Raw genomic sequence first — 131,311 nt, forward strand, 5'->3', positions numbered from 1 at the left:
CAGCCCAAGGTGCCCCTGGGCACAGGTGGGCCCCATCTCTGATGAACCCCAAGCCAGCATGGGGGAGCTCCAGCGGGCAGGCCCCTGGGTCCATTTCTACCTGTCTTTGCTCTCACAGTGTTGATTTTAAAAATGTTGTGAGGGGGGCTGGCGTGATAGCACGGCCGGGAGGGCATTTGCCTTGCACACGGCCACCCTGGGCTCCATCCCCGGCATCCCATAGGGTCCCCAGAGGGAGCACCGCCAGGAGGAATTCCTGAGAGCAGAGCTGGGAGGATCCCCTGAGCATCGCTGTGGCCCCAAAGCAAAACCAAAACAAAGTGTTGTGAGGGGCCGGAGTCCAGCAGGTAAGAACCAGCAGGTGAGGCCTTGCACACGGCAGAGCCGGGTTCGATCCCCGGGACCCCATGCAGTCCCCTCAACCTGCCAGGAGTGATCCCCGAGCACAGAGCCAGGAGTAAGCCCTGAGCACTGCTGGGAGTGGCTCCCACACCTAAATAAATAAATAAATAAATAAATAAGCCTCTACACTGTTTATAAGAACGTGACTTGGTCCAGTCTTAATGGAAAGCACTATGGAAATTCCTCAAAACTCTTTTTAAAAATAATAATAGGGGCTGGAGCGATAGCACAGCGGGGAGGGCGTTTGCCTTGCACGTGGCCGACCCTGGTTCGATTCCCAGCACCCCATAGGGTCCCCTGAGCACTGCCAGGGGTAATTCCTGAGTGCATGAGCCAGGCGTAACCCCTGTGCATCACCAGGTGTGACCCAAAAAGCAAAAAAGAAAAAAAAATAATAATAATGAGTGAATCCCCGTGAGATAGCCCCTTGCAAAGCTGTTAGTGACTGGGTTTCAGTCAGACAGTGTTCCAACCCCCATCCCTCCACCACTGCACTTTCCCCAGCACCAACGTCCCCAGCTTCCCTCCCACCAACCCCTAAATCCCCTCACCTCCTCAAAACTCTTATTCAAAACAGTTTAAAAAAATTTGGCCCATTCCTGGTGATGCTCACGGCTTACTCCTGGCTCTGCACTCAGGGATTACTCCCGGCAGTACTCGGGGGACCATACGGGATGCCAGGGATTGAACTTGGGTTGACTGGGCCAGGCAAACGCCCTCCCCACTGCATTGTTCCAGACACTTACTCAGAAATTTTAAAGTCTTGGGGCTGGAGCGATAGCACAGCGGGGAGGGTGTTTGCCTTGCACTCGGCCGGCCCTGGTTTGATTCCCAGCATCCCATAGGGTCTTCTGAGCACTGCCAGGGGTGATTCCTGAGTGCAAAGCCAGGGGTAACCCCTGTACCCCTGTGCATTGCCAGGTATGACCCAAAAAGCAAAAAAAAAAGAAAGAAAGAAAATTAAAGTCTTGCATATGACCCAGAAATTCCAGGCCTAGGTATCTCTCTGAAGAACATGGAAACACAGATTTGTCCAGGAAGTCAGGCGTTTGCCTTGATGTGACTGAGCCCTCTTCAGTCCTGAGCACCCATGGGAGTGAGGCTTGAGCACAGCCTCAGGAGCAAGACTTGAGCACTGCTGACGTGGCCTAACAACAGCAACCACCACCAATTGGCAGGGGTCTGTGTACCCCTGTGCTGTGCTGACCACAGCCGAGAGGGAGGCGGCCAGGCAGGGGTGGTGGGGGCTGAGGCACGGAGTTGGGGGTAGATGTGCAGGGGATTGTTACTTGTCTATTAAAAAGGGGAGGGGCCAGAGCGATAGCACAGCGGGGAGGGCGTTGGCCTTGCACGTGGCCGACCTGGGTTCAATCCCCGGCATCCCATATGGTCCCCCGAGCACCGCCAGGAGTGATTCCTGAGTGCATCGCCGGGTGTGACCCAAAAAGAAAAAAAAAAGGCGGGGGCTGGCTCAGTGGGCTGGAACCTTATGCTTTGCTCTCCCTGGCACTGAGGAAGGAAGGGAGGGAGGAAGGGGGGGTAGGAGGGAAGGAGGGAGGGAAGGAAGGAAGGAAGGAAGGAAGGAAGGAAGGAAGGAAGGAAGGAAGGAAGGAAAGAAGGAAGGAAAGGAAGGAAGAAGGAAGGAAGGAAGGAAGGAAGGAAGGAAGGAAGGAAGGAAGGAAGGAAGGAAGGAAGGAAGGAAGGAAGGAAGGAAGGAAGGAAGGAAGGAAGGAAGGAAGGAAGGAAGGAAAGGAAGGAAGGAAAGGAAGGAAGGAAGGAAGGAAAGAAGGAAGGAAAGGAAGGAAGGAAGGAAGGAAGGAAGGAAGGAAGGAAGGAAGGAAGGAAGGAAGGAAGGAAGGAAGGAAGGAAGGAAGGAAGGAAGGAAGGAAGGAAGGAAGGAAGGAAGGAAGCCCAGGTCCCCTTCCCTAGTGCAGGCAGGTGCCCCTGGTCCTTTGCACTGCCACAGAGAGCCTCTCCGCCCTCCTCTGCCTCCCTCCTCTCCACCCTCTGCTGCCCCTCCCCTGCCCCCCCTGCATTTGTTTCTCCCCACAGCACTTCAGCATTGCTCTGTGAGTGACAGGCAACCCTGGGGATTGGCCCCCAGTTAGCCCCGGGGGTGATGTCTGCCCCAGGGGGCGAAAGCAGGATCTGCTGCAGGGGCCCTGGGCTTCATCCCTGGTCCCGAATGGCCCCCTGAGTACCTCCGGGGGGTCCCGAGCACGATCTGTGTGGCCAGAAGAGAGGTGGGGTGTGTCGGGGCGCAGGGCCAGGTTCCGGGAAGCTCACGTGCCGGGGTGGGTGGGTGCAGGGAGGGGGGGCATGCCCTCGGGCCAGAAGCCGCCTGCCAGGCCAGACCCCCCCAGCGGCCACGGCGAGGCCCAGCTCGGGCCTTGCACAGCCCGACACACTGCGAAACAGAAACAACCCCCGCGAGCCCCCACGTTGGTTCACTTGGGGTCCCCCTGGCAGGGCTCGGGGCCGTGTGCGGTGCTGGGGCTCGGACCCGCCTGGACACCTGCAAGGCAAGCACCGACCCGCCGGCTCGTCCCCGGGGCCACCACCACCATTGGGGCCTGAAAGCCCACAGAGATCTCCTTCCTCCCGGTGTGGGGTCAGCAGTGCCGAGCACCTTCCCCCGCCCACTGACCCTGGGTTGGGAGCTCAGCGGGGTCCCACGGGAGCCCCTCGGGGTTCAGACTCAGCTGCAGGTCCCCTGGGCCCTGGGGGCGGGGGCGGGCAGGGGGCGCGGGGACAGAGGGACTCGCTGGTGCTCACAGCCTCAGCCCAGGGGGGCGAGTGCCGGAGCCTGGACCCAGGAGCTTTTCTTCTGCAGAAGCCGCTTTGGGGGCTGGGGGCTCTGCAGGAGGCCCGGGAGCCCAGGGGGTCAGGCCCCTGGTGTGTGTGTGGGGGGCCTGGGGGGGCTTGTGCTCTGGGGAGAGGCCTGAGGGCAGAGGCAGCTGCAGGGGGTGCCAGGGGAAGGTGTGGGGCTCAGCTGGGGGCCAGGCAGGGGGGGGTGGCGGCCAGGGCGGTGCCTTCTCCGGGGTCTGCAGGAGCCGCGGCGAGGCCCCTGATGACAGAGACCCCCACCCCCGGACAGCAATAGTGACCGCGTCTGAGAGCCCAGCAGTGAGCACAGCCTCAGACGGTGGGGGCGGGCTCGCGGGAGCCTGGGAGTCCCGCTGTGGTTTTGCTGGTTTGGGGCCACTCCGGGCTCTGCACTCAGGAGTCCTGGGGAGGGTCCTGGGACCCCCTGGGGGGCCGGGGCGACCCATGCAAGGCAAGGGGCCTCCCCCGCGTCCTACCTCCCAGCTCTGCATTTTATTTTATTTTTTCACCTTTTCACCCTTCCTGCCCTGCCCGTTTCCAGGGCTCTGGAGCCCGGGCAGGGGGGTCTCCATGTGCAGGGAGAGACGACGGAGGGTCAGTCGGGCGGCCCGTGCATCTCGGAGCCTCTCCGGCCTTGGGGGGGCCCTGAATAATTCTCGTCGGTGGGGGGCTGTCCCGGGAGGAGGCCTCACTCCTCTCCTCCCCGACCGTTCTATTCAGGGCGAGCATTGTTCTCGGAACCGGAAACGCCCAGCGAGTGGCAGAGCGACGGGGCAGCGGCTCAGGAAGGGATGCTCACGGTCACTTTCTCGAGGGTTAAAGGTCCAGGAACACGCGCCCTCCCCTCCCCCGCCACACCCCGCCCGCGGCTCTGCGACCCCACAGGCCTGAGGCAGCATGGGATGTCACCGCACACCCAGGGACGTCACTGTGAGAGCTGGGAGTTGGCCGGTCGCTCAGGCCCGGGGTGGGCGAGGCAGGGACTGAGCTGGGGAAGGACGGGGCGGGGGGGGGGGACTTTCCCCAGGACACAGCTGCAGGGGCGTGATGGGAGGGTTCTGCTCACACCTCTCTGGCCGGACCCTGCCCCTCCCCCGCGCCCAGTCAGGAGTCTGGAGGGGACATGTGGTCGTGCCCCCAACTCCTGGTCCCAGATGTCATGGCTGGAAAATGAAAGCCGGTAGGGGCTGGAGTGATAGCACAGCGGGCAGGGCGTTTGCCTTGCACGCGGCCGACCCGGGTTCGATCCCCAGCATCCCATATGGTCCCCTGCCAGGGGTAATTCCTGAGTGCAGAGCCAGGAGTAACCCCTGTGCATCGCCGGGTGTGACCCAAAAAGAAAAAAAAAAAGAAAAAAAGAAAAGAAAATGAAAGCCCGTACCAGGGCCCGGCTCTGGCTCCGGGAACCGGCTTCCGGAGGGACCACCCTCGCCTGCAACGCTGGGGTCACTGTGGGGTCCTGCGGGGGGCCACACGCCCATCACCAGGAGGCCTCCTGGGTCCCTTTCTTCACTCGGGTTTTTTTTTTTCTCTCCTTTTTGTGATTTTTGGGGCCACACCCAGAGGTGCTCAGGGCTGACTCCTGGCTCTGTGCGTGGGGGTCAGTCCTGGTGGGTCGGGAGACCTGATGGGGTGCCGGGGTCTCTCCCCGGCTCCTGTGACCATGGAAACGGGGGCCGTGGGGCAACTCTGTCCAGCACGGGATTTGTGCGGGGGCCCGTGTGTCCAGGCCTTCCTGTCCTGAGAGTCTGGGGGTGGGTCAGGGCCGAGGCCTGGCTGACCCCAAGGCTGAGGCTGCCGCCATGAGCTCCACCCAGGCTGCCTTTGGCTCATGGGCACCAAGCTGCCAGGCCCTGGTGCAGCCAACGGAAGGGGGGCGTCCCTCATCCCTGGAGCACTGTGCGGCAGGGGATCGAAGCCGTGGGAACAGCAGAGGGAAGGGCAGAGAAACACCCAGCGCTGACTCCTGTTTCACACACAGCCTCCCGGGCGCCGTCCTGGGCACTGACAGGAGTGACGCCCGAGTGCAGAGCGCAAGTACTGAGCACAGCCAAGTGTGGCCCCACCCTCCTCCCCCCCAAAAAAAAAAAACAAAACAAACAGCAGAGGGTTTGGGGAGAAGGGCTTAGCCACCCGGTGAAGAAGGAGGAGCTAGTTCTCCAGCAGAGGGAATCTGAGCAGACGGCCAGAGCCGTTTGGAGGTGGCTGGAGCTGTCTGTGCAAAGGCCCTGAGGTAGGAACCAACATGGTGCTTTGAGAAGCAGCCACAGGGTCAGGCTGATGTTTGCGGCTGAGCCAGGTGAGTCATGGTGATTGACAGCCCTCTGGACACCCCTGGAAATAGACCAAGACGGAAAGGAGATGGGAAGCGAAAGGAAACGCCCGGTGCCAGTGTAGCACTAGAGGGAGAACAGGAAGGAAGGGCCCGAATGTCTTTCTTTTTTTTTTTCTTTTTGGGTCACACCCAGCGATGCTCAGGGGTTACTCTTGGCTCTGCACTCAGGAATCACCCCTGGTGGTGCTCAGGACGGCGATGGGATGCTGGGAATCAAACCCGGGTCGGCCGTGTGTAAGGCCAATGCCCTCCCCGCTGTGCTGTCGCTCCGGCCCCAGGCCCCAGATGTGTTTATCCTGGGGATGGGGAACTGAGGCATCCAGCACCCTCTGAGCTCAAATCACAGAAAGGGGGGGGCAGTGGGTGGGGGAGCTGGAGAGAGCAGATGAGGCAAGTCCTCCTCCTCGTTGGTGTCTGACGCCCGGCCCCTGTCTGCCCTCCCCACTCCCCCACGCCGGCCCCAGCTCCTGCCTGCACCAGTACCTCCCCCTGCAGACGGGCAGGATGGAGCCTGACCTGGCTGACCCGGTGCACGTGTGTGGGAAGGGCGGGAGAGGGAACACCATCATGCCTCAGTTTCCCCCTCAGGTCTCAGGCTGCTGGGAGACATGAGAACCAAGGATGCCAAAGTCCTGCAGCGCAAAACTGAGACCAGGGGCTGGAGTGACAGCACAGTGGGGAGGGCGTTTGCCTTGCATGCAGCCGACCCAAGTTCAATCCCCGGCATCCCATAGGGTCCACCGAGCACCGCCAGGAGTGATTCCTGAGTGCAGGGCCAGGAGTCACCCCTGAGCATCGATGGGTGTGACCCAAAACGAAAAACAGACCATAAGGGAGTGGTGGGTCAGCTGCTCCGGGCCCTCTGAATGTATGTGTGTATGTGTGTGTTTATGTGTATATGTTTGTGTGTGTTTGTGTGTATATATGTGTTTGTGTGTGTGAATATGTGTGTTTGTGTGTATGTGTTTATGTATGTATGTGTGTTTGTGTGTGCATGTGTGTCTATGTGTAGTGTGTATATTTATGTTTGTGTATGTTTGTATGTATGTGTATGTGTGTATTTGTGTGTATGTGAATGTGTGTGTGTTTTTGTGTGTATGTGTGTGTGCGTGTGTGTATGTTCGCGTGTGCGTGCGTGTGTATGTGTGTTTATGTTTGTGTATGTATGTGTATGTGTGTATGTATGTGTATGTGTGTATGTGTGTATGTATGTATGTGTGTATGTATGTGTATATGTGTATATGTGTGTATGTATATGTATGTGTGTATGTGTGTATATGTGTACATGTGTGTATGTGTGTATGTGTGTGCGTGCACATGTGCGCGTGCCCACGTGTGTGTGATGGGGGCGCGCATCAGGACAGAGCCCAGAGTTGCACTGCCCCGCCCTAGCCCTTGCCCCTGCTCTGGGCCAGCGGGCGCAGCTCCCAGAGTCCCTCCTCTGGGGTCGTCACCGTTTCTTGTAGCAGAACAAACGCTCAGGCCCAGGAGCAGCTTCTTCCCGCAGCTTGAGTCTCAGGGAGTCGCCAGTGCTCTCGGAGTCCCGTCCCCATGGCCGAGGGCGGGCCCTGCGGGGCCGGGATCAGGCCACCACCGGCTTCCACTCACGGGCATTGTTAGTCCCAGCCCGACCCTGGCCCGGACCCTAACTGCGGCGGGCCTGGGTCTCCCCATGCCCGGGCTCACTCTGCCACACATTCGGGCCTTGGCGTGGAGTCGCCGGGCAGGTGGGCTGAGACCCCTGGGCGGGGCCTCCCGGACCTCCTGAGCACTTGTTGGGGGGTTGGGCCACACCAGCAGAGCCCGGGGCTCAGTCCTGGCTCTGTGCTTAAGGTCACGCCTGGTGGGGTTCGGGGGCTTTGGGTGCGGCCTTTGGTTGTGTGTGAGACAAACGCCAATCCCCTGCGCTCTCTGGCTCCCACCAGCTTTTTGGGATTTCGGGGGCCACACCTGGCGGTGCTCAGGGCCAGTCCGGCAGTGCTCAGGGGACTGTGTGAGGTGGCGGGGGTGGAACCCCGGTCAGCCGTGTGGGAGACAGGGGCCCTCGCTGCGGTGCTGTGACTCCGCTCCCTCCCTTTCGTAAGAACTAAAACCATCACCCTTCTTCTTACACCCTCCAAGCCCTCCCTCTGCCCTCCGCCTTGGTTCTGTTGTCCTTGTCCACTGGTTTACCTGCTTTTGTTGTCGTTCATCAACTTTACATCCTCCTATTGCACGTAGAAGTGGAATCATCCAGGGGCTGGAGTGATAGCACAGCGGGTAGGGCGTTTGCCTTGCACGTGGCCGACCCGGGTTCGAATCCCAGCATCCCATATGGTCCGCTGAGCACCGTCAGGGGTAATTCCTGAGTGCATGAGCCAGGAATGACCCCTGTGCATTGCCGGGTGTGACCCAAAAAGAAAAAAAAAAAAAGTGGAATCATCCAATACTTGTTTTTTTTCCTTGAGATGTTTCACTCTGCATCACCCCCTCAAGCCTCTTCCATGTTGCTGTGAGTGGGGAAAGTTTGTTTTTCTAATAATCGAGAGGGATTCCGTTTTATAGCTGCCCACATCTTCCTTACCCAGTCACCCGAAGTCACTTATCTATGGGTTGTTTTGTATTTTCATTTTCCTTTATTTTATTTTTTCTTTCTTTCTTTCTTTTGCTTTTGGGGTCACACCCAACAATGCTCACGGGTTACTCCTAGCTGGGCACTCAGGAATCACTCCTGGCGGTGCTCGGGGGACCCTATGGGATGCCAGGGATTGAACCTGGGTCGGCTGCGTGCAAGGCAAACACTGTCCCTGCTGTACTACTGCTCTGGCCCCCTGCTTTTATTAGGGACTATTCCTGGCCCTGATGAGGGACAGGCAGTGCTGGGGATCAAACCCAGGGTCCCGTGCACGCGGAGCAGCCATCAAGCCCTTTGTGTCGCCCCTCAGCTGTCTTTCATATTTTCGCCGATGTAAATAATGCAGCAACAAGCAGGGGATTGGGTTTAAATAAGGCCACGATAATCAGGAACGCAGGTGGAACTTTTCACTTTGTTTTGTTTTGGGCCACAACCTGCGATGCTCAGGAGTTACCCCTGAGCTCAGGGGCCACTCCTGGCGGTGCTTGGGGGACCAAATGGGGTGCTGGGAATCGAGCCTGGGTCAGCCCGTGCAAGATGAGTAAGTGCCCTACCTGATGTGCTGTCCCTCCGTCCCCGGGCAGCCTTTTGTGTCAGTGACCTTTGCATTCTTCAGACAGAAACCCCATGGGACTGACAGTACATACGGTAGGATTGTTTTTTTTTTGGGGGGAGGGGGATATTATGTGGCACGTGGGAGCATGCAGCACCAGGGATCACGTGTGGCGCTCTGCACGTGAATGTTACACGTGAGATGTGCAGCAGGTATGGAGCCATCACTCTCATCCTATCTTTAGCTGCTCTCTCTCTCTCTTTCTCTCTCACTCTTTCTATTTATTTATTTATTTATTTTGCTTTTTGGGTCACACCTGGCTATGCACAGGGGTTCCTCCTGGCTCTACACTCAGGAATTACTCCTGGCGGTGCTCACGGGACCCTATGGGATGCTGGGAATCGAACTCGGGTCGGCTGCGTGCAAGGCAAACGCCCTACCCGCTGTGCTATCGCTCCAGCCCCTCTCTCTCTTTTTAAATTAAAGGCTTTTCACACTCACCTTGGCTTTGTTTGTTTGGAGACTACACCCAACTGTGCTCAGGGCTCACTCCCAGACTCAACACTCAGGATTCACTCCTGGCAGTGCTGCTGCTGGGACCATTTGGGGTGTGAGGGATCGAACCCGGATCGGCCGTGTGCCTCTGTGTCTTATCAGCCGGGCTCTGCTATCTCTCCCGCCCCCTGCCCTGAACTCTGGGAGGGTTTTGACATTCTTTCTTTATTCTTCCTGGTCCCTGGTCGACAGGAGGGCTCCCACCGCAGAGAGAACTGCCTGCGCTAAATCCATGTTTACGCCTGCCGAGGGCCAGGTTTAATCCCTGGCACTTGTGTGGTGCTCTGAGCACTGCCTGGAGCATCCGCCCCCACAGCACCACCAGGTGTGGCTCCAAACCAAAAATAAATAAATAAATGAAAAAGGGTTCGCACGTGTAAGGCCAGTGCTCTGGCGGCTGGGCTGTATCTCTCCACCTGCTTGAGCTGCTTAAGGAAGCTACATAGTATTTTCCAAAAGGTAGCGGAAACTTACACGCCCACCCGGGGGATCCGTCTTCTCCCGTGCACAGGGGCTGCTTCTGCCCCGGGCTTGGCGTGGCACCCTTGGGCGCTCGCAGTGTGCGTTCCGAGGCTGCTGGCCTTGCAGCTGTCCGCCGGGCACCCGGGTACCACGTGCTGGACACGTGAACAAATCGTCAAACTCTTTTCCAGGGAACTTCACCCTCTCGCTCCCACCGGAAATGTACCAGAGAGTTTGTTACTTCGGTTCTTGTTTTTTGGTTGGGTAGTTTTGGCCCCAGCTGTCCACGCTCCGGGCTTCCTGAGCGCAGGGATCACTTCTGGCGCTGCTCCCAGGTGCTCCCCGGACCACGGCCCGTGCCAGGGATAGATGGAGCCTGCGTTGGTGGCTACTTGTACCCAGTGCTCGCTCTCGGCCAGGGACGGAACGCAGGCGTCACCCCCAGGAGCCGGGAGGCCCCCACGGCGCCTTGGCCTGCGTTTGCTTTTTGCCTTCTGGTTGGAGAGTGGTATCTCCCCTGTGGGTCAGCTTTCCAAGAAGTAATTGACCCGAGCAAACTGCCAGGCCTACCTAAAGGTAAAAATTTTATTTTATTTTATTTTTTGGCGGAGGTGGGGGTGAGGTTAGAGTAGGGGGTGGGGGGTGGGGTAGTGGTGAGGGTTTCATGATCAAGAACTATGTTTCTGGACCTGGATTTAATGTTTTGGTACCTGTGAAATTACCAAAGTAGAGTATGTGTGTGTATGTGGGGGGGGAACATACACACACACTCACACACACACACACACACACACTACACCCAAGGAAATTCTCTATAATTCTCTCTCTTTTCTTCATTCTCCAGGCAAGCAATGATTTACTTTCTTTTTTCTTTTTGTTTATATTTTGGGCTACATCCAGTGGTGTTCAGGGGTTACTCCTGGCTCTGTGCTCAGGGGACCATATGGGATGTCGGAAAGACACCCAGGTTAGCTGCATTCTGTTACTGTTAATTAATGGAATCATCAGGCTTATTTCATTTTTTTTTCTCCCAGTCTGGTTTCTTTGATTCAGCACAATTTTTTTTTTCTTTTTTGGTCACACCAGGCAATGCACAGGGGTCACTCCTGGCTCATGCACTCAGGAATTACCCCTGGTGGTGCTCAGGGGACCCTATGGGATGCTGGGAATCAAACCGTGTGCAAGGCAAACGCCCTCCCCGCTGTGCTATCCCTCCAGCCCCTCAGCTCATTTTTTTTGAGATTCATCCGTGTTGCGGCTGTACCAATAGTTCATTCCTCTTTGGGGGAGGAAACTGAGGCCAGAGATGGACATACCTGGTGCATGTGCCTACTCCCTACCCTCTGACCCCAGCACTGCTCAGGGGAGTCCCTGGGGAAGAGGAGCGCAGGGGCCCCCCCATGGCTCTGTGTGGTCCCCAGAGCACCACCAGACCCTTGACTGAGTAGCCCCTGAGCATCACCAGGTGTGGTTCTTGAGTGTATCTTTTTTTTTTTTCTTTTTGGGTCACACCCGGTGATGCACAGGGGGTCACTCCTGGCTCATGCACTCAGGAGTTACTCCTGGCGGTGCTCAGGGCACCATATGGGATGCTGGGAATGAACCCGGGTCGGCCGTGTGCAAGACAAACGCCTTCCCCGCTGTGCTATTGCTCCAGCCCCACCAGGTGTGGCCCTTGAAAGGAAACAAAATTGCGACATTCATAGACAAGGCTTTAAGTGGGCAAGTGTTTGGAACAAATAATCAGGGCGGCCACTGCCGCTTTATAAGTGGATACTTTTCTTCAAGAACTGTAAGCTATTTTTTGTTTGTTTGTTTTGCTTGGGGGCCACGCCCGGCGATGCTCAGGTTTTACTGCCGAGTCCGCACTCAGGAATCAGTCCTCTGAGAGCTCCGGCGACCAAACGGGATGCCCCGGACCAACCCGGGTCAAGGCGAGGACCCCGCCCGTCCGCTGGCCCACTGCTCGGGCCCCCTGGAAACTATTTCCTAAGGTCACTGCACCACTCTGCCCTTCTCTGCAGGATTCCAGTTCCTCCACATTCTTGCTGATCTTTGCCATTGCAGCCATTCTCCACCCGACCCTGAGAGCTGGCCCAGTGGGCATGAGCACCTGCTGGTTTAACCCCTAGCGTGCCACAGGGTCTCACAAACAAGGCCAGGAGCAGTCCCTGAGCCCTACAGGGAGTAGTACGCACACACAGACAGACACACACAGACACACACACAAAACCAAGGACAAACAAAACAAGTCGTAACCAGTTCCATGAGATGTTTGCTTTTTCTTTCTTTTCTTTCTTTCTTTCTTCCTTCCTTCCTTTTTTTTTTTTTTTTTTTTTTTTGCTTTTGGGGTCACATCCAGCAATGCTCAAGGGTTACTTCTGGCTCTGCACTCAGGAATCACTCCTGGCGGTGCTTGGGGGACCCTAACGGATGCTGGGGATCGAACCAAGGCCAGCCCTGTGCTAGGCAAACGCCCTCCCCGCTGTGCTATCATTCTGGCCCCAGATGTTTTCTGGATTCTCCTGCAAATTTCACCGGCATTTCCATTGAAGTTGACTGTCTTCCCATATGTTTGTTTACAATTCTTGGATCTTACTTAGTAAGGGTTTACGATCTACAGATCTCTTCTTGATTTTAATGTGTAATTTACTTATTTATTTATTTATTTATTTATTTATTTTGCTTTTTGGGTCACACCCAGCGATGCACAGGGGTCACTCCTGGCTCTGCACTCAGGAACCACCCCTGGCAGTACTCAGGGGACCATATGGGATGCTGGGAATTGAACCCGGGTCGACCTCATGCAAGGCAAACGCCCTACCCGCTGTGCTATCGCTCCAGCCCCTTAATGTGTAATTTTATTTGCAGAGGGCCACACCACGTGGTGCCAGGGCTTGAACCTGAACCTGAGCCTGGACCTTTGGAACTTTCCTCCTGGTCTTTTCTATTCTTTTTTTTTGAATAAATGGATTTTATTTGGAGGATTTTTTAAGGTGTGTAGGGGGAGAGAGTGAGAGAGAGAGAGAGAGTAACGCACTCAAGAGAGAACACGGGCTTCTCCAAGGGCGGAGAGAGCCCCTACACACATCCTAGCACTACACACAAAAGCATGAAAGTACACATTTCAAGAAGGGAGATGCGGGTGACACACGTGCTCAGGCACCACATGTGCTCGGCCACGCGGGTGCAAGCAGCACATGGGCTCAGGCAGCATCTGCACCTCTTCTACTCATTTTTTTTTATTTCTTTATTTTTGGCTCCTTGGGTCACACTCAGCGATGCTCAGGGGTTATTCCTGGCTTTGCACTGAGAAATCACTCCTGACGGTGCTCGGGGGACCCTTTGGGATGCCGGGGATCAAACCTGGGTCATCCGTGTGCCAGGCCAACCCCTCCTCACCGTACTGTCACTCCAGCTCTTCTATTCACTTTTTTTTTTTGCTTTTTGGGTCACACCCAGCAATGCTCAGGGGTTACTCCTGGCTTTGCACTCAGGAATTACTCCTGGCAGTGCTTGGGGGACCATATGAGATGCCGGGGATCGAACCCGGGTCGGCCCTGTACAAGGCAAACGCCCTCCCCACTGTGCTATCGCTCCGGCCCCTTCTATTCGCTTTTATTTTTTATTATCTATTTATTTATTTATTTGCTTTTTGGGTCACACCTGGCGGTGCACAAGGGTTACTCCTGGCTCTGCACTCAGGAATCGCCCCTGGCGGTGCTCAGGGGACCATATGGGATGCTGGGAATCGAACTCAGTTCGGCTGCGTGCAAGGCAAACGCCCTACCCGCTGTGCTATTGCTCCAGCCCCTCTATTCGCTTTTAAACCAACTTCTGATTGCATTTCTAGAGTCTTCAGTAAACCCTGGGCCCGTGCTCCCTGTCAGATGCATTCCCGTGGCCCGGAAGTGGGAGTCGTTCCCTTTCTCCTTCTGCAGATCCCTCGTCCGGTTGCCCTGGGGCTATTTCACGGGCCTGGCCATGACCAGACTTTCTTCCAGCCTGACCCTTTCTGGCCTGTTTCGCCACACCCTGCGGTGCTCGGGGCTGACTCCTGACTCTCTCCGGGGTTCCCTGCTGGCGGTGCTCGGGGGATCAGGCGGGGTGCCAGGTATCAGACCCTGGCTGGCCGCGTGCCAGGCAAGACGCGCGATCCGTTGCTAGAGACAGCCGGTCTCCGTCCTGCCGTCGTGGCCGCCCGCTTGTCCTTACTGCTGAGGCAGGCGCCTCCTGCAGGAGTGACAGTCACGGGCAGAGCACTGCGTCCAGAGTCAAGACTGAAGCCGAGGGGAGTGACGCCTGGAGCTTTTTTGGCTCTTGGGCCACAGTGGGTGGTGCCCAGGGGTTGTGCTCAGGGGACCCTGTGGTGCCAGGGCTCAAACCCAGGCCCCCTGCAGGCCGAGCTGGTGCTCTAGCCCTTGAGCCTTCTTCCCAGGTTTTCTTTTGTGGGGGGGTCACATCCAGCGGTGCTCAGGGGTGACTCCTGGCTCTGCGCTCAGGAATTACCCCTGGCGGTGCTCAGGGGACCCAATGGGATGCTGGGAATTGAACCCGGGTCGGCCACGTGCAAGGCAAACGCCCTCCCCGCTGTGCTGTCGCTCCAGCCCCTCCCTAGCTCATTTTTAGGTTACTCTTAGTTTTGTTTTGGGGGTCACACCCAGCAGTGTTCAGGGCTGATTCTGTGCTCAGGGAGCACTCTTGGCAGTGCTCGTGTGTGGTGCTGGGGATGGACTGGGAGTCAGCCACATGCGAGGCAACTGCCTTAGCCGCTGTTGCTGTCTTCCCGGCTGAGCTGAGGGAAAAAGAAAATTTTTTTTTGAGGTGGGACACCCAGTGATGCTCAGGGGTTGCTCTTGGGGTTGCTCCTGGCTCTGCACTCAAGAATTATTTCTGGAGGGTGGGGCTGGAGCGATAGCACAGCGGGCAGGGTGTTTGCCTTGCACACAGCTGACCTGGGTTCGATTCCCAGCATCCCATAGGATTCCCTGAGCACCGCCAGGAGTAATTCCTGAGTGCATGAGCCAGGAGTAACCCCTGTGCATCGCCAGGTGTGACAAAAAAAAAAAAAAAAGCATTATTCCTGGAGGGGCTCGGGGGACACTCTGGGGTGCTGGGGGTCAAACCCAGCCTGCCGGGTGCAAGGCAGATGCCCTCCCCGCTGTCCTCTCGCTCTGCCCCAGAAGGGAAGAACACCCTCACATGGTGTTTACCTGGTGAGGAGCCGTGGGGGAGAATTGTAGCTCGGCTGGGTGGGGGGGTGGGGAGCACTGAACTGAGAGTCCTCCCTCCTGGCCTTCTCCTGAGACCCCAACTAGTCTCTGTGCTGGTCCAGCGCTTGTGAGCTGTACCTACGGCCCTCCTGATGGTGCCAGAGACTCTGCTCTGAATGCCTGCCCGGCTGCTGGCCCGCTCAGGGGTCAGTGGGCAGCGGGGAATCTCGGCTCACAGAGGCGCTGGCGGAGGGCTGGGCAGAAGGCAGGGGGGGGTCAGTCCTCCCGCCAGACCAAGGGCCTGGGGCTGCGCGGGGCTTTGCAGGCAGAGCGAGGGCCGCAGCCCAGGCGCACCCCCCGAGCTGCTCTCGTCCCATTTCCTCCTCTCTCCCCCTCCCCCGCTCTCCCCCAAGCCCTGCGCAGCACCATCTCACACTTTATTTTACTTTTTATTTGCCCCGTCTGGCGCCCCCACGGCCCATGCCAGCCAGAAAGTGCAGGGGTACTCGGCCCCAGTACCCAGCGCCCGCCCCGCCGCACGGCTATGCATTGGCTGCAGAGGCCCTCAGCCCCCGGAGCCTGGGGGGCGCACAGCCGGGGCGCGCCCTGCCCGGGGTGCCTGGCCCGGGGCGGGGGGCGGGGGGCTCCGGGCGAGGGGGGGCTCCGGGTCCGAGGAGCGCTCGCTCGCTCGCAGCCGGGCTGGCGCGGGCTCCCCGGCCGGGCCTTGCCAGCGTCTGTTTGGGAACGTGGAATCCTCGGCCGCCGCGCGCCGGCCGGGCGCCCCTCCAGGCCGCGGCCCCCAGCGAGACGAATGCAGCACACGGCCGCCTTTATGGGGCGCGCAGACAGCGCGTCGCCAGCCTAACCCTGCGTGGAAAATTCGGAGGTGGAAGGCGCCGCGATGAGGGGGCCGCCGGCAGCGGGGCGCGGGGGCGCGGGGCGGCGGAAACCCGAGGCCCCCCTCCCGCGCAGACCCCCGCCCGCCCGCCTGTGCATTCCCGGGCCAACCCTCAGCAGGTGGGGCTCTGCCCCCGCCTCCCAGTCCGCAGCCCCCCTCTCTCAGCGCCTTGACTTCCCCTCTGTAAAATGGGTCGAGGGTGGCAGGAGTCTAGGCGGGCCTCCAGCGTGTGGATGCCCCCCGCCACCCCATGGTGAGCCTCCGACAAGCACCCCCCTGGATACCATCTTCTCCAGCTACCTGGGCAGCGGTGACCCCCCAGAGCAAGCCTGGCCGGGGAGAGGGAGAAGGAAAAGGTTTGAAATGACCCCAGCTTTCAGCCGCAGTCTCGCGCTAAGAAAAATAAACTGCAGGACAAAGATAAACGGTTGCTGGTGGCAGGGTACGACCAACACTCTGTTCAGGGCTGCAGAGAGCCCCCCAACCCCCTCCCTGCACCCGGGTTCAATCCCTAGCACTGCATACAGTTCCCCGAGCCCCGCCAGGACTGGTCCCTAAGCCCTGCCAGGAGTAAGCCCTGAGCATCCCCACCCCCTGTGACCCCAAAACTCAACTCATTCACTCACTATCATCCCGTCGCTCATCGATGTGCTCGAGCGGGCACCAGTAACGTCTCCATGGTGAGACTTGTTGTGACTGTTTTTGGTGTATCTAATATGCAACGGGGAGCTTGCCAGGCTCTTCCGTGCAGGTGGGATACTCTCGGTAGCTTGCCGGGCTCTCCAAGAGGGGCGGAGGAATCGAACACGGGTCAAAGGCTGCAGGCAAGGCGAATGCCTTACTGGCTGCGCTATCGCTCCAGCCCCCAAAACGCAAAGCCAGAAAAAAGAAAAACAAAGCCCAACATTATCATTTCAGCAGACACAAGTGCTCGTTGTCTGGGTTTGAGGGCCATAGCCGAGGTGCCTGGGGTTACTCCCTGCAAAGTGCTCAGGCATTGCTTGTGGGACCATGCGGGGCATCTAACTGGAGCTGGTGCTCCAGCCCTTGGTGCCACCCCCCCTGGCTTGTTGGTACGGGAGCACTCACTCCCAGGAGCACTCACTGTTGGTATGGGAGCACTCACTCCCAGGAGCAGCTCAGGCCGCCCACGTTTCCAGCGGGGGGGATGGGGGGGCTCTGGCATTCTCGGCCCCCACAGCTGCTGCCAAAGCGTGACGCGAAGCCCTGTAGGGGGGCCAGCGGCTTGGCCAGACTCACGGCCCCAATCCTGCGCTTGGACACCGGCCTGGCTGGAATGCTGGCGGCAGGGTCAGCTGATAGGCCCCGAGCACCCAGCCTCAGTTTCCCCCTCTGTCAAGGGAGCCTGGGCCAGGCTGGGGTGAGAGCAGGACCCACGAGCCAGGTCTGTGGGCCCCAGGTTTCTCCCTGCAGGGGGACAAGGAGGTGGGGGGAAGCAGGGGCCCCAGCAGAGGGGCGCTGAGAGAGGGCGGGCGGTTCAGAGGAGGTGGAAGATGGGGCCGGAGCCACAGCACCGCGCTCGGGGAGGGCGCTTCCCTCCAAACGGCCGGCGTGGGTTCGATCCCCAGCACCTTCCAGAGTGCCCTGAGCACCGCCAGGAGTGATTCTCCGCTCAGAGCCGGGAGGAGCCCTGGGTGTGGCCCCCAACCCAAACAAACCGAGATCACTGTCCTCTCCCCCTTTCCCCGAGGGCCTCCCCAGCCCGGGGCCTCTTTCTGCCCCGCAGTGGACACAGAAGGCGGCGTCCTGACGGCCGTGAAGATCGTACAGAAATCCTTGTATCGGGGCTGGAGCGATAGCACAGCGGGGAGGGCGTTTGCCTTGCACGCGGCCGACCCGGGTTCGATTCCCAGCATCCCATATGGTCCTCTGAGCACCGCCAGGGATCATTCCTGAGTGCAGAGCCAGGAGTGACCCAAAAAGTCCACCCAAAAAAAATTCCTTGTATAGGAGCTGGAGCGATAGCACTGTGGGGAAGGCATTTGCCTTGCATGTGGCCGACCCGGGTTCAATTCCCAGCATCCCACAGAGTCCCCCGAGCACCGCCAGGAGTAATTCCTGAGTGCAGAGCCGGGAGGAACCCCTGAGCATCGCCGGGTGTGACCTCCTCCAGAAAAAAAAAAAAAATCCTATGACTTTTGGCTGTCCCCAAAGCACCGCGGGCATCAGCGCCCTCCGGGCAAGCCTTCCTGTTCACACGGCAGCCGAGGACACAGACACGGTGTCCAGGCACCGGACACCCCGCTCCTGTAGTACAGTCAGCTCGAGAAGAGCCTGGGTAAGGAAACCGCAAGGCAGAGAGCGCGCTTCTGACTCTGGCCGCCCCGCCCGGTCCAGGCCGGTCCAGGTCCAGGCCCGGTCCACCTGCTCTCACTGGGGTGCTGAGAAGGAGGGAGGTGCTGTCCACGGCAGTGACCTCGGCGCCCGGCCCAGCACACAGTAGGTGCTCAATAAATGATGGGGTGAAGGAGTGGATGAGCAGAGCTAGTCTTCAGACGAACGGAGGGGGAGAGGGTCAGGTGACAGAGGCACAGGGGACGGGCCCTCCCGAGGCCGCCCTGTAAGGCAGCCGCACCGGCGGCTGGGAGCCCGGGCGCCTGGCCTGGCCAGTGGTGAGAAATCTCACACATTGTAAAGACAGCTGCCACCAGCTCCCTCCTGGCAGGGGGTGGGGCGGGGGTGGGGGGCTCCCTTTGGCTGGGGCGGCCCACTGGGTTCCTACTCTGCCTTGAGGCTGGCGGGAAGGTCCTGGACCCCCAGCTCTGAGCTTGGTGGCCAGAAAAGAGCCTCAGTCTTTTTCCTGGGGTTCCAGAGCCAGCGAGCCTGGGTTCGAATCCCAGCTCAGACTCTTGGGGCTCTCCCTCACCATCCCAGGGTAGAATAACTGTGGAATGGTCACGGTCCCCGTCTCACCCGGGGACGCCCACTGTGTTTGTGCTAGGGATACGTCTTGTTGGTTTGTTCGGGGGCCGCACCTGGCGGAGCTCGGGGCTTACCCCCGACTCTGCGCCCAGGCCCAGCCCGGCCCGGCCGTGTGCAGCCCGCAGTCACCTCACGGCGGTGCTCCTGCAGGGCTAAGGCGCTGGCCTTGTCTGTGGCCCACCCCAGCTCGGCCCCCAGCACCGGGTGCTCCCCCGAGGGCCACTGGGTCTCTGAGCACAGGGCTGAGAGTAACCCCCACCTCCACCACCAGGGGAGTGCAACCCTCCCTCCCCCAAAAGAAGCGAAGAGTGAAGCAAAGCCCTGGAACTGCACAGCGGGCTGGGGGGGGGGCAGCGCCTCTCACGACCCTCGGGGAGACGGAACTGCACAGGGGCTGGGGGGGCAGCGCCTCTCACGACCCTCGGGGAGACGGAACTGCACAGGGGGCTGGGGGTGAGAAGCCAACTGCAACTAGAGCCTGGTGGTTATTTCTTTGGTGAGCCTGGAAGGGAAATAAACACCCCGCCTGGGCCAGAGAGGGGCCCCAGGCTAGCATGGGCACCGAGTGCAGGGGGACAGGGCCAGGGGGACAGGGCGGCTGCTGAGCGCCCGGCTGGGAGCGGCCCCAAGGGAGGGGAGTATATGTGCATGAATGTGCATGTACGTGTGTACATTGTATGCATTGTGCATATGTACCCACACAAGTGTGTGAGCATTTGCATGTGCGCGCGTGTGTACATGTGCATGTGTGAGAAAGAGAGATCCTGGGAGTAGACATGGGTCCAGGTTAGGGCAGGGTGTGTTTCAGTGTGTATGTAAATGTGTGTGCACATGTCTGTATCTGTGTGTCTGTGAGAGGGGAATCTGGGGAGCAGACATGGGTCCATGCTGGGCGGGTGTGTGCTGGTGCGTATCTGTGTGCATGTATCTGTATCTGTGTGTACATGTGTATGTGTGCACATATGTGTGCATGCATCTCCATGTGTGAATCTGTGTGTACATGTATATCTGTGTGCATGTGTGTGTCTATGTGAGAGGGAAATCTGGGGAGCAGACATAGGTCCATGTTAGGGCGGGTGTGTGCTGGTGCGTATGTATCTGTGTGCATGTATCTATATGTGTATGTGTGCACATATGTATGTGTGCATCCATGTATCTCCATGTGTGAATCTGTGTACATGTATATCTATGTGTGCAAGTGTGTATCTGTGCATGTGTGTGTCTGTGTGCATATGTGTGTCTGTGTGCATGTGTGTGTCTGTGTGAGAGGGAAATCTGGGGAGCAGACATGGATCCATGTTAGGGCGGGTGTGTGCTGGTGCGTATCTGTGTGCATGTATCTGTATGTGTATGTGTGCACATATGTATGTGTGCATCCATGTATCTGCATGTGTGAATCTGCACATGTGTATCTGTGTGCACGTGTGTATCTGTGCATGTGTGTGTGTGCATGAGAGAAATCTGGGGGGCCGACATGGTTGCGTGTCCGGGTGTGTGTCTGCGCAGGCCCGTGTGGGTGGGGTGGGGGCCGGTGGCCCCGGCCGCAGTGTGGGAATCAGTTTGTTGGGGGTGGAAGCCGGGGGGCTGCAGGTCCCCGGAGGGCGCGGGGGCGCCGGGCGGAGAGCGGGGCACCGAGCGGGTCCGGTGTGTGTTGCGCGTGTGTGGCCCTGTCACCGCCGGCTCCGGGCCGGCCGCATAAACTTCACACCCCGCCGGCGGGCTCGGCGGCCCGCGGTGGCCGCAATGGGAAGCAGATGGGCCGGGACGGAGGCCATATGGGGCGGGGGGCGGGGCGCATTCCTCCCGCCCGGCGCAGGAAGCCCCCTGCCTGCAGGCCCCCCGGGGGCGGGGGCTGGAAGTGACACGGTAACAAATGTCCCGCAGCCGGCCTGGAGCCGCGGAGGCGGCGGCGCGCGAGGGGCGGGGGCGGCCGGGGGGCGCCGCGCGGCCGGCGGGGCAGACGCCCCCGCGGGCTCGCCAAGCCCCGCCTCAGTTTCCCCGGCCGGGGGGGGCGCACGGGACGCCGGGAAGGGGGGACGCTCCGGAGCCCGTCCCCGCGGGCCTGTGCCTCAGTTTCTCCTTTGTGACCTGTTCTCCCAGGGCGCCGACAGGCCCGGCAGGTGTCCGCAACTGCTCACCTGAGTGGGGGGTGCCGAGCCCCCCGTGGCCGGGGCCGGTGAGTGACGCCCCCCACCCCCAGGCGTGGCCCCCATAAATAAGCGCGGGCGAGCAGGCCGGGGGCGCGGGGGGAGCGAGCGTCGCGGGGGTCTGCAACAGGACTCGTGGGGGGCCCCCTCGTGACTCAGGCCCAGCCTCCCCCGCGGGGGTCCACCCGGGCGCCCCCTCCCCGCGGGCCAGTCGGAACCTCCTGTCCGCCAATGGGAGGCGGGCGCGGGGTTCGGCTGGGCCGGGGAGCGGGAGCACTTTCTGCGGCGGAGAAGGAGCACTTCCCCCGGCCGGCAGGGGGGGGGCGGGGGCCGGGGTCCAGCTGGTCCGAGGGAGGCGGGGGAGCCGCGGCCGGCGGGGTGGGGGGAGCGGGGTCAAACTCAAGGTCGCGCAGCCCGGCGCGGTGGGCGCGGGGGTCGGCGCGGGGATTTGAACCCCGGCCGACCGGCGCCAGCGGCTGCGCCCGGAGCCGCGAGACTCCCCCGGGCCCGCGGTGCAAATCCCGCCCGCCCGCCTGGAATCCTCTCGCCCAGCCCGTGTTTGAACTCGGCTATTTCTGCGCGTCCCCCGGGACCCCGCTTCCTGCCGCTGGCAGAAAAACGAGGGGAGAAATGAGAGCCCTGTGGTCTGGCCCGAGCGGGGCCTGGGCAGGCCGGGCCGGGGCGGGATGCTTGCCTCGCTCTCCCACCCTCCCCTTCTCCCCTTTCCTACCCACCCCCTCTGAGCTGGCTGAAATAAAATAGGGCCCAGCCCACCTCGCGCCTGGGCGCGCTGTCGCCTCCTCCCGGCTGGCCTCGGCTCCACCCTGCTCCGGGCTGCTTGGCTGTGTGTGGGCCCCCCCCCCCCCCCCCCCCCCCCCGGGACGGTTCGCCAAAGGCTCGGCAGGGTCGGTGAAGCTCAGCCCTGGGGTACCCTGGAGCGCAGGGACCCGCGCTGGGCAGCCCGGAGGGACCCAGACTGGGCCCTAAAGGCAGAGCCGTCCCAGCCCTCTGGACGTCGGGGTTGGGGACCCTGCCGGAGTGACCCTCCGTGCTGGGCAGGCGTCTCCCTTCGCAGGGTTGGCGCCCTCGGCTGAGAAACGAAGAAGATCAGGGCTGGAGCCAGAGTACACTGGGGGACGGCACATGCTTTGCCTGTCTGCGGCCCCGGGTTGGATCCCGGCATCCCAGGGGGTTCCGTGAGCACTGCCAGGAGTAACTCCTGAGTGCAGAGCCAGGAGTCACCCCTGAGCATCGCCGGGTGTGACCCAAAAAGAAAAAAAGAAGCCAAAAACCAAAAAACAAACAAACACCCAAAACAAAATCAGAACTTGGGGCTGCAGATGTGCCAGCGACGGCCCCACATCACACAGCTGAGCCAGGACTTGAACCCAGGCCCCCGAGCCCTTCTCAGAGCTGTGGTTCCCCTTCAGGGTTGTCTTCTCTTCTTTTTCCTTTTCGACCACACCCGGCGATATTCAGGGCTTGCTCCTGGCTCTGTGATCGGGGGTCACTCCTGGTAGTGCTCTGGGGACCCCGTGGGCTGATGGAGACCAAACCCGGGTGGGTGGCAGGTAAGCAGATGCCCTCCCCACTGTGCCACACCCTGGCCCCATAGATTTATCTCTCCTGGTTTTTTTTTTTTCTTTTTTACTCCTGGTGGTGCTTGGGGGACCCTATGGGATGTCGGGGATGGAACCCGGGTCGGCCACGTTCAAGGCAAACGCCCTCCCCGCTATACTATCACTCAGGCCCCAATTTGTCTCATTTTCATCTGGGTCTCCGTTGCCTGGAGCACAGTGGGGCTCTTACATGTTTATTGAATGAATAAACAAACTTGCACAATCCCTATTAGAGGGAGTTTGGGGGCTGGAGCGATAGCACAGCGGGGAGAGCATTTGCCTTGCACACGGCCGACCCAGGTTCGATTCCCAGCATCCCATAGGGTTCCCTGAGCACCGCCAGGAGTAATTCCTGAGTGCAGAGCCAGGAGTAACCCCTGTGCATTGCCAGGTGTGACCCAAAAAGCAAAAAATAAAAAAATAAAATAAAATAATAGAGGGAGTTTCCTCCACCAGCAGGTGCTCGCAGTAACTCCTGCCCCCGCAGTGGGCCTGGCACGAAGGCAAATGTTTTGGGGGAGGGAGGTTTGGGCTACACGCCGCAGTGCTCAGGTGGTGCCAGGGGCTAGTCCCAGGGACCATGTGGTCACGGGGAGGGGACCTCGGCTCCTACGTGCAAACAGAGTGCCCCAGTCCTTTGAACCGTCTCCCCAGCCCAAAAGTATTTTTGTTTGTTTGCTTTTGGGCCGTGCCCACCTGTGCTAGGGCTCACTCATGGCTCTGCCCGGTGGGGATCAGAGAACCCTGAGGTGCCCCAGTGAAGTGCCAGGGATAGGACCTGGGCTGACCGTGTGCGGGCAAACGCCCTCCCCGCCGCCCCATCCCTCCAGCCCCAAAGGTATCCTTTTCAGTCCTTTTCTTCTCTGTCTCTGTCTCTGTCTCTGTCTCTGTCTCGTCTCTGTCTCTCACTTGCTCTTTGGCTGTTCTGAGGCTTGAACTCAGCACCTCACACCTGCACAGTGTGTGCTCTGCCTCGTCCGAGCGACCCCCCGCCCGCTGTGGGGCTTTTGAAACACTCCTCAGCTGTTTCGTTTTTGCCAAAACCCCATGCAAGGCAAGGGCCTGGGGCCGGCCCTCCACGGCCATTTTTGTTGAGCGGCTGTGTGAGATGCAGCATGGCCTCGTGGTGGAGCTGGCCTGGCATCAGCCCGCCCTCCGCCCACAGTCGGTCGGTTGGTCGGTCGGTGGGTCGCCAGCTCAGCCCCGCCTGGGCCGCAGGATGGGCCGGGGCCTGGGGTGGTGGCGCTCGCGGGAGGGCTGCCAGGGGGAGGGAGCCCTGCATGCAGCGAGCCTGGCTGAGTAATTCCGAGCTGGGTTCCCGGCCAGCGGCGGCTGGGAGGGCAGGCACGGGGCGTGGGACTCGGGCTGAGCGCCGAGCCAGACAGCCCACCGGCCGGCGATGTCAACTGGGACTCGTCCCAGGGACCCTCTGAGCCTCAGTTTCCCTAGTGGCCCCGGGGAGCGGTGCTGGTCACGTGAGACTCTGAGACTCGGAGGGGTCACGGGCCGCTGCGCTGGTGAGCCTCGGTGTGGCCTGCAGGAGAAGCTGCCGTGGGTGCAGCACCGGCCCGGAGGGCCCTGAGTGAGTCACTTCCCTCCACCAGCCCGGTCGCCCCTGGCCGGCCACAGAGCGGGAGCCCAGAGGGAATGTTCTGGAAGGTAAGTGGAAGCACAGATGGCCCATCTCTGGCGCCAGGGCCAGGGCCCCGCGGCTCTGCCGGACCTCCACTGACCACCTGGAGCCAGGCCTGGGCTCCTCTCCAGAAAGAGACATTCATTCATTCACTGTTCGCTCACTCCCTCATTCATTCATTTATTCATTCATTCACTCACTCATCGCTTATTTGATTTTTGTTTCAGGGCCACGACCAACAGTGCTTGGGGCTTATTACTCCTGGCTCTGTGCTCAGGGATCATTCCCTGCAGTGCCAGGAACCGAGCCGGGGCCAGCCGTGTGCTAAGCCAGCACTGACCTGCCCAAATACCGCCCTGGCCCCCATTGAGCACTTGTTTGTTCGTTTGGGGGGGTCAGACCCAGCGGTGCTCAGGGGGCCGTCTGGGATGCCTGGGGTTGAACCTGAGTCAGCGGTGTGCATCCTTGATCTGGGGGGTAACCTCACAAGAGGTCGGCAGGGAGAAGGGGCATTGCCCCCATTCTGCAGGCGAGAAAGACTGAGGCCCAGAATGTGGACGTCACGAGCCAGCGGCACACCGCCAAGGAGTGACAAGGTTGGGTCTGTGAGTGACAAGCTCCTCCCTGGAACCAGAGGGGGACCAGGACAGGGAGGAGGTGTGAGGGCAGGGTCCCCGCTCGGCCCACCCTAAGTCTCCATACACACGGAGGATGCTGAGGAAGGAGGGCCAGGCCACTGCCACCGCCCAGCTGGTGCCCTGGGACCCGGGACCCGGCCCCTTGCTGGGGCTGGGGTAGTCAGGAGTGCCGGGCTTCTGGGTGGGCTGTGGTCCACCTCTGCAGAGGCCACTGGAACAGGCCCCAGACTGAGGGGCTGGGCAGCCCGGGGCCGGAAGTGACGTCACCCACAGTGGCATGGAATGTTTTCCCCTTCAGAGCTGCTTGGACCTCCCCCCCCAGCTGTGGGCGCCAAGGCGGCCTGGTCAGAGCAGGACCCGCCTCGCGGGCCAGAAATAACACCACCTCTGGCCCTGCGGACGGGGCCCGGTCCCGGGACGCTAACGGGAATGACGGGGTGACTCAGGAGCTTCACAGACGAGCCCTCAGTGTGGGCACGGGGTGGGGCCCCCACCTCAGCCAGGCGGAGAGACCGGGACGGTTATGGGGCTTCTGCTTGCTGCATTGATTCACACGACGTAACCCTCGCACCCCCCACCCCGACCCGGTGCAGGTGGGGAAGTTAAGGCCGGGGCGGTGCGAGCCTGGCTCAGGATTGAGCAGCCAGAGAGGTGGCCAGTCGGGGTTGGAACCAGGTCACTCCGGATCCGGATGGAGCCCCCCGCTCCGAGCCAGGAAAAGTGTCGCTTTGTGCTCTGCAAAATTAACCGTGTCTGTGTGTGCGGCTGAGGTCACCGGCTCCCGGAGGAAGCAGGGCGGGGAAGGCGCCCCAGGAAGCACCCCGGGCCCTGCTTGGGGGGTACTTGCCTTCCCAGACGCTCAGTCCACTTATTTCTGGGTGAACACGTGTCCGTTGGTGGGGGGCGCCCCCGGCGGGGGCGGGGGGCCGGGGGCCAGGGGCAGCCCGCGAGGTGCCCGGGAAGGCGTGTGGTCTGTCCCGGGCGGGCAGTGGGGCCAGGCTCCCCCCCCCACCCCCCGGGCCACCGCGGCCCGCTCTGCTCTGTCATCTGCCCAGTGAGACGCTGTCTCGGAGGCTCGGCCGCGGGCCCCGGGGGAGGCTGAGGTGCCGGAGGAGGCGTCTGGCGGGCGGACGTCAGGCGGGAGGTCCGGGTCGGCGGGTGTTGGCCAGGGCTGGCTCCGGGCCGGACGTGGGGGAGGGCAGCCAGACTCCTGAGTCACTTTCCCGTCGTAGCCAGCACCCGGCGGGAACTAGGCGAGTGTGGGTGGAGGCGGGGCGGGAGACGGAGAACCCAGATCCCAGATGTGGCCGTGGGGAGGATGAGGACAGAAAAACGATGTGTCAGGAGCAAGTCGGATCCCAGCAGGAACCGCGCTGGGGGTCAGGCTGTGCTCTCAGCGTGCCTGTACTCCCACAGGTACAAGCTGCACTCAGCTTCTCCGTGGTTTATTTCCTAGGTTGTGGACCAGCTTCTGCCCCAGGGCCTTTGCACTTGCTCTCTCCTCTGCGTCAAACCCCTCAAGGGGTGGTGTGGCTCTTGTTAGCCACCCCCATGCATGTCCTCAAACTACTCCCGGGACTGTGACTTTCTTAGCCTGATGCTTCAGGGCAAATGCCACCTTCTCGAGCCAGCCCTTCCTGCCTGCTGAACCCCGCATCCTCCTGCCCACCCAGCGTCTTTATTCCCGGGAGGTGCCTGCTGGAGGAGTATCCCCACCCTCAGGGGCCGCCCTGAAGATCCTCAAGGCTGGTGCAAAGGCCCTGAGACAGAGGGGCCGCAGGGAGGGAGGTGAGTGAGGGCTGAGGGCACAAGCCGGGGAGGCCCGAGAGGATTTATTTGACTCGTTTTGGGAGCCACACTCAGCAGTGCTCCGGGTATACTCCTGGCTCTGTGCTCGGGGACCACTCCTGATGCTGGGGGTCGAGCCTGGGCCGGCCTCGAGTGAGACAAGCGCTGTCCCTACTGAGCGCTGTCCCCACCGGACGGTCTCTCGGGCCCCGTTGGGCTTTTTCTTTCTTTCTTTTTAAAATTGTCTCCAAGGGGCTGGAGCGACAGCACAGCGGGGAGGGCATTTGCCTTGCACGCGGCCGACCCGGGTTCGATTCCCAGCATCCCATAGGGTCCCCCGAGCACCGCCAGGAGTGATTCCTGAGTGCAGAGCCAGGAGGAACCCCTGAGCATCGCTGGGTGTGACCCAAAAAGCAAAAATAAATTGTCTCCTAAGCGTTGCCCAGGCCCCAGGCCCTCCCCGTCAGTCTGGGCAGGGAGGGGGTGGGATGGTTCAGAGGGAGCCCGGGGCGCGGTGCTGCTCAGACCCGGTGCCAGGGCCCAGGGGCCCAGGCTGACCCCTGCTGGGCGCTGGTGGGTCACAGGATGCGGGGGACGGGGCCTCTGTGAAGACACCGGCCCAGGGGTCCTGAGCAGCCCCGCCCTCGAGACTCCGGGATGGGGCAGGGGCAGGAGGGGGAAGGTGCCAGGCAGGCATCCCCGCCTCGCCCCTCCCCTACAGCGGGGCAGCCTTGGATCCGGACCCCAGCGTGCAGGGGAAGGGGGGCAGCCAGGTCCAGGTCCTGCCCTGCCGGGGGCTCCACCTCCCCACCCCCGCCAGGGCACTGGAGCCGAGGGCAGGGGCAATGGGAGCCTGTGGCCGTCCCCCCCACCCCCCGTGCCCCACATCCCACCCGCCTCCGTGGCCCTGGGCCCCGCCCCCAGCACGGCCAGGTCCGTGGGAGTCCGGCCAGCGTCGCGGCCAGTGACTCAACAGGAATCACCCCAGACGGGAGCTGCCGGCAGGAGCGGGGCCGGGTGGGCAGAGCCCTGGGCCCTCGGGGCTGCGGCCGGGGCGGCCACAGGCTGGGTGCAGAGCCGGCCCCCCGCTTCTGGGGCCACCCTGGCTCCAGACCCAGCTGGCGGGGCCCCCGTGAGCAGAGTCCTGGCTGCTCCTCTGACAGCTTCGCTTTTGCTTGTTCTGGGGCCACACCGGCGGTGCTCAGGGCTGACTCCTGGCTCTGTGCTCCAGGATCACTCCAGGCAGTCCTTGGGGGACCATATAAGGTGCTGGGGGGTGACCTTCGGTCAGCTGCAGGCAAGGGAAGTGCTCTACTCATTGGACGACCTCTCTGGCCCCTGACTTACCACTTTGAGCCAAGGGAGGGAAACCTGCAGTGTCCCGAGGGGCGGGAAGGGCATTTTAGGCTTGGGGGAACAGCAGGTGCAAAGGCCCGAGGCTGCCATGCACCTGGGCTGCTCAGGAACCGCCCCCCTCCCACGTGACCGGGCGGCCAGTCAGGGAGTGGACAGAGAAGGCTTCCGTGTCCTCAGAGCAGTCCCAGAGTTCCTGCCCATGAGCGTGCCTCTGCCGGCAGGCGGGGCTCCCGCTCCACGCGGGCCTGCCGGCACCGAAGGACTCGCTCGTCTTGTGGTTTCGGTTTTCAGGGCTGACTCCCAGCTCTGCATTCAGGCATCACTCCTGGCGGTGCTCAGGGGACCTATGGGATGCCGGGGATCAAACCCAGGTCGGCCACATGCGAGGCAGACGCCCTCCCCGCTGTCCTAGATTTTTGGTGGTACAGACACACATGCACACACACATAACACACACACACATGCGCATACACACACACACACACACACACACACGCACACACGCACTCAGGCCCTTTAGGGTTTTGTTTTTGGGGTTTCTTTGGCCGGATCCGCTGATCCTCCTCTCGGCAGGGCTGGGCACGCCCTGGGCTCCGGGCTCGGGACTGACCCTGGCCGCGGTGCGGGAGGGGACGGGGCCCTGCGGTGCCTGAGCCCCGTCCCCGGGCCTGAGCTCGCCAGGTCCTTCCCGCCGGGTCCAGCCCTCCTGGGGCCTGGGGCCGTGCCTCACTCCTGCCCGCCCGCACGGCCGGGGCCAGGACCGCGGGGAGTGGGGAGGGACAAAGGGGAAACCGAGAGACTCGGAGTCCGGGAGAAGGGCAGCAGCTGGGGAGGCCGAGTGCCCAGGGCCCGCCCCGAGTCCCCCAGTTTCAGGGGCCAGTTCGAGCTCCGTCAGGCTCACACCAGCCGTGCCCGTCCCCACGACCCAGACGGAGAGACGGAGGCGCGGACACAGGCGCGGAGACTCGGGCTCACGGCGCCTCATCCTGGCCGAGGGCGAAGAGAACGTCCCAGCACCGCAGCCCCTGCGCAAGGAGTGGAGGCAGGGCCTGAGCAGGCGGCTACAGTCCAGGGAGGCTTCCTGGAGGAGGCAGAGGCCGACCAGGTGGGAGGGAAGAAGAGGGACAGGGCTCCAGGGTGCTGGTGTGAGTGGGCAGCAGGGTGGGCAGTGTGGAGCGTCCCTGAGTGTTTGTGTGTCCATGACGGTCTGTGTGAGGTGTTCGTCTGGGCTATATGTGTAGGTGCCTGTATGTGTGTGTGTGTGTGTGTATGACTGTCTGTGTCTGTGTGTGGTGTGTGCGATGTGTATGCTGTGTGCTGTGTGTGTCTGTGTGTGACTGTGCAGTGTGTGTCTGTGTCTGTGTGTCTGTATGCAGTGTGTGTCTGTGTTTGTGTCTGTGTGGTGTGTGCAATGTGTGTGCTGTGTGTGTCTTTGTGTGTCTCTGTGTGTCTGTGTGTCTGTGTGTGCTATGTGCTGTGGTGTCTGTGGCTGTGTGCTGTGTGTGTCTGTGTTTGACTGTGTCTGTGTCTGTGTGTGGTGTGTGCCTGTGTGTCTGTGTCTGTGTGTGCTGTGTGTGCTGTGTGTATCTGTGTCTGTGTGTCTGTCTGTGTCCGTGTGCTGTGTGTATCTGTGTCTGTGTGTGCTATGTGCTGTGTGTGTCTGTGTGTGTCTGTGTCTGTGTGTGCTATGTGCTGTGTGTGTCTGTGTGTGTCTGTGTCTGTGTGTGTGCTATGTGCTGTATGTGTCTGTGTCTGTGTGCTGTGTGTGTCTGTGTCTGTGTGTGTGCAGTACGTGCTATGCGTGCAGGTTTGGGGGCCCTGGTTCTGCACGCGTGTGGGTGCGGTGTGAGCTGTGCGTCAGGGTGGGCGTCTGTGTGCAGGGCCTGGCTGGCCCCTCCCATGGCCCCGTGGGGGTGGGACCCCTCCCCCGCAGCTCTCGGCCTCCACGGAGAGCGGGGGCCACACCCGAGTGCTCAGGGGTCACTCCTGGGGGTGCTTGGGGGCCACCCGGGGTGCGGGGAGCAAACCAGGCTGGGCCACATGGAGGCGGCGCCTTGGCCCGAACCCTGGCTCAGGCCCTGGCCATGGCCGTGGGCAGGGCCGGGGCGGGAGAGTTGGGCTCCTGGTCCCCAGGGGAGGCCCGGCCTGGGTCCGCACAGAGTGGAAGTGGCCGCCCCAGCCCCGACTCCCCCGCGCCCGCGGTGGCCTGTCACAGGGACCCCCCCAAACCTGGGCTCCTCCCAGCCCAGGTGCAGCACGTCTGGGGGCCCCGGGAGCCACCTGGACTCCTTCCAGCCCCTCCCCCTCCACCTTCCCCTGTGCTGAGTGCGGCCCGTCTGTCTGTCTGTCTGTCTGTCTGTCCGTCCGTCTGTCCATCCGTCTGTCCGTCTGTCTGTCTCTGTGTCTGCCCGTCTGTCTGTCTGTCTGTCCGTCCGTCTGTCTGTCCGTCTGTCCGTCCGTCTGTCTGTGTCTGTCTGTCTGTCTGTCTGTCCATCTGTCTTCTGGGCAGGCCTGGGGCCGGTTGGTGTGGGCGGGGCTCAGGGTCCTGCAGAGAGTGGCCGGCGGCCGTGGGAAAGTGGGACCGAGTCGGGGGGCGCACAGGAGTGCAGCGGTCACGGTCTGGGCGCCTGGACCCCCTGGGCCTCTCTGTTCGGGTCCTGGGGTGGGGTGGGGGTGCCCAAGGAAAGTGGCTGGGGCCGGGAGGGTCTGCCCCGCTGCCTTGGCCTCGGCCCAGCTCCGCCGTCCTGCTGCTGCAGCCGCCCGCCCGGCCACGGGGAGAAAGCAGCCCCGGGACAGAGGCTCTGGGCACGGGGGCGAGGGAGGCGGTCAATCCCCTGGGGAGTCCCCAGTGTGAAGCTGCAGACGGGTCATGGCGGAAGGCTTCCTGGAGGAGGCGGGCGTGGGTGTGGGAGCAGCTCCAAGGCTGCTGGCCTGGGAACAGACCCCGAGCTGCAGCTCCATCCCCACCTGGGCTCTGGCCAGCGTCATGGTCTTGGTCACTCCCTGCCTCCAGGACATGGCTAGCGCTTGGTAAACTCTGGCGAGATGAAAAGGCGGGAAAGTGTCCTGCAGAGAACAGCCGTGAGCGACCCTGTTCAAGTCCCGTTTTCTCCTGCCACTCAGAGAGGGTGAGTGATTGGCCCGGAGACACCCAGCAGGAGGCCGGGTGCTTCAGGAAACGCTCCTTAGCACCGTGTGGAAGGAATGTCAAGTCTCCCTGTTTCCTCAGACCAGGCCCTGCTCTCTGGGCCTCAGTTTCTCTGCCTGGGCTGTGGGTTCTCCCTCTGTGCCCCTGAGAGTTGTGTTTTGCTTTTGAGCCAAACCCGGCGGTGCTCAGGGCTTAGTCCTGGCTCTGTGCTGGCCGGGCTCAGGGTGCCGGGGATCGAACCTGGGTCGGTTGTGTGCCCGCTGTCCTGTCGCTCTGGGCCTGTGGCAAGTCCTTCTGGACAGTGGGGTGGGGGGGGGCACTGAGGCCGAGCTGGGAATGTTCCCGAGAGGGCCGGAGTCGGGTGAGTCTCGTCCCGGCCCCCACCCCCCGCTCTGTGGCCACAGCGGGCGCTTCCCCCTCTGACCTTCACCTTCCTCAGGACCCAGCTTCTCCCGGGCCCTGGCACCCCTGCACCCCAGGTCTCAGGGCCCCCAAGGGGAGCCCCAGGCCCAGACCGGCGGGGGCCGCCCGCAGAAGGTCTCCTGGGGTCACAGTGCCTGCCTGTCGCGCCCAGGAAGGAGCCGGGGCCCCAGGAATGGCCGTCCCTGTGCCACAGAGAAGGAAACGGGGTTTCCATGCCCCCCGGGCCCAGAACCCCCTTCACGCTCCCAGGCCCTTTCCTCTGTCTTTTTCCCTTTCTTTCTATTTTTTTCGTTTGGGTCACACCCGGCGATGCACAGGGGTTCCTCCTGGCTCTGCACTCAGGAATTACTCCTGGCGGTGCTCGGGGGACCCTATGGGATGCTGGGATTCGAACCCGGGTCGGCCGTGTGCCAGGCAAACGCCCTCCCCGCTGTGCTATGGCCCCGCCCCTCTCCTCTGTCTTCTGGGTTTTGGTTTTGTTTTGTCTCGGGGCCCACCTGGCGATACGCAGGGGTGACTGCTGTGCTCCGGGCCAGGCACAGCCAGCGCCCTCCCCTGCGCGGTCACGGCGGCCCCTTTCCCATGTTTTCTGGTGTGTCTCTTGGTGGCTGTCGCACCAGTGAGGTGAGCCATGGTGCCACTGAGCCCTGAGCATCTCTCGGCCTCGCTTTCAGATGAGGAACCGCGGGGCCCAGGCACCGAGCGACCCCCTGCGGCCCCGCCCGGCCCCGCTGTCTTCAGCCCGGAGACGGAGTCACTGCGCCCGCCCCACAGGAGTGGCGATGTGGCAGCACGAGCCCGAGAGGAAGCCCACAGGCTCCGTCTCCGGGCCCAGGGAGCCAGCACAGCGCCGGGCAGCCCCTGAGCGCCCCTGGCACGACCCCACCAAACAGAAGCTCAGACAAAACTCCCTACAAATCTCGGTTCCCATCTGCTGTGTGGCCTGGGGTACGTGTCCTGCCCTCTCTGGGCCTTCATGGGAAGAAGGGAGGTCACAGACTGCCACAGGGTTGTGGGGAAGCCGGTGAGTCCTCTGGGGATTCAGTGAATTCTGTGTGAACCCAGTGAATCTGGTAGGGATCTAGTGGATCCAGTGAATCACGTGGGAATCCAGTGAATCCCAGAGGGATCTAGTGAATCCAGCAAATCCTTTAGGGTTCCACTGTGACACTGCCAGGAGCAGTCCCTGAGCGCCCCCTCACTGGGCACGTCTGTGGAGGGAGACTGGGCAGGGGGCGCTGCCACAGGGCTGGGGGTGACGGGGCTGTAGCAGGGCGGGGGGTGACGGGGCTGTAGGGGGTGGGGGGTGACGGGCTGTAGCAGGGAGGGGTTGACAGGGCTGTAGCAGGGCTGGGGGGGTGACGGGCTGTAGGGGGTGGGGGGTGACGGGCTGTAGCAGGGCTGGGGGGGTGACGGGGTTGTAGCAGGGCTGGGGGGTGACGGGCTGTAGCAGGGAGGGGTTGACAGGGCTGTAGCAGGGCTGGGGGGGTGACGGGCTGTAGGGGGTGGGGGGTGACGGGCTGTAGCAGGGCTGGGGGGGGTGACGGGGTTGTAGCAGGGCTGGGGGGTGACAGGCTGTAGCAGGGAGGGGTTGACAGGGCTGTAGCAGGGCTGGGGGGGTGATGGGCTGTAGGGGGGTGAGGGTGACGGGGCTGTAGCAGGGCTGGAGGGTGACGGGCTGTAGCAGGGCGGGGGGGTGACGGGCTGTAGGGGGCAGCGGCCTCTCCTAGGAGGTGACCGGAGTGACCCCAGCACAGGATTAGTGGGGGACGGGAGACCCGAGGGCCCGGGGGTCGAGCTGCCCGCACAGGGGCCCCGGAGAAGGGCCGTCGGGGCCCTTGCCCGTTCCCAGGGCCCGGCCGGGCGGGAGGAAGTGGGCCGAGACCGGCGGCCGGGCGGCTCTCCGGGGACAGCTAATATCCCGAGTGGCGGTGACGAGGTGCAGCCCCCCCCCCCCCCGCCCGGCTCCATAAACAGCCGCTCGTAAAGCTGATCAAAGGCCTGTGCGGCCACTTCCTGCCCGGCTGGCCTGTGGGAGGGGGCGCCTCGGCCCTGCCCGGGGGTCTCGCCAGGGGCAGCTCCCCACCGGCCGCGGGGCCAGGGTGGCCCAGAGGGTGTCTGCTGAACGGGACACGGCCCGTGTCCTGCCCCGGCCCGCTGCACCCCCCTGTAGCCCGCCCCCCGCCGCAGCCCCCCCCACCCCCCGCGCAGCCTCCCCCTGCAGCCCTCAGCCAAACCACCCTCTGCTCCCCCTCCCACCCCGCCACAGGCCTCCCAGGGCCCCGGGCCCGGGTCTGCTCCGGGCCTCGCCTGCGTCCAGACAACAGTAGGCCCCGGGCAAGGGCCCCCTCCCAGCCCGGCCCCTGCAGCCCCCCAGCCCCTCTGTCTGTCTGTCTGTGTGTCTCTGTGTGTCTCTCTGTTTTTGGCCCCGCTCAGCTGTGCTCAGGGCTTGCTCCTGACTCTGCTGGCGGTGCTCGAGGGACCTTAGGGATGCCAGGGATCAAACCCAGGTCGGCTGCGGGCAAGGCGCAGGGCCCACCTGCGGTACTGTCTCTCCGGCCCCGTGTGTGTGTGTGTGTGTGTGTGTGTGAGTGTGTGTGAGAGTGTGTGTGTGTGTGGGGGGGTTCCACAGGCAGAGCAAGCGCCCCAGTGCCCGGGACGGCACCGTCACCCCCACCTCCCCGCCCCCACCCGGGGGCCAGTGCCCGGCCTCCTGCACCAGCTGCCCCCAGCCCCCATGCTCGCATCCTGTGCCCCCCCTTCCTGGGCGACCCCCAGGCGTCCACCCAGGGCTCGGATCCTCCTGGGGGTGATTCCCGCTGTCCCGCTTCCTAACTGGAGCCTCGGCCCTTCCTTCCCTTGGGGACCCAGTCAGAGAGACGGGACGGGGGGGGGGGCGGCGAGTGACCCCAGACCTCAAGTTGGACACGGGCCCTGTGCTGGGCTTGGGGAGAAGAAACTTCCCGGCTGCAGACTCCCGACCGCTGGGCGTGGCCCCCGGCCTCAGGCCAACACAGCCTCGTGCCCCCTGGCCGAGCCTGGACTCACTACCCTGGCGGCCGAGTGCGGCTGAGAGTAGCCCCGGGCCCCCTGAGCCCCCCAGGGGAAGGAGTGGGCCCCCAGGCCCCAAAGGAAGCGTGGTGTGTGAGTGGGGAGCTGCCGAGGCCCCCCGGCGGGTGGGGCAGACCCCCCACGGCTCAGCCGCTCAAGTGCTGTGTGACCCCAGGCACGTTGCTGTGTCTCTGAGCCCGCCCCTTCCCGTCGGCTGGAACCTGTGTGCAGGCCTCATGCCGGTGGGTGGGGGAACCGGGAGAGCTGGGGGACCAACCCCAGCAGGCGGGGGGGCGGGGGGGGCCTGGGGTGGTGCCGCAGACAGAGCCTGTGCTTGGTGCTATCTCCCGCCCAGCACAGGGCGTTGTCTGATTGCCTTTGACTCTGCATTTTCACTCACTTTACACTTGGTTGGTGGAACCGAGTCTCGGGGTGCCCGACCCCCCTGCGGCCCCAGCACACCCCCACAGTGCGGTGGACGGGTGGGCTTCAGAGGGGCCCGGCCAGCTGCAGGGGCCGAGCCTTGGGTGGGCAGGGAGGGAGAATTACCCGGGGCCGAGGGCAGGGGGTCCCGGCGCTTCCTGCTCGGCCGGCAGCCCCCCGTTCTGCACCCAAGTGGGTGGGAGTGGGGAGCCCCCACTGCCCGGCCTGTCCCAGGCAGTGCCCTCCGGGGTCCAGGCCCCCACACGCAGGGATGGGGTCCCGGAACTGGCTCCCAAGGCTCCTTCTCATGGGGTCTCGCTCCTGCTCCCCGCCTGAGCCCCTGTGTTTGGGCCTCGTTACTGTATTTTTGCTTGTTTTGGGGCCACACTGGGCAGTACTCCTGGCTCCGTGCTCAGGAGTCACTCCCGACGGTGCAGGTGCAGGGTTGGCCCGCACGGGGGTGGGGGGGGCGCCGTGACCCGTAGGGCCCCTCTGGCCCTGACATTTAAGAGATTTTTTTTTTTGCTTTTTGGGTCACACCCGGTGATGCACAGGGGTCACTCCTGGCTCATGCACTCAGGAATCACCCCTGGCGGTGCTCAGGGGACCCTATGGGATGCTGGGATTCGAACCCGGGTCGGCCGCGTGCAAGGCAAACGCCCTCCCCGCTGTGCTATCGCTCCAGCCCCTGACATTTAAGAGATTTTATGTTTTTTTTTTTTCTTCTTTGCTTTTTGGGTCACACCCGGCGATGCTCAGGGCTCAGTCCTGGCTCAGCACTCAGGAATTACCCCTGGCGGTGCTCGGGGGCCCCTATGGGATGCTGGGAATCGAACCCGGGTCGGCCGCGTGCAAGGCAAACACCCTACCCGCTGTGCTATCGCTCTGGCCCGAGTCTTCAGTTTTTAATCGACGCGGTCGGTCGCTTACGCTTATCGTCCAAGTGGCGGTTGTGGTCTGGGTCACTCCGGAACCCGCTGAAGAGACGGACCACGAGGGCGGGGGGTGGGGGCGGTGCAGACCCCTGACGTCCCCACCTCCTTCACTGCATGGGCCCGGGCGGGGGGGTGGCCATCCCCTCTCAGCCCAGCCCCGCCAGGCTGGGCCACAGCTCAGTTTTGGATTCAGCTTCAGAACCAGCCCCAGCTCCCCCCCACCCCCCCCCGTGTCCCGCCTCGACTTCCCCCTTTGCTCCTTCTCTGGCCCGCGGAGGCCCTGGGCCTGCGTGTCCTCCAGGATGGCCGTGGACGGTTCAGGGCCCAGGACGCTGCTGTGTTCGGGCCACCTCTGGCCTCTGTGCGGAGGGGGGGTCCGGGGACCCCGACCGAGGGACCATCACGCAGGCAGAACATTCCAGGGCCTGGAGAGCAGGAGGAGCACCGGGAGCAGAGCCCGGGGCCTGCGGGCGGCCCCACGGGGCCTCCTGCCTGTGCTCCTGGGGCCCTGGGGGCTCCCGGGCCCCTTCCTCCCTGCTGTGCCCCGCCCCCTGGCATCCTGGTGGTCCCGGCTCCGCCCTGCAGACCCTGCACACCCCACCCCTACCCACAGCTGCACCTCTGCATTGTGCTCTCTGGACAGTGCTCTCCCGGGAACACGGGCTCCCTCAGGCTCACACGCGCCTGCCTCGGGCGTGCCTGGCACAGAGTAGGAGCCCAGCTCGGCAGAGGGAGTGACCCCTGTGGCCTCCCAGCCTCTCACAGTCCCTGCCGCATGCAGGCTCTGGGAGCCAGTGATGGAGACAGGGTGTCCCCCTTCCCCCCGTGTCCTGCCAAGCACAGCGAGGTGAGGTCAGACGCTGAGAAGCTCCCAGAGTTAGGAGAGGGCCACCCAGGAGGGCTGCCTGGAGGAGGAGTCAGTGTGTAACCCGGGCAGTGTTGCTCAGTGGCACCACAGCTGCATCACTGGAGCCACGGTGGGTGGGGGAGACTGGGCTTGCGCCCACTCGGGCTGACAGCCTGGATTCCAACGGCACTGGGTGTCCATGTTTGCACCCTAGGAGCCGGCGCCAGGCTGGGCACTCCCTCCCTCAGAGTCACCCCTCTGTGCCCAGGGTCCGAGTGTTCCTGCAGGCTGCTCCCCTGGGCTGGCCGCTGTGTGTGCCTGGGCCAGTCGCCTACCCTCTCTGGGCATGGTCTCCTCATCTGTCAAGGGGGCAATGACAGCCCCCATGGAAGTCTGGGGAGGCCGGAGGGGCACATTGGGCAGGGGGTCACTGAGGGGGACTGTGACAAGCACCGTCCACGTCCTTCAACCCAGAGCAGAACAGGGCCCAGGTCTCATCCCCAGGCGGGGTCACAGCACCCCCAGGTGGGGTCACAGCACCCCCAGGCGGGGCCGGGACCCACAGGAAGGGACTCGTGGGGATGGGACTCAGCTTCCTTGTCACGTGGTGGGACTCACAGGCTGCAGGAATGTTCCAGAAAGTGCCTGTGGGGCGGGCAAGCAGCCCGTGGGAACTTTCTAAGCCGCCTTTGTTTCCTCTCCAGGACAGACGCCTCCTTCCTTCACTCGCTCATTCACCCACTCACTCACTCATTCACTCATTCATTCATTCACTCACTCATTCACCCACTCACTCACTCATTCATTCACTCACTCATTCACTCACTCATTCATGCATTCACTCATGCATTCACTCACTCATTCACTCACTCACTCATTCACTCACTCATTCACGCACTCACTCATTCACTCATTCACTCATTCATGCATTCACTCAATCATTCTTTCTCACTCGTTCACTCACTCATTCTCCTCATTCACTCATTCTCATTCATTCTCTTCATTCCTTCACTCATTCTCCTCATCCTTTCACTCCTCATTCATTCTCTCCATTTATCCTCACTCACCCTCCTCCCTCCTCGTCACCCTCCCCTCTCCCTCTCTCACCCCCAAGCCCAGCTTCCCTCCAGCACACACTGAGCTCGGGTCTCAGCAGACCTGGGGTGGGGGAGGCGGCGGGGCCCGGGTGAGCCCTGGGGGGGGGCGACTCCCCACAGAGGAAAGAGAACCCGGAGCTCTGGAGCCCGGGGGTCCCCGACTCGGCCAGGGCGTGGTGTGGGTGTGGCCCTCTGGGAGGGCACAAGCCCCTGCGGAGCCCCAGCCCCGGGTGCCCACGGCTGGCAGAACCTTCTAGAGCCCAGGAGAGGCAGGGAGGAGCAGTCTGCAGCCCAGCTCTGACGGTCCGGGGCTGCGTGTGCCTCAGTTTCCCCACCCACAGCCGGAGCTGAGGGCAGTGACGGGGCCCGACAGGGTGACGCTGCCCTTCGCGATGGTGGAAACAGACATTCGAGGGGGGCCGGGGGCAGGAGGGGGCGGGCCTGAGGGTCTTTCCCAGCCCAGGGGCCAGGAGGAAGCCGGCCCAGCCCCCGCGCCCGCCTGTGGGTGGCCCGGGCGCCACCAGCGAGCCTCGGCCTGAGCAGGTCCGAGCTGGACGCCTGCTACAGCGGGGGCCTGGGGGACCCCCCGGCGGCCTTGGCTGGGGGGCGGGGCGGGGGCTGATGAGAACGCCACATGCTCGGGGCTGCTAATCGCTTCCAGACCCGCTGGGCCCGCGCCAGCGCCGCCGCCGCCTCCAGAAACGGCCCTTGGCTCCAGATGGCGGCTGGTTCCTGCCTGGCGGGCGGGCTCACAGGGGCCTGGGGGGCGGCAGCAGGTGGAGGACCCCCCCCCTGCCCAGGGACAGGACCGGGGCGCTGAAAGGGTGAGGGGGTGCAGGGAGGACCCCGCAAGTCCCGCCTCTGCGGTGGCTTCCTGAGGACACCCATTCTGCCCTCCGGGCCTCAGTTTCCTCATCTGTACAATGGGGTGACTTGGGGAAGGACCTCCAAGGATTGCTGGAGGGGTCCCGGCGGGGGTCCCGAGCCTCAGAGGTGGCAGGTCACCTCCTCTGGGCCCTTCCTTCAGGTCCAGCTTCTCCCCCCTGACTGCGTGATGCCTCCTCCAGGCAGCCACCCGGCCTTCCGCTCTCTCTTTGCACCTGGCCCTGGTGCCGCCCCCCCCCCCACCCCAGGCCTCTCTCATGGAGCTTTTCCCAAACCCTGACATCCTAGGGTAGCTCCCCACCCCCGCCGCCACCCCCCTGCAGGAAACGGGGGTCAGGGGGAGCAGGATGTGCCGAGGGCCCCGCCCAGGAAAAGGCAGAGCCCTGGGGCAGCTTCTGCCGCGTCCACCCGCCAGCCCGAGCCCGCGTGGCCCTCCGGGCTCCCGCCCCGCCCGGGGCCCCTGGGCGGCGGGGTAACGGGCCCCCCAGCAGCGCCGAGTCCTAGTTCCCGAGGCTCCGGGTCCGGCTCTCCGGGCCGCCGTGTCCAGCGGGGCCTGGGCCAGCAGGGCCGCGCCCTCCCCGCTGCGCGCTGCCGGGGACCCTCCGGGGCGCGGGGCGGGGGGCGAGGCCAGCGTCGTCGGGGCCTTTCCGGCCGCCCCTCGCCCCGGGCGGAGGTCAGGGCCGCGCGGGTCCGAGAAGAAAGGGGCCTTGTGGGCGCCGCCGGTGGGCGCGGGCTGTTTACGCGGCGGCTGTGGCGCGGGTGGCGCCGCCCGGCCCGGCCGTGCTGGGCTCCAGATGTGCCGGCTCCAGCGCGCCCGCCCGCCCGCGGGGGCTGCTTGGGAAGGGCGGGGGGCGTGGGGCGGCGGCTCCAGCCTGCTGGCCCCGCGCCCTGCCGCCCCCTCTGCTCGCCACCCGGCCGGGCCCCGCGCGCAGGGGCCAGGGCACCCCGACCTGTCCGCTGCGTCCTTGTCTCCGTCCCCCAGGGGACAGGCGCTCGCGCCCAAAAGCAGCTGCAGAACTTGCAAGGTCGGTCTGCCCCGACCTCCTGCCTCAGTTTCTCTCCCGCGCTGGGCAGTTCTGCAGGCGGTCCTTCCTGGCCGGGGACTTTGTTTCCAAGAAGGGTAATGACAGTGGGGAGAAATCGGCTTGGCTGGCCCCCACTGACCCCCCCACCCAAGGGCCCCCAGAGGGCGCAGGGCCCGTTTGAGAACCTCTTCCTCTTCCTCCTCCTCCTTCTCTCCTCTTCCTCCTCCTCCTCCTCCTTCTCTTCCTCCTCCTCTTCCTCCTCCTCCTCCTCTTCCTCCTCCCCCTCTTCCTCCTCCTCCTCCTCCTTCTCCTTCTCTTCTTCCTCCTCCTCCTCCTTCTCCTCCTCCTCCTTCTCTTCCTCCTCCTCTTCCTCCTTCTCCTTCTCCTCTTTCTCCTCCTCCTCCTCCTCCTCCTCCTCCTCTTCCTCCTCCCCCTCTTCCTCCTTCTCTTCCTCCTCCTCCTCTTCCTCCTCCTCTCCTGTCTGACTGAGCGTATTGGAACCTAGGCACCAGGGTGTGCCCTTGGGACTCGGGGACCCAGCGGTGCCTGGGATGGACGCCCAGTGAGTGGTCACCCCGGGCTCTGGCTGGCCTTGCTGAGGACGTACCAGCAGTGCAGGGGGTTTCCGGGGGCGCCCCCCAGTCTCCCCCCCCCACAGGGACCCTGCTTACACCGGGTCTCTGCTCCCAGACCACCCCGGGAACCCTGGGCCCCAGGGCCCGCCTTGGGGGACGAGCCGGCATCCTGGGCTCGCGCAGAAGGACCCCGGGCAGTGGGCGGCGGCTCCCAGGCCCAGGCGCCAGGGCTGGCGAGCTTGTGGGGAAACTGAGGCACCACATCGGCATTTCCCTCCCTCACTGGCAGTTCTGTCTGGGGGAACCCGGGTTGCTCACACTGGGGGAGGGGGTCATGTCCTGCGGGGCCCAAGGTCAGGGACGGAAAACCAGAGAGGGAGCCCTGAGCGACCTTCCCCGAGCCAGGTCACTGTCTCCTCCCTGGGCTTTTGGGCCACCCTGCTCTTACTCAGGGGCTGCTCCCAGCTCTGTGCTCTTGCTCATGTCACAGTGATATTGGCCCTGTGAACTGAACTGGGGTTGCCACAAGGCGAGCCCTTCTCCCCTGTGCCTCCCCCCATCTCCCTCTCTCCCTTCCCCCTCTCCTCTCCCCTCTCCCTCACTCTCTCTCCCTCTCTCCCCCCTCTCCTCCCTCCTCTCTCCCTCTCTCCCTCCCCCCTCTCTATTTCCCTCTCTCCCCCTCTCCTCCCTCCTCTCTCCCTCTCTCCCTCCCCCCTCTCCTCTCCCCTCTCCCTCACTCTATCTCGCTCTCTCCCCTCTCCTCCCTCCTCTCTCCCTCCCCCCCCTCTCTGTTTCTTCCCCTCTCCTAAGCGGGTGTAGGAGCCCCGGAAAAGTCCCTTCCTGGCTCTGTTCCTGTCCTCACGCCCAGGTCTCCGGGGAAGGGCCGGGCTCGGCTGTGGAGCCTCGGGCGCGCTTCTGGCCCTTCTGCAGGCAACAGAGAAACAGGCTTGTTGCAGAAAACGCAGAAATGGCCTTTAGAGGATCGAATCTCGGGCGGACAGGCGGGCGGGCGTGGGTTTCGGACGTGCAGGCCCTGGTTTGGGCCAGGGGCGCGTGTGGCCCCCGCACGGCCGCTGTGACTCCACAACAAAGGCAACAGTGTAGGGGCTGGAGCCACAGGGCGGCGGTCAAGGCGTCCGCCTTGCGCACGGCTGACGGGCTTTGGCCCCGGCACCTCCCTTGGTCCCGAGCCCCTCAGAGCAACCCCTGAGCACAGAGGCAGGAGTCAGCCCCGAGCACTGCCCGGGAGGGGGGACCCCAAACAACAAACAGCAATCTGAACACGACAGAGCTGGAAAGTTCCTCCCCGCCCCCGCCCTTGGAACCTGGGCCTCCTCCAGGAAGCTCCCGGGATTGCCCCAGCAGCCTCTGTCCTCTTCCTCCCGGGCGCCCATCCCTGGGTCTGGCTGATTGGTCTCATCTCCCCACCCAGAGCACGAGGGCGGGAGGGCAGGGCGGCACATCACACGGCTCGGGTGCACGGTGGGTGCTCCGTCAAGGCCTATGCCTGGACCCCTGCACCCGGGCTGGGGCCTCACCGGGGAGGGTCCTGAGGCTGCGGGTGGGCGGGGCAAGGGACAGCAGCAGAAGGCCGTGGAGACCCGGGGCAGCTCCAGGGGACTCACGGAGCCAAGACACGCCCCCTCTGGACTGTGACCCCCCCTTCCCTGGAGCTGGGCACAGCCACTCGCGGCCACTTGTGGATTCCAGCCCCACCGAACACCTGCTGGGCAAGTAAGGGAAGAAAAAGGGAAAAAGAAAAAGGAAAGAAGACAGCCCCACCCGCCCTTCACTGACGCTGGGAGGGGAGGGAAGCCAGGGAAGGCTTCCAGGAGGAGGTGTCTTCTGGGCCTCCCTGGTGGTGACCCTCTGGGGGAGCCCCTCCCGCCCAGGCCCAGTGGGGGCGGCCTGTTCAGCCAGTCAGGGACTCTGAGGGTTTCTGGTGACAGTCCCCGAGGCTCCTTCCAGAGCTGCATCCCTGGTCCCCCGGCCCCACCTGAGCCAGGGTCCTCGAGTGAGCACAGAGCAGAGAGCGCCAGACTCCCCTCCGCCCGGAGCAGGAGTGGAGAGCTGGGTGGGCGGGTGTGCTGGGGCCGGGGGCGGCGCCCGTGCAGAGCCAGGAAGGGAACGTTCCAGAGTCCGGGCTGCGGCTGGGGCCTGCTCTGGAATCCTCGGCCCTTGGGGTCCGTTTCTGTGTTTTGCACCGCGGGGAGCAAACGGGCCCTTGGGAAAGGCGAGACCTCGGCCCCCCCAGAGCCGCGTCACTGGCCCCCGGGCCTTTGCTCCGTCAGTTCCCACGTGTGGGCATCTGTCCACGAGGCGGGTCCTGCTTCTGAGCGCGGCTGAAGGAGCACTGGGCCGTGGGGCCACCCCGGGCCACCGTGTGTGTGTGTGTGTGTGTGTGTGTGTGTGTGTGTGTGTGTGTGTGGTGGGCCCTGCGGCACTCCTGCCCGGCACGCACTCAGGCTGCCGGGAGGGGTGAGGCCTGCAGGTCTGCCCCCGACGTCCCCTCCCTCAACCCCAGCCCGGAGTCCAGGCCCCGCCTCGATGCCACCCACGGGGGCGCCCGTGTCCCCGGAGCCCAGGTTTGGGGTCCCAGCACCCCACACCCCCTGGACCTCCCGAGTGTCGTGACTCGCACGGACAGCGCAGGTGTTGCCAGTGACCAGCCCTCCTGTCCCCGCGACGCACGACACCCCTCCACCCCCACCACGCACCCCTCCCTCCCCCCACCACTCACCCCCATCCCCCACCCCGCCACCACCCGCCCCTGCCTCACCCCTCCCCCACCCTTCCCCATCTCTCGCCCTGGTGCTCTCCAGGATGGGACCATCCCCTTCCTTCTCTCCCTCCCTCCTGCCCCCCTGCACGCCGCCCCCCTTGCATCTTGATTTCAGTTGGCTCCGCCTCCCCGTCCCTCCCCGGCCGGGCAGCGCTGGCCCATTACCCCTTGTCCAGCGACTGACCCGCGAGTGTTCTGGAGCGGGACTGGCCGGGCTCAGGGCTTGGGGGCTCCGGGCAGCATCTCGCCCTCAGCCCCGGCTGCCTCCCGCCTTCCCGCCCGGGACGGGGCAAGGCTGGGTGTTGCCGTCCAGTGGCCCGAGCTGGGCGGCACCAGGGGCTCTGGGCCCAACTGGCCTGGCCACCAGTGACCCGTGAGCAGCCGGCACAGCTGGGGGTGGGGAGGCCAGTTCTCGGGCTGGTGAGAGACGGTGTCCACCCCTCGGACCCTGGTTGGGGTGACCAGGCCGACAGAGTGGCCGGCTGCTGCCACCCCGGAGGCCCAGACTTGGGGGGGGGGCGAGGCCTCTTGCTCCTCCCCTGCTCCACCCCTGCTCCTCCTCCCCTGCTCCTCCCCTGCTCCCCCCCCAGCTCCTCCTCCCCCTGCTCCTCCTGCTCCTCCTGCTCCTTCTCCCACTCCTCCTCCCCCTCCTCCTCCTGCTCCTTCTCCCACTGTGCTCCCCCTGCTTCTTTCTGTGCAGGCAACTGAGCACAGGCCTCAAACGTAGGGCCAGGGCTGTGTCTGGGCCACCTCAGCAGTCCTCATTCTGACCTTGCTGTCCCTTCGGCCTGCCCACCCTCATGCTGCCTCTCCCAGGGCCTTTGCACCTGCTGGTCCCCTGGCCAGAGAGTTCCCATCAGGGCTCACCTCACCCATGCTCGGCCCCTGTACTCCGATCACATCGGCTCCAGACTTTCTGGTCCGGATTCACTTGTGAAACTTGCCTGGCAATTTGCCACTCCTTTGGGGCCAGTCTCTGTGGCCGGTGGGGGGCGGGGGGGGAATGCCAGGCACCCGTCTGCATCCCCAGGGTCTGGCCAAGGTGGACTGGCTGTGCCACCGGGGCCACTCTGAGCCGCTCGCTGGGCCGGGTGGATGCCAGCCCGGGCAGCACCGTCTCTGCAGCTCTGCCTCCAGAAATGCTCGTGCTAAGGCTCCTGGCACGGCTGCCCCCCTGCCCCCCAGGGCAAGGGAACCGGGCGCAGCCCCCAGGTGCCCCAGCTCCGCAGGCGACTCCGCTCCCAGCCCCGGAGAAGGAGGCTCTGTCCGGCTGCGGTGGCACAGGGCCGGCTGGGGTTTGCGCGGCCTTTCCAGCCAAGAACCGTGCCCGGCCAGGCGCCCGTGAGGTGCAGGGGCCGGGGGCGGGGCCGAGCGCCAGGCAGCCTGGCCAGCAACTAACTCATTCCTGGCCCGGAGAAGCGGCCCAGAGTGGACACGGGAAACAGCGGGGGTGGGGGGACCTGGTTTTGTCCCAAATCCTTCCTTGGAGAATTAAAACTGGAACTCGGGACTGGAGCAGTAGCACAGTGGGGAGGCGCCTGCCTTGCAGGTGACAGACCTGGGTTCGATCCCCGGCATCCCATCGGGTCCCTGGAGCACTGACAGGCGTGATCCATGAGCAGTCAGGAGTGGCCCAGACCCCCCCTCCAGCCCCCCACCAAAAAAAAAAAAATATATATATATATATATAAAAGTAACTTGGCCTGGCCGGGAAGACCAAAGGGGCAGGAGTCCCGGGTTCAACCCCTGATCCACCGCGTCACTCCTCTGCAGCCCCCGACACCAGTGGGAGCGCCCCCCCCCAGCACTGCTGGCCCCCAGCCCCAGATAACTCAGCTAGTAACTGGTGACTGAAAATCGCCACCATAGAGGCTGGAGCGAGAGCACAGCGGGGAGGGCGTTTGCCTGGCACGCGGCTGACCCGGGTTCGATTCCCAGCATCCTGTAGGGTCCCCCGAGCACCGCCAGGAGTAATTCCTGAGTGCAGAGCCAGGAGTGACCCCTGTGCATCGCCGGGTGTGGACCCCCCCCCAAAAAATCACTACCATCAAAAGGTCTGATAAAACCCCTGCTGTCTGGGTTCTGGAGAAAATGAAGGCTGAGAAGGGAGGCAGGAAGGAGGGACCTCCCGCTCCCAGGGCTCGGGGCCTCCCAGGGGTCAGGCCAGGCTCCACCGGACCTGACCGCGGTCACTGCAGTCTGCCCCGAGAGCACCGAGCCCGGCCTGCAGCCCGCGGGCGCCCTCTGCTGGCCGACACTAGCGTCGCTAGTCCCAGGCGGGCAGGTGGCGGGGCCGCCCAGGTCTTCCCTCCGCTCCAAGGCAGGAGACGGCAGCAGGGAGGCCCCTGGCCTCGAACGCGGGACCCGGCCCCCACTAGGGTCCCCCGAGTGACCCCTTGGCACAGAGCCACGAGGGAGCCCCATGAACCAGCACATGGAGCTCACTCTCCCCACCCCATGGGTGCTGGGGCGGCAGGGGGGCCCCGGGGAACCTCTAGAACATTCCTCCAGAGCATCCCCGAGGGCCCTCTAGAACATTCCTCCGGAGCACCCCCACCCTAAGCCCTCTGCCGCGGGCCGGGAACTGTTCCTGGCTCGAGTGGAACAGCGACAATGTGGACACAGCATCTATCTCAGGGATGTTGCAGGGGACCCGCGCGCACATGTGTGTGTGTGTGTGTGCATGTGTGTGCACGTGTGCGCACATGCGCCCGGGCAGTTGCGTGTGTGTACATGTGCATGAGCGCACACACACGCATGCAGCCCCTCCAGGCAGGGCTGAGCTGCACCTGAGCTGCAGGGTGGGCGTTTTCTCCAAGCCCCGCCTTCTCATGAAGCCAGTCCTGCCACTGGCGGCGGCTCCCAGCAGGCCCCCGGGGGCTGGACGCCGAGGGTCCCCGGGGTCCTGGGACCGTAGCCGGCGGGAGTGCAGTGCCGCAGCACAGGCACGCCAGCACCCTGCAGAGCGCACAGCCACGCGGCAGTGTAAACCCAGACGCCCCGCCCGTCTCTGTCTACACAACTCCCTCGCCTGAATCCTGGCCAGCACCGTCCGGCAGGGCCTGGGCCCCACAGGACAGGGCTCAGATTAGACTTGGCCCTGTGCAAGGCAAGCACCTCACGCCCCACACTCTGCCGGCCCCCTGCCCCGGCTCCGAGTGGCATCTGCGGTGCCCACTCAAGAGGGCCACGCAGTGCCCGGGGCTCAGCCCTTCCGCCCACCGGCCACTGCCGCTCCGCCCTCCCGTTCCCAGCCCCATCAGGGACTGCTCGGACACTCCCAGAACGACTCGTTCTCTGGCCACCCCAGCAGCTTGGGAGTCGGGGGTGGGGCAGGGCTGTCCCCCCCACCCCCTGCTGGGAGCCTGGACGGTGCCTCTGGGCCCATCAAGCTGCACCTTCATTCGCTGGGGCCCTGTGGAGAAGGTTCACCTGGGCCCGAGGGTGTCGCTGGGAACCATGGGGCCGAGAAGGGCGCGTCCCCGAGCCCCGTCCCGAGAGGAAGGGGAACGGAGCTTCCTGGATAGTAACGCACACGTTTTTCTCTTTATTATATTAAAATCAGGCAATGGTCGGACAATCAAGAGGCTGTCGTGGAATACTGTCGTTAGCCCTGACCTCCAAGCTGCTCCATCCTCAGGGCTAAGGTGCTCCCCGGAGAGAAAGGGGGGCCGGAGGTCTCTCACTTTCCAGACGCGGTAGCTGCTGCTGCACAAGGTGGTCTCGCCCCAATACTAAACTCAGAAACAAAAACTAAAACTAAAACAAAACCAAAAAAACCCTCAGAACACAATGAATCGCTTTTATTCCGGTACGCATCCACATCTCAGCATCTAGTGGTCCTGGACAGAAATCGGGGGAAACGCAGCGACTCGCCCAGAGTCGGGCCTGCCGGCGTGGGCCCCCGTGGGCCGCGGGAGGCAGCACCCGGAGTCGAGGTCTTTTTGTTCCAGTTGTCAGATTCCAACCAGAGCCGCGCGTCGCCGGGACGGCCGGAGAGAGGCCTGCGCCACGCATCTCCGACTGATTGAGAAGGCGAGAGCCGGGGCGGGGGGCAGTTCACTCGGAGGGACTGTGTGTGCTTGCGAGTGTCCCGTGGCCTTTCTTCACGCTGACCCGCCCGGCACCTGAGCCGGCAGGGCGGGCCGGCCCCCGGTGACCGTTTTTTTCACCTTATCGAAACCTGAGCTTGAGAAAACAACATGGGCCGCGGGTGACAGCAGAGGCCCGGGGGGCCACGGACCCCGCGGGCGTCTCCCAGGCTGGTGGAGAGGAAATCGCGGTGGTTCCCAAATCAAACCAGGTGGCCAGGCTCTCCGCAGCCCGGCCGAATGGCTGCTGGCCAGGGCAGGGGCGTGTCGACGAGAGCGGGGTGTGTGTGCGTGTGTGCGCGTGTATGCATGTGTGTGCGTGCGTGTGTGTGTGTGTGTGTGTGTGTGTGTGTGTAACAGGGGTGCGAGGAGGAAGGGAAGCAGCACCCCTCGGAAAAGGTGGGGGAAGGCGGAGGAGAAGCCCTGAATTCCTCACCGAAGGCCAATTTCTGAGGGGAGCAGAGGGGGTTACAATCGATGCTTTGGCCAAGGGTGGGGGAGGGGGGCGGGGCCAGGACGATGGCTTGGAAGGGGGACATCATTTAAGACTTGGAGAAGGCAGGCAGAGGGGCCGGCGGGCGCCCCCCGCGCCGGGCGGGCGGGCGGGCGGGGGCGGACAGCAGGTGATTGTGTGCGGCGCCTGTCACGGCTGGGCGACGCGCCCACCCATCAGGGCGGAGACCGGCCTCCCCAGACGTTCTTGATCCCAGAAGTGCGACGACGTGGACAGTGGCTACGCGGGCGGGCGGAGCCGGGCAGCGCGCCCCGGCACCGGGAGGGACGGCGGGTTAGTATCGTGGACGGGAGCGTGGGAGAAACGGCCTTCCGGCAGGAGCGTCCTCTGGCGCCCGAGTCCCGAGGCGGCCCCAGCGCACGGCCTCTGGGGCGGGGCGACCGGGGGCGAGACGCTGCGGCGCGGCCGGCCGGCTAGTTGCTGTAACACTGTCCCTCGGGCGGCTGCGGCAGCTTCATGTTCTCCTTGGACATCAGGAGGCGCCGCAGCTCCTGCAGGACCACCTTGATGCTGTAGGAGTTCTGCCACTTGGCCAGCACCGAGATGGCCCTCGGGTCCACCTGCAGGCGCAAGTGCGGCCGGTGAGCGCCAGGAGGGGCCCGCCCGCCCCTGCCCGCACCTGGCCGGCCCTCCGGGTCCCCAGGCCGCAGGGGAAAGGCCCCTCACAGAGAACCGGCCTCGCCGCTTCAGTGCGGCACAGCGCCTGGCCCTGGCTGGGCTGGGGGGTCACGCGCCAGGCTGTCAGGTGACCGCGGTGGTGGCAGCCTGAGCCTGGGGCCGCCCGGGGCGGGCCTTGGGGTTCTCTCAGGTCTCCCGGGGGATCGGAAATGGAGACCCAGCCCCGGGGCGCCCTTCGGACAGGGCGGCGGGCTCCCAAGGCTCTGGGTCTCGGGGAAGCCCCAGGCTTCTGGGACGTGCCCGCCGCTTAGCCTCTGACAGAAGCGAGACCGAAGACCTTAGTGAGCGTGAGCAGGAGAGGAAGGGCACGCCTGCCACCCCCAGAGCTGCCCACGGGGCCCCACCCCAGCCTGCACGCGCTCGCAGAGTGACCCTCAGCCTCCAGGGCGGGAGGACGACTTACCACGCCGTTAGAACTATTGACTCCGTTCATATTAATCTTCGTTACGAATCTTACAAAGGGAGGTGCTTCTGGGTACTTAGGTCCACATTCTATTTTAAGGCTGTATATTCGGTTTTCATAAATTGTCTGGAAAAGACAGGTACAGAAATATCAGTGAATTACACGCAGTGAACGGAAAGGTAACTTCACGCCCATTTCCTCCTAAACGCGAAGTTGGGACCCCCACTCTCAAGAGGACATGCTAGTTTTTAGTCTCACTTTTTTGGTCTTGGGGTCACATTGGGCAGTGCTCAGCGCCGACTCCTGGTGGGCTTGGGGGACCATGTGGGGTGTCAGCGACTGAACCGGGTCAGCCCCGCGCGAGGCAGACCCCTCCCTGCTGTACTGTAACCGCCCCGGCCGCAACCTGCTATTTTTTTTTTTTTTTTTTTTGCTTTTTGGGTCACACCCGGCGATGCACAGGGGTTACTCCTGGCTCTGCACTCAGGAATTACTCCTGGCGGTGCTCAGGGGACCCTATGGGATTCTGGGAATCGAAACCGGGTCGGCTGCGTGCAAGGCAAATGCCCTACCCGCTGTGCTATGGCTTCAGCCCCAGCAACCTGCTATGTTTAAGTTAGCAATACCTAGTCCTTACACTGATCTCCTCCCAAAGTTCTGATCTCAGCAGAACACACAGAATATTCCATCACTGAAGTTCTAAGACAACATTACTAGTGTGCGCATGTGTGTGTGCACGCCTGGCCAGACACGAGAGCAACTGTGACTTCTGACAAGCCTGCAGGAGTGGTCTCCATGCCCATCTGTCCTGCCGAGTGTCCCCCACCCCCAGCCAGCTCAGACACTGGGTGTACCCCACCTTCCTGGGGAGATGAAGAGGGAGCACCTGCTCGCTGGGGCCCCCTGGGGGCCAGCGCCTAGAGCGACATAAGTAACGACGTCAGTGCAGACAGCGACATCTAGTGGTCACTGAAGGGAGTTTTCTCATCCCGATAAACCCCACCAGGCGGGGGTCCTGAGACACGCGCCAGGGACTCAGAAGGCATTTATGACACACCGTAAGACCCTTTCATGTGTCCCTTAGGGCCCGAAGTGACCGCAGCACCTACGCTCAGTGCCGAGTCCCCACACTCTCCTGATTTTTCTCCCCAGGTGCCACCAGGCTCCGCCTCCTCGGGGAACTCGCTCCCGCGTCAACAGACAAGAAGTGAGGGAGGCTGAGCTGCAGCGGGCACAGCGTGTGGCCCCCTGGGCACACTGGGGGCCCCTCCCAACCTGGGGCGGGGGGGGGGAGGAACTGTAGGCGCAAAACACGTTTCCTCCTCGGTGGGCAAATCCCACTCAATGAACAGGGCAGAAGCAGGACGTGAGCCTGGAGACGGATGGGAACTCGGGCCGAGGCCACTGCCCAGCCCCTCACGGGCCCCACGGGCTCCGCCAGAGCCCCAGGCCCCTCCCTGCCACCCCCGCCCCCAGAGCAGCCACAGGAGCAGCCGTCACAAGCCGAGTGGTGACCGTAGGGAGAGGTGGGGCCGGCGTGGGGCCCGCCACAGACGTCCCCGAGCACCACCAGGAGCACCCCTGAGCGGAGCCAGGAGTAAGCGCAGAGCACTGCCGGGAGGCTGCCGGTGGGCCCCCGAAAGTGAGGCCTTATGCAGACGGACGGCAAGGCTGGGGACAGGGAGGAGGAGGCCGCATGCTGCGAGTGGCACGGGGGGGCACCGGCGAGGCGGGGCAGCGGCTGGCGGGCACAGGGCACTGGGGCGAGCAGTCATCAGCGGGCGGCAGAGGGACAGAGGGAGCAGCCCCAAGGGTCCCGCAGCAGGGAGCCAGTGGGCCCAGGGGCTGTGGGGGGCTGTGCTCATCAGCCCAGCACCCGGGCAAGCCACAGACGCGCCCCCACCCGGGCTCTGTACCCCGAGACGCAGCCCCGGCCAAGTGAGAGGAGCGCTGGGGCCCGGCTCCGAGTGTGTGGAAGGAGGGGCGCTGACCACTGACCACCTGCCAGCTCGTGGGCGCGGAGGGGACAGGGAGGAGGAAGTCATGGGTGTGGCGTGGGGGCCACACCCACAGCGCAGAGGGGCTCCGGGACTGGCCCCTGCCCGCCCACGGCACCACCCCTGCAGCGCCCCCGGAAACAGACCCTGCAGGGGCGGGAAGGGCTCCCACAGCACCCCCTCACTGCCCACCCCCCACCGCTGCGCCCCTGCACCCCCCCACCATGGGAGAGCAGGAGCTGGGAGACCAGGGCTGCCCCGCCACACCCGCCCGGGCCTGAGGTCGGCCCACGGGAGGCAGACGCCCAGCTGGCACCGGGCGGCAGTGGCCACTGTCAGTGGGAACCCCCTGTCCCCAGGCTGCCCCCAGCTCTTGCTCCTTTCCCTCCTCCCCCCTCCTCCCCCCCTCCCCTCCCAGAGCAACTGCTGTTCCCCTCGACCCTGGCGCCGGCCAGCCAGATCCTTCTGCTTCTGCTTCTGCGGCCACACCTGCCTCTGCACTCAGGGACCATCCCGGGGGCTCAGGGGTCCGTCTGGGGTCCCGGGGACTGACTCCGGCAAGTGCCCTTCCCGCTGGGCCCGCTCTAATACAATCACGGCCGAAGGCTTCCCCGCACACCCCCGCGGCCAGCACAGACACCACAGCCTCCCCCACGCAGCAGCCCTGCAGACTGCTCTGCACCCTGCTTTCCAGCTACACGGGTCGGCCCGTTTTCTTTTTTTTTCTTTTTGGATCACACCTGGCGATGCACAGGGGTTACTCCTGGCTCTGCACTCAGGAATTACCCCTGGCAGTGCTCAGGGGACCCTATGGGATGCTGGGAATCGAACCCGGGTCGGCCGCATGCAAGACAAACGCCCTACCTGCTGTGCTATCACTCCAGCCCCCCATTTTCTTTTATTTAATTATTTTTGGATTTTTGGGCTACACCGGGCAGTGCTCCAGGCTGAGTCCTGGCAGTGCTCAGGGGGCACACGTGGTGCTGGGTGCGAGGCGAGCGCCTGGCCTGGCTCCGGGAGCGGCCACTGCAGCGCACAGCAGTCTCAGTGGTGTGACGATGCCCGGAGGCCCTGGGCCAGCAGGGCGTGCCCCGTCCCCTCTCTGAGGTCATTTTGTCTCTGCACTCGGCAGCGCCCAGGGTGTCCTCCTGGCTGCACTCACACTCCCCAGCTCAGGGTGCTGGGACTGAGCCTGGGCCGGCCGCACGCAAGACAAGTGTCCTGCCGGTGACCGACTGCTCAGCACGGCTAGGGAAGGGGGTGGCACTCTGCTCAGAACTGCTGGGTCAGAGTTGAACTTTTTTTGCTTTTTGGGTCACACCCGGCGATGCTCAGGGGTTCCTCCTGGCTCTGCACCCAGGAGTTACTCCTGGCGGTGCTCGGGGGACCCTATGGGATGCCGGGGATTGAAGCTGGGTCAGCCGCGTGCAAGGCCAACACCCTCCCCGCTGTGCTGTCGCTCCGGCCCCGCCAAAGGATAATCTTTGAGTGACGTAACAGCAAACAGGCAAGAGACAAATCGAGTGCTGTTTCAGGCTGTGACACGCTGCTGCGCTGTCCGGCACACACCTGTGCCCTGACCCCGACCAGGCTGCGCTCGGCGGTGCCCGGGGCCGGGGGTCTCCTCCACGACCACCTCAGTCTGTTCTGGGCCAACGGGGTGCTGGGAACCGAGCCTGGGTTGACTGCACAAGGCAAGCGCTCTGCTGCGGTGCAGCTGCTCTGGCCCGTTTCCTGGGGGCTGCGGGGGTCACCGCGAGAGCAGCGCACAGGCGAGGCCCATGGACAACGCCTGACGTGTGTGAGACCCAGGGCCTGATCCCCGGTACCACGTGGCCCCTACACAGCTGAGCGGGGCCGGAGCACTGCCGCCCGCGACTACCAGGAGGCCCGACACCATGAAGCACGGGTGAGGCGGGGGGGGGGGGGTGGGGGGGGTGAGGGGAGCCGAGACCCCCGGCACTGCGGTGAAGGCCAGCCCCAGGCAGAAAAGGCACATGCTCGAAGGCGGCAGACCCCAGTCTGCCCCCCGGCACTGCCAGCAGGGAGCCCCCCCCAAACAGAGGAAATGACACAGCACGTGACCCGGCGACCATGCTCTTCCTCGCAGACCAGAGGGAGCAGGCCGCCTGCACCCACGCAAAAACCGCCACACAAAAAGCAGAAACTCCCCAGCGCCTGTCAACTGAGTGATCGAAAGATCGAGCACTGCTCAGCTCCAGGGGGGCACTGGGCACTCTGCCGGGATGACCAGGGAGCACTGTGCCAGGGAGGCCACACCTCGTGGCAACGCTTCCCCTGCACGCCCCAGGGTGTGGCCAGAGCCGACCCCCAGGACGCAGGCCGCGGACCCAGAGAGGAGCGAGGCTGGCGGCCGAGAGGCCCTGGGGGCAGAACGGCGTGACTGTGAGGGGTGTGGGGGTCTTCATGACGTTCTGACGTGAGTGAGTTCGCACGGCTCCGAGCAATGAAAACCACTGGGTTATACTTCCAAGGTAGGGGGCAGACAGCCGCTCGCCTTGCACGCAGGTCAACCCCCGGCACCCAGAGAGTGGCCCCAGGGCCCCCCCCCAAGTCTATGCTACAGTAATGCATTTTGTACTATGTATCGGGATTGGCATGTCTCGATACTCTGTGGCAATACGCATCGCAGCTCAACAAAGCTGTAACGGAAGGGTGGGAAACACCTCGCAGAGGGCAGCTACCAGGAGCGTGGAACAAGCTGAAAATCAGCAGGAGGAAGAGAAGGTAAATTTACGGGTGCTTGTGCTCGTTTCAAGTTTATAATTTTGTGGTCTCAAACAGATTTGCACGGCTAAGTGCTTCACGCTCCACTTGCTGGACCCTGAAAGCAAGTCTCTCACTCAGCCCGTCCGTCCTGAGCCACTTCCCGGGCTCGGGGAGGCGGAGCCACCCGACACCGGCCGGCAGAGGCTCAAGGACACGAGCTCCAGACCCGGTCCCCCGTACTGCAGAGCCACCAGGTCCTCGTTAGCCAGACCGGAGGAATACGGGGAGAGAGGAGTGGAAAGAGGATCCCGGGGATCAAGGCGTTCCCGCGCCTTCTCGGCGGCCCGGCCAGAGACGAAACAGGATTCTAAAAGGGCCCAAAGTACGACAACAGCATCATGAAAATGACCCAAAGGCGTCCCCTGGAAGGGTCTGGTGGGCCCTGTGAGGCGCTGATGGCAGTGCGGACCCTGGAGAGCGCCCGGTTCCGGCCTGCGGGGGAAGAGCGGGAAGCATCGGTGCCCGGGGTCCTGCACAGGCCCCCCTGACCCATGTAACCCCCCGCCCCAGGCCGGCAGACACACAGGATCTGATCAGCCTCTGAAGTCAGGGCCGCCTGCGGCCGCCGCCCCCCGCCCCGCTCCTGCCGGGGGCTGACGGGAGCAGTGCCGGGACCAAAGCCACCGGGCACTCGGCCCCTGCAAGCAGCAAAGACCGCCTCTCGGGAGGTTTTGCTGTTTACTCTAGAGACACTTGAGGAAAACAAAAGGAAAATGAAAATGGGAAAAAGCAACAGTTCCGGCCCCGTGGCCCTGCCTCCTCTGCAAAGGCCGCTTGGCCACACAGGAGGGTCCGCAAAGGCCTCCCCACCGCTGGACAGTGCAGCGGTCACTCGGGCTCCGTCCCGAGCCACCCCCGAGAGCATCAGGGCTCCAACCACCCCGTCCACGCGGGCCTGTCGAGTCACACTAGGAAGGCGAGCGTCCGGTGTTTGCTTACCATTCAGAGGGATTACACAGCACCAGAGGAGGCTCAATACACATAAACCGAAACCGGTCAGAAAAGACTAGCCACATTTCAGAAACTATACCGTTGGCGAGCGCCCGAGAGGGCCACTCCGCCCAGAGGAGGCGCAGTGAGTGTGAGACAGTGACACGACAGCCGCAGCTCGACGCTTACTCTTGGAGGCCCAATTATCATCCCTGTCCATCGTGTAAGCGTCATGTCTTCGTCATCTTCTAGACCCCAGCTAACTGTGCCATCTCCTACGCCCTTCTGGCCTTCTTCCAGTTCTTCCAACAGTCGGAAATTGCGAGGGACTTTTACTCCTAAAATAAATGGAAAGAGATTCAAGATACTAGCAACTGCAGGGGGACTGTCCAGCCCGGGCCAGCTGCTCGCCCCTGCCGCCTGGAGCAGAGGCGCGGCATGCAGAGGGCGGGAACCTGATGGCCCTAAAGTCTGCGGTGCCAGGGGAGGTGACCACGAGCCCAACAACCGGACGACAAACCGAGCCCCCCGCCCCCACCCCCAGGGTTTGGACAAACGACTGCGCGAAAGACTGTGTCTGGGGTGCGCGGCCGCAGGCAGGGGAGCCCGGGGCATCACCAAGAGATGAGAAACAAGAAAAGGGAAAACTCTCACCACCCAGTGCCCGTGCAGTGCCCGAGCTCAGGGCGGGGCCAACTGGAGCCCTCGCACCGTGGGGGGCAGTGGCCGGCATGGAGGCCACTGGACAGTCGCCGTCACCCGGGTGACCCCATAGCCACCATCCCTTCTCGTGCTGGGAGCCAAGCAGGGGCCTCACACAGGCCAGCCCCCTGCCCCAGGGCCGCCTCCCCTCTCTGGCCTCCGCTCAGACTCACGCCAGCCGAGCACCCTGTCCTGAGTGCCGAGACTCCAGCGACCAGCAGCCTCCCACGGCAACCCTGAAGCAAGCCAGCAAAACCCTCGGGCGGGCGGGGCACGACGACGATGGGGACTTGAGGTTCTAGAAGCTTCTACCATCTCAGAAATGCCAGAGGGTGGGACACCCCATACTCAGGCTCACTCAACTCCAACGGCGGCACTTCACACGCACCCAAGAACAAGCAGGGAGGGAGCAACAAGGATGCCCTGCCACGGAGCCCACACGCCCGCATCACGGATACACACGCATGCGCACAGTAGGAGCCCCTTCATGGAGCCCACATGCCCACATCACGGGAACACAGGCACGGGCACGGCAGGAGCCCGCGTCACGGATACACACGCACTGGAACACGGAGGGCCGTACGCGAGACAGTGATGGGGACTCGGATCCCTGGAGGGTGTGGGGTCTCGGGGCCCAAGGCCACAGCAGGATTCAGGGAGCCCCAGAGAGCAAGGTTCAGGGCCACACCAGTGCGGGAACGGGAGCAGGGTGGGCTGCGTGCAAGGACTCCCTCTGGCTGAGGAACGCTTTCCGGGAAGGGGGCACGCCCAGCAGGCACAGCAGGCGCACAGAGCCAGGAGCAGGCCCTGAGCACCAGGCGGTGAGCCGACTCCCAGTCTCCCCAGAAACACAGTCTCTGGGGCCAGAGTACGGCACGGCGGCCAGGCACTGGCCCGCACACAGAGAACCGGGCTCGGGCCCCTGCACTCTAGGCGTGAAAACAAACCCAAACCCTCTGACTGGGCACGTGCTCCGGCCCTGTGGAGAGGGAGGAAAGGGCAGGCGCAGGGGCAGCAGCAGCAGCTACAGAGGCCCCGGCCCGCCTGGGTCAGAGCAGGGCAGGGACGGCTACAGGGCACGGGGCCCGCGGGGGGCACGGGCCGGGGAAGGAGGCGCTTGCACACGGCTCGCGCCCAGCACGCGACTCCCTCTGCGCCCAAACTGAGGGCACCCTAAGAGTTGCTCTCAGGGGGTCTGTGACGGGGGAGGAGCCACCAGCGGTTTCGGGGCCACGACTGAGCCCTGAGGGACGGTCATTAGCTGGGTCAGGGTTCTGGTGCTCCTGGAGCAAACGCTTCTCATTCCCTTTTCCATGCTTCTGGGCCACACCCAGCGGTGCTCAGGGCTCGACCCTGGCAAGACGCCCTCCCCGCTGTAGCTGGCTCCAGTCCCAAAGGAGCACTCTGCTTCCTGGTCACGTGTTTCTGCCGAAGCCACAGGGCCAGGCACAGCTCCGGGACACAAACCCAAGACCAGCCAGGACGAGCCGGAGTGGCACTGCGGACTGTCAGCCCGTGCACGGGGCCCCCGACTCTCCTGAGCAGAAGGCGGGACCCCTCCCCACGCTTAGGGCAAGTCCCGCCAGAGGCACCCCTGGGGGCGGCAGGAAGGCCAGCCTGAGCATCCTGGCGGCTGGGTGCAGATGAGCCACCCACTCGCCCCACAGCTAGAGTGGCTTCCTCCAGCCACACACAACAGCACTTGTGACACCTGCACAGAAAACCCGGCAACGCCACCACCTTTGTTCAGGAAAAGTTCAATCCAAGACTCGAGTAATCCCAATTCAGGACAGACTTGGCGGGGGGGGGGAGGGGGGAGTCACTACACGCTTTCAGTGGTTAATCTGTATGTCTGCCCGGAATAAAAATGTGTACCAAACAAGCACTGAGTCAGGTGGCTCAGAACTGTTCCGACTCACGGGGGAGGCCCGGGCCCAGCCCCCAGCACACGGTGGTAGCTGGACGCAGACAGCCACCAGAGAGATTCACAGAGGCCAGCAGGGTGAGTGAGCCCGGGTTGGCCGAAAGAGGAAATTCAGACACAAAAAGGACGAGGACCAATCTCGAGGGCACCTGGCGAGAAGGCCCGAGAAGGCCTCGGGGGCCAGGCCCGCCCCAGCACACTGACCCAAGGGACCTTTTTTTGAAGGGGGGGGGACTCACCCAGCGCCACCCAGCGGTGCTCAGGGGCATCGAACCCAGGTTGACGGCATGCATGGCAAATGCCCTCCCCGCTGTACCATCGCCCTGGCCCCACCCGCCATGGACTTGAGCAGCAACACCCTGGAAACACTCCCTCCACCCGGGCATGTGTGGAGCTCTTGCCCAAATAATCACAGGCGCACTGCGGTTCTTTTGAATTTGTTCTATTTTCTGACGTCTGTAGAGGAGGGAGAGATGCTCTAAGTGACCCTAGGATTCCCAGCAAGCGTATCCATTAAATCATACAATCGCTTAAATCCAAAGCAGGGGCGAGAATGCCAGTGTGGGAGGGGGGCCTTGCGGGCGGGCGACCCTGGTCCAAGTGCCCAGCACCAGACACGGGCCCCCGAACGCGGCTGGATGCGGCCCCCAAACAAGACAAAAACCAAAGTGAGCGAAGCCCCTATCCCACCTGAACTAAGACCAGAGGGTCCCTTCGACTTACGGGAGGCCAGAACCCGGACGGTGACGGCCACCACAGAGGAGAGGCGGCTCTGGCTGTGGCCGCGAGCGAACCACGAGTCAGCCCTAACACAGGCACAAACCAGAACTGGCCGATACCTGCTAGGCAGCCCGCAAATATTTCAAGCAGGAGCTGGAATACACATACATTTTTCAGAATACCTGCAGGATGTACTGGCTTATTACAATAAACATTTATTCCAGTTGAACAGTGATTCTCAGGTGTTTCTGCTGTTGTCTCGAGGCCCATTCACACTCTAAAATTAACAAAGAGGGGCTGGAGCGATAGCACAGTGGGTAGGGCGTTTGCCTTGCACACGACCGACCCGAGTTCAATTCCCAGCATCCCATATGGTCCCCTGAGCACTGCCAGGGATAATTCCTGAGCCAGGAGTAACCCCTGTGCAGAGCCAGGTGTGACCCAAAAAGCAAAAAAATAAAATAAAATAAAATAAATTAAAAAAATAAAATAAAATTAATGAAGACTTGCAAACCCCCTCTTAGTTAGACTCAGCTACTGCTATTCACGGACTTAGAAACAAAACTGAAAACAGAATGTTCTACTCGGGGTTTTGCTTTTTGTTTTGGGGCCACACTAGGCTGTGCTTAGGGCTATCTCCTGGTTTGGTGCTCAGGGGTCACCCAGGGACCGTGTCGGGTGTCGAGATCAAACCCAGGTCAGCAGCAGCATGCAAGAGCCTTACTCCTGTAGTATCTGAAAACGTGTGTGTGTGTTTTAGGGCCACACCCAGTGGTACTCAGGGCTTACTACTGGCTCCGAGTTCAGGGATCACTCATGGTAGGATCAAGAGACCATACGGATGTCAGGGATTGAATCCACTGTATGATCTCTCTATAGTCCCTATCCGAAAAAAAATTTCATTTATATTATTTATCTGGGTCACACCCAGCAATACTCAGGGGTTACTCCTGGCTCTGAACTCAGGAGTCACTACTGGCAGTGCTCAGGGGACCACATGGGATGCCGGGGATCCAACCCGGTCAGCCACGTGAAAGGCAAGTGCTCTACCCACTGTGCCATCTTTGGCCCCTATCTAAAAAACCCTTAAACTTCTTAATTTGGTTAAAACAAACCATGAAAAAAACTATTTAAAAGAGGGGAGGGCCGGATAATACAGCGGGCAGGGCGCCTGCCTTGCACGTGGCCGACCCAGGTTCAATTCCTGGCATCCTGTAGTCCCCAGAGCCCACCAGGAGTGATCCCCGAGCACACAGCAGGAGTAACCCCTGAGCGCAGCTGGGTGTGGTCCAGAAACAAAAGGAACAAAATAAAAGATCAGTAAATAACCTGTAGCACTGTGGTCCCGGTGCTCGAGCGGGCACCAGTAACATCTCCATTGTCATTATGAGACTTGTTGTTACTGTTTCTGGCATATCAAATACGCCACGGGGAGCTTGCCAGGCTCTCCGAGAGGGGCGGAGGAATCGAACCCAGGTCGGCTGTGTGCCAGGCAAACTCCCTACCCGCTGTGCTATCGCTCCAGTCCACAGGTGCAGTAAGTAACCTACCTTATAAAAATAACGACTTTCAAAAAAGAAGAAAGTAAGTTAGGAGACTGGGAGGGGTTTAGAGACGCATTTCCTGGCTTCAGCAGCAGGGAGGGGGTCTGAGAGACAGCCAGGAGGTTCAGGCTTTACACGGCCAACCCACGCTGGCAGCATACAGGGCCTGAGCACTGCCAGGAGCAACCTCTGAGCACAAAGCCAGGAGTAAACTCAGGCCTGCCAGGTGTGGCCCGCAGGCCAGAATATCAAGGGAAGAATAGGAGTGTGGAGAGCCCAGGAGGAGGGCTCGCACTCGCTCCTGAGTCACCGTGCACCCACCAATGGACGGCCAGAAACCGCCCCGGGGCCTTGGTCGCTCACCATCCCCTGCAGGGAGCAGTCTCAGCGGCCACAGCCTCGCCACAAGGCTTGGGCACCAAACAGCCCAGCCCAGCTGGCTGAGAACTGCCACACGCGACCCTGGGGAGGCTCCCAACCACCTCAAAATTTTTGTTCCTTTGGGTCCTAACTCCCTACGTTTAACTCAGAGAATATTAAAGACCAGGAGGCGAGTGAAGACTGATGGAGGCTGGAGAGAGACGCTGTACAGCCCTGCACCCGCCAACCCGGGGCCGAGCCCCCTGGTCCTCACATGGCCCCCTGAGCTCCGCCTGGAGTGATCCTTGATCCCGCTGGTGAGACCCCCCCAACAACAAAACAGAAACAAAGATTGATAAAACTTGAGTTAATCAGGCACGAGTGGTTAGATATTCCGTCAATCTGTATTTAGCTAAAGCTTGAAAAGTTTAGGTTAATAAATCCAACATCTCTAAAAGGAGATGTTTTGAGTTTTCACCTCATTCAATTACTTCAGACATTTCCATCTGCCCTCAAATATCATCTAAAACCAAAGAAATAATAACAAAGGAAAAGTCGGGAATTATACAACATTTGCAAATTACGGAAGGTTCCCTTAGCTGTTTTCCGCCACGGAAGTGGCTTGTTCGCTGCGGGCTGGGTCACCGCTGGCTGCGCCCACTCCACGCTCCCGAGGAAGAACCCGCACGACGCAGAACTGCAGACCCACAGAGAAGACACACGCACGCGCAGCCCACCTGAACCCCACAGCACGGGCGGGAGAGAACCGCGGCCTCGGAGGACACCGCTGTCCAGCCTGGAGGGGCTGGCTCCCCTGACTGGGCAGGCGAGTCACTAACGGGGTCCCAGGGATTCTAACGGCAGCTGGTGGGGGCCTGCCAGGGGCTCATCGGGACACGAGCCGAGCCAAACCCCCAGGGGAACGTTCCGGGCGGGCTGGGAGGGTTCGAGGTTGGGTCCCTACGGCCCGGAGCACAAAGCCAGCGGCATTCGTTGAAAGCAAATACTGCGGCCATTTGTCCCCAAAGGCAGAGGCCTGGCCAGGAGGACAGGGCTGCCAGGGGGACAGGCAGCACAGGCCGTCCAGGGGTCGGCTGGGTCTCCAGCAGAGAACGGGACACCACGCGTGTCCTGGGCACGGGAGGCTTTAGGTGTCGGGTGGAAAACCCACGCCAGGCACACAGGGCTGGGGAGACAGAGGAACGGCTGGAGCACGTGCCTGACAGGGTGCGGCCCAGTTCCCACCCAGCAGCACCGGGGAGCACCTCAGAGCGAGCACGACAGCACGTGGCCCGTAAGCGGAGACGAAACTGTAGGCTGACTCCATTGAATTAAACACGCACAAGATCGGCCCTACGCCCCGAGTGCGCGTCTGTGAGGGCGCCTGCTGCCTGCTCGGGCCTGTGCGTGTGCAGTCCTGGTCTGACCACAGGGCCACACTATCAACTAATGAAGCGGCGTCATCCACCCCGTTGATGGATGGTCGGGGAGGGGCCAAGCTCCCTGTCACAAAGGGGAAAACTCTGCAACCCAGAAGCTGCAGAGATGAGATGGCACAGCAGGGCGGGCGCAGGCCCCGGTTCCGTCCCCAGCACCAGGGTCCCCGAGCACCGCCCGGAGTGATCCCCGAGCATAGGAGTGAGCCCTGAGCACCTCGGGAGGCGGTCCTGAAACAAAACAAACAAAAAATCTGCAATCTCCCAGCAGGGGAGAAAGAACAGTGGCATCAAGGCCCGGCACCAAACCTTCAGCCCTTCCGTCTCACCCTGCCAGCTCCTCAGAGTCACAGTGTGGCCCCAGAGCCAGGCTGATGCCCCCCCACGCCCCAGGGTGAGCTCTCCAGGGGCTCCCTGAAGCCTGGGCTGCCCACCTCCTTCTCTTCCCCTCCCCTTCCTTTTCCCTCCCCCCCCCCTTTTTGGGTCACACCCAGCGATGCTCAGGGCTCACTCCTAGCTCTGCACTCAGGAATTACTCCTGGTGGTGCTCAGGGCACTATATGGGATGCTGGGAATCGAACCCGGGTCGGCTGCGTGCAAGGCAAACGCCCTCCCCGCTGTGCTATCGCTCCGGCCCCCTTTCTTTTCCTTTTTATTGTCTGACTCACTCAGGACCCGCAGACGTCTGAGTTGGGCCTCACTCAGCCGTCTGGCACAGCCTGTACTGCACGAGTGTTTCCTGATGGGACAGTGTCACTTTCATTCCTTCCTAATCTCTCTCACACACAGTCCACTGGGGCCAAAAATAATCGGGCACTGGTATCACGTGACTGAGATAATGAAGTTTTTCAACTCTGACATAATCAAAATGGGAGAGTTTGTTTCTGAGTGATGCAAAGTGAAGACTTTTGGGGAGATGCATGTTTTAAACAAGGAAAAGCTCATTTTTTCTACCCAAATCACACAAGTCCAAGGAACCTTCGCTATGAAGAGATACTTGTTCCATCAAATACATGAAAACATGCACCTGGGACTCCACACGACTTTGAAACAGCGCACAAAACACAGCAACGCTGGGGCTGGAGCGAGAGCACAGTGGGGAGGGTGTTTGCCTTGCACACAGCTGACCTGAGTTTGATTCCCAGCATCCCATATGGTCCCCTGAGCACTGTCAGGGGGTAATTCCTGAGTGTAGAGCCAGGAGTAACCCTTGTGCATTGCCAGGTGTGACCTGAAAAGCAAAAAAAAAAACCCAAAAAACCAAAAATACAAACCAGCAACGCTTCCTACACAGGGTGAGGAATTCCAAGCAGCCTGAACACAGGCTGGTTCTAGAACTTTAGAAGTTATCTAGAGACATAAACACAAATCCTGGCAGTATAGATCTCATGTGCAGATCAGACAGACACACACACAAGTTCAGTGACACTTTAATTAACACCTACTACAACAAAAGAGGCCCCGGAGAGGAGACAGTGAAGGGCAGAGCCTGGCCAGTTTCGGCCGGATGGGGCCTAGAGCCCCCCTTTCCGGAGAACCTCCCGGGGGCCTCCACATGGCTGCAGCCGCGCCAAAGAACACGACTCTCACCCCCCTAGCACCACAGCCAATCTGTCACTGTCACTGTCATCCCGCTGCCCATTGATTTGAGTGGGCACCAGTAACGTCTCTCATTGAGAGACTTACTATTACTGTTTTTGGCATATCTAATATGCACGGGTAGCTTGCCAGGCTCTGCCGTGCGGGCGATACTCGCTTGCTTGCCGGGCTCTCCGAGAGGGGCAGAGGACTCAACTCGGGTCAGCCGCATGAAAGGCGAACGCCCAACCGCTGTGCTATGGCTCCAGCCCCCACAGCCAATATTTCTGATATTTCCAAGGGAAACTGACCTGGAAGAGCCGAGCTGGAGATACAGTTTCAATATAAGCGACACAGAAGAAGTGGGCAGGTTAGCGTGATTCAACTATGCCCATACAGGAGCTAACTTCATAGTGAGGTGAGCAACTACGGACATCAAAAATGTGTAAATCAGAAACATGTGTGCAAACTGCCTCAAGGCGCAGGGAGGCACCAGGCTGCCACTCTGACCCAGGCACTTGTTTCGGTTTGCTTTTGCCCCAGGCCCTCCAACAGTGCTCGGGGCTTACTGCTGGCTCCAGCTCAGAGGTCACTCCAGCCTGCTTGGTACTCAGGGGATGATCTGGGGAGCCACGGGGTGGGGGGGGACCCTAGGTCGCCGCCTGCGAGACAAGCACTCGACCCCCTGCACTATTGTTCCAAAACAAGCTTTTTACAAGAGAAAATATTTATTCTTGTTATTTCAGAACTCTTTTATCCAGACAGATATTTTACTGAATCTGTCGCTTTTAAAAAGTCACTCCTGGGCCACAGAGAGCACAACGGGTAAGGCGCTGTCGGTCCAGGCTCCACCCCGGCACCCCCTACGGCTCCGTGAGCACCATCCGGGGTAATTCTCGAGTGCAGAGCCAGGAGTGACCCCTGAGCATTGCTGGGTGTGACCCAAAAACAAAGGGGCTGGAGCGATAGTACAGTGGGTAGGGCAGGTAGGCCATTTGCCTGGCATGCAAGGCGACCCCGGGTTCAAGTCCAGCATCCCACACGGTCCCCCAAGTACCGCCAGGAGTGATTCCTGAGTGCAGAGCCAGGAGTAACCCCTGAGCAAAACAAACAAACAAACAAACAAATAAGAAACTAAACAAAAAGCCAGCTCTTGGCTGAATACAGTGAAAAGTCAGCAGTGGGAGAATATTACGAAGTAAGGTAACGGATATTGATAGAACCATGTCAGAGCGGAACACGGTAATCTGAAACACAGCAATATACTGACACTTCTATGTCACGGGGAAGGCTCTGATGGGGCTGGGCAAACCCTCACAGGCCAGAGTACCCTGGGTGATGCCCAACCCCACCCAACACCCAGCACCCAGGTGGCACAGCCAGGGATGGCCCAAAGGAGGGGAAAGAAAAATGAAGTCGTTTAGAACCCTTTTGGGAGGCTGTGCCGATAATACAGCGATGATACAGCGGGGAGGGCGTTTGCCTTGCACGTGGCCAACCCGGGTTCAATTCCCAGCATTCCATGTGGGCCCCCCCCCCCCAGCACTTTCTGGGTGTGACCCAAAAAGCCAAAATAAATAAATAAGCAAACAAATAAAACAGCTTTGGGGAACTCACGGGCGTGAAGCGGAGCTATTCCGGCAGGCCCGTCTCCAGAAGCCCCCAGTGCTCGCCAGGAAAGAGCTGCCGGCTGCCCACCTGGACGACCGCGAGGACGCTCCCCGTCCCGGGAAAAGGAGACCCGGGGGTGTGGCGCCTCCAGCCCGAGTTCCACAGCTCAGGCCGTTTCCTGAGCCGTACCTGGCTGCCATGGGCAGGTGACCTGCCGAGCACCTGCTGGATGTCGAGTCCCCGAGCCAGAGCCCCCAGGGAACACCCTCGGGGGTGGTGGCTCAGCAAGTGAAGCCCCCCAGGGGTGTCACAGACTGGGCCCAGGAGCTGCGGACGGGTGGGAGAAACTCGGGCCCCTCGTTCTTTTTTTTTGGGGGGGGGGCGTTGGCGAGAGGGGGCGGGTGGTTTGTGTCACACCTGGCGATGCTCAGGGGCTGCTCCTGGCTCTGTGCTCAGGGATCACGCCTGGTGGGCTCAGGGCTCCACAAGGGGTGCTGAGGGTCGAACCTAGGGGGGCCGTGTGCAAGGCAAAGGCCCTCCCTGCAGCACAACGGCCCCTCCCATTCTGAACCGGCAGACTACGTGTCACCTGCTGGTGGGGAACACACAGACAACACACACCACCCCGGGCTTCCTGGCTGCCAGGGGGCCCCAGGCTAAAGGTCAGATTTCCTCTGATATAGGGGGGACAAAGGACCCATCCCGAGCCCCAGCACTGACCTGCAGAAGCCCCAGCAGAAGCCATAGTGCCCACTTCCGCTCTATCGGATACAACGTTGCTCCCAATGTCCCATTTGTGGATGTGGCCACGCCCAGGTGAGGGGGGGGACCCACTGCTTCAGTTCCTGCTGCGTGTCAGCCGGACCCTGCTGGGCACGAGGGGGCCTGCGGCACAGGACACAGACACTGACACGTCAGAGGTGGGCGCAACAGGGAAAGGGGTGGCCAGTGCGGCCCTTCCGAGGGTGGGGACAGTGAATGAGCAGCAGCTGGTCCCAGGTAAGCCCAGGGCCACGGGCAGGGGCGAGAGCGGCCCCTGGGTGCACGGGGTCAAGAACCACCAATAGCGGTTCTGGATAGGAGGGCTGGCACAAACTTAGGGATCATGCCGACGCTGTGACGGGCCGTGGGGACAGCTCCAGGGCTGCGCGCACAGACTCCGCGTGCGGGAGGTCTGGACTCCAGCCCCCGCGCCGCAGGGAGCGGGCCCTGAGCACCGAGCCCGGAGAAGCCCCCCGAAGGAAGCGGAAAACAGCAGAAACAGAAACTTAAAAGGAATCTTATTTGGCGGTGAATCAGCCAAGGTGGAGAAACTGAGGCCAGAGTGACAAGGGAGTCAGAGCGTGCGTCTGTCGGAGCAGTTTCGCCGTCTGTCTGTCTGCGGGTCATGGGCCGTGAGCACCAACACGCCGTCCACACACCCGCCACCATAGGCCGCTGAGAAGCGCGATGATGCTAAGGCACACGGGAGCCAGCCAGCACCCCCCGCCCCCAAACCCGTCAAGGCTGAGGGGCCTGGCCCATGAGGGGGGGAGGGGAGAGGGACAGAGGACGCGAGTGCCAGGCACGCGAGGGGGCGGGTCCTGTGCCTACGACGGCCCCCTTGCCCAGAGCCAACACTAGGAACCCTGGAGGCGTCACTGAACATGCTCGTCTCAGGCCAGCGAGCACCCCAGGGCCCAGGGTGCCAGCGTGGTGCCCTACCCAAGTGGTCCACCCCCACCCCGGCGGTCACTGGCACGGCCTGGCCTCCCGGACCCTAGCACTGAAATGCCAGTGGACTGAGTATTGCTGAGAATGGCCCAGAGCCTCCGAGCACTGCCCGGCCCGCCCCCGCCCCCACCCCCGCCCCAAAACAAAGAAAAGAGAAGGAGAGGACTTTCGTTCTATTTCCCCCAAGGTCCTGGGGTGCTGAGGCGAGGGGTCTGCATTCCTGGCGCCCTCACAGGGTCATCCTACCCGCGGTGATCTCGGGGGGAACCTGGGCACCTGGGAAGCCCGAATGCCCTGCGCAGAACAGGACAGCTGGAGCACTGGGCTGGCAGGAGCTGCAGCGCCTGGTGCAATAAGCACTGAGCTGAGAGTCGCCTCGGTACTTGCTGGATGCGGCCCAAAGGAACCTGGACAATCCCTCAGGGGAGCAGTAGGCAGCTGTGGCCTGACAGAGCCTCTGTCTCCCCATCACGGGGCAGTGGGGCCCGAGGAAGCACCCACGCACCCCGCCTACAGCCCCCCCCCCTGCCCGACACACCCGGGGAAGCAGTTCCACCATAAGCATTCTACAACGTCACATCCAGCTCCGGTCAGTGCAAGATCTTCGCACGGTCGCGAGCTCGGGTGAGGAGCCCACAGAGACACGCAGGTTCTCAGCACCCGGCTCGCGCCCCTGGGGGAGCCACAGCCTCCTGCTGCCCACGGGCCGGAGCCTCGCAAGGTGGTCACTGCAGTGAACGTGAATCAGAAATCGCAGCTGAGGGGCCGGAGCGATAGCACAGCGGGTGGGGCGTTTGCCTTGCACGCAGCCGACCCGGGTTCTAATCCCAGCATCCCATGGGGTCCCCTGAGCACCGCCAGGGGTAATTCCTTAGTGAAGAGCCAGGAGTAACCCCTGTGCATCGCCAAAAACAAAACACAACAAACAAACAAACAAACAAACAAAAAGAAATCGAAGCTGGCCAAGGCTCACCCCCAGCACTTGCTTCTGCATGACTCAAAGAAGCCCGCGGATGCTGGCAGGACCCTGGGGCGCCGTCTGAGGGCCTTCGAGCGCGGCAGGGCCAGGTGCTGTCACCATCCTGGCACAGCGACCTGGTAGGATTCTTCAGTGGTTTCCACGTGGGCCAGCTCTGGTCCGTGAGTGTGAAAAGCTCGAGATCCTGCTGCCGTAGCTCTCAGAAACCAGACTGCAGAATCCCGGGGGGCGGGGGGGCGGGAGGGGCGGGCGGAGGCGTCCAGGCGCTGGAAGCAGCAGCCGGGTCGGGTGAAGGGTGCGAGGGGTAAGGCACCTCGGTGCATGAGGCTGCTCCACGCTCGTCCCACGCAGCCAGCGAGCTCCTGACAGGAAGCTACGGCCACCCGGCAGCCTGGCGCGTGATTAACCGGAGGGGGGGGGTTGGTGTTCCCCACCAGGGCCCCCCCTGCCCAGGCCACTGCCCCCTCTCCGGGGGAAACATCCCTCGGCACCCCTGCCCCCACCCTCTTCCCGCGAAGGAAGAGAAAGTGGCCCCTCTCAGACGGCTCCACCGCCCACTCGGGGAAACACTGTCAGACCCCGGCGGCTCGGGCCCTGACCACATCCGAGGCATCAGGGGGGCAAGAAGGCAGAGGCCGCAGCCAGCCGGCCTTAGCCTGCCCAGGCCTTTCAGCAGAGGGCACGGCGTCTGCCATTCTCCCCGTAATCCCTTCATTCAGGAAGTATTTACTGGACATACACTCTGGACCAGGTGCTTGCTCCACGGTTTCCTTTCACACGCAATAAAAGCCAAAGCCGTTTACGACAGCCTCCCGCCCTGCTCCCGGTGCTGCCACGGGGCCTTTGCACTCACCGCCGGCGCGGCCCGGCCTGTTGCACCGACGGCAGGACTGGCTCCGTCCATCACCTGCTCGGCTCCAGTGCCACCTCCTCACAGCAGAGTTCCCTAATTACCTCTCCAGACAGCTTATCAGATGGGGCAACCTCCTCCACCACACTTAGTGCTAGGAGAAAAATTCCAAGCCATTCCCTCCCCCGGCCAACGACTTGTCTAGACTGGAAGCGGCAAGGACAGAGGCCACGTCCGTGTTCTCTCTCCACGGAGGGACCCAACGGGCCCTCGCTGAGTCCGGGATGAACACACAGACAAGAGGCCCCTCGGAGGGGACCTCTGGGCCGGGCCTGTCACCTACGCCCGGCGCAGACCCGAGGGCGCGGTTCCCCATCTGATCCGGCCGCCCCGCATTCAGGAGCACCCTTCAGTGGGCAGGGCAGGCAAGAAGGGAGAATTAAGGAGCTGCTAAACCGGCTCGGAGGCGGCTACTCTCAAGTGACTGCAAACAAGGCCGGGCTGCCCAATGGGCCCCCGGCACCCCCCTTCCCAGGGGCCTGGCGAGTCACAGCCCCTCTGCTGGTGTCCACAGCCCTGGCAAAGGCCCTGACTCAGCATGCTGCACGGGAGAGCAGGGCCGGGGTGGGGGCTGCAGGTAGGGGTCTCTCCCAGGGTCAGGAAGAGCCCACTACGCTCAGCGGGGACGGGGGCCGCTGCTGAGGCACCCCCACACCCATCCGCTCCTAGTCGCATGCACCCCATCAGACAAGGCCAGCTCCCCCCCGGGACGGAGGGGAGCCCTGCGGGGAAGGGGGGGGCGCCCCCTCACTCTGGACATCCCTGAGGAGTCCAGGACCAAGCCGGGGGCCCTGTTTCGTTTCCGACTGCAGGTCCCCCCAAGTTCCTCCTGGGCCGCCAGAAGAAGGGGTGCAGTGCAGACTGGACTTGGAACTCTGCAGCTGGCCCGCAGGCCCATTGCAGGGGCTCCCTGGGGCCCCCGGGGGGACCAGGGCAGGAAGCAGATCACGCCAAGGGCAGCTTCCCCCAACTTTCCGGGGGCTGCAGGGATCCCCGCCCCCTACGCATCAGACCCCGGGTGACCCGAAGGCGGGTCGCCTGGGGGGGCCCGGGAGGGCGACAGTCAGGGGCGCTGTCTCCGGGCCGCGACCTTTTCCCACGCTGCCCTCAGCCCTCGCGGGGCTCCGGGGCGCCCCCCACGGGGTCCCCATCGGCGGGGGCTGCCGCCCGCGGGGGCCTGTCCCCTCGCGGCGACCCCGGGAGCAGCCCCGGCCCCCCCGCGTCCCCGCCCGGGGATGCCCTTGAGGCCGCGCCGCGCGCACCTCCCCGGGGCCCCCGGAACCCGCGCCGGCCCGGGGGCCCCTCCGGACACCCCGCGGGGCCCCGGGCCGCCCCCCCCGCGCGCGGTCCCCGCGCCCCGCCCGCCCGCCGCCCCGCGTCCCCCCGCGCCCCGCGGGGTCCCCCGACGTCCACTCGCCGGGCCCCGCGCGCCGCCCACAGGCCCCGCGGCCCCCGCCCGGCTTCCGGCCGCGCCGGCGCCTCGGCCCGCCCCGGCCGGCCCGGGCCCCGCAACCCCGCGGCGCCTCGGCCCCGCGCCCACCGCAGGGGACCCCGGGGCCGCCCGCCGCCCCCCGCCGCCGCGCCCGGCGCCCCCGCTCACCCGAGCCCGTGGTGGCTGCCATCTTGCGTCGCTGTCGCGCCCAGGCCGGCCCCGTCTTCACCCCCGCCCGGCCCGCAGTGCGCAGGCGCGCGCAGGCGCACACGCACGCCGCCGCCGCCGCCGGGACCCGGACCCGCCGACCCGGCCCCGCCGCCCCGGCCCGGGACCCGCCACTGCAACCCGGGACCCGCCGCCCCGGCCCGGGACCCGCCGCTGCAACCCGGGACCCGCCGCCCCGGACCCGCCGCCCCGGCCCGGGACCCGCCGATCCGGACCCGCCGCCCCGGCCCGGGACTCGCCGCTGCAACCCGGGACCCGCCACCCCAGTCCGGGACCCGCCGACCCGGACCCGCCGCCCCAGTCCGGGACCCGCCGACCCGGACCCGCCGTCCTAGCCCGGGACCCGGGACCCGCCGCTGCAACCCGGGACCTACCAGCCAGACCCGCCTCCCTAGCCCGGGACCCGCCGACTCGGACCCGCCACCCCAGCCCGGGATCCGCCGACTCGGACCCACCGCTCCAACCCGGGACCAGCCGCTGCAGCCCGGGACTCGCCAGCCCGGACCCGCCACCCCAGCCTGGGACCCGCCAACCGGGACCCGCCACCGTAGGCCGGGACCCTTCGTTGCAACCCAGGACCCGCCAGTCTGGGACTTGCCAGCCCGGACCCGCCGCCCCAGCCCGGGACCCTTTGTTGCAACGCGGGACCCGCCAACCAGGACCTGCTGCCCCAGCCCGGGACACGCCGCCCGGGACACGCCTCCGGACACGCCAGCCCGGGACCCGCCGCTGCACCCGCGCGGCCGCCCCCCACCTGCACGTGTCTCCAGCGCGGGGCGGCCGAGGCGGTGAGCCGCGAGACCCCCATCCCCACCCCCACCCGCGAGGTCCCCTCGGGGCCGCCGACACGGATCTCCCATCCGTGGGCGCTTCCCTGCCCGGTGCACCCTGCGCGGGGGGATTCCCGTGAACAACGAAGCCGGGACAGGCCGAAACTCAACTCTTCTGCTGGGGAGACCGAGGCAGATCGTGCGCGCCGCCGGCGCTCTGGCTCCGCAGCGGCAGACGCTACCGAGGGGCCAGCTTGGAAGGGGTGCGCCCCCCCAGGACGCCCCCCGTGCACCCCTCGTGGGCGCAGCTGCGCATCCACTCAGGTACTGACCAGGAAGCACCTCCTGGGTCCATGCAGCGCTGGGTGCTGAGGACGAGCCCCCCCCACCCCCATTGGGGAGCACCGCGAGCAGAGGGCGAGGAAAGGAACTCGCGTGTGATGGGAGAGTGCAGGGGCGGGGCCTGGGGTTTGGGCTGGCGGTGTGCAGGGCCTTTGCGGCCAGAGGTCACCGTCAGTGGTGGGTCTGCACCGTGTGACCGTGTGGCCATGCACTCCCCTGGAGTGGCCTGAGAAGCCCGTCCTCCGGAGGCTGAGAGGCTGACGGGACGGTCTCGGGATCCCGGCCCGCGGGGACAGAGAGAGGACGCCCGCCTCCCCTGCCCCTCGGCCACCCCGGAGCCCTTGGCTCCATCCGTCCTGATGGTGACAGTGGTTATTGGGCCTGAAGGCAGTGAGTGCTCTGGGCTTCCTTCTGGCTCTGTGCTCAGGAGCACTTTGCCCGCTGCACTCACTCCTCGGTCCCGCGGCTCTGCCCTTTTCCCCAAGGGAGAAGCCGCCCCTTGCGTCTCCCTCAGATGGGCCCAGTTGTCGTCCCCGTCCGTCTCCATGGGTCACGCTCCTCAGGGCAGCCGTGGGCCCAGCGGAAATGTGACTGAAATGCACCCCGAGAGTTGACGGCTGGAGAATCTCCAGCAAGGCTGGTCCTCAGACACGGAGCCTGGAAGAGTGTGGGACGCCCCTCGGAGACCAGGACCCTCGGGAGGAGTCAGGAGAGAAGGGGCCTCCGTCCCCCCAGCACGCACACACGGGGCCCTGCCCTAAGGGCCGGCACTAGGCGCCTTTGCTCGAAGGTCTCAGCTCTGCACTGCACAGCCCCGTGAGCAAGTGTCTTCCTAAAACGGGCACCCGGGTGCCCCATGTCCTTCCCCTGCTTCACAGTTGTCAGCACATCAGAGATTTGAAGAATGTCTCCGGCGACACAGGCTCTTTAAAGCCCCCTGAAACAAAACAGCTGCCCCATCCTCCACCCCTCCACCCCCCAACCAGGGCTTTTGTCTGTGTTGTTTCCCATCCTCAGTTCCCAGAGCCAGCATCACCTCCTCAGGAGAGCCTTCCTTGATTTCTCCAACCAAGTCACACGCAGCTGTAATGCCTTTCAGGGTGCCCGTGGCTCTCCTTCCCAGCACCGTCCACGTAAGCAGTGATCACCGCATCATTCCGCGCATCTGGGAAGTCAGGTGTGTCTTGAAGGCTGGAAGAGCACAGAGAACATTTGCCCTGGATTTGGGTGTGATTTGTCAGTAGCGGCAGGAAGCGTGTGGGTCCCAAAAGGCGGACCCGCCTCTTGAGCGAAACATTTCTGGATTTGTCTTCATTCACATGCATGGTATTGCGTGAATTCGGGCAAGAGTCAAATCTTCCTGCCATCAGTTCCTCCCTTTTGAGTGTGTGTGTGTGTGTGTCTGTTCAGCATGTGTATGCTTGTGATAGTATCAACCTCTTACGGTTGCTGTGGAGATTTAAAAACATGTGAAAAACCATTTATTTTTCATACAAACAAAGCAAACAAGAGAGAGAGAGAGAGACTTCTGGTGAGCGGGGCATGAGCGCTCAACGGCCTGCAGAGCTCCGTGCCTGAGTTTTACTGTGACTACTGCGACACGTACCTCACCCACGACTCTCCCTCTGTGAGAAAGGCTCACTGCAGCGGCAGGGAACACAGAGAGAATGTGAAGGAAATTTCTACCATCAGAAACGGATGGAGGAGCAGGCCCAGAGCCTGACTGATAGGACAACCGCTGCATTCAACAAGGCGAGAGGCCTCCACCTCCATTCTCTGCTCCTCCTCCTGCAGGGGCGGTGACCCCCCCCTCCGCCCAGTCTCCCGGGTCCTCCTCGCCCCGGGATGATGCCAGCACCCCATACGGCCCCCCCAATGAGGCCAATGATGAGCCCCTTTCTCCTAGGATGATGCCAGGGGGACCTGCTCCTGGGATGAGGCCCCCAGTGGGAGGCCATATGCCCATGAAGCCCGGGCCTCCAGTGATGAGACCCCCCCGCCCCGTGATGGTGCCCACTCGGCCTGGAATGACTCAGCCAGACATAAGGAGAGTGGGAGCCGACCTCTCTCTCTCTCTTTCTCTCTCTCTCTCTCTCTCTCTCTCTCTCTCCACTTCCTGTCACTTGTTCTTCACCAGGAGATCCTGGGACTGTGACTCGGTATTCTCCAGGGTTCTAGAGGGAGACGTGCCCCCCCTTCCCATCAGAGAGAGGATAGTTTGGGAGGGGTAGTAAATGGAACAAAAAAACAATTTTTATTTGGGCTGGAGCGATAGTACAGCGGGGAGGGCGTTTGCCTTGCACGTGGCTGATCTGGGTTCAATTCCCAGCATCCCATATGGTCCCCTGAGCACCGCCAGGAGTAATTCCTGAGTGCAGAGCCAGGAGTAACCCCTGTGCATCGCCAAGTGTGACCCAAAAAGCAAAAAAAAAAACAAAAAAACCAATTTTATTTATTTTTTTGTGAAACATGGAAATAAAGTTGTCGACTCAGTTAAAAGGAAAAGAGAGAGAGAGAGAGAGAGAGAGAGAGAGAGAGAGAGAGAGAGAGAGAGAGGTGGGGGGACACTAGAAAGGCTGGCATTCATGCAGTCACCGTACCCAGCTTTCAATCCTCCCAACAACTGGACGTGGGAACTCTTGAGAATATCCCCGTTTTATCTGACTTGCAGTACCCGGTATGGACTCCGGCGAGGCTGTGGCGCTACCAGGCACTCGGTGGCCACAACACCCCCAATTAGATAAATAAAAAGATGAGAGTCAGAGGGGCCAGAGCGATAGCACAGCGGAGCACAGCGGGTGGGGCGTTTGCCTTGCATGCGGCCGACCAGGGTTCGATCCCCGGCATCCCATATGGTCCCCCAAGCACCACCAGGAGTAATTCCTGAGTGCAAAGCCAGGAGTAACCCCTGAGCATAGCTGGGTGTGACCCAAAAAGCAAAAAAAAAAAAAAAAAAAAAAGATGAGAGTCAGAGCTAACATGTAGGGGATTAAAATGCGGAATTTCTGGGGGGCGGGGGGCGGTGATAACACATTGGAGTGTCCGCGGGAGCTCCAGATTCAAACCCCACCACCACCCACGCGACCCCCAAAACACCATACGCGGGTGCTGGGTAGCCCCCAGCACCGCTCGGTTTGGCCCTAAAAACAAGGAGTAAAAATCACAAGCTTCATATCCATAATGCTCATAAATGGTCACTGCGTAGGGCCGTAGGGCCCTGGGTTCTAGGGAATGGCTGGCCGGCAAAACTGACAAAGGGAACTTTTCTTTGGGAATTCCGAGAAGAGGTTAAAGGCGTTGGTCCGGGGCATGCTGGTTAGTGTAGTGTAAGGACTGTCGCGGGGCCTGCTGGGAGTTGTAGTCCGCCTCCGCGGGACGCCCCGCCCCCTCTCCGGAGCGCGTCCCCGTCTCGGCGTTGAGACTTGAAGCTTCAACTGATGCAAATTAGAGCCTCGCTTCATTGTGGGGGAGGTAGTAAATGGTTTATAGAACTGAAGCCTTTAATTTTATTTACTGTTTGTCTTGGGGCCGCACCCGGCGCTGCTCGGGGCTGACTCCTGCCTCTGTGCTCAGGGGCCACTCCCGGTGGGCTCGGGGGACCCTATGGGGCGCCGTGGGGGAGGGGGGATCGAACCTCCCCTCTGTGCTGTGGCTCCGGCCCTAGAACGAAAGAACTTAGGAAGGAGCTTCGGCACGGAGTGAAAGCCCTGGAAGCGTCAGCTGCCGTTACTATTATTTGCAGGACAGTCGTCATCATTTCCGTGGGTCAGATTAGGAAACTGAGGCTCCAGGAGGAGAGCGATGGTTTCCCCAGGGTCGGCCGAGGGGGGGCGTGGAGAGCGGCACGGCCCGAGCGCGGGACTGGGCAGCGGACACTCGCGTTTGTTGATGCTCAGCGGGAAGGTCGAGTAGGCTGAGTCAACACACAACACACACGGCGTCACTTCCTCTGTCGGTGACTGGTCCAGGGCCGCGCGGACGCGGTGGCTTGGGAAGGGGGCGTGTTTGCACAGTTTCCTTCCCCCGTCCTAGCTGGGGACAGGACTCTCTCTGCACCCTTCTCTTCCTTCCTCTAATATGCGGTGGCGATGTGGAGCTGCGACAGCAGAGTGAGACCATGAGGCAGGCAGAAGTCTGAGGCCGAAACAGTGGACAGACAAGTGCCAGGCCAGGGGCCATGGTCAGCGCCGGGCTTGGGCCAGGAGCCGGGCTCCCCGGCTGCTCCCCACAGACCTTAAGACGGGAGATGAGTTTCTCCACGTGTAAGTTGTCCCCAAGGGTAGCAATTTGTTATCTGTAGCTAAAAGCATACCTAAGAGGGTTCTAGCAGGGTAAGAAGGTGGTGCAGGGACTGGAGGGATAGCACAGCGGGTAGGGCGTTTGCCTTGCACGCGGCTGATCCAGGTTCTAATCCCAGCATCCCATATGGTCCCCTGAGCACTGCCAGGAGTAATTCCTGAGTGAAGAGCCAGGAGAAACCCCTGTGCATGCATTGCCGGGTGTGACCCAAAACAAACAAAAAAAAAGAAGGTGGTACAGCTGGAGGGAGTGTGGGGTGGGGGGAGACGGAGAGACACAGAGAGACAGGAATGGAATTTGGTCCCAAGAGCTAGTTGAGAGGGAGAGACAGGCTCTGCGGGCAGGAGGCTCAGTTTCACCCTTCAGCACCACATTCTCCCTGGGCTCGGCCAAAAGCCACTTTCCCCAGCACTGCTGGTGGGACATGCCCACCCCTCCCCACCTAACAAAATAGACATGCTGTGGACTGTTATAGCATGTATTCAAACTGTGTCTCAAGCAGACAAGAAGAAAATATCTAGGAAGTCTGGCATTTCTGGGATGTGAAAGGCACGAGTCAAGCAAACAAACAAAAAGGCAATGGGGAGTTTATGCCAACTCAATCAGCTTAATCAATGGCTGAATAAATAGCAGTACTCTTACATAATTATTTTTTTTTTAAAAAGAAAGAGAGATAAAAAAGAAAAGCACGAGTCCCTAGGAAAAGCTCTTTGTTTGGCTGTTGTTATTGTTGGGGGTCACACCTGGCATTGCTCAGGGGTCACCGGGACACACTCATCAGTGCCTAGAGAGCTCCTTGGTGACAGGGTTTGAACCAAGTGCTTCCCATGTGCAGGCATGTGCGCCACCACTGGAGCTGCATCCCTGACCCCTGAGAGGCGATTCAGATTATAAAGCACACAACATACATGATGGGACCTGCACTGTTATTTCTGAGAGCAATACTTCTCAGACTCTAATGCACCCATGGATCCTGTTAAAATGCAGATTTTGATTGGGCAGATAAGCGCTGAGAGTGCATTCCTTCCCTTCCCTTCCCCTCCCTCCCCTCCCCTCCCCTCCCCTCCCCTCCCCTTCCCTTCCCTTCCCTCCCTTTCCTTCCCTTCCTTTCCCTTCCCTTCCCTTCCCTCCCCTCCCCTCCCCTCCCCTCCCCTCCCTTCCCTTCCCTCCCTTTCCTTCCCTTCCCTTCCCTTCCCTTCCCTTCCCTCCCTTTCCTTCCCTTCCTTTCCCTTCCCTTCCCTTCCCTTCCCTTCCCTTCCCTCCCTTTCCTTCCCTTCCTTTCCCTTCCCTTCCCTTCCCTTCCCTTCCCTTCCCTTCCCTTCCCTTCCCTCCCTTTCCTTCCCTTCCTTTCCCTTCCCTTCCCTTCCCTTCCCTTCCCTTCCCTTCCCTTCCCTTCCCTTCCCTTCCCTTCCCTTCCCTTCCCTTCCCTTCCCTTCCCTTCCCTTCCCTTCCCTCCCTTTCCTTCCCTTCCTTTCCCTTCCCTTCCCTTCCCTTCCCTCCCTTTCCTTCCCTTCCTTTCCTCCCCTCCCCTCCCCTCCCCTCCCCCCTCCCCTCCCCTCCCCTCCCCTCCCCTCCCCTCTCCTCTCCTCCCCTCCCCTCTCCTCTCCTCTCCTCTCCTCTCCTCTCCTCTCCTCTCCTCTCCTCTCCTCTCCTCTCCTCTCCTCTCCTCTCCTTTCCTTTCCTTTCCTTTCCTGTACCCCTGGCAGTACTCAGGACTTACTTCTGGCTCTGTTCTCAGGAATCACTCTTGATGAGGCTCAAGGGACCATATGGGGTATCATCAAGACAAATGCCCTGTGTGCTATACTATTGCCCAGGCTGTGGATTCTGGCTCAGGGTTTACTCCAGCTCTGCACTCAGGGATCACTCGTAATTTTTTTTTTCTTTCTGGGTCACACCTGGCAATGCTCAGGGGTTACTCCTGACTCTGCACTCAGGAATTACTCCTGGCGGTGCTTAGTAGAATATATGGGATACCGAGGATCGAACCTGGGTTGGTTGCATGCAAGACAAATGCCTACCTGCTGCTGTATTGATCTGGTCCCTTTTTCTTTCTTTCTTTCTTTCTTTCTTTCTTTCTTTCTTTCTTTCTTTCTTTCTTTCTTTCTTTCTTTCTTTCTTTCTTTCTTTCTTTCTTTCTTTTTTTCTTTTCTTTCTTTCTTTCTTTCTTTCTTTCTTTCTTTCTTTCTTTCTTTCTTTCTTTCTTTCTTTCTTTCTTTCTTTCCTTCTTTATTCCCTTCTTTCTTTCTTCCTTTTTTCTCTTTCTCTCTTTCTTTTTTCTTTCTTTCTCTTTCTCCATCTCTGTCTCTCTATCACTGTCTCTGTCTCTCTCTCTCTCCCCCTTCCTTCCTTCTTTCTTTCGAACCTACATCTGACAATACTTGGGTACTATTCCAGGTGTAGTACTTGGTGGTTACTCCTGGCAGTGCTCAGGGTACCATGCAGTGTCAGGGATTGAATCCAGAACTCCTGCATCAAAGCTTGCTCCAGCAAGCTCCAGCGCTTTGAACCATCTCTCTGGCCCTGTATTTCCAGTTTCAAGAAAATATAGAGTCTTGGAGCTGGAGAGGTAGTACAATAGATAGGGCATTTATGTTACAAACAGCTGACCCAGGTTCAATCCCCGGCCCTCGTTTGGTCCCCTGAGCACTACAAGGAGTAATTCCTCAGCACAGAGCCAAGAGTAAGCCCTGAGCATCGCCACGTGCCAGGAAACAAAGGACTAATGCCCAGGCTCATGGTGTCGCTTTTATAATACAGCCTGCAGACATAAAGCTGTGATGTGGGCACTCCACTGACAGGACATAGAGTCCCTGGGAAGGGGTCGGTGTTGATGTGACACCTTTGCTAGAGACATGTGGAACATAGAGGCAGTCGCTCCCACCCCTCGTATATCTGAAGCAGAGTGCTGGGCCATTTTCTCTAGGCGCCTGGGGGAAGGGTACGGTGGTGTAGCTGCCTGCCTTGCAAATGGAGCAGCACGGGTTCGAATCTCTGTTGCCCGCCGTGTGCGGCCCCAGCCATTGCTGCCTGTGATGCTGACCAACCAAGTCCATGCCCCGCTGGGCCACAGCCAGGTGTATAAACCCCACAACAGACCTCGGCTCTGGCCAGCACCCCAACGAGAAAGATGGTCAAGGGGGCCAGAGAGGTAGTGTACTAGGTAGAGTGCTTACCTGCACGTGGCTGACCCTGGTTCGATCCCCAGCAACGCACATGTTCCTCAGAGCCCTGCCGGAAGTGATCCTTGCGCACAGAGCCTAGAGTAAGCCCTGATCTCGGCTAGATGTGACACGCCCAACACCCCCCCAAATTTAAATGATGATGTTCAGGGCTGGAGTGATAGCACAGCAGGTAGGGCACTTGTCTTGCATGTGGCTGACCCAGGTTTGATCCCCAGAACCTCATATGGTCCCCGGAGCCTACCAGGAGTGATCCCTGAGCACAGAGCCAGGAGCATGCTTCAGCAAGGTCAGGTGTGGCATAAAAATGAAAACGAGGGGCTGGAGCGATAGCACAGTGGGGAGGGCATTTGCCTTGCATGTGGTCGACTCGGGTTCGATTCCCAGCATCCCGTAGGGTCCCCCAAGCACTGCCAGGAGTAATTCCTGAGTGCAGAGGCAGGAATAACCCCTGTGCATCGCTAGCCGGGTGTGACCCAAAAAGCAAAAAAAAAAAAAAAGATGCTCAAGCGCCATGGCCAGAAAGTCCAGCCACCGCTGAGGGTGTGCGTGAGCACAGTGACCTGGACCAGCTCCACAACCATAAGGGGTGCAACTCAAGTAGCAGAGCCAGTGCCAGCGAGCCAAAAGAGCACAAGCCCTGGTGAGCACTGCAGCCCAGAGCTGCGAGCACTGTATCTGGATGTGTGAGTCCCAGCCAGCAGCACAGACAAAAATGTATGAGCACTAGAAAAGGGAGCCAGTACAAGGGGTTTTCCCCTCTGGAGCCGGAAGCTCAATTTCAAGTACCACGTGGTCCCTCAGCAACCAACGGGAAGCAGCTGTCCAGAACCATCAGCTGTCCGATCTCCCAAATAATAAGTACATTTTCATTCATGTTTGATGCAGTTACCAAAATATAGAGAGCAACCAGCGATGGGAGAGGTAGCCAGGGAGTCTGGGCATAGTTTCTTGCAGCCTCTACTGATGGATGGGGCTGTTTCCCCTGGCTTCCTAATGTCTGTAGCTTTTGTAACATCTGTAACTTGTATACTGTCATGGCTTGTGTATCATCTGTTACTTTTGTATCATTCTGTTTCTTTCTGGAGGTGGGCGTGGTCACATACACTGAGGCAGAGGTAGGAAGCAAAATGAATATTTCTTTAATTTATATATATATATATATATTGCTTTTTGGGTCACACCCGGCGATGCTCAGGGGTTACTCCTAACTCTGCACTCAGGAATCACCCCTGGCAGTGCTCAGGGGACCATATGGGATGCTGGGAATCGAACCCGGGTCGGTCGCGTGCAAGGCAAACGCCCTACCCGCTGTACTATCACTCCAGCCCCTCTTTAATTTATAAACAGCCTTACATGTCATTAAAAAGTCAGGCAGCCAGGGCTATAGCGAGAATTCAGCGGGTAGAGTGTTTGCCTTAAACGGGAAGCACCTTGTTCCACCCCCAGCATCCCATATGATGCCCCCGCCAGGAGTAGTTCCTGAGTGCAGAGTCAGGAGTAAACCCTGAGCACTGGTGGGTGAAGGTGCTTGCCTTGTATGCAGGTGACCCTAGTTGAGTCCCCAGTACCACAAATGGTCCTGGAACACGGCCAGGGAGGACTTCTGAGCATAGATCAGGAGCAGCCCCTGAAGCCCACTGGGTGTGACCCCAAACCTCTGCCCCACTGCCCCGCACCCAGATTAAAGACTTCTCAAGAGCAGGTGATAGGGCTGGAGCCATAGCACAGCAGGTAGGGCACTCGCTTGCATGCGGTCAATCTGGGTTTGAACCCTGGCACCACATGTGTGCCCCTGAGCTCGCCAGGAGTAATTCCTGAGTGCAGAGCCAGGTGTAGCCCAAAACCTAAAATTTAAAAGAAGAAGAGAGAGAAGGAGAGACAGACAGAGAGATAGACAGAGAGAGGAGAGACAGAAGCAGAGACAGAGAGACAGAGATGGAGACTGAGAGGGTGATAATCAGAGCTGACAGGAGCTTTGCACATGTAAATTTCTTTAATTAATTTCTTCCCTGACCACCTTATGAGGTGACCATCTCCTCTCCTTTACAGAGGGGCAAGCCCAAACACTGGGAAATGCAGCAATTGCTCCCAAAGCCACGAGCCTGAAAGTGACAAAGGTGAGATTTGAACCCGCAAAGTCGTATTTTTGTTTTGGGACACACTCAGTGCTCCTGTCAGTACAGGGGGTCTATGTGAAGCTGTCATTGAGTCATTCCCTGGTCCCTGAGTCCCCAAACTCCTTAAAAAAATGGGGGGAGGGGCTGGAGCTATAGCACAGTGGGTAGGGCGTTTGCCTTGCATGCGGTAGATCCAGGTTCTATTCCCAGCTTCCCATATGGTTCCCCAACCACCTCCAGGAGTAATTCCTGAATGCATGAACCAGGAGTAACCCCTGTGCACATCACTGTGTGTGACCCAAAAAGCAAAAAAAAAAAAACCAAAAAACAAAAAACAACGGGGGGGACGCACACCCAGAGTGCTCAGGGGTTACTCTGGGCTTTGTGCTCAGGGATCACACCTGGGGGACCATTTGTGATGCCTGGGATCAAACCCAGGCTGCCACGCGCAAAGCGAGGACCCCACCTGCTGTCCTGTCTCTCTGGCGCAGAACCCAGACTCTTAAGCCCTCCACCCCACACCCCGACAGAAACAGGGAAAGGACGTAGGCGCCCCAATCTCACTAAATATTCTGAATTGACCAGATTCAGAGATACGCATTTTTTTTTCTTTTGCATCCAGAGATCTCTGAAACCAGGCTGCATCTCAAAATCAGTGACACCTTAGAGTCCATGAAATCTGGTAAGAGAGGTGCAAAGTAAAACCACCTATCAGATGGGCAAAGAACACAATGCCTGGTGACACGCTGTTGGCAAGGGTGCAGGGAAACCAGCCTCTCAAAAGTGGGAGCGTTTAACTGGGCAGCTGTAGATGACCATTCATCATGAGTCATCAAAACATGACACAGAGGGGCTGGAGCGATAGCACGTGGGCAGGGCATTTGCCGTGCATGTGGTTAACCCGGGTTCGATTCCCAGCATCCCTTATGGTCCCCTGAGCACCGCCAGGAATAATTCCTGAGTGCATGAGCCAGGAATAACCCCTGTGCATCGCTGGGTGTGACCCAAAAAAGAAAACAAAACAAAACAAAAAAAAACATGACACAGGAGGCCGGATGACTCCATGGCCAAGTGCCCGCTTTGCAAGCTTGAGGCTGTGCGTCCAAGCCCTGACCCCAACCACATGTGGCAAGTACCATCCTGGCAATTTGCTTTCTGTGACCTCAGCACCACTGGCCGTTTCCCAAGGCTCTACAGCAGATCTGTGTGTGCAGTGCAATTGGAAGGGGTGCCAGCCCCTCGCAGCACCATCGCCTGGAGTGTGCCCCCCCAGCCTGTGTACAGGCACCACTAAAGTGTGAATGCCTTAGCCAGCTGTGTGGCCTGTGAACCACAAGCAGGTGTGGTGCAGCCCCCGTCTTAGAGCCTCATGGCGGGGAGGGAAGGAAATACTCCTGCTGAGCACGCCCAGGAAATGACCCCCAAGGCTTCTGGCCCTTCAGAGCAGAGCCGGAAGCTCTCGAAGGCAGGTGCTAAGGGCCAGACTGACAGCTCCTTATTTGTATTTATTTATTTATTTATTTTTGCTTTCTGGGTCACACCTGGCGATGCTCAGGGGTTACTCCTGGCTCTGCACTCAGGAATTACTCCTGGCGGTGCTTGGGGGACCCTATGGGATGCTGGAAATCGAACCCGGGTCGGCAGAGTGCAAGGCAAACGCCCTCCCCACTGTGCTATCGCTCCAGCCCCTGAGACAGACAGCTCTTTAAGCTCGGCAGGTGATGTGGTGTCTCAAGTCTGCAACCCCAGGAGAGAAGCGAACAGAGGCCTGCCGGGTGCCAGAAGGACTGGCTGGCTGATGCTGAAATTAAGTTTTGTGTTAAGAAATCATCTATTTCCGGGGCTGGAGCGATAGCACAGCGGGTAGGGCGTTTGCCTTGCACGCGGCCGACCCGGGTTCGATTCCCAGCATCCCATATGGTCCCCTGAGCACCGCCAGGGGTAATTCCTGAGTGCAGAGCCAGGAGTAACCCCTGTGTATCGCCGGGTGTGACCCAAAAAGTAAAAAAAAAAAAAAAAAAATCATCTATTTCCCTCCCATCCGTTAAAAAAAAATGCTGGGGGAGGGGGTGCTGGAGCCATAGTACAGCAGGGTAGAGTGTTAGCCTTGCACTCAGCTGACCCAGGTTAAATCCCTGGCATCCCATATGGTCCCCCAAGCACTGCCAGGAGTAATTCCCGAGTGCAGAGCCAGGAGTAACCCCTGAGCATCGCTGGGTGTGACCAAAAAAGAAAAAAAAAAAAGCCAGAGCAAATAGGGTATTTATCTTGTACACAGCTGACCTGGGTTTGATCTCTGGCATTATATATGGTTATCTGAGCACTGTCAGGAGTGATTCCTGAGTGCCGAGCCAGGAGTAACCCCTGAGCACTGATGGGTGTGACTCCCCACCAAAAAGAAAACAAGAAAAAAATGCTCATGAGGGCTGCAGAGATCATACAGTGATTAAGGTCCAAGGCTCACCTGTGGTCCACCCAGGTTTAATCCCTGGCAACAGTATGATCCCCGAAGCACCACCAGGAGTGACCTCTGAGCACCGTGAGGTGTGGCTCCCCCAAAAACGCTTATGAGGCCAGAGGAGAACAGACAGGCCGGATTGGCTGCACTCAGCAGAACCCTTCTGCTTGGGGCAGCTTCTTCCTCTCTTGTTTGTTTGGGGCCACACCTGGGGGTACTTAGGGCTTAGTCCTGGCACTCAGGTGGTACTCAGGAATCACTCCTGGTGGTGTGCCGGGGACCACTTGGGAAACTGGGAATCGAACCCGAGGGTTGACCCTGTGCAAGGCAAGAGCCCTTCGCTGGACTCTCTCCAGCCCCGGGGATTGTGGATTCTTGTGCGCACGTGTTTGTGCGTGTGTGTGTGTGTGTGTGTGTGTGTGTTGCTCAAGGTTGAACCCAGGTACTCATGCAAGGCATGTGTTCGACGGCTGAGCTGAACCCCCACCCCTGGGTGCTGTTGAGAGGTCAGGAGGGGGGCGCAGAGGGTGGGAGCGCAGGCTTCACAGGCACCACCTGGTCCCCTGAGCACTGTGGGTGTGCTCCGCCCCCCTGAAAACAAAGGAGCTGGGAGGTTTTGGGGTTCTCTAAAGAGACGGGGTTCCATTGAAGGCAGTGCCCTGTCCTGACTCCTGGAGAGTGAGCAGAGGGGTACAGGTGTCTGCCTGCACCACTCCTGCCACCAGGTAGCAGCACCGGGTCACCTGGCCTGGGTTCCTGGCAAGGCAGTGGGCAGGAGGGCGGAAATGAGCAGGCCTGTAGCCGGCACTCGGAAACCCAGATTTCTGGTGCCTCTGACTTGTGTTGGCGGGAACGTGTCTCATCCACTGCAGGTGGGAATGTTGTCTGTTCACCCCAGGGAAAGCAGGATGACGAGTTCTCGGAGAAGAATAGAGCTGCCATCCAGCCCTGCTACGCCTCTCCTCGGGATCTACCCCCGCGACACGAAAGCATTCCTTGGAAAGGACAGATGTTGGGGCTGGAGCCATAGCACAGCGGGGAGGGCGTTTGCCTTGCACGCGGCCAACCTGGGTTCAATTCCCAGCATCCCATAGGGTCCCCTGAGCACTGCCAGGAGTGACTCCTGAGTGCAGAGCCAGGAATAACCCTCGTACATCACTGGCTGTGACCCAAAAAGCAAAAAAAAAAAAAAAAAGGAAAGGACATATGTAGACTTTTATATACAGCAGCAGAGTACAATAGCCATGCAATGGTGGGATCAACTCAGGCATCCTCCTCCTCCTCCTCCTCATTTCTCCCTCTCCCTCTCTCTCTCCCCTCCCCCTCCCCCTGCATCTCTCCCTCCTTCTCCTCCTCCCCCTCCCCCTCCCATCCCCCTCCCCCTCCTCCTCCTCCTCCTCCTCCTCCTCCTCCTCCTCCTCCTCCTCCTCCTCCTCCTCCTCCTCCTCCTCCTCCTCCTCCTCCTCCTCCTTCTTCTTCTTCTTCTTCTTCTTCTTCTTCTTCTTCTTCTTCTTCTTCTTCTTCTTCTTCTTCTTCAATTTTGGGCTACACTCAGCAATGTTCAGGGGTCATTCCTGGCTCTACACTCAGGAATTACTCCTGGCCATGCTCAGGGGACCCTATGGGATGCCAGAGATCATAACCAGGTCGGCCATGTGCAAGGTCATCGCCCTACCTGCTGTGTATCTATCGTGTCCTTCATTGCATCTTAGATGGAATTGGAGGATATTGTGTCAAGTGAAGTTAGAAGGATGGATACTGGATGATCTCACTTATCTCTGGTATTTAGAATAATAGGACAGAGGAATGCAAGTGGGATACGTAGATTACCCTCAACCCTAGAGTACAGAAATGAGGATGGGGAGGAAAGAAATCAAGGTGCTGGGAATAAGAGGAGGCAAATGGGAGGTAATAAGCAGGACAGTGGTACAATGGTGGTAGAGAGATAAAGTCCTGGTGTGTATCTAACCCACAGAGCCAGGAGCTGGAGAGACATTACAGTGAGTAGGGCACTTGCCTTGCATGCAGCCGACTCAGGTTCAGTCCCCAGCACCCCATATAGTCCCCCGAGCCCTGCCAGAAGTAATCCCTGAGTGCAGAGCCATGAGTAAGCCCTGAGTGGCACTGGGTGTGGATCCCCACCTCTCCCCAAACAAAATAAACCGCAGAGCCAGCAACTCTGTAAGCCTGAGTCCCAAACTACAGACAGCACCGTGGGTAGGGCGCTTGCCTTGCATGCACTGACCTGGTTCTGATCCCCAGCATCCCAAACTTTAACTTGTGTCCATTAAAGAGGCAGGATGGGGGAAAGGGGGTTGAGAGGAAACCTGGGGATGTCGGTGGAGGAAAATGATGCTGGAGACGGCATCAGTGTCCTGAACATTGTAGGCCTACAATGCCTGAAACGCTGTCAGGAACAATTTTGTAAATCACGGTATTTAAAAACGAAACAAAACACCATCAACTGAACAATAACGACCACCACCCCCTGAGCTGATGTGCAAGCAGGCACCCCCAGGGCCCTCAGCATCAGCTGCTCCTGTGTCCTGCTGTGCTGTTGGGTTCTCAGACTCTCAGACTGGCAGCTCTCCCTGGACACCGGCTTCCTCAGCTTCTAGCCACCTGCAGGGACCTCAGTGCACGACAGAGGACTCACTGTGTCAGCCTTCCCGCCTGCCAACGAGAGTGAGCATTGTCCGCTGGCACCCGAGACCAGAGCTCTCCGAGGAGACAGTTGTACGGCATGGCACGGCCCTCGTGGACCTCTGCTTGCAGCAACCCCAGCTCACAGGGCCCGGGATCTGAGGGGACTTCCCAGCCTCTGGGGCACAGGGGCAGCGAGACTCTGGGTGCGAGGCTCTGCCTTATCATCTGGGACATCTCCCCAAGCCCCTGCAACTGACAGATTGCAGGCCCTGGAAATTCCGGTGGGTCTGGGAACAGGAAGTTCAACCCAGTGCCCCCAAGGTTGCACATGAGGCCACTTTGGTAGAGTATAGCTGCCTACCCCTTCCTCAGCGGACTTAGTGATGGTTTTAGGGTGCTAGGGATGAAACCCGGGCCTCATCTGGGCAAAGCATGAGCTCTATCATTGAGCTACACAGTCTTCTTTTGAGAATCTTTCTTGGGTGTGAGATCATGGGGCTGTGTATGGGGGTTTGACAAGGGGACAAGGATGTTGGTCCCCTGCAACTGGAGGCAGAGGCTGTTCAGGACAATAAAACCCCTCCCTCCACCCTGATTGGCTCAGGCAGAGACACATGACTCAATTCAGGCCAATGAGCGCCTGCCCTGGGTTTAGCCACAGCGCAGACTTGCCACTGACCTTGCTGTGATTGGCTCAGACAGAGACACATGACTCAATCCGGACCAATGAGCACCTGCCCCAGGTTGAGCCACAACGCTTGCACTTGCCACCCAACTTGCTGAGCTGGTCCAATGGCAAGTCTCCACTCAGTGGAACAGAGTTCAGCAGTGAGTCACGTTTAAGTCCTGGGGTACTGCCACGCCTTGTCAGAACCACTGCTGCACTTTTCAGTTGAATAAGCAAATCATTATTTTAGCTATCAACCTTTCTTTGGTGTTTGGGCAAAACCCGGTGTTGCTCAGGACTTACTACTGGCTTTGGGTTCAGGGGTCACTCCTAGTAGGGCTCAGGGGACCACACGGGATGCCGTAGGTCAAACCTCATCAGCTGCGTGCAAGGCAAGCGCCTCCCCCTGTACTATCTGACTTTTTAACTTTTCTCTGTTAGACTTGAGTCGTGTGTGTGTGTGTGTGTGTGTGTGTGTGTGTGTGTGTGTGCGCGTGCGCGCGCGCTCTCAGAGCTTACTCCTGGTTCTGCATTTAGGGATGACTCCTGGCGAGAAGAGGAACCAGATGGTTGCCAGGAATTGAACCTGGGTGGACCACATGTAAGTCAAGTGCTTTACCCACTATACTGTCACTTTGGTCTCACTTTAGTCATAATTAATGGCTTTAACCTCCCTTTTGCATTCCTTAGTCACAGACAAAAAGTCTAATGGCACGCAAACTGTCAGAAAATTCTAAATAACCTCTCCCTCCTCACCCCACAACACACTTTGATCACATTTTTTAAGTGTCTGAGAATTGGATGGAGCTCAGTGGTAGGGTATTTGCTTCACAATTATGATGCCCTGGGTTCTATCCCCGGCAGCAAATGTATGATGAAATGTATCTGGGCCCTGGGAGATAATGCAGTGGGCAGAGTGCTTACCTAGCACGCACCTGACCTAGATTTCATTTCCCGGAATCCCGCTCCCCTGAGCCCGCCCCCCAGGAACGATCCCCGAACAGAGTCAGAAATAAGCCCTGAACACAGTTGGGTGTGGTTTCCTAAAAAAATAAATGCAGTATTTATCTGTAGTTGTACTAAAGAGACTTGTAATTTTTTGTTTTGTTTTGTTTTTTGCCTTTTGGGTCACACCTAGTGATGCTCAGGGGTTACTCGGGGCTCTGTGCTCAAGCATTATAACTGTTGGGACTTGGGGGATCACATGGGATATCGGGGATCAAACCCTGGTTGGCTGTGTGTGAGGCAAACACCCTACCCGCTGTACTATCGCTCTGGCCCAACTTTTGTCATTTCTGATCAATAGGCTGACTCCCTTCTCGGCCCAATCTTGGAGAAACTAGCCCCAGCTGGTTATTAAAATGCTGTTGGGTTCACGGCTGAATCCCAGTGCCTGGCTGCTGTATAACTGCAATGCATTTATTCATTAAGAATAAATGAACAGGGGCTGGAGCAATAGCACAGCAGGTAGGGCGTTTGCCTTGCACGCGGCCGACCCGGGTTCGATTCCCAGCATCCCACATGGTCCCCTGAGCACCGCCAGGGGTAATTCCTGAGTGCAGAGCCAGGAGCAACCCCTGTGCATCGCCGGGTGTGACCCAAAAAGAAAAAAAAAAAAGAATAAATGAACAGGGGCTGGAGCAATAGCACAGCAGGTAGGGCGTTTGCCTTGCACGTGGCCGACCCGGGTTCTAATCCCAGCATCCCATATGGTCCCCTGAGCACCACCAAGGGTAATTCCTGAGTGAAGAGCCAGGAGTAACCGGCTGTGCATCACCGGGTGTGACCCAAAAACCAAAAAAAAAAAAAAAAAAAGAACAAGGGGGCTGGAGCAATAGCACAGCGGGGAGAGCGTTTGCCTTGCATGCGGCTGACCTGGGTTCTATTCCCAGCATCCTATATGGTCCCCTGAGCACCGCCAGGGGTAATTCCTGAGTGCAGAGCCAGGAGTAACCCCTGTGCATCGCCAGGTGTGACCCAAAAAAAAAGAAAAAGAAATAAATGAACAAGATACTCATTTGTGTAAGACACCCAGTATCTCCCACTTGCTTCCCACCCATCAATTCATCAATTTCTAGCACCCCCCTTTTCCCCACCTCACCCCCACTTCCCCTTGCCTATTCCTGTTTAGCCACACTGCGTGCTAACCCCTTACCCATCCACCCCCAGTTTGTTCCTGCCTCAGGGCCTTGGTACTTGCTCTTCCTGCAGGAAGCCTCCTTCCCCCAGTTGGCTCTAACCTCTCCTCCTGAGCTCGCCACTAAGCACCACCTCCTCGGAGAAGCCCTCCCGGATCACCCCCGCACAGTGGCCGCTTGCTGCTTTCCATGCGGCTTGGCCCCATTTGATTTCCTTTACAAATCACCACCTGGATGCCAATGTGCATTTATTGATGTTTATTGTCCCCAGTAGGTCAACTCTGCAGGGGAAAGTCCTCATTTATTTGTTCATTGCTGCACCCCCATGTCCAGGCTGGGGCCTGGCAAACACCAGGCACCAAGAAACATTTGCCGAAGAGAAACTCGTGACTCGAGCGTGGCCTTCATTATGGCTCCAACATCATGATCTCTGCCTGCTGGGTGTCTCCAGGACGTGGGCCCCTCCGGAAGTGCGTGGAGCGGATTCCTTGGGGCTGGTCTCAGGCAACAGAGCCCCCATCCTGGAGGTGGGGCTGGGGAAAGGGGGGTGCGGGGCGGGGCCTGCTCTCCACCAGGCTGGAAATCCTCCCGCCACCTCCCGAACAGGAAATGCCAGGCAGCCGGTTGAAGTAGACTCTTGCTGCTTTGTTATAAATATATTATGTACATCCGAAACATGACATTAAAATATTACTCCGTTACAGAAAAGATATTAAGGCTTTCTATTATTTACATTAAGCAAGCACCTTTAAAAAAAAAAAAAACCAACCAAAACAATAACAAAAAAAAAAAAAAGCGCCCGCTTGCTTCTCTGACTGACGCCTGGAGCCGGGTGTGTCTCCTGGAAAATGACCAGGACCCTCAGCGAGGACAGTGGCCAGGTGCGGTCCTCTGACCGGAAGCATCGGACACAGGGCGAGGCGTGGACGGGGAGCGTGACCTGTCCTCAGACCCTGGAGGTCAGGCTAGGCTGAAGGCTGGGGGCAGGGGTGGTCAGGGGCGGTCTGCCCAGCCTGGGGGTCAGTCTGCAGGGCTCCTCGGGCTCCTTGGGGAAGCCCTAGACCAACTGTGGCCAGGCGCGGAGGGACAAGACCCCACGACTCCAGCACCTCTGCCGAGAGACAGCGCGATAAGGAGTGCTGTGATTAGTGGGCGCCTCCCCTCTTCCCCGGAGTGTGGCTGGCAGGCAGGGGTGGGGGGAAGGGGGTCCTGTTTCTGCAGTCCTGCTTGGCAGACAGAGGGGCTCAGGTGTCTGGGGAGGGGTCAAAGAAAAAAAAATGATTTTTTTTTTTTTAAAAAAAGGACATGAAAAAAATCAGTGGCTCAAGTATTCTGTGTCACGTGTGGGCTGGGGGCGCCCGGGCCCGGCCCAGGGGTGGCCTCTCCACCTCGAGAGGTCAGTGTGACGAGGCTGGGATTTGGCAGATGGCTTTGGTTCAGGGTAGGGGGGGCGGGCAGAGGTCCGGGGGAAGGTTGGCAAAGACGCGGCGGCTCGGAGCGGCTATTTGATCTTTTGAGCCCATTTCATGTCGTCGGCCCGGGGCTTCTCGCCCGTCAGGGCCTGGATGATGTCCTCCAGACGGCGCCAGAAGCCCAGCCTCTCCAGAGGGTAGTTGAGCCAGCCTGCAGCGGGGACAGGGGGCGCGGGGCTGAGCGGGAGGGAGGAAGCGGGGCCCACGGCGGCCGGGAGGGACCAGGGCTGCCCGTAAGGACAGAGGGTCCCCACCCTGGCCTCGGGGACCCCCCTCATGTGTCTTCACCCCCCACTCAGTTGCCTTTTTGGTGCGGGGCCACCCCTGGCAGTGGTCCGGGCTGACTCCTGGCTCAGGACTCAGGGAGCACTCCTGGTGGAGCTCAGGGATGGAACCTGGCCCGGCCGCATGCAAGGCAAGTGCCCTCCCCACCGCATTCCCGCTCCGGCCTCAGCTTCTTATTCAACCTACCTTGTTGGGGACCGAACCCAGGGCCTCACGTGCAAGATAGGTGCCCTAGGGGCTGCACCCCAGCTCCAGCCCCCACAGCTTCTATTTTTCTTTTTCTTTTTGGGTCCCACCCGGTGATGCTCAGGGGTTACTCCTGGCTCTGCACTCAGGAATTACTCCTGGTGGTGCTTGGGGGACCCTATGGGATGCTGGGAATCGAACCCGGGTCGGCTGTGTGCAAGGCAAAGGCCATCCCCGCTGGACTATCGCTCCAGCCCCCACCCCGACAGCACCTATTTCTGCCTGCTGCGTGTGCCACTGTAGTGGCGGCACGTGCCAGCGGCAGGGCGGGCGTGGTGCCACACAGGGCTTCGCTCTACGCTCAGAGCTGGGGCTCCACAGACGCTGCCTGGGGGCCGGGGGGGACATTCGCCGGCGTCGTGCCAGCTGCCCCGACCCCAGTGGGCGCCTCAGAGGCCATCCCGGGTGGGCGAGGCTGGTGCTGCGGGGAGGCCTGGGCAGGGTCCCCCTCCCCACGCACCTGTGGTGATGCAGAAGTAGGTTTCGTGGGGGGAGACGTGGTGGATGCGATGGTGTTTCCGAGGCAGGATGATGTGCCAGTCCTGCAGGAGGGTGACCCAGCGCGGCAGCCCGAAGTACGTGTGGGACCACTTGTGGATCTGGTTGGTGAAGGTGCCGAAGATGATCAGGCAGAAGACGAAGCACTCCCAGGGGTACCGCTGCTCCAGCGCTTCTGCACGGTGAGGAGGGGGGAGAGGGGGCCCACACGGCCGTCACGTGGGGTGGGGGGCCTGCCTCTTGGCTCAGGGCAGCGCCCCCCGCCCTCGGGGCCCTGGCTGCACCCCTTTCCGTCATCAGGGAAGGGATGACCCGGAAGTGATAGCTAAGGAGCCGGCTCGGGGTCAAGCTGGGCCCAGAGATGTGGAGCTGGCCCAGTGTGGTCAGCCTTCACCAGCTCAACTTCCTCTTGAGACAGGAGTCCGTCTGCGTCCTGGTTCCCGAGGAGAACCTGAGTCAGGGGTTCCCCGGGCCTGTGGTTTCCGGGTTTCGGGGGGTGGGGGGGCGGGCCCGGGGGTGAGAAAGCGGGGGGCAGGTCTCCAGGAAGAACAAACAGCGGGGGGAGCCCTGGGCCTGAAGGCGCGACACTGTCCCAGCAGCCAGGGCTGCAGGGCTGCATGCCCCACGTGCCCGGCAGAGTTGCTCATGTGCCAGGCAGGCTGGGTGCAGCCAGCGGGAGTCCTGGGGGGCCGGGCAGGGACACCCCAACCCTGCTCTGGGCCCGTGGCGGCGGGGATGGGCAGTCGGCTGGCTGGGCCAGACGGAGCACGAGAAGCAGGAAGTGCAGATGAGGCCAACACCCAACTCTACCAGCAACTTCACTTGTGTGACGGCAGGAACTGAAGCCAGGGCCTCATGCATGTGACACTCACCCATGACACTGAGCACAGCCCTGCTGGCAGTGACAAAGCCAGGAGGGACACACACACACACACACCCCTCTACACCACTGAGCACAGCTCTGCCCTGCAGCAGTGACTAAGACAGGAGGAAGGAACACACACACACACACACACACACACACACACACACACACACACCCCTCTACACCACTGAGCACAGCTCTGCCCTGCAGCAGTGACTAAGACAGGAGGAAGGAACACACACACACACACACACACACACACACACACATACACACACACCCTCTACACTGAGCACAGCCCTGCCAGCAGTGACTAAAACACACACACTCATATACACCCCTCTACACTGAGCACAGTCCTGCCTACAGTGACTAAATCCGGAGGGACACACACACGTGTATACACACATGCATACACAAACATACATACATACATACATTCACACACCCACTACCCTGAACACAGCCCTGCCTGCAGTGTGTAAGCCAGGAAGGACACCCCCTCCCCCCCACACGCATATACACATCATCAAATATGAACAGATTCACACCTGCACATTCCCACACAGACATGCAGACATGCACGCGCACGCGCGCGCGCGCGCACACACACACACACACACACACACACACACACACACACACACACAGCACTCCCCTTCCCCCACCCCGGCCCTATTCCCCGGGAGGGGGAGGGGCGGCAAACCCGCTGACGCTCACCCGTGGGCTGGGTGCGGAACGTGTAGGCCATGTTCAGCAGTGGTACCAGCGTCACCAGGCAGTTGTCCCCGTTGGTCTCGATGAAGTCGTGCCGGGTGATGGCCGTGGGGTCAATGTGATGCTCCCGGAAGGGCCTGATGAACGCCTGGGGGTGGCCAAGCAGTCAGGGCAGGGACCTCGGGCCGTCCCTAGACGCCCTGGGCCCATCGCCCCACGCAGGGCAGGGGGAAGTGCTCACGGGAACAGGCCTCAGCTCCCTCCGAGGGCGCGAGGCCCCGGGGCCCTGGGACTGACAGTGCCGGGAAGGGCGAACCGTCATGCCCTACTGGGGGGCGCAGAGCACTGGCCTCGCGGGAGCCCCCAGCACCAAGGACACACCGAGAGACTGAATCGCAAGCATTTTGGGAGCCAGGGACAGAACTCTGAGGGCAAGTGAGCACGTGCCCCGCCCGCCACACCGCACTGGCCCCGGGACCGCCCGGTGTAGGAGGGGGGTGGGGGGGGACGCGAGCATATGAATGGGACCGTGTGAACCCGGCCTGGCCAATCAGAACACCAGCCCGTCCGCGTGAGCACAGTGACTGGCTGTAGGTCGGTCACGTGACCCGAGCCAGGCCAACGGGAAAGACCCTGGCCAATCAGAACAACAGCCCGTCTGCGCGAGCAGTGACTGGCTCCGGGGAAGTCACGTGACCCGAACCAAGCCAATGGGAAAGAGCCCTGCCTCCCCAGCCTTAAGCGCTGGACCCCTGGGAAATGCAGGTCCTCTTTCGCTGAGGGTACTGGGCTGTGTCCACCTTGGGCATCACCCCCGGGTGACAACCCGCGGAAGAGAGATGGGGTCTGAAGGAGAGGCCAGATTGGAGCCTTCTGCGCCTGCATCTGGCTCTACTTCGGGCATCTTCCGGGACAGGGGTCAGTGGCTTTTATTTGGCCCAGCTGATCTGCATGAGGTTCCCTGTCGTCAACCCGGAAGTCGGATGCACAGCCAAGGTTCGTTCAAAAGGCTGGAGCGATAGTACAGCGGGTCAGGCATCTGCCTTGCATACAGCTGACCCTGAGTTCAATCCCCGGCATCCCATATGGGTCCCCCAAGCACGGCCAGGAGTAATTCCTGAGTGCAGAGCCAGGAGGAACCCCTGAACATTGCTGGGTATGACCCAAAAAGACCCACCCCCCCAAAAAAAAAAGGTTTAAGTTAGGAGATGGTGAGGTGCACAGGACAGGACGTGGCCCCCAGACTCCAGGGGTCCAGAGAGGTGGGCAGAGATCCAGAGCCTCTCCGTCCTGTGCCTCGTGCCCTGGCGTCCAGTGGGGAAGGTATGTGGGGGTCAGACTGGCCTGAGGTTTCCCGGTTCTGAGCGAAGCAGAGCTCGGAGAGGGCAGGGATGGCGGTGGCGGTCAGCGTACTCACCTTCCCCACGATGGGCAGCTCCACAGACCCCCAGGTGTCGGCCCCCCAGTGCACCAGGCCAGACAGGAAGTCAGCGATGAGAGCCCCTGCAACTGTGAGAAAGAGGCGGTGAGCAGGAGGGGGACCCAGCGCCCCTCCCCCGCCAGGAGCCACACAGTCCTTCCACCCTGGCCGGTCCCGGAGGGGTGGTGTGCCCCTTTCCTGTGTCGAGTGGGCCCCCTCGACACAGGCTCCTGGCCTTCATGGCCCCCTGACCCCTTCTGTCCAGGGGCTGGCGGTATCTGGGTGCAGGGAGTGGGGGTCTAGGCACACTCTGAGCTGCCCGGGTGCCCCCTGTGGCCGGTCACTGATGCTGGCGGCAGGATCACAGGAGCCCCGGGCCTCTCGTGGCGTGTGTCTGCTCTGGGGCCACACCTGGTGGTGCTGCGAGGTCACTCCAGCTCAGAGCTCAGGGGGTGCCCGGGGGACCATGTGGCACGGCTTGAACCCAAGCCTCCCTCATGCGAAGCCTGTGCTTCACCCTCTGATGTGTCCCTGGGGCCTTCAACCTAGCTCTCACCCACTCTGCGGGGGCCACGGGCTACCGGCCTTCTTTCCACAGTCTGGTCTGTTTGCTCGCCAGCGGGCGGGGGTCTCTCTCCAGGACCTACTTCACTCACCAGGTCAGCGGCCAGACTGGGGCTCCAATCCCAGCTGTGACTGCCTGGCTGTGTGACATCAGGCGTGTTGCGTAACCTCTCTGTGCCCTTGTTTCCTCTTGCGAGACGGGCATGACAAGGGTAAAACATCGCAGCTGCCACTCAGGAGCACTTTTCCATGCCACAGAATGTGCCTGACACGCCTGATCTCAAGGGCTTCTTGCCCTGCTCTGAGTCGGGATCACTCTTAACGCTCACTCGAGAAGTGGGAGTGAGGCTTGGAGAGTGGAAGGAACAAGCTTCCAGGGGCAGAGGTCAAGAGCCGGGCTCTTAGCCTGCCTGGGGTGAAGGAACCGGGGCCAGAGCGATAGCGTGGCGGGGAGGGTGCTGCCCTTGCACTCGGCCGACCCAGGTTCAATCCCCGACACCCACAGGGTCCCCTGAGCCCGGCCAGGTGTGATCCCTGGCAGCAGAGCCAGGGGTAAGGCCTGAGCACCCCTGGGTGTGGCCCAGAAACAAACCAATGAAATCCAAATCCAATAACGCAGGATACAGGGGCAGGACCGTGCACATGGGGAAACCAAGGCAGAGCGGCCCTCAACTGTCCTCTTCACCCCTCCCCCCGCCACCCCCACGGTGCCTCAGCCCTGGCCCCCCTCCCCTCACGGTTCCCCCTGCCTGACTTGTTCCCCGACCCTCTCTCCTTCCTCCAGCTCTCAGAAGCCCTTGGCAGATGCCAGAGCCAGCAGGGCAGCCACAGAGGCGGGCAGAGATGGGCATCTCGGTCTCCGGCTAAGCAGCTGCTGCCGAGGGCATCCGGGCACAGCACTTGGCCCCGAGCTGGGCACAGAGATGCCCTCCAGACCTATTACTATTGATTTTTTTTTGGGGGGGTCACACTCGGCAATGCTCAGGGGTTACTCCTGGCTCTGCACTTAGGAATTACCCCTGGCGGTGCTCGGGGGGCCCTCTGGGATGCTGGGAATCGAACCCAGCGTGGCTGCGTGCAAGGCCAACGCCCTCCCCGCTGTGCTATCGCTCCAGCTCCTTACTATTGATTTTTATTACTTGGTTTGGAGCCCACACTTGGCAGCGCTCAGGGCGTACTCCTGGCTCCCTCCTCAGGACCACTACTGGCGGGTGCAGGAGGCCGTCGGGGCGTCAGGGACTGACCCCCGTTGGTTACATGCACGGCAAGCGCCCTACCCACTGTGCTACCTGACCCCAAGATGTATTACTACAGCTACTACTACTACTGCCGCTGCTACTGATCTTGTCCTCTGTGCAGCATTCAGAGCTCTCACAGGTGCTCAGCGGGGGAGGCAGGCCCACACGCAGCCCTCGGACCCGGGGCCAAGACCCAAGGGGACGCTGTCCGGCAGGAGGACGGGTGGGCGGTTTCCAGCTGAGCAGGCAAGCTACTGGGCCGACTGACCTCGGCTGGGCGGCTCTGAGGCCTGGGGACGCTGGGGGGGACGCCGGCATCAGGGACACCAAGTTCCCTGATGCCTGGCCCAGGCCATGGGTGAGACAGCTTTGCAGGTGCCCGGGGCAGCTCCTCACCGGCCAGGACGTGGGTGGGGTGCGGAGGGTGAACACCTGGCGGCGGTGCAGGCAGGTACTATCGCCCGGCATGGCCCGGGGAAGTGTGCGGAGGTGCCACTCGTCTTCCTGGCACCCCAGCCCTTGGCACAGGCCACTCAAGCCCCCCAACCCTCCAGCTAAAGCCCCACTGCCCTGGACGGACATTTTCTGTCACACCTCTTGGCTTTCTTTCCTTCTCTCTGTTTTTTGGGGGGAGGGGGGCACACCCTGGGATGCTCAGGGTACCAGGAGTTGTGGGGGATGGAGGCCCAGGCTCCCCCATGCCGAACTTGGGCTAGGGTTAGGGTTAGGGTTACGGTCAGGGTCAGGGCTCAGGCTAGGGTCAGGGCTAGGGTTAGGGTAGGGCTAGGGTTAGTGATGGGGTTAGGGTTTGGGTTAGGGCTAGGGTTAGGGTTTGGGTTAGGGTCAGGGTTAGGGTTGTGTGGGTCTCAGCCCCCCTCCCGCCATCTCCCTGGGTCTCCTGCCCACTGTTTCTACCGTGGTCACTATCAGAAACGGTCTCATTTGGGCTGGAGCAATAAACTGCACAGCGCCGAGGGCGTTTGCCTTGCCTGCGACTGACCCGGGTTTGACTGCCAGCACCCCTATATGGTCCTCTGAGAACTGCCTGAGTGCAGAGCCAGGAGTAACCCCTGAGCCTCGCCATGTATGACGCAAAAGAAAACCTAAGAAACTAAAAAACAGAAATGGTCTCATATGAGACCCCCCAGGGGTCAGAGTAGTTGAACTGAGCCCCAGTCTCAGGGGAGTGGTAGGAAGGAGCCAAGAGACGCAGCTACCCTCCTGACCAGGCACCTTTGGGGCCGGAGCGATAGTTAAGTGAAAATGCAGCCTTGCACGTGGCTAACGTGGGTTCTATCCAGGCATCCCGCACGGTCCATCGAGTCCCCCCAGGAGTGATCCCTGGGTGCAGAGCCAGGAGTACTGCGGACTGTGACCCCAAACCCAAACCCAACCAAACACCCACACGGCCACCTCTCCACACCCTGAAACTGCAGGGGCATTAATGGAGCGCCTGCTGCATGCTCCAGGCTGCTGCGTGTACCCGCAAGCCCGGGTGGAGCTACCGGGACAGTTCGGGGCTCACTCTTACTGCTCTTGCTGTGTGGCCTCGGGCCAGCCTGCGCCTTCCCCTGCAGGGACAGGGGCCACTACAGAGCCCCCAGATGCTCTGGTCCCCACCCTGCCTGGAGCTGTGGCCCTCATGCATAAGCAGCCCCCCCCACGAGTGACCTGGGACCCCTCAACCACCCTGCGCCCCCCTCACCTAGACACAGTCCCAGGATGTCTGCACGGCACATACCCGAGGCTCCAAGGCCCTTCTCGACCGAGCAGCCCTGGCACTGGGGGAGGCGGAACCCACGGCGGGGATGTCACCCGCAGAGGGGCTGGGGTGCACACGGCGGCTGACATTCCCGTGGGAGCCCGGGTGGGTGCAGACACCTGCCCTCGCGTCCTGGATCGAACGCGTCAGCGATTGGCTTATTCACCCCACTTGACTTTCTCAGCAAGCAGCGGGTTACCAGGGCCCGTGCTGGCACCTGCCGGCTGGCTCGCCTCCTTTTAATCCCTGAACTATCCCCGGGGCCAACCGCCCTATCTTATCTCCTTAATGGCTCTGAGCATTTAATCCTTACGGCTGACTACAACCACCCTAATAAAACTACTAGAAAAACAATATTGGGGACCGTTGAGCCGGGCAGGGCTGGAACCCGCAGGCAGCCGAGTGTTGACATGCCATGTCCGAATGAGCAGGGCCAGGGCGGATGCCCCGAAGGCTAAAGGACACGAATTATTCACGCATGTGCCTGGGGCCGAGCTGGGGGCTGGCCTGGTGGTGGCCATGGCCAGCACCAGACCCCACGGCTAAGTCACAATTACATTAACACCGGGACCCTCAGAGCACTAAACGCCAGGGAGAGGAAGGCATCAGGGACCCTGGGCCAGAAGGAGGAAGTTGAGTGCAAGAGGAAGGAACAGGAGCTGGAGCCAAAGAATGTATCCATCTGCCTCTTCATTGTAACCATCCCCAAACCAACCAGACAAAAGATGTTAGTCACCGGACTGTAGCACCACCATCCAGATGTTCGGGAGTTTGGCGGCTAGAGGCTCCAGGCTGCATGCTAGGATCCCCCAAAACAGTTAATACTTGGGGCTGGAGTGATGCTACCATGAGCAGAGCATTGGCCTTGCACACGGCATGCCTGGGTTTGACCCTCAGCATCCGAGATGGTCCCCGAGCACTGTCAGGAGTGATCCCAGAGTGCAGAATCAGGAATGATCCCTGAACACCACTGGGTGTGGACCAAATACCAGCACCCAAGCCAAAAAAAAAAAAAAATAATAAAGTGGAAGCTAGAGTGATCGCACAGCAGATAGGGCATTTGCTTTGCAATGGCTGACCCAGGTTTGATCCCCGGGATTCCAAACGGTCCCCCGAGCACCGCCAGGCGTGATCCTGAGCACAGAGCCGGGGGTAAACCCAGTGTGGCACAAGTTAAAAAAAAAAAAAGTTAACAGTTGAAGAAACTGGAGATTGGAGTATATGGGAACTCTTTGTACTTTTCTTTTTTTTTTTTGCTTTTTTTGGGGTCACACCCAGCGATGCTCAGGGGTTACTCCTGGCTCTGCACTCAGGAATCACCCCTGGCCGTGCTCAGGGGACCCTTTGGGATGCTGGGAATTGAACCGGGTCGGCCGCGTGCAAGGCAAACACCCCACCCGCTGTGCTATCACTCCAGCCCACTCTTTGTACTTTCTTTGTAAATTTAAAACAGGGAGAAAATTCTCATTTCTCTTCACGAGGAGGAACTGGGTGCAAAAGGGCTGGGTGCCCGGGTCAGCAGGGTGGGGCAGCGACGGTAGCAAGAAGGGCCCTTCTGGCTGACCTGGGCCCCGGCGGCCAGGCCTGGGGCGGGGGCTGTCTGCAGCACTTCCCTCCCGGGCCGACGCTCTGCCAGGGACATAGGCTGGCGCGGGCGGAGGCCGGGCAAGGTACCGGGGGCAGAGACCTCGCCCGCCAAGTGCCCCTGCAGCCTGCAGCCCATGACGCCGTGTGCCTGGGAGATGCTCTGTGACGCGCCAGCTCTGGCACCGGGCCGGGCTGGTGCCACTCACCCGCGACCCTGCTTCCTGGGCCCCCCGGCCCCGCAGCGTGCGGGGTCTCCGGTGCAGAGCCAGGTGTGTGCGAGCGACCGTGAAGCAAGGCTGGGGCTGGGCTCAGGGTCCTGCAGGGGCGAGGCCTGAGTTCTAGTCCTGACACCACCCAAGAAAGAAAACACTGTGTGATGCTGGCCAGCTCTGGTCACCACAGCCTCCGCAATGGCCCGGGGAGAGAGGGCGGAAAGGAAGCCAGCACGCTGCCCGCACAAGCCCGTGCATACGTGTGCATGCAGCCCAGAGCTGCCCTGATCTCTGGGGGGGGGCACACCCCGTGGTGCTCAGGGCTGACTCCTGGCTCTGTGCTCAGGGGCCACTCCGGGGGTGCAAGTGCCCTGCCCGCTGCTGTGTGGCTCTGGCCCTCGGTTCTCCTCTTAAATACTGTCTCTGGGTCACAGTCTCGTCACTTGTCTCACAGCTGGTCCGGCTGCCGGGCGGGGAGGGGCCGGCCGAGGTTGTTTATGAAGGGAAGAGGCTGGCCTCGGCTTGCTGACCCCGGGGCTCTGAGAGTGGGCGGTGTAGGGACAGCGGCCGGAACTGTGACTCGAGGCTCCTGCACGGGCGCACAGGGTGGGGGCAGGGGCTGGCAGAGGCAGGCTAGAGGGGACAAGGAGGCTCTTTGTGCCCGGGGCTGTGTGGGTGAGCCCGGGATGGCGGCTTCAGCCCGGTTTCCGCCCTGCCGGCCTGATGGCACCGTGGGGCGCTCAGACCTGCGGGGGACCCTGAGGCGGCCCCATGTCAGGGCTTCTCTGCTCTGGGCCCTTCCCAGGCCTGGGACGGACCAAGGCGGGGACAGTGGAAGTACGCGCTGCCCCCTGCGGAGGACGGGGCCTGCGGGACAGTCCTGGGCTGAACCTCAACCCAAGAGCTTGGGCTGCCATGACCTGAGGCCATGTGACCTCTGACCTCTGAGGGCATTCCTCACCCTCCTTCCGGGCCCCAGGGCTGAGCTGTCCCAGCCTAGCCCCTGCTCTGATCAAGGCCACCAACCATCTCCACGGAACCTAATCCAGGGTCCTGAATTGCAGGCGGGTGGGGTGGCCTTTCTGGGTGGATCCCCAAGTCTTCCAGAACTTTCCTCCTGGCCTGTCTGCGCCCTCTGGGCCTGAGGACAGAGGCCTGGGGGGCTGCTCTGCCCACGTCCCTCTGGGCTCTGGGGCACCCGGGCAGCTCGGAGGCTCCCAGCGACGTCTCTGCCAAGCGTCCCCCAGAGACGCCACAAGCCACACGGTCTGCTCGCCTCATCTGTCCCCGACCTGCCACCTCTGGCCTGGCCTCTGCAGCTGGCCAGGTGCCCTGTGTGGCTCTGTCCCTATTCCCCAGCCTTCCCCGCCCCTAAGGGCACGGGACCCGCCTCCGGGACCCCTTCCCCGGAGTGTCTGTCCAGCCCCAGGCCTCTCAAATGCCACTGTTCCAGCGGCACCGTGGTCTCTGCCGCCCACCCCCCTCTCTGGGCTTTGCTTCCAGCTACCCTGGCCTCTCCCGGATGGCCGGGGCACCTCCTGCCCGGGTGTCCAGGGCCTGCCAGGAACACGGGGATGCCATCCCAGGCCAGGGGCCCCCTGCAGGTTGGCACAGAGCCCCACTTCCTGCGCGTCCACGCGAATCAGGACAGCTACTGCCAGGGATCAGAGACTGAGCAAACAGCGTTATCAGGGGACTCTTATCAGCCCCGAGGCCAAGGTGTGGGATGGCGAAGCTGAAGCCACCGCAGATGCCAGTCACAGTCACGGGGTGCAGGGGGTAAGGTGGGACCTGCCTGCCCCGCCCCCGCCCCCAGACCCTGCAGCTCAGCTTTGGGGGGGGGGTGGAAGGCAAATGGGGTCACCTGCCTTTGGAGGGGTGGGGACTGCCCAATTGTCCCACCGCGGGTCTGAAGGGCCCAGCCTGCTGCCCCTCCCGAGTCCTTCCTTCGGTTTGGAGGACCCGCCCTCCAGCCTGTAAGGAAGCTCTGTCCAGCGGGATGGGCACCCCGTCCCTGCCCACCCCAGAGACTCAGCAGGGGAGCCCTGGTGGCTGAGGGGGTCAGAGAGCTGAGTGAGGGGGAGCCCGGGGGACCGTCAGCCTAGGAGCCTGGGGCGGGGGCAGGGATGAGGGAAGGGTCAGAGCAGAAGGGCGGGATGGGCAGATGGACACGGCCAGCCCGGGGCTTCCTGGGACTTGCCCGGCTGCCCCGGGCCCCACCCGCCCAGGAATACACAGGCAGCCTCCAACAGCGCTTTCTTCCCTCGTTCATTCACGGGATCAGTTAGCACACGCCTTCGTGCCAGGCTCTGGGGCGGCACAAGCCCCTCTCTGCTCTAGGGAGCTCGGCCAGCGGGAGGGCACTTGCCTTGCTCGAGGCTGACCTGGGTTTGATTGCCTGCACCCCAATGTTCCCCCAGGCCGGCCAGGAGTGACCCTGAGTGCTGAGTCAGGAGCAAACTAAGCCCTGAGCACCACTGGGCGTGGTCAAACCAACCAACCGACATCTCTATTCTGAGGGAGCTAATATTCAGGGGGGGGAGAGAAGAGAGAGAGAGAGGAGAGAGGAGAAAGAGAGAGGAGAGAGAGGAGAGAGAGGAGAGGAGAGAGGGGAGAGAGGAGAGAGAGGAGAGAGAGGAGAGAGGAGAGGGAGAGAGGAGAGAGAGGAGAGAGAGGGAGAGAGAGAGAGAGGAGAGAGGAGAGGAGAGAGGAGAGAAGAGAAAGAGGAGAGAGGGAGAGAGGAGAGAGAGGGAGAGAGGGAGGGAGAGAGAGAGAGAGAGAGAGAGAGAGAGAGAGAGAGAGAGAGAGAGAGAGAGAGAGAGAGAGAGAGAGAGAGAGAGAGAGAGAGAGAGGGGAGAGACCCAGGCTTCTGGATCGAGTGACAGGCCAGGCTCCCCAAAGGTTTGGTCATGCATGTGCGTGCACACACGCTCACATATGCACACACACACACACACACACACACAGATGCACACACAAGCCCGGGTCGCGGGTTCTCTTTAGGCCCAAAGTGTCGGTGCAGAGCCCAGGTAGGCCCCTGGCCCCGACCTTCCCCGCCGCCACAGGCCCCACACCCGCCCCCTCCCACACTCCCCCACGCCCCGCACCCGCCCCCTCCCCCCACTCGCCTGCCCCACTCACCGACGCCCAGCATGACGAGGGGCGTGTGCTCCCAGCGCGCCAGCCACAGCAGGTGCGCCAGGTTGTGCGCGATGAGGCCGAAGCAGAGCAGCACACAGCACCACTCCTGGACGCGCTTGGCTGCAGGGAGAGGGCGGGGCGTGAGCGCGCGAGGGCCAGGGGGGGTCAGTACAGGGGCCCGCCTGCCCGCCGGCCCCCCTGCCTCTCCACCTCCCCTCCGCCACAGCGGGCGGCCCGGGCCCAGTCCCGCATCAGGGCTCACTCTGGCACCGGGATCGAACCCGCGCCGGCCCCGCGCAGGGCAGGCGTCCCGGCCCTCCGGCGCTCGCTCTGGCCTCACTGCCTTTCCTTGGCCCCAGGCCGACAGGGTCCTGAGGCCCCTGGAACCGGGGCCGCCAGCTGGGGGCCTGGTGTGCCAGCACCTCAGTCTCTGGGCACGGGAACTGGGGGTCCCAGAAGGGCGACCCCGTGGCCGGGGTTCGGTGGCCTCCGGCTCAGAAGCCGCGCCCCCTTCCACACCCTCCTGGCCCGGCCACAAAGGCCCCCGCGGCTCCCTAAAGCACGGCACCGGGATGCGGGGGGGCTCCCCCATGGCCCCAGACCCCCAGGGCCCGCGGGACAGGGCTGAGGCCGAGCCCGACCCCTCAGATCCCGGCAGACATGGCTCCTCCCGTGACTGCCCTACCCGGTGCCGGAGGCCTCAGAACACGGAACCTAGAACACTCGGGCCCAGGGTTCTGGTTCAAGCCCTGCTGCTCAGCGAGGCATCTGGTGCTCAGGGAGTCCAGGCCTCGGGATCAAGCCCCCGCCGCTGACCCCTGCCCACTGGCTCCGGCCTCTGAGGGGCTGATGCAAGCCCATTCCAGTAAGGAGGAATGTACATGCGTGTGTGTCTGTGTATGTGTGTGCTGCATGTGCATGTGTACATATGTGTGTGCATGTGCATGTATGCATGCTACACATGCATATATATGTGCATGCTACATGTGCATTGCATGTGCATATATGTGTGCTGCATATGCTTGTGTGTGTGTGTACACGTAGAATGGGGGGCCCAGAGGGGGTGTCCCTATTTCCTCCCCTGTCACATGGAGCTAAGGCCAGGGTGCGCCTCTCTCCCCTGCTGTGAGGGGGCAATGAAAGGGTGGTGGAAAGCGTCCACTCGCTCAGCACCGGCCACTGGCTGCATGCCCTGCAGCAGCCCGTCCACTCCCCCAGGCTGACCCGCCTTTGGCCCCAGGATTCTCAAGAATTCAATCCTGGAACCCAGACATTCCCGCTCTCTTCCCCTTGCTCACTCTGCTCCAGCCCAGCGGCTTCTGGGGTTCCTGGTATTCTGTGTGCCCTCCAGGTCTGGGTCCACCCCAGGGCCTTTGCACCTGCTGTTCTGACCCACTCCTCCACTAGGAGAAAGATCTGCCCCCCCTCCAGCTTTGTCTGACACCACTGCGGTCCTTCTGTGAAGGTCCCTGCCCCCACCATTTCACTTCCCCCGTCTCCTGCTATGTGTTTGTTCCAGAACTCTCAACACCAAGGGCCAAGCCAGACATCCCCTTTGTTCACTGGGCTGACTAACACACCAGCTCCATTTCCCCGTCTTGTTCATTGCTTTGTCCCCTGGGTCTTGCGTGGGGACGGGGACAGAAGTGCTCGGTCTGAATAGTCTGGTCCCTTCATCTTCTAGGGCAGGCCTGGGGAGGTCACAGCCGGTCTCCCACGGCCACATGAGGGGGGACAAAGGGGACTGGAGGCATTTGGAGGAACCCGCCTGGCAGGTCCCCACGGCTGCAGATCCCCGGAGATAAAGCCTGCCTGCCGTCTGGGGCCGCACGGGCAGTGCAGGAGGCTGGATGTGGCCCCAGGACCCCTGGGGAAAGCCAGAAGTGGACAAAGATGCCAGAAGTGGACAAAGAAGTGGACAAATGTGCCTGGGCTTGGGCACAGAGACGGCCAGTCCCCCGGGAGGCCGCAGCAGGCTGGGGTGAGAGGGGGAGGCCTTTCCTTCTTGAGGGGAGGGGCCACTCCCAGCCACGCTCAGCGGTTCCTCCTGGCTCTGCACTCCAATCACGCCTGGTGCTACTCGGGGGACCCTATGGGATGCTGGGGCTCGAACCCGGGTCAGCCATGAGCAAGGCAGAGCGTGAAGGGCTTTCTTGAGTGGGCAGAGCTGGACCCCCCAGGAAAGATTTTTCTGGATCTGCAGGCGGTGGGTGAGAGGAGCAGAGAGGTGCCGGGCGTGTGGGTCTGGCCTGGGGAAGGGCGGGAGGAGCCTCCCGGGGTGAGGGCCCGACTCCCGCTTCCAGCCATGCCGTTGTGCGTGCCGTGAGGCTCAGGCGGAAGGAAAGGGCGGGAGGGCGGGGAGGCAGCTGGGGAGAGCCGTGCTGTCAGAGGCTGCAGGGCCCAGCAGCGGGGGCTGGGGGGTGCCCGCTCTGCCCGAGGGAGCCCCGGGGAGTCTGGGGAACAGCAGGGAAGAGCCCGTGGCAGCCACAGCCAGGTGGCTGAGAAGGCTGCACAGCCCCAGGTCGAGCAGACGTGCAAGGCTGCTGGGTATGAAGGCGCCAGGGTGCCGAGGGCCCGAGGTCAGGCAGAGATGGGGCGTGACCCCAGGGCCTGGCTGGGGCAGGAAAGCAAAGGCGGGAGAGGACCCAGGCCCAACCCCGGCAGGACTGTGCCCTCCCCTGAGAGCCAGGACGCCAAAATGTTTGGCCAAACAGACAAAGCCCGTGTGTCAGCCAGGCCAGCTGGGCCAGGCAGGGACGCCTCAGCCTACCACCTCCTCATCACCTGATGCTGGAGCTCTCCAGCGCGCTTCCTTAACCCCTTGGGGGCTGTCTAGCCTCCCAGGGCCAGGCAGTGAGACTCCTGGGTGCAAGCGGAAGTCAGAGCAGGCAGCGGGGTGCTTCAGGCAGCCTGAATAACAGACTCAGATGGGAGAAGAGGGGCCTGGGCCTAGGGGCCGTCTGGGGAATGAGCCACCATGCCAGGTCAGCCAGCCCGGGGCCTCAGGGTGGGGACTGAGTCTGCCAAGACCGAGTTGAGATGTGTCACAGGGGAGCTTAAACTGGGGCATTACTCAGCCTTCCCCAGCTGGGATTCTCCAACAAGGAGGGTCGTGGATGCGCCCGCACTGCATGAGGGTGCCAGAGGGGGTAGGAGAGGGGATGGGGTCTACTGAGGGAGGGGTTGGGGGGGAAGACTAGGCGTTCCCGGAGCACAACGGGCCGACACGCCCAGGCTTGGGAGCTGAGCTCACATTTGCAGCTCAGGGGCCTGGCCACGTGCAAACGGAACCCCAGAATGTGTGTTTGGGAAGGGGGGTGGAGGTGTGGAACGGAGTGGGACTTCCAGGAGGCTGAGGGTGGTGCATGTAGCTGAAAAGCATCTCGAGCTTACGATTGGGTTCTGGAGTGTGTGTGTCGCGGGGGGTGGGGGGGGTGTTGTTTCCCGAGTCTAGGGGCGCTGCAGTCTGCCATCCTAGCCCGGTGGCTTGGATCCGGATCCCAGGGGGTGACGGGGGCGCTACTTCCAGCCCGGGCGCTCGGCAGCCGGCAACGCCTTCATCCCGGGCTACCTTTGCATCCAGAAAGTCCAGGGCTTGGAGGGTGGTAGGGGGGGTTCTGCCGGCTGGGGTTCAGAAGGGGCGCTGAGGAAGGGGTGGGGGTCCCCGGACTCGGGGGCGCAATTTGCAAGTTAGAAACCGAGGCGGGAGCGCTGCATCGGGGCCTGGGGCAGGGGACCCGATCCGGCGGCTCGGGGAGCGGGGGAAGGGGGGGTCCCGGTTCGCAGCCCGGGGCCGGGGCTGGAGGCCCGGGGAGGGGGGAGGGGGGGCGGCCCCGAGGTCCTACCTGGCGAGTAGAGCGCGGCCAGCTCGCGGGCCCCGGCGTGCTGCGCGCCCCAGCGCCGGCAGTACGCCGCCTCGTCCTCGTCCAGCTCCGGCGGCTGGGCCGGCGCGACCTCGCTGCCCGCCATGGCCACTCGCCCGGCGCGCCCCGAGCGCGGTGCTGGCGGCGGCGGCGGCGGCGGCGCAGGGCCGCGGAACCGCGGCGCGATCACGCCGCCCAATGACCGCGCGGCGCCGGGGGCCTCGCCCGGCCGCGCGTCACAGCCAATCGGGGGCCGCGCCGGGCGGCGCCAGCCAATCAGCGGCCGCGGGGCCGCAGCCAACCGCCGCGCGCCGGGGGCCGGGCCGCAGCTGGGCACCGCTGGGCGCGTCCGGGCCGGCCCCGCGCAGTCGCCCCCCGCGCCTCGCCTGACCGGCCGGGGCCACGGAGGGGCCCGGGGCTGGCCCGTCATGGGTGGACGTGACGTGTGCAAGCGACGTGAGGCGCCCGCGGTGTGCAGGTGACCCCGCGGCCGGCACCCGGTGGGGACTCCAGACAGCGCGTCCAGGCTAGGCCCCGGGGACACCCCCTCCCCCCTCCGAGGACCCGGGGCCGCGCCCGCCCCTGCCCGGGGCCGGCTGGTGCTCTGCGCCCGGGCCGGGGGCACGCGGAGCCCCCCTCGCCTCCCCGGCTGGAGAAACGGAGGGAAGCGCCCCCGACGGCGCCCTGCAGGGTCGCGGGGCGTCTCACGGCTGCCCGGCGCCTGGCCAGGGAGCGTCCAGGCCCCGCACGGAGCTGTCCCCGGCGCGCCCTCGGCATCCGCTGCGCAGCGTCGCCGCCTCGTCACTATGGCAGCAGCCGTGACCCGGGCCAGGAACAGTGCAGCCCGATTCCCCCCCCCCCAGGCCCTCTCCCCACCCCCCCAAAAAAAAAGAAAAACAGGCTCCGGAGTGTGGGGACCCAACCTCCCCCCTCCCCGCACGGGGGAACCGAGCACCCGGCTGTAACCACAGGGGCACAAGAAGAGCCAGTGAAAGGCAAGAGTCGCTTTTCCTCCCTCCGGGGAAAATGACCAGGGCAGGGCTTGCGGCAGGCCCAGCTGACTACAAAGTACACAATTGCTCATTCTTACAATGTAACCAGGAGGGGCTGCCCTGGGGACAGGGAACACCCAAGAGAGGGGGGAGGGGAGCAGGTGAGGGGGGGCGGAGTCCCACTACACCTCTCTGAGGTTCTGGCCTGCCTTGGACCACCCAACTGCCAGGAGAAGCCAGTTCGGCTCCCTTTCCCGAGCAGACCCCTGGCCCCCAGTCCTCCCCGAGCTTCCCCCCTCCGCCCCCCCACGGAGCGCAGAGGCTGGTGAATTCTGTAGGAACAGAGCGTGCCTGTAACGCCGGGTGACTAGACGCTGAGATTTTCAATGCAGGCATTGGCCCGGGGCAGCGGGGGCTGGATCTCACTCAGGGTTCTGGGAAACGACTCCCCAAGCTTCAGCTTGTGTCTGGGACCTCCGGGCAGGCTGGGAGGGCTTATCCAGCTGGTCCTGCTAGCCCGCCCAGGGGGACAAAACAGATCCCAGAGGTTGGCCGGCCACCCAGGGCACACTGGAAGGGCCAGTTTGGCTCACACACGGCGGGAGAGAGGTAAACTGGGCGAGTGCCCCCGTGGTCTGATGGAGAAGGGGCATTTGGACCACCTTAGACCTGCGGAGGGAGCTAGTCTGACGGGCTAGGGGAGGGGACACCCAGAGGCCACCCTGGGTCCAGGAGAGAGGCAGGGAGGGGGGAGGGGAAGGAGCACTGGGGTCTGGTTTCTACTTAATGCTCATTTGGGAGTCGTTTCTGCCTCCCTCTCTGTTCCTGTAGAGGGGGCCCAGCTCCAAGCCAGCAGAGGCGGTGAGTGCCCTGGCTCTTGAGCCGGGCGTGTGGCTCGGGGGCAGCGTGCCCCTGGGGTCAGGCCTGGTGCTCTTCAGGGCCCCTCTGAGGCCAGGACACCCAGCTGGGGCCAGCGGCCTTACGGGTTAAGTTCCTGGACTTCTGTGCTCCCTTCAGCCCTGAGTTTTTACTGTTGGTGAAGAAAAGTGTCCCTACGTGTCCTCTGACTGCCCTTCAGGTTTCTTATCTCTTCGCTGGTATCTTATAACTTTATTGTGCTCCACCTCAAGGCTGGATTGTGATTCACTGAGCTGGTGGCCTGTGGCCAGCTCCTTGGCTTGTGGAGGCTATAAACCACATTCACCTTCTCCCGGGTGCGGGACACACGGTGCTTACGGAGGCAGCCCCCCGCAGTGCCCCCTGTGAGGAACTCTAGAGCCCTGTTGAGTGTTACCACCAAACACGACCCCAAACCAAAGAGAAAGAAATATTAAATGGCCGAGATCTCCCCAGCGGAATCCCACAAAGGAAGGTTGTTTTTTTTTTTTTCTTTTTGGGTCACACTGGCAATGCACAGGGGTTGCTCCTGGCTCTGCACTCAGGAATCACCCCTGGCAGTGCTCAGAGGACCATATGCCATATGGGATGCTGGAAATCGAACCCGGGTTGGCCGAGTGCAAGGCAAACGCCCTACCCACTGTGCTATCACTCCAGCCCGAGAAGAGAGGTTTTTTTTTTGGGGGGGGTCACACCTGGTGATGCACAGGGGTTATTTCTGGCTCTGCACTCAGGAGTTACTCCTGGCGGTGCTCAGGGGACCCTATAGGATGCTGGGAATCGAACCCGGGTTGGCTGAGTGCAAGCAAACGCCCTACCTGCTGTGCTATCGCTCCAGCCCCCCCCCCTCAAAGAGAGGTTTTGATGCAATAAGCAAAGGGTCTTTATTGGCCAGCTCGGCTAACTCGAACTAGGGCCCTCGTCCAGCTTACTGACCCAGTGGCAGCCTTCTCGGGACGAGAGGCCCCGAGTCTCAAAAGTGCGGGGCTTTTGCACCATAACTATATGTAACAGGGATTTTCTTCGGACCACCCTTTTGGCCGAAGTCTGAGGGGCTTTCCACACCTTGTACTTGGCTGATTGGGTATAAGGGTTGATTAAGAGTTACATAAGGGTTATATTGGGGCTGGAGTGATAGCACAGCAGGTAGGGCGTTTGCCGTACACGCGGCCGACTCAGGTTCCATTCCCAGCATCCCATATGGTCCCCTGAGCACAGCCAGGAGTGATTCCTGAGTGCAGAGCCAGGAGTGACCCCTGAGCATCACTGGGTATGACCCAAAAAGCAAAAAAAAAAAAAAAAAAGTTACATAAGGGTCCTATAGGGGGCTTCCCTACCTGCATCTGGTTGGTGACCCTTAGTTGACCTCACCGTGGCTATCTCACCGGGGAATCATGACTCAATCCCAGGAATTCCGGACCCGACACCTAGGCCTCGCTTCTTCTGGCTTCTTTCTGAGCCTGTCATGGCGCTGCCTTTGCTTCTCGGTCTCTCAGAACCTTACAGTGGCGTTCTCCGCACAGGCGCCCTCCGCCTGCGTGTGGGAACGGACTCAGGAGGAGGCGGCCACACCGGTGCTCGGGAATTGTCCCCCGCAGTGCTCAGGGATCACGTGGGGCTGAGGTGGGCTCCCGCCCACCCGCCCGCAAAGCGTGCTCTCAGCGTTCTGGGCTGGGCTTTGCTGGGGGACAGGAGACGGGCGTGAGGGAAAGAGAGACACAGGCTGACTCAGAAACTCTCTGGGCTGGGGCTGGAGCCATAGTACAGTGGGGAGGGCGTTTGCCTTGCCCTCAGCTGACCTGGGTTCGATCCTCGGCGTCCCATACGGCCCCTTGAACACCACCAGGAGTAATTCCTGAGTGCAGAGCCAGGAGGAAACCCTGAGCATTGGCATGTGTTTTGTACGTTTGCACGTTTGCTTTCACTCACTGAATTGAAGAAAGAAACCACGGGCAAGGGGGCTGGAGCAATAGCACAGCGGGGAGGGCGTTTGCCTTGCAGGCGGCCAACCCGGGTTTGATTCCCAGCATCCTATAGGGTCCAGGAGTAATTCCTGAGTGCAAAGCCAGGAGTAACCCCTGTGCATTGCTGGGTGTGACCCAAACACACACACACACACGAAACCACAGGCGAGGCTGGAGTATGGCTGGAGGGTAGAGGCATAAGGGGCAGGCCGGGGCAGCGGGAACCCCGCAGGGAGACAGACCCAGTGGCTGCTGGAGGTCCCCAACCCTGTGTGCCGTGTCCCCTTGGGTGATGTCCAAGTCATCGGCAAGTGTTTAGGGGGTGTTCGTGGGTGGCTCCCAGTGGGGCCGACAGACTTTTGGGGGCCGCTCCTAGCTTGGTGCTCAGCCACATTCTGGTGGTATTTGAGGCAAGGCTGCACGTGAGCCCTTGTTCGAGAGGCTGGAACCTCTTTTCTGTCTCTCCACCTTTCTTCCATCTCTTTTGTTTGTTTTGGGGCCGCGCCTGGAGGTGCTCAGGGGACCCAGTGTCACACCAGTGCTGGGGTTTGAACGGGGATCGGCCACGGGCAAGGCGAGCGCCTTCGTGCCCATGCTGTTCCCTCGCCCTGCTGGACATTTGGCTTAGCTGAAATTCTCATTATTTTTGGGTTTAGGCGAACACAGTAGCTGGCCCCACTGCCCCCTCCACACCCCCGTATTTTAATTTCGCGGCTGGAGGCTCAGGAGGGGTGATCCAGTAGTGTGTCTCCCCCCTGCTTTATTTGTAGTGTCAGGGAGCAAGCCCAGGGTCTCACCTGGCGGCAGCTGCTCTGAGCTGCCCGACCCCTTGCCGTCCAGTCTGCAGACCCCTTTCCTGCCTGCACAGCTCTGCCTCCCCCAGGGAGCCCCAACCCTGTCGTCAGCGCCTGCTCTCGGGCCTCACCTTGTCTGGCCGTGAACTGTGCACACACCCTCCTTCGTCGCAGTGGGGAAAGCAGTCCTGTATCTGTCTTTCCTTTTCCTTCCCACGACTCCCCGCAGCATCTCCCGTGTTGCCAGGCATGGCAGTGTCCACCCTCTGGGCGTGGGAAAGTGGCCCCTTGTCACCGTGTGCCACATCTCTGACCGTGGCTGTGGCTTTGGCTTAACGCCCAGTGAGCACGGGAGCAGATGTGCCTTTTCTTTCTTTCTTTCTTTTTTTTTTTTCTTTTTGGGTCACACCCGGTAACGCACAGGGGTTACTCCTGGCTCTGCACTCAGGAATTACTCCTGGCGGTGCTCAGGGGACCATATGGGATGCCGGGAATCGAACCCGGGTTGGCCGTGTGCAAGGCAGACACCTTCCCCGCTGCGCTATCGATCCAGCCCCAGATGCGCCTTTTCTTTTCCTTTTGGTGTGTGGCCTACACCGGCCGAGCTTGGGGGTCACCCTGGGGGGCTCAGAGGATTATATGCAGTGCCGGGGATCGAACTAGGGTCTGCCATGTGCAAAGCACCTTTGGCCTTTGTGCTATTTCTCCAGTGCAGATTTAACTCTATGTCAAAGGTTTTCAGACACCCAGAGTCGCTGCTTCCTGTCCTTTGTTCCTTTCTTGTTCTCCTTCTTCCTCCCTCCCCCACCTCTCCCCCTTCCTTCCCCTGTCCTTCCCCTTTCTCCTCCTCCTCCTCCTGTTCTTCCTCTTTCTCCTCTTCCTCTTCCTCCTTTTCCTCCTCCGCTCCTTTTCCTGCTTTCACTTCCAGGAGTGCTCATAGGAGCACTGTTCCTGGGATCGACGCTGGGCTCTCGTGGGCAGACCATGGCGTCTCCCAGGGCTCAGGTCATCGTCACACGGGGCTTGTCTCTGTGCCAGGCGAGTGCCTTCCCCAGACACTGGCTCTCCGCCACTCCTGACCCAGTTCTGGTTTGTTTGGGGGGCCACACCAGCTCTGCTCGGGGGTTACCCCAGTTCTGCATTCAGGAATCACTCGTGGTGCTGCTCCGGGCACCAGATGGGGCGCCAGGGACCGAACCTGGCGAGCGCCCTCCCGCCGCGCTGCCCTCTGGCCCCTCTGGATGTTTCTGACGTGAGCCACAGACTGTGGCAGTGTCCACTCATACGTGGGCACCTCCGCCGTTTCCTCGCCTCATTCACCCACCACTCGGTGTTTATTGAGATGCTTCGGGGCGGGCCTGTCTGAGCACTGCCGGGTGCTCCTTCCTGAACTGAGGCTTGGGCGTGGGCGGGGCCAGGGACAGTCATTTGGAAAAGAGCCATGTGACCTGCTGGTACTGCCAGGAGTAATTCCTGAGTGCAGAGCCAGGAGTAACCCCTGTGCATTGCCGGGTGTGACCCAAAAAGAAAAAAAAAAATACCATGTGACCTGCTGGAGAGAAGGTGATTCGGGTCGCACCCAGGCAGGGGCAGCCCCGGAGCTGGGAGGGGCCGCCTGGGTTGTTCTGGGAAGGCGGAGTGTCTGGGGGTGGAGGGCAGCTGCTTCTGAGCAGTGCCAAGGCCCTGGGGCAAGGAGCAGCTGTGGCCAATGACTGAACAGCACAGACAGGGGCAGGCTGGGGCTTGCCAGACGGAAGGGCCGGGGCCTCACGGGTCTCAGAGGGAAGCAGGGGTCAGAGGTCAGGATGTTAGGGCTCCCCCACTAGGGACACCCCCACTCCGGCTGGGCTCTGCTGGGCTCTGTGCCAGGACCCTGCCCTGGTCACAGGTGGCACCCGGAGGCCGTGACAAGGCCGTGCCCACGCCGGCCTCTGTCCCTTCTTCTCTGCAGTGTTGTGCGGGCGCGTCTGAGCACGTGTTTTCGGTCCCTCACCTCCAGGGACAGAAAACCTTTGCGGAAATAATACCCTGGTGCATTTTATCTTGTTCTTTGCTGGGTGGTTTTGTCCCAGGGGTTTCCCCGGGCTGCTCTCAGGGCGCCCAGCCCAGGCCTCCTGCATCGAAGCCTCGAAGCTCGGGCCCTGCGTCTGGAGGGGAGAGCACTCCGCCCCGAGCCTTAGGGCCTTTGCACTGACCAACCTGCCTCTTCAGAAGAGCAGAGGCAACGTGACGGGTTCAGAGATGGGCGAGGGACCAAAAAATGGTCGAACCAGATTGATTTTCGGGCATGTGATCCAATGACAAGGAACTGGGATAGGCCCCATTTTCCTGTTGGATGTGAATGAAGAAGCAAGTGTCACGTGGGCCCGCTGGAAGCCACGACGGGGCCATCCCGGGGCTCTAAACGGGAACAGACAAGAGGAGATAACCAGAGATAGCAGCTGAGATTGTTGAGCGGCTAGATCAAGCCTTACCTGAAGGTGGCAAACCTTTTTCAGTCACAGATTCAAGTCTCGGCCCTACCATTTGGGTGCTGTGTGACCATGGTAAATTATTCAAAACTCTTTCGGGGATATCAGCATCCTCATGTAGGAGATGGGAAAGTTGCTAAGATAAACAAACTAATACACATATGTGGTGTTTAGACGGGTGTATAGGATATTGAAAGTGTTCAGTAAATTTTAGCTGTCGTTAGCATTGAGCTTCTCAAGCAAACCTTACCTAAATGTGATCTTCTGAACTTTATGATAATAGTAAACCAATAAATTCTCTTGTGTCTCGTGATATTCTTTATTTGCAGAATATAGAGATTGCAATCTGGGAGGGATGGTGGGGGCAGGGGGCGGGGGAGGAGGTGTGAGGGGTTGGCGTTTGTAGCTGGCTATGATCATGTGCCGAAAAGAAGACATCTCTTTGCTCTCTGGCTCCATTTTGCAGAAGGGAAAATTGACGCTCAGAAAATTTCGTTTGCTCAAAGGTATAAGGTTTCCTCAGGGAGAAAAGGAAGAGAGGAAGAGAGCAAAGGCCAGGAGAGGAGAGAGATGTGGCATGGTTCCAGGAAACAGGCCTCCATGGAATCCAGGCGAAAAGGGCAGTGAGCCAGACAGGGCGGGGCCTGCTCTGATTAACCCACACCTGTGGTTGTTCCTGTGTTGTGGGCATCCCCTGGCATCGATTTTCTCACATGTGAGGGGATGTGGAGTGGCCTAAGCACTGCTCTGTCCGGGGTGGCTGGAGGTGCCACACTCTCTTAGCCCCTTCCGTCTGATCTCTTTACCTTCCTCACCAGGTGACTTCCACCTCCGTGTCCTGGGAAGGTTGCTCCTGCTCCAGCCCTTTCATCAGAGTTCAGCCAACAGGAAGACACAAAGAGGGCAACATTCCCCTGCTTCTGTCCCACTGGTTAGAACATAGAACATAATTCTCTGGCACTCTTGGCTGCATAGGAACTGGAAATGTATTTTTTAGTCCTTAGGGCTGGAGCATTAGCACAGCAGGTAAGTCGTTTGCCTTGCATGCGGCCGACCCGGGTTCGATTCCTCCGTCCCTCTCGAGAGCCCGGCAACCTACCGAGAGTATCCCACTTGCACGGCAGAGCCTGGCAAGCTACCCGTGGCGTATCCGATATGCCAAAAACAGTAACAACAAGTCTCACCATGGAGACATTACTGGTGCCCGCTCAAGCAAATTGATGAACAACGGGATGACAGTGACAGTGACAGGAAACCAAAGGAAAAGCTGGGGTTCTATTAATCAGGAGAGAAGTAAATGCATACCATTACTGTGTGTGTGGGGGGACGGTACCCAGGGCCTCACGTGTCTTATTTGAAGCCTGCCGCCTCCCTGGGTGGCCGCCATTGTCTTTCTTTGCCCCGTCTCTGGGCGGGGAGGCAGACTCGACTCTTCCTGTCCCAGCTGCTCTCCATGCTCACGGCAAGTTCCTCGCGCTGCCCCCGGAACGGGTTTCTCGCCTCCGGCCAGGTGCCCCACCAGTGCCTGCTCACTGAGGGCTGGAGAATGAGCAGAAACGAGTGATGGGCCATGATGCCTGGGAGGGGCCGCCCCCAGCTGGATGCCCGGGCAGTCACGCCACAGAGCCCGCCTCCCAGCCCGGCCAGCCTTACCCTTCCTCCGAACTCAGCTTGCAATGACAGCTCAGCAAACCCTCAGACAGGGACTCAAGTGACCCCGTGCTGAGATACAACAATTTCTACAAATTTTCTTCCCTTGAGATATTTTTTTTCAGTAACCCTATGAGCCATTTTGTTGTAACAAGAATATAATTTTTTTTCTTTTTGGGTCACACCTAGCGATGCACAGGGATTACTCCTGGCTTTGCACTCAGGAATTACTCCTGGCAGTGCTTGGGGGAACCATATGGGATGCCGGGGATCAAACCCGGGTTGGCCACGTGCAAGACAAACGCCCTACCCGCTATGCTATCGCTCCAACCCCTAAAATAAAATATTTTTGTTGCCTGCGACAAAACTTTGATTTTGGATTGAGGGGGCGGGGACAGTGGGGACACTGGGGAAGGGAAGGTCCCACTGGTGGTGGGACTGGGGCCGGAACATTGAATGCCGAGAACAACTACATTATAAACCACTTTGTAAATCATGCTATTTAAATTAAATCTTAAACATCAATGAAATGATCGTTTCTAGAAGGATTTCTGGTTGACAGTCCAGTTGCCAGACTCACTCTCTGTCCCAGCACCCCCCCCCCCACAGACCAGACTGCTGCCCACATTTTTCTCAGCCCTTCTGGGCTGTTCTGGAACTGTTGAGTCCGTTCCAAGGACCTGTAAGGATCAGGGGCCAGGGCAGTCTCTCCCGTGACCATTGTCCCCTTTCCAGAGTCAGGAAATCTCACACTACACTGTCGTGATTTCGTTTCTCTGCCCACGTTCCAATCCTGCACAGGGTCTCGCCCCTCACCAGCCGTCTCCCTCCTCCTTTCCAAAACATTTGCAGCGGGGCCGGAGTGATAGGAATCGCGGGGAGGGCGTTTGCCGTGCATGCGGCAGACCCAGGTTCAATTCCCAGCATCCCATATGGGCCCCACAGCAAAACCAGGAGTAATTCCTGAGTGCAAAGCCAGGAGTAACCCCTGAGCATCACCAGGTGTGACCCAAAAAGTAAGAAAAAAATAACACAGAAGCTTAACTTAAAAAAAAAAAAAAACACATTTGGGCTGGAGTGATAGCACAGCATTTGCCTTGCATGCGGCCGACCCGGGTTCAAATCCCAGCATCCCATATGGTCCCCTGAGCACCACCAGGAGTAACTCCTGAGTGCAAAGCCAGGAGTAACCCCTGTGCATCGCCGGGTGAGACCCAAAAAGCAAAAAAAAAAAAAAAAAAAAAAAAACCCAAAAAAACCCCACAAAAAAACCCACATTTGCAATGCCAGGGATGGAGACTACGTCTGCTGGGCACTCTCTCTGCCCCTGCCGTCCTTCAGTCCTCCTTTGGTATCCGATTTTGGGGGACCACGTGGTGCCTGGGCCTCATGCAGAATTTGTGCGGCTCAGTGCTCTGAGCCACCTCCCGACCCCCCCAACCTTGATTCTGTGTTTTCCTTCTTTCTGTTTCTCGAACACCCCTGGCAGTGCTCAGGGCGCACTCCTGGCTCTGTGCTCAGGGACCATCTGTGGAGCGGGGCACGGAACCTGGGCTGGCAGCTTGCAGGCGAGTGCCCTACTCACTGTACTATCTCTCCATCCCACTTCTTTTCCCCTTGAGCAATGCTGAGCAAAAGACCTGCCTCCTGAGGTCAGTGCACCCCTTCTGTGCCACTCTCAGGACAGAGCAGGACGCAATGTCCCCTCCGGCCACTGCGGCTGGGTCTGCAGGGTCCAGAGAGAGTCATGCCTCTGTGCCCAGGGCAGACCGTTGGCATCTGTAGCTCTGAGTCCAGACCCTGTGCCTTGTATCCTGCTGTTGGCTCCGGTTCCCAACCGGGGGCGATTTCCTCTCCCCAGGGGACAGCTGGCAGCGTTTGGAGACACCACAGGTCACCGCCGCAGGGATGTGGTCAGTCCTGGACAGAGCCCAAGGAGGGGCCAACCACCTAGGACCCGTTCTGGATCTTATCAGCAGGAGGCGGTCTCCGACGGGGGCCCAGGGCAGGGCTGCTGCTGAGTCACCCCGACTCTGGGCACCCGGAGTGGACAAGCCTGGGGCGCCCTCCTGCCGGCCAGCGCCGCGCCCGCCCACGCCCGCCTCCTGCGGGAAGCCTCGGGCGACCCCTGCCGGCGCAGAGCAGTATTGCAGCCCAGCTCCCGTCCGGGTCTCTGGACTGTGTCGGGGTTTGGGGGGGTTCCTGCAAGGCGGGCACGGGGAGGTGGGCTGGGAGCTGAAACCTCAGACCAGGGCTTGGGTCCCAGCTCCCTTCTTTACCACGTGGGCGCCCGCGGGTAGATCTGGGACTTGCTCTTGCGCCCGTTTTCTTCTACAGAGTGAGGGTCCGAGGCCCCTCTCTCTGCCTGGGGCTCCTGGCCGTTGCAGTTCATTCTTCAAATCTGTATTTATTTGCGGGGGCTCTGGGGTGGCAGGGTCTGGGCCACGCAGAGCAGAGCTCAGGAGCTACTCCCAGCTTTGTGCTTGGTGGTGACCCTGGCGGGGCTCCGGGGCCGTGTGGGTGCCCGTGGTTAGAAGGGGTGCGGCGGGTGGAGTGGGCATGAAGGGGTGCGGCAAAGGCGGCGGGAGACTGCGGCTTTCCCGGCACCAGCGCCGTGCCCAGACCCCCGCGCCCTGGAGTTCCAGGCCCCGGCACGCAGTGAGCGGACACAGCGCGACGCCCCGTGGGTTGGGGGCAGGCGGCCACTCTGAGGCCAGAGCAGGATGCGGTGTCCCCTCCGGCCACTGCGGCTGGGTCAGCAGAGTCCAAGCGGGGGAACCTCCGCGACCGTCTCTGTGAGGGGTGGGGGCAGGGGTGGGGCCGGAGCGGGGCACAGCGGGAGGGCGGCCGACCCCCGGTTAGACCCCTGACACCCCTGAGGGTCCCCCGAGCCTGCCAGGAGTGACCCCTGCTTGGGAGCCAGGAGCCAGCCCGGGCACCGCTGGGTGTGGCCCCGAAACAGACAAACAGAAAAGGGGAAAACCCGCCTGAAAGGGGAGCACGGCTGCGCTCCTGGGGTCTCCGGGAAGGTTCCGGGGTCTCACTGGGGAGACGGGACGGTCAGGACGCCCCGTGGAGACGGGGGTGCTTCTGGGCTGCACCGTGACCCCCAGAGCAGAGGCCGAAGTCTCACCCTCCTGCCTCAGAGTGTGGCCAAGTTGGGGGCTTTCTCCTGCTGTGGTTTCTTTTCTTTTTCTTTTTTTTCTTTTTTTGGGTCACACCTGACTCTGCACAGGGGTCACTCCTGGCTCATGCACTCAGGAATTACCCCTGGCGGTGCTCAGGGGACCATATGGGATGCTGGGAATCGACCCCGGGTCAGCCGCGTGCAAGGCAAACGCCCTACCCGCTGTGCTATCACTCCAGCCCCCCTGCCGTGGTTTCTGAGCCACGTCCAGAACTACTCCTGGCTGGGAGCTCAGGGTTACTCTATGTAAGTGCTCGGGAGTTACTCCTGACAGTGCTCAGGGTTACTCCTATATAAGTGCTCAGGAGTTACTCCTGACAGTGCTCAGGGTTACTCCTGGCTGGGTGTTCAGAGTTACTCCTATATAAGTGCTCGGGAGTTACTCCTGACAGTGCTCAGGGTTACTCCTGGCTGGCAGTGTTGGGGATTCCTCCTGATGGTGCTCAGGGTTACTCGGGGATCACGTGGTGCTGGGCAAGTGCCTGACCACTGAGACACAACCCGAACCTTCTCTTTCCCTCGCTCCCTGAGGCGCCAGAATTCAGGTCTCAGCCCTGTGAGGCAGGCACGCCCCAGCCCCCACTGCCCGCAGACCCCTCACATGCCCCTCAGACGGCCTGGATGTCCACTCTGGACTGGCCCTGCTGTGGGGCGTCAACTCACTCAATTTCCCTCCCTCCACCCCTCCCTCTCTCCCTTCCTTCCTTCCTTCCTTCCTTCCTTCCTCCCTCCCTCCCTCCCTCCCTCCCTTCCTTCCTTCCTTGTTTTTGGGTGCTGGCAGTGCTCTTTTTACTCCTGGCTCTGTGCTCAGGGATCACTCCGGAGGTGCTCAGGGGACCATATGTGTGCTGGGGATCGAACCCGGGTCACCTGCATGCAAGGCAAGCACCCCGCCCACTGTGCTCTCTCTCCAGCTCCTTAATTTCTCTTGGTGCTGGGGGACGAGGCGGTTCCAGGGTCTGCGGCGCCCCCTGCAGGGGAGCCTGTGCTCAGCCCAGGAGAAACTCCCTGCCCTCCCTCAGGCCCTGCCCTGCTGCCGACAGACCCCACCTGGTGCTAGGAGCACTGCGCTGGGAGCCAGAACACGCTGAACATTGGCGGGGTCGCCCCTAGGCCCTCAGCACCGCTGGCTCCCAGATAAACAGATACCAGGATGCCTGAGGGTGTGGAGGCCCGAGGGACGGGGTGGCGCCACTCTGCTTCTGGGGCGACAGGTGACCAGGTGACCGTGTGCCCGCTGGCCGCGCCTGGGGTCATGGCTGCTGGTGACTCGACCTCCCAGTGAGGTGCCACTGCACCCTTATGTGCCATTAAAAATAAAGATGGGGGGGCCGGAGCGATAGCACAGCGGGGAGGGCGTTTGCCTTGCATGCGGCCGACCCGGGTTCGATCCCCGGCATCCCATATGGTCCCCCAAGCACCGCCAGGAGTAATTCCTGAGTGCAGAGCCAAGAGTAACCCCTGAGCATCGCTGGGTGTGACCCAAAAAGCAAAAAAAAAAAAAAAAAAAAAAAAAAAGATGGGTTGGCTGGGGCCGGAGCGACAGCACAGCGGGGAGGGCATCTGCCTTGCACGCGGCTGACTCAGGTTCCATCCCCGGGACCCCATATGGTCCCAGAGCACGGCCAGGAGTGATTCCTGAGTGCAGAGCCAGGAGCAGCCCCTGAGCATGGCCGGGTGGGGGGGGGCAGGCAGGGGGCGGGAGAGACTGGAGTGTGGGATTTGCAGGCGGGACCCCGAGTCCATCCCCAGCACTGAGCAGTGTGGCCTGTGGCCCCAAACCAAGAGCCGAAAGAGCAAGGCGGTCCCTCGGCCCTCCCCTGCGGGCCCCGGTGCTGCCCCCACCCCCAGCTGCAGGCCGGAGGGGAGGGAGATGCGAACAGTGGACACGGGCTCTGGGCCCAGGCACTGTGCGGGGACAGAGCCAGGAGAGACTCCCCGCAGCCCCTCTCCTGATGGGGCAGTTACTGGCCCCACACCCCGCACTGAGCCAGAACCCTTGCCCTGCCACCGCGTGCAGGGACACACACACACACACACACACAGCCGCATGCAGGGACACACAGAGTCACATGCAGTGACACATAGCCCTATGCAGGGACACACAGCTGTGTGCAGGGACACACACACACACACACAGCCATGTGCAGGGACACACACACACACAGCCGCGTGCAGGAACACACATAGAGCCTCATGCAGGGACACACACACACAGCCTCGTGAAGGACAGACACACACACACAGCGTCTTGTGCAGGGACATACACACACACATACAACCACGTGCCGGGACACACACACACACAGCCACATGCAGGGACACACAGAGTCACATGCAGTGACACATAGCCCTATGCAGGGACACACAGTTGCATGCAGGGACACACACACACAGCCTCGTGAAGGACAGACACACACACACAGCCTCGTGCAGGGACACACACACAACCGCAAGCGTGCAGGGACACACACACACAGCCTTGTGCAGGGACACACACACACAGCTGAGTTCAGGGACACACACACAACCGCAAGCGTGCAGGGACACACACACACAGCCTTATGCAGGGACACACACACAACCGCGAGTGTGCAGAGACACACACACAACCGCGAGTGTGCAGGGACACACACACAACTGCGAGTGTGCAGAGACACACACACACAGCCGCGTGCAGGGACACACAGCCGCATGAGTGTGAAGTGCTCGGCCTGACGGGTGGGGCCCGGGGCGGCAGGCCCAGCACAGACTCTGCATGCGGGCACCCCCTGGCCCCAGGTCCCCAGCAGGGCAGGGACCCCTGAGCTCGGGAGTGGCCCTGGAGCACCACGTGTGGCCCCGGCGGCAGCAAACGGACAAGGGAGATTCCCACCCAGGCCACAGGGCTGAGCGAGAGGCCGGGGGCGCGGCGGGGGCAGCCAAGACCAGCAGGGCCGGGTCCCACTGGCCAGGGGCCCAGAGCTCAGAGGGAGCCTGGGTGGGCTGGGGGGGGACTTGTGGGCGCAGGGACCCGGTCTGGGGCTGGGCGGCGGGCGCGGCACTGCGCTGTCCTGCACCACGCGGGGACGCACAGGGGCTGAGCAGCCAAGGGGGGACTTTGCAGATCCGTTTAAATCTCCTGTTAGCGTGACTTTGGCTGTCATTGGGGGCCGCACCTGGCGGTGCTCAGGGGGGCCTAGGGGTGCCAGGGACGGGCTTGGGTCAGCTGCATGCAAGTCCCTGACCCCCCCTTGTACTGTTTCTCCAGCCCCTCGGACATGATCTTGATGGCACGGAAGGGAAAGAAGGCCGCAGGGAGGACGGACAGAGTTAATCAGTGTCAGAGGGGGACAGTGCGTGTCTGGGACAACCGGGCCCGGCCGCGAGGGACAGGAGGGACAGGGGACAGCCGGGCCCGGCCGCGAGGGACAGGAGGGACAGGGGACAGCCGGGCCCGGCCGCGAGGGACAGGAGGGACAGGGGACAGCTGGGCCCAGCCGCAAGGGACAGGAGGGACAGGAGGGACAGGAGGGACAGACGCGGCTTTTTGCTTGGGGCCATGCCCGGCGATGCTCAGGGCTCCCTCCTGGCGGGGGCTCGGGGGGCCCCATGGGATGCCGGGGGTGGAGCCCGGGTCGGCCGCGTGCGAGGCAGACGCCCTCCCGGCTGTGCCATCTCCCACAGGTGCAGCATCAAGGTGGGTTGTCGGGACCCTCACCACAGGGCAGGGCGACCATGCCAGCTGGGCAGCAAAAATCACAAAGTTGCTGGGGCTGGAGCGATAGCACAGCGGGGAGGGCGTTTGCCTTGCACGCAGCCAACCTGGGTTCGATTCCCAGCATCCCATAGGGTCCCCTGAGCACCTCCAGGAGTAATTCCTGAGTGCAGAGACAGGAGTAGCCCCTGTGCATCGCCAGTGTGACACAAAAAGAAAAAAAAATCACAAAGTTGGACTGCACCCAGATTCTGGGTCCAGAAATCTCTCTCCCACCCCGGGGTCTCCCAGGCGAGGCTGTTCCCACCCAGTGGCACCCAGCGACGGAGCAGGGCGGGTCAGTTCTCAGGCCCAGGGGAGCTGGAGGCCTCCGGGGCGACCCCTGGCAGTGCCAGGATTGCACCTGGGGCCCGTGGGGGCTGCCAGCAAGCCCCCCCGTCCCCGGGCACCCCTGGTCCCGCAATCCCTATAGGTCCCAAACTCCACCCTCCACTGATGGGCGCGGGGCTGGGTGAGACATGGAGCAGCCGGGCCTGGACCCGCCAGGGCGGAGAAGCAGGACAGGGTCCGAGATAGAGGCAGCGGGATGCAGCCCCGGGCCTCCCACTCACCCTGCTGGGAGCAGTGACTCCACAACGAGCCTCCTAAAGGAGGAGGGGCTGGAGTGACAGGACAGCGGGAGGGCGCTAGCCTTGCCCAGGTTTGATTCCCGGCATCCCCTACGGTCCCCCTGAGCACCGCCAAGAGTTGTCTCTGAGCACTGCCAGGTGTGTGGCCCCAAAACCCAAACAAAACCAGCAGCTCAAGGGGTCACAGCGGGGAGGGCATTTGCCTCGCATACAGCCAACCCGGGTTCGATCCCCGGCATCCCATAGGGTGCCCCAAGCACCGCCAGGAGTAATTCCTGAGTGCAGAGCCAGGAGTAGCCCCGGTTTAGGGCCCCTGCCCTGCAGCGTCTGGTCGGGAGTCCAAGCATCGGGTGCCCCACGCGTGACGCACGAGCTGGGAGCTCTGCTGTGTGATCCCAGTGAGGGCTGTGACGGACCCCCCCGCTGGCCTCGGGTCGTGTCTCCGGCCGGGGTCTGCCTCCCCGTCCTGACTCGGAGCAACGTCACGGCTCTAGGCCGCTCGCCTTGTTTCTCGGGTTAATATTTCTGGGGCCGCACCAGCTCATCGCCAGATCTCTGCACTCAGAGATCACTCCTGGCGGGCTCGGGGGAGCCTGGGGGACGCCGGGGCTCGAACCCGGGGGAGCCTTGTGCAAGGCAACCCCCCCCCTCGCGCAGTTCCGCCCGAGCCCGGCACTCGTCTCTTCCTCTCCCCCGACGTCGTCCCTTTCCTGTGAGGGCACCACCTGACACGGCTTTGTGTGCTCCTCGAATGCTGCCACCGGCTCACCACACCCGGCTGGAGTGCTCACGGGGTGGCACACGTGTGCCACCAGCCGTGCATGCTTGGTGGTGCTGCCTGCCGGGGTTTTTTGTTGCGCTGCTCACAGACGCCTGGCAGAAGCGTGGCCCGAATGGCCTGTGGTACTTGTGGTGTGTCTGTATGTATGCGTGTGCACACGTCTGTGTGTGCATGCGTCTGTGTGCACACGTGTTCTGTGTAGTATGTGCTTGGCAGCGTGTGTATGTGTGCACACGTGTGTTCATGTGTCAGTGTGTGCGTGCTAGTGTATGCATGTATGTGTGCACATGTATGTCCATGTGTCTGTGTGCATCTGCTTGTCAGTGTGTGCGTGTATGTGTGCACATGTATGTCCATGTGTCTGTGTGTGTCTGCTTGTCAGTGTGTGCGTGCTAGTGTGTGCGTGTATGTGTGCACATGTATGTCCATGTGTCTGTGTGTGCGTGTATGTCAGAGTATGCATGTGCCATGCATCTGTGTATGTATCAGTGTGTGTGTGTCCGTGTCTCTGTGTGAATGTGTGTCTATGCCCTCGAGGTGTGACTCCTGGCCCAGTCCTTGCTGGGCGGATGCTCCAAGCACTGCACTTTCCCTGGGCCCCCGGGAAACATCCGTTCAAGTCTTGCACCCATTAAAAATATTTTTGGGGGATTATTTTTAGACTGTAGATATTTCCTCACGTATTGGGATTGTAGGTGTTCTCTAGCTAGTTTTTTGTTGTTGTTTTTCGCTTTTTTTTTAATTGCTTTTTGGGTCACACCCGGAGATGCACAGGGGTTACTCCTGGCTCTGCACTCAGGAATTACTCCTGGTGGTGCTCAGGGGACCCTATGGGATGCTGGGAATCAAACCCAGGTCGGCTGCGTGCAAGGCAAACGCCCTACCTGCTGCGCTATTGCTCCAGCCCCTGTTTTTTGCTTTTTGGGTCACACCTGGCAATGCTCAAATGTTCAGGGGTTACTCCTGGCTCTGCACTCAGGAATCACTCCTGGCGGTGCTCGGGGACCCTGTGGGATGCTGGGGCTTGAACCCGGCCACTGTGCTGTGGCCCCAGCCCTCTCTCCGTGGCCTCACACCGGCCGGCCCTCTATCAGAGGAATGACCCGTAAGCACTTCCTCCCATTCTCTTGCTCTCTCCCCTTGGCTGGTGCTCAGGGCTGACTCCTGGGGAGGCCGGAGGGCCATCGGGGGTGCCAGAGACCCCCAGCCCAGGGCCCCGCCCGCTGCATCTCCCCGCCCCTCTCCCTGGTGTGTGTCCATCACTCTTGTCTCCCGAGGGGGCGCCGGCCAATTTCGCGCTCAGTGGAGACAGGCGGTGTGAACCATCATTCGATGAATAAGTGAAGGTCGGCACCTCCGGCGGTTGGTGGGTGAGCTTCCTTCCTGTTGGCGACCGAGAGCCTGGACTGTGGCCGCAGCGCTGACCTCTGTGTCCCTGGGCGCGCTGCCCGTCAGTCAAAGGCGCCCCGGAAGCCGCGCCTGCACTCCCAGGTCCGGCCAGGAGGTGGCAGCATACGCCAGGGCAAGTTTCCCCACCAACCTGCGCGTGGGGCAGGGGAATTCCCGGAACTCCACACCTGCCGCTCCTCAGGGACCCCAGCCCAAACACCTGGCATGTGGGGAAACTGAGGCCTCCAGGAGGCCACTTGGTGGTGGGAAAAATCCCTGATGTTGGAATCGGGCTCTGGCCGTGAAGTGGGCTGTAGTGCTGGTCCCCCACCTTGCTGGGGGGGTCCCTAATCCCTTCCCTGGCCCTGCCCCTTGGGGTGCAGGAGGAGCTTTGCAGAGCCCATCGCTAAGGGCAGGTCCGTGCAAGGGCTGGCGGCCGGGAGGGCCCAGGCAGGAGAGGCGCCGGTCACCGTCGCAGCAGTCTGGAGGGCACGCCAAGGGGGGGGACAGCGACCCCGCCAGAGAGCCAGGCCCCTCTGCAGCCGGGTCCCCTGCCGCTGGCCGGCTTCCCGGCCCTCCTGCACACGCTCCCCGGCTCGAGCCACAAAGTGACCCCGGTGGACCCCGCGCCCGTCCTCCTTCCTGGAAACGGGGCGGGAGAAAGCAGGGGTGGGCGGAAAGAGCTGGGAGAGCAACGTGGTGGGGGCGGGGGGGCGTGTCCTGGGTGGGAATCACTGTTCCCTCCACAGCCCCCCGCGAGCCTGCTCACCGCTCAGCCATGTGCCAGGCCCAGCCCACGGCTCCAGGCTTTCCGAGAGAAGCTGGAAATTTGAATTTTGAAAGGAAGTCTCCCGATCTGTAAAGCACGCAGAGCAAACCCCTCAGGAACCCAAACCGAAACCCAGAGCCAGGGCAGGGGAGAAGGTTGAAAGGGCTGGAACGCGGGCAGCCCTGCTGGCACTCGAGGCCCTGCCCGATGCCCGGGGCACCTCGGACCAGAAACAGAGCAGAAAGCCCCTGGGGGTGGGGGTGGGGATGGGGGGTGGTCCATGGCCCGGCTCTGGGTGGGAGTTGGTCGCTGGCGTCCTGGACACCCCAGGGACCCGGCTGGGAGGGTGGGGCCTGCTGTCCAGCCCGGGCCCCCTGGGGGAGGGCAGCGGGCGGGGCCTGTTGGGTAACCAGCGGTGTCAAAACAAGAGCTGACGTCGGGCGGGTGGCCTCTGCGGGACACCTGGGTGGCACCTGGTGGGGCGAGTCTGGACCCCGGGGGGGGGAGCCGGGCCGGGAAGGGGGAGCAAGTGACCCGGGTCTGGGGGCGAAGCTTGAGCCCCGAGGCCAGATGGGAGTGGAGCCCGGCCTGGGGCTGGTCTCAGAGTCAGGGGGGCTCGCACCCTGGGCCGGGCCTGTCCCTGCACCCAAGAAGTGGGTCTCGCCTGGCTGGCCAGAGGGGCGGGGCAGGCCCTGTCCTCCCACCCCAGGTGGGTCTTGTGGGGCTCAGCCCCCCACGGGGGTAACGCCGCCCCCTCTTCCTGCGCCAGCCGGGGCCCCTGACACGCGGGCACAGGGGTCAGAGAGGGTGCACAGAGGCCCGGAGCACACAGCACCCTCCCCACCCCGGCCTGGTGCACGGGGAAGCTCCCGGGCACCCTGACAGAGTGTGGGGGTGCGGGGGTCCAGAAGGAGCCTGGCTGCCTGAGATCACACGGCCCGGTGAGCGGGGGCGCCCCCTCCTCCTCGCCGCCCTCCTCCACTCACTGCACCTTCTGTCAGCTCCCGGCGAAGGGAGGGAAGCGAAAGAGTCCCAGAGTGAGGGGGCTTGGGATGGCGAGGTCAGGGAGGACTGCTCGGAGGAGGAGGAGCAGCAGCAGCGTGGGCAGAGCTGGGCCCCGGCAGACACTCCGTGCTCAGAGGTGAGCATGGCCCGTGCAGGGGTGTCGGAGGGTCAGGCCTCCGGAGCAGGCAGCCCGGGGCGGACAACGCCGCCAGGATGATGGCGGCTGAGGGCAGGCCCCGGCGAGGCCGGCCAGCAGTGGAACCGGAGGGGCTCCTGGAGGTGGTGGCCCCCAGACACGGCCCGGAGGCTCCTGGGGCGCCAGCTGCACCCCACCCGCCTCCCGAGGGCCTGGGGTCCTTGCTGGCAGCCCCAGAGGCTCGACCCTGGCCGGTGCCCCTGGCGCCCCTCCCCACCCCCACCCCAAGGGCACCGGGATGTCATTTCTCCAGCACTTGGGGGCGGAGGTCAGCCCAGCTCAGCAGATAAGGCTGAAGGTTGAGCAATGCCCGCCTGCCCGCCAGGGCCAGGGCTGGGGTCAGTGGGCCGGGGGTCAGCCCCAGGCGTCGGGGCAGCTCCGACCGGCTGCCCCGGACCCAGAGTGGTGGGCACGGAGCTGGCAGGGCGGGCAGGAGCCCCCTAGGCGACCGGGAGGGAGCTGTGCGCTCCCGCGGGCTCGGGGTCAAGGGCTTCGTGGGGGGGGTCCCACGGGGCGCCCGGAGGCTGTGTGACCGAGCCCCCCCTTGCAGGGTCTCTGTGCGGGGTGCGGCCCCTGCGCCGCCCTGACCCGAGTCACGGCCAAGGTGCCGACGACGCGGGTTCCACAGACGCGGCGCCGCTCCCTTCTGGGATGGAGCTCAGAGAAGTGAAGTGACTCACCTAAGGTCACACAGCGCGGCCGAGCCCCCGCCCCTTCCGCCCTCCCGGGCCCGGGTCCAGCGCGGTGGGTGGGGCCGGCCGCGGAGCCGGCCGCGGCGGGCCGGGGCGGGCAGGTGCGGTGGGCGGGCCGGGGCGGGGCCCACCTGGGCAGCGGCCCGCGGGCGTGCACCCCCCCCACCATCCCCGCCCCGCGGCCCCCGGGTCGAGAAGCCCCCTCGGGCGCGGGCCCGGGCAGGGGCGCGGGGCGGTGGACGCGGGTCAGCCGTGGCCTGCCGCGGCGGGGACCCTCGGCGCCTCCAGCAGGGGGCGGGCCGCGGCCGGGTTTGGGGCCGGGGAGGAGGCGGCGCTCGCGTGGCCCCTTCTGGGGTCCCCCCCGCCCCGCGCCCGCGCCCGGACAACCTCCGGCCCGGAGGGGGCGGTCCGGGGGCGGGGTCGCGCCGCCCCTCGGCGCTCCCAATCCCGGGGCGGCGGGCCGGGGGTGGGCCGGGGGCGTGGGGCCGGCCGCGGGGACCCCCGAGGGCGCGCGCCGGGCGGCGGGGCCGGGGTCCGCGCGCGCGGCCGCCGCCCGGGCCGGGGGTCCCCGCGGCCGCGCCCCCGGCGGCCCGCGGCGCGCGCGGGAGTGGCCGGGGCGGCCGCCAGGCGTGACGCAGCCGTTGCCAAGGCGCCGCCTTATAAATAACCGCGCTCGGCCGAAACTTTCGCGAGTCAGAGCCGCGCACGGGACCGGCCAGGGCACCCGGTCGGCCGAGGGTCCAGCGCCAGCGCCCCGCACTCGCCGCGGCCGCCCGCGCGCAGCGCAGCGCCGGAGGCCGCCGGGAGGCCGCGCCACCTGCGGGCCGGCCGGCCGGAGCGGGCAGCCCCGGCCCCGTCCCCGGGCGCCCGCGTTCATGCAACGCCTGGTGGCCTGGGACCCAGCATGCCTCCCGCTGCCGCCGCCGCCGGCCTTTAAACCCATGGAAGTGGCCAACTTCTACTACGAGGCGGACTGCTTGGCTGCTGCGTACGGCGCCAAGGCGGCCCCCGCGGCGCCCCCCGCGCCCCGCGCCGCGCCGCGCGCCCCGGCCGGCGAGCTGGGCAGCATCGGCGAGCACGAGCGCGCCATCGACTTCAGCCCCTACCTGGAGCCGCTGGGCGCGCCGCAGGCCCCGGCCCCGGCCCCGGCGCCCGGCGCCGCCGGCGACACCTTCGAGGCGGCTCCGCCCGCGCCCGCCCCCGCGCCCGCCTCCTCCGGGCAGCACCACGACTTCCTCTCCGACCTCTTCTCCGACGACTACGGCGGGGGCAAGAACTGCAAGAAGGCGGCCGACTACGGCTACGTGAGCCTGGGGCGCCTGGGCACGGCCAAGGGCGCGCTGCACCCCGGCTGCTTCGCGCCCCTGCACCCCCCGCCGCCGCCGCCGCCGCCACCGCCGCCGCCGGCGCCCCCCGAGCTCAAGGCGGAGCCGGGCTTCGAGCCCGCGGACTGCAAGAGGAAGGAGGACGCGCCGGGCATGGCGGCCGGCTTCCCCTACGCGCTGCGCGCCTACCTCGGCTACCAGGCCGTGCCCAGCGGCAGCAGCGGCAGCCTGTCCACGTCGTCGTCGTCCAGCCCGCCCGGCACGCCGGGCCCCGCCGACGCCAAGGCGCCCCCCGCCGCCTGCTACGCGGGCGCGGGCCCGGCGCCGACCGCCGCCTCGCAGGTCAAGAGCAAGGCCAAGAAGGCGGTGGACAAGCACAGCGACGAGTACAAGATCCGGCGCGAGCGCAACAACATCGCCGTGCGCAAGAGCCGCGACAAGGCCAAGCTGCGCAACCTGGAGACGCAGCACAAGGTGCTGGAGCTCACGGCCGAGAACGAGCGGCTGCAGAAGAAGGTCGAGCAGCTGTCGCGCGAGCTCAGCACGCTGCGGAACTTGTTCAAGCAGCTGCCCGAGCCCCTGCTGGCCTCCTCGGGCCACTGCTAGCGGGGGTCCCCCCTGGGCCCCCGCCCCGGGGCGCTCCCCCGCGCGCGCGCGCGCGCGCGCACGCGCGCCCGGACTCCGGGGGGGGGCCGGCGCCCGCGTCCCGTCCCCCGGGGGCGCCTGCAAAACTTTGGCACTGGGGCGGCGCGGGGAGCTGGTCGGTAATTTTAATATTTTATTATATATATATATCTCTATTTTTTGTCCGGACCCCGCGCGCGGGCAGGGGCGTTATTTAAAGCCGCAGCGTCCGTGCGCGCCGGCTCCGAGTTGATGCAATCGGGGTAGGAACATGGCCGGGCGCGCGTGTGCGCGGGGCTGACGTAACCCACGTGTAACTGTCGGCCCGGCCTGAGTAATCGCTTAAAGATGTCCCTGCGAGGGCCGCCAGTTGTTGTTGTTGTTGTTGTTTGTGCCTCCCCCCCCTTTTTTTGTATTATAAAAAAATAATCTATTTCTATGAGACAAGACGCGTCTGTGTGTTTGGGCATCGTTTCCGTCTCGAGCGTTCAGAACTCTTGGAATAAACTTTTTTTTCCTTCTTTTTTTCTTTTTGGAGAAGGGAAAAAAAAGACTTTTTTGGGGGGGCCAGGATTTGGCTTTTGATCTTCTCCTCCCCTTTCTTTTGGATCGGTCGGGTGTTTGCTTCTCCCCTGCATGTCTCTGTGTGTGTGGGGGGGGGTACGGGGTGTGTGTGGGGGCTGTTGTTATTTTTGCCTTTTGGGGGGGTGGGGTGGGGGTGTTGCAGCTGGTTCGGCTCCTGCCGCTTCCCCCGCTTGGAGCCGGGTCCCAGGCAGGGCCGAGGGGGAGGGCTGAGCGCCCGAGCGCCGGGTCAGGCGTCCTGGCCAGGGTGACTCAGCGGCCCCTGGGTGCAGGGGGAGTGACGGAGCGCGCGCTTGGGGGTGCGGAGTCCGGGGTCTGGGCTGCTTCCTGGCCTCCAGGGGGGCGTGCGGGGTTGCGATGCTGGCTTGGTGTGCGGGGACTGGGCAGGCCTGCGACTTGGCAGGAGGGGGCCTGGCTGGTGGCGGTGGTGGCGGTGTGGGGGGTCCCACGGAGCCCCAAGTCTGGGCAAACCCCTTCGGTGGAGCTCAGGGGAGGCTGTGCAGAACAGCACTGTGTGTCCAGAGAGGAGCCCGGGTGAGGCTGGGCTGTGTTTGCGAGCCCGTGGCCAGGTGCCGGGAGTTGGGGGGAAGGTACCCCCTTGCCTGCCGGCCCCTCGCGAGAAGTCTGCCTCTCTGGACCCCGCCATGGGCGGGCGGGCCCTGCCCACCTGCCCAGTCCCTCCTGGAGTCCAAGCCAGGCTGGAACCGGGAACACTCCCCCCCCAACTCTGCAAAGACGAGGCCCCCCGCCAGCCCTGCTCGCTGCTCCCCTTCCTGGCACCCCCCTGGAGTCGGGGCGCCGGCCGGGGGCTGGTGGGTCCCCGCGCTGCGTCCCCAGCGCCTGACGCGGGGCTGTTACATAAGCCTTTGCTCTTGTTATTATTTTTCGCTGGGAGGCTCCTGGCATTTGGCACCCAGACGCAGAGCCGCGCGGCGCCGTGGGCTGCCAGGAGCCGGGCGTTCGGGGAGCCCTGGGGACAGCCGCGCGCGGCCCGAGCTGGTCAGTACCGAGGGCAGCCGAGCCTCTGCGGTCCCTGGCTCGGACACTGGTTTGGGGTTCCTGCCCCTGAGGGGTTCAGGGCTCGGGTGGACGGGGGCTTTGGAGACGGTCAGCCCGGAGCCGGGGGCGCCTGAGTGCAGCAGCCCACCCTGCTGTGGGGGTATGTGTGTGTGAGTGTGTATGTGTGCGTGTGTGTTGTGTGTATGTGTGTGAGTGTGTGCATGTGTGTGTTTATGTGTGAGTGTGTGTTTGTGTATTTATGTGTGTATGAGTGTATATGTGTCTGTGTGAGTGTGTGTGTTTGTGTATGAGTGTATATGTGTGTGAGTGTGTATGTTTGTGTATTTATGTGTGTGTATATGAGTGTATATGTGTGTCTGTGTATGAGTACATATGTAAGTGTGTGAGTGTGTGTATGAGTGTATGTGTCTGTGAGTGTGTGTTTGTATATGAGTGTATATGT

At 62.0% G+C, this 131,311-nt stretch overlaps 3 protein-coding genes and 1 pseudogene across 5 annotated transcripts; 2 read left to right on the top strand and 2 right to left on the bottom strand.

The window, feature by feature from the left end:
* Positions 1-46,961: 46,961 nt before the first annotated feature.
* On the bottom strand, positions 46,962-72,854 carry UBE2V1 (ubiquitin conjugating enzyme E2 V1). Of its 3 annotated transcripts, XM_055137837.1 has the most exons (4): positions 69,654-69,762; positions 54,766-54,914; positions 48,860-48,985; positions 46,962-48,338 (listed from the first exon to the last, which is right to left on the bottom strand). In XM_055137837.1, exons 1-4 carry the CDS (start codon positions 69,673-69,675, stop codon positions 48,192-48,194), a joined length of 444 nt encoding a protein of 147 aa, XP_054993812.1. In that variant the 5' UTR covers positions 69,676-69,762; the 3' UTR covers positions 46,962-48,191. The 3 variants fall into 3 exon arrangements, 2 of the variants coding, with proteins under 2 accessions (XP_054993812.1, XP_054993813.1); XM_055137838.1 differs by lacking the exons at positions 54,766-54,914; positions 69,654-69,762 and adding an exon at positions 54,586-54,737; XR_008630161.1 differs by lacking the exon at positions 54,766-54,914 and having other exon boundaries at positions 48,325-48,338; positions 69,654-72,854.
* On the top strand, positions 71,914-88,744 carry LOC129404998 (U1 small nuclear ribonucleoprotein C-like; annotated as a pseudogene).
* PEDS1 (plasmanylethanolamine desaturase 1) lies at positions 88,579-106,392 on the bottom strand. Its single transcript, XM_055137839.1, has 6 exons — positions 106,188-106,392; positions 102,343-102,462; positions 93,836-93,927; positions 92,422-92,566; positions 90,799-91,011; positions 88,579-89,958 (listed from the first exon to the last, which is right to left on the bottom strand). The coding sequence occupies exons 1-6, from the start codon at positions 106,309-106,311 to the stop codon at positions 89,837-89,839; spliced, it is 816 nt and encodes a 271-aa protein (XP_054993814.1). The 5' UTR covers positions 106,312-106,392; the 3' UTR covers positions 88,579-89,836.
* A 21,530-nt stretch (positions 106,393-127,922) lies between these two features.
* Positions 127,923-129,710, top strand: CEBPB (CCAAT enhancer binding protein beta). The gene has a single exon (XM_004618804.2). It carries the CDS (start codon positions 128,194-128,196, stop codon positions 129,247-129,249), a length of 1,056 nt encoding a protein of 351 aa, XP_004618861.2. The 5' UTR covers positions 127,923-128,193; the 3' UTR covers positions 129,250-129,710.
* The last annotated feature ends 1,601 nt before the right edge of the window (positions 129,711-131,311 follow it).

Source organism: Sorex araneus, chromosome 5 (genome assembly GCF_027595985.1).
Source record: "Sorex araneus isolate mSorAra2 chromosome 5, mSorAra2.pri, whole genome shotgun sequence".
Classification (NCBI taxonomy): Eukaryota; Metazoa; Chordata; class Mammalia; order Eulipotyphla; family Soricidae; genus Sorex; species Sorex araneus.

Bases quoted from the DNA above. Each gene is read 5' to 3' on its own strand.
- UBE2V1 (XM_055137837.1), bottom strand. From the start codon at position 69,675: ATGGCAGCCACCACGGGCTCGG. The intron at 48,986-54,765 runs GTAAGCGTCGAG...TGTCTTTTCCAG, and splicing joins TGATAATTGGGCCTCCAAGA to ACAATTTATGAAAACCGAAT. The intron at 48,339-48,859 runs GTAAGTCGTCCT...TTGCGCCTGCAG, and splicing joins TCAATAGTTCTAACGGCGTG to GTGGACCCGAGGGCCATCTC.
- CEBPB (XM_004618804.2), top strand. From the start codon at position 128,194: ATGCAACGCCTGGTGGCCTGGGACCCAGCATGCCTCCCGCTGCCGCCG.
- PEDS1 (XM_055137839.1), bottom strand. From the start codon at position 106,311: ATGGCGGGCAGCGAGGTCGCGCCGGCCCAGCCGCCGGAGCTGGACGAG. The intron at 102,463-106,187 runs GTAGGACCTCGG...CTCTCCCTGCAG, and splicing joins GGCCGCGCTCTACTCGCCAG to CCAAGCGCGTCCAGGAGTGG. The intron at 91,012-92,421 runs GTGAGCGTCAGC...CTCACCGTGCAG, and splicing joins GTTCCGCACCCAGCCCACGG to AAGCGCTGGAGCAGCGGTAC.